Source organism: Acomys russatus, chromosome X, assembly GCF_903995435.1.
Source record: "Acomys russatus chromosome X, mAcoRus1.1, whole genome shotgun sequence".
Classification (NCBI taxonomy): Eukaryota; Metazoa; Chordata; class Mammalia; order Rodentia; family Muridae; genus Acomys; species Acomys russatus.
The window spans coordinates 108,064,715-108,208,893 of NC_067169.1; the positions used below are offsets into that span (position 1 = coordinate 108,064,715).

Consider the following 144,179-nt stretch of genomic DNA (forward strand, 5'->3'; position numbering starts at 1 on the left):
GTATATTCCAAGGAGTGGAATAGCTGGGTCTTGAGGGAGCCCTATTCCCATTTTTCTGAGATAGCACCAGATAGATTTCCACAGTGGTTGTACTAGTTTGCATTCCCACCAGCAATGAAGGAGTGTTCCTATCTCTCCACATCCTTGCCAGCATGTGGTGTCACTTGAGTTTTTGATCTTACAAGGGGCTAATCTTTTAAATTAAAAAACTGTTTTCATAGCTGGGTGCAGGCGCATGCCTTTAACTCCAGAACTCTGGGAGATAGAGGCAGGTAGAGCTCTGTGAGTTTGAAGCCAGCTTAGTCTACAGAGGGAGTCCAGGACAGCCAAGGTTACACAGAGAAGCCCTGTCTTGGAAAACAAAGAAACAAACAAACAAAACAAAACAACAACAACAAAAACAGGGCTGGAGGGATGGCTCAGACATTAAGAGCACGGACTGCTATTCCAGGGATCCTGAGTTCAATTCTCCGCAACCACATGGTTGCTCACAGCCATCTATACTGGGATCTGGCGCCCTCTTCTGGCCTGCAGGTGTACATGCAGGCAGAGCGCTAATAAAAAATAAATTTTAACAAAACAGAACCTATTTTCATACATTTTGATCATGTTCCTAAATTTTATGACTTTCTTCATTACCTAGTCTTTTATTCCATGTACATATATTATCTTTCCCTATCTTTCTTAAATAAACACTTTGTCAAGTTATTTTGAGATATGGATTTTGATACTGGTAGTTTTCAAATTACTGCAGGGACTGGCAGGTTTTACACATGGGACTTGCCCTTATATCCTCATTAAACTTTTGATTTTTTTTCAAGACATGGTTTCTGTGCAGCCTGGCTGTCCTTAAACTTGAGATCCACCTGTTTCTGCCTCCAAAGTACTGGGATTAAAGGCATGCACCCCCACTGCCAGGTTAAACTTTTGAGTTTTCCCTGATAGTCTAATTGATTTTTCTTTTGGACAAGATCTCAGTACATAGTCCTGGCTGGCTTGGAACTCACTTTGTAGATGAGTCTTAAAGGTATGTACCACCATACCCAGCTCAAAGGTTTGTTTGTTTTTACGTTGTCACTTTGACTGTGTGCTGTATTTGCAGTGCGCTACATATTGCTGTTCAAGGACCAACTCCTGTGCCCTGCAGGGCACTTGGTTATTTACAAATGACATACATTATGAGTGTAAAACCAAAAGGACATTAAAACTTGACATATACAGTGGGGTGTGTTGGTGCACACCTGGAACCGCAGGACTTGGGAGGCAGACGCAGGACAATTATTGCCAATGCTATGCCCCACCTCAGTTTACCCTGTGGTATCAAAGCTGGCCTTTAGCAATTCAAGTCCAGCCTTGCTTTTATAGGGAGGTTGAGGCCAGTATGGGCTAAAGAGGTATCATCTCAAATATGTATGTAAAAGCAAGAAAAAGAGGCCATGAATTTGAAAGATGGCAAGGAGGGTACAGGGAAGAGATTGGAGGGAATAAAGGAAAGGGAGAAATTATGTAATTATCATCTCAGAAACTGAAAAAAAAATACTATCTTAAAGGAAGATTTGTGCATATAAAATTAAAGTACACATTAAAAAACAGCATCATACTAGAAAAAATACAGTATCATAAAATTAGTCCATTTGTGTGGGGGGGGACGGAGAAACTGAAGAAATGATATTAAAAGTTAAAAACAAACAAACAAAACACTACTAAAAACAAGGTGAGACAATCACTTATTTATTGGACAAGGCAAGGTCATTGAAAGAGAGAAAATATATCCAAAAATGGGTTTATTGATGTTACAGGCATCAAGGCTCACAAACAACAGTATTTGATACATTTTGGAAACAGGTTACATACAGCCCGGAAGATGCTGTCATGTCACTCAAAGTATGCCACAGGTGCGTAGAAAGCAATTATTAGAGAGTTACTGTGCATACTTGCCACCAATTCACAATTTTTATTCCCTGCAGCTGAGCTAGTAGCCCATAGGATTAGGCTAGCTCCCTGGTTATGAAGTGTGTTCCTGCATTCTGGACAACTCTGAATGAGTCTGTGTCTCCTATTATTGAGTGTCTCTGAAATCACGTCAGCTATAGGCTTACCTAGCACTAGATCAGATCACTGTTTTCAACTACTCTAGGCAGTAATCGACTATCACACAGTACTCTAAATAAAAGCCTGTACTGAACACACTTAGCACTGGTACAATGCACCCAAACCTGATTTAGTCTTATAGTACCATATTTCAAGAAGATAGCAGAAACTCAATGAAGTTGATTTTAAAAATGGGGTGTTTACCTGGTCTGAGGTATACAACCTGCCCACAAAGGTGTAAATACCTAAATTTACCATGTCAATTATTTGCCAACAATTTTAGCATTATTTCTAGCAGGATTTTCTTGGCTAGGTAGGCAAGAATAGATTTTAATATCCATCTTAGAAACTTGAATGGGCTGGGTGGTGGCAGGTGCACACCTTTAAGCACTTGGGAAGCAGAGGCAAGTGGATCTCTGAGTTCGAGGCCAGCCTGGTCTACAGTATTAGGTCCAGGACATCTGGAGCTACACAGAGAAACCCTGTCTCAAAAAAAAAAAAAGAAAGAAAGAAAGAAAGAAAGAAAGAAAGAAAAGAAAAGAAAAAAGAAAGAAAGAAAGAAAAGAAAAAAAAGGAAAAAGAAAAAGAAACTAGAACAGACATTAGAAGCAGTACAGGATGGATGTTTAGGTAGAAGGAAATGACTCTGTGTTATAAGATTAGCTAAGGAGTCTGTCAGGTACTGTGATGCTGTGGATGAACCCAGGGCCTTGTACATGCTATGCAAGCATTCTACCAGTTACCACCCCAGTCCCTCAAACAGTTCCTCTCACTGTGTTGGGTTCTGGGTTCTCCAGTTGAGCACTCATCTCACATAGGAAACCCTATTTATGAAACTGGTGGCAAAGGACTAAATATTGCATTAACTCAATTATAGTAAATGGTAAGATTATACATATATAATAAGACTCTTGGTTTCCTAGGACCTGGGTGGGACACACTGGGAGGAAATCAGAGGGTTCTTTGAGGGTCGTGAACGGACTAGATATATCAAGTGGCTGCACAATTCTGTGGATAAACTAAGTTACTTAATTGCACCCTTTTAAATTTATATACCTTCTCGCTGTGTTTCTGAATCTAGCCTTGAGCTTGTGTGACAACTTTCCTGCCTTGACCTCCTGAGTGGTAGGATTACAGGCGTGAGCCACATGTAGCATCTATACCCTTTAAAGGAGATTACAAAGCACGTAGATTAATTCTCAGTAACATTGTTATGAAACACATTAAGAAGGGATAACAGTCCCCAAAGAGAAGAAAACAAGAGGCTCTTCAATCAAGGAATAGAGGAATCAATGAACAGAAGAATGGCAGAAAAGCCTGTTGTACAGCATGCTTCTTGCCTGCCATTTTGATTTCATTATCTCCTCCTTAGTCCTTGGATTCAGTTTTCTGGGGATTGTGGTTAAGACAGGGATTCACTAAGATAGCCCAAATCTGCCCTAAACTTGTGATCCTGTTTCAGCCTCCTTGGTGCTGGGATTACAAGCACATGCCACCACCCCTGGCTTGACTTCACATTGTTTGCCTATTTCTAAATTATTGTAGGCTATCAGCTGATTTCTGAGTTTGTTCTCAGTAGAGAACAGAGTCAGTGCTCCATAGACTTAGCTAGAAAAACAAAACTAAATAATCACAACCCAATATCAAAGGCCTGCGATATAGCTCAGCTGGTACAGTGCTTGCCTAGCATGCATAAGGCCTTGGGTTCAGAACCCAGAACCCAGAAAGCCAGGAAGAGTGGCAGCACCTATAATCTTAGCACTGAGGAGGTGGAGGCATGAGGATCATCCTCGGCTACATAGTGAGTGTGAGGCTAGCTCAGGTTATATAAAATCCTGTTTACAAACAAATAATGAAAACAACAAAAACAAATAAATGACAAAACAATCTTGTCCTTTGAGGCTGTGCATCACCGGGTAGAAAGGCTGAGGTTCATTCCTAATGAAAAAAAAAAAAAAGCTTCCAAGTAAAAGAGCATCTTGATATCAAGACCCTGCCTGAAACACACAAAAAGCTTCAGGTGGGTTTCCTATCAAAATCTGCAGTTATTCCCTTTACACCTATATAATTTAACAAAAGTAATGTGTCCATGCTTGTGGAGAGCAATAATCTCTACAAAGTAATGCTGAGCTTCTTAGTTTTTTTAGCTGAAAAAGCTACTCCAATGTTCCTACAAGTAAGATGACTGTTTCTGAAAAACATTCAATGCCATGCCCTTATCTTCACCTTCAGCACTGTAGAGTGAAGACGGAAAACTCCAAGCCAGTGCTCAGTCAGAAGCTACAGAACAACTTCTTAAATGACCTTAATTTTCTAAGAGAATTTAAATAGAGTAACTCCAAATATTTAGAACATATTTGGCCCAGTTTCTTTATATGTGCCTTTAGATTAAATGAGATGTTTCTTTTATTTTCACTAATTCACTAGTTTAGTATGAAATAAACCAACATAGTTTGAATGAATGAAACCGGCTAATGACGATCAGCTTTCCTCAATCAATACTATTCTACATAGGCAAGATAATGAATTCATAAATTGTCTTTTTGGTCTACTCTCAACTAGTCTTACATTATATAATCAGTGAAAATTTTACAACAAAACAACATGAGTAGTTTTACAGCAAGATGAATTTGTTAAATATTTATGTTATGATAGAATTTCTAGCACAAAAATTGCTCACTGCACACAGAATCTCAGAAGTGATGACACAAGACAGTTGATGTTACAAGGTATCTGGAAGTGGGGGCTGGAGAGAAACCACTGATAAAGTAAAAATTGGCAAGTATCTGTAAAAGCAGAGTCACTTTTTAGGGGACCCAAGAAAAACTGTGAAGCCACCATTTTGGTCTTCTTAAAGAAGTTGGTCTGATAAGAACTGAAGACCATTTGACTCTAGTGCTGCAAAATGCAGGTGTTACATGGTATTTCCAGGATTTCTAAAAACTGTAGTGCAAAAGAAAAGAAATCCATGAAAATAAATAATCACAAAAATCCCAACTTTTCCAAGGAAATGTGTTCGAAACAGTGACTTTTACAAAACATAGGAATTGTTTCAAATGAACAAAAAACTCTATATGAAAGTTCAAAGACTCTTTTCACAGATAACTTATATACCATTTGATTTGATCAACAATGTACAAACAAGGGCCATAGATTATTTTACCTAGCTCTGAAATAGCAATATAAATACTGATGCTGGGGGGAGTGTTTTACACCCCAAACTCCAATACTCAATTCTGTGTCTGTCCTGTTATTTAATTTGTAAAAAGCTTAACGGCGCAGTGAGTCAAACTTTCGTAACTTCAATGATGTGTTAGAAGATAATGCATCGAGGTTTGAAGAACTTGTTGCATCTGAAGGCCGGAACAGCACTCGACCACGATGGTTAAACACATAAAAAGATGGGTGATTCCTTAAGGTATCAAATGTCCTTAAAAGAAAAAGAGCACCAATTTTTAGATAAATGTTTATAAAAGCCCATTTGAAAAGTAAGCAGGCTTCTAATGAATTATGAATTTGCTATGAATTATATTTTTAAATAAGAATAAATCTGGGATTAGACTACAAATGGTAATCACACTGTATTGCATATTTGTACTATACAGAAAATGCAAGAAACTTGGAAATGACCATGAACTTTTCAGACTGACTTTTCTCCAGCCATTCCTTCTGGGATGCCTATCAACAGTAACAGATACTAGGTGAACTTAAGTCACCTCTGTAAATCTATCAGTAGCTTATGACATATGTCTTTCAAATGCCAGCACAGACTCTGCACCTCTGAGTATTCTCCTTTGGCCCTAAGCCATAGACATTTCATGGATCTGTTTTTCAAGCACAACGAAAACTTCCTTTTAGCATTCTGTATGTACTATTGGCCAAATAACTATGTTGCTGCCCCCTACTTGATGCCATTTGGTTTGGCTCCTTGCTTCTCTGAGAAATAATGATCTTAAGATACATGGAAGTGATGAAGGAAACGGAGGAGGAGGAGGAACTCCCTCCAGTGTACAGATGCTTACTGTGAGCTCTTCTAAGCAAATACTATATGGGCTTACTATTTCTAGATAAGGACAGTTGGAAAAGTTCACAAATGGAATTGAAGAAACTGAAGTAAAAATATGGGGCAGAGCTTTTTGATCACTTTCCGCTTGCCAGGCCACAGGGAAAGAGGTCATGCTCAGTCCTAATGGGTGGGTTGGTAAGGGGAGCTCTCCTTTTCTGAGGAATAGGGGAGGGGGAAGGGAAAGAGGGCAGGGGAAGGGGCTACAATTGGGATATAAAGTGAATAAACAAACAAATAGTAAAAAAGGGGGGCAGGAAAGCAAACAAAAAACAGGAGAAACATGCAGAATGACACTATGCTATTATTTAATCCGGACATAGAAATAGAGCTGAGGGCAGAGCTTAAGTCAAGATTAGGTTCAAATGACAGAAGAAACGGAAAAGTCAGTTGTTTTTCAAAGACTAAGCTGAGACAAGAGGATAAAAGCATAAGGAAGAAAGGGGAGAAGACAGGGAGGAAGTAGACGGGAAGGAAAACCAGGGAAGAAACCTAATTCATGTTTCAGAGGGGCTTTTTTTCCTTGATTTTTCAAGACAGAGTTTCTCTGTGTAGCCTTGGCCATCCTGGACTCACTTTGTAGACCAGGCTGGCCTCGAACTCATAGTGATCCGCCTGCCTCTGCCTCCTGATTGTGGTGGGATTAAAAGCGTGCGCTATCACACTGGCCGAACTATTACCTTTCTACCCACCTATTCTCATCCACCTATCACTACATTCTAACCAATAAGTAGTTTTAGGCCACTAGCAGGAATCACAGTCTAATACCTCATTTTTACTCTTCTCCTGTTTTATTTATTTATTTACTTGGTTTCGTCTTGAAGGGTCTTCCTATATAGCCCAGACTTGCTTGAAACTCACAATCCTTCTGCTTCTCACTTCTCAAAAGTGCTGGACTTACAGGCGTGTGCCACCATACCTGGCTTTCAACTTCTATTTGTTCTATGACACCAAACACTGACTTAATATGTTTGCCTCATTACCCCTACAAACGACATAACCAGAAGGTAACAATGAAACTAATTTTTATGTAGCTGAAAACACGCTGTGAACCACGGACACAAAACACTTCTCTCTGAAGTTAAAGGCTTCTGAAAACTACTTACTTGTTCTTTAACTCTGAAGTAGCATCCATGTCTTTGAACTCCCCTGCGATATGAACTATGCCATAACAGGTGACTGCAAAGGCCAGAAGCGTCTGAAGAACTATCTGTGAGTGTAAAGACACAGGTTAGCAAATAGCACAGGAACGCTGTTTGAAAACTGACCATCTGCTTTCCCCCTCGGTGCAACTTCAAACAAGCATTCCTCAGTCCCCGGCATCAAGGAGTCGGGTCTTATTTGACATGATTTGCACTCAGACAGCAACATGATCAGAGTAGCAAAAGCCTCAAGTACTGAATGGTACTAAGCCACTTAGAACTCAAGAACCAAACTATTTCCAAGAGCAATTAAAACTCATTCTTATTATTTTATTACTGTTCCGTATCAGAGGGCACAAAGCATATAAGCACAATATAAAGAAAAGCAATCTAAAGGTATCATTTCTTTTCCTTCCTTCTTAAAATAACTATTAGACTGAATTGTGTATTAATCTGTTCCTTGCTATTCTTGACAATTTTCCTTTTGTTTTTGAACAATCTCTAAAACCCATTATTCTTTACTTTACTTATTTTGAATCTCATTTAAATGTACTCAAATGCATTCATTTGGGTCTAGCTGTCTTCCCTCAACATTGTGAGACTCATCGCTGCAGCAGCAGTCTATTCCTTTTTGTTGTGCATCTGAAACCACGATCCACTTCTTTATTGCTGGGAATGTGGGATGTTTCCTGTTATTTTTACAAGGCCAACATACATCTTCCTACATGTTTCCTGCTACACAGGAATGGAAACTGAGTACAGAGTATGTATATGTTCAGATATATTACATAACACCAAACTGTTTTCCAAACAGGTTGTGCAAGCAACAGTGATGAATGTTTGAAATTAAGCAACACAGGCTTATGAGCCTATATTTTAAATTATGATTACATGAATATAAATGAGTGTACATGTTTCTATATATCTACCAAAAAGAAAAGGTAAAAGGAACATGCGCTAACAGCCACATACACCATAGCTTTACTTATAAACAGAGACAAAACTAGCTATAAGGTATTACTCTCTAAATTAAAACCCAATGACATCTGAAATGTATCGCACATTTCAACCATCAAATACCAAAAGATTTGTCTTGTGTTATTGCTGTTTTTTAATCTAATTACTGGGTTTTTTTTTTAACTTTTCTTCTTTATATATATTTTAATATTTTATTCATATTACATCTCAATTGTTATCCCATTCCTTGTATCCTCCCATTCCTCCCTCCCTCCCACGTTTCCCTTACTCCCCTCCCCTATGACTGTGACTGAGAGGGACCTCCTCCCCCTGTATATGCTTATAGGGTATCAAGTCTCTTCTTAGTAGCCTGCTATCCTTCCTCTGAGTGCCCCCAGGTCTCCCCATCCAGGGGATGTGGTCAAATATGGGGCACCAGAGTTCATGTGAAAATCAGACCCCACTCTCCACTCAGCTGTGGAGAATGTCCTGTCCATTGGCTAGATCTGAGTAGGGGTTTGAAGTTTACTGCACGTATTGTCCTTGGCTGGTGCCATAGTTTAAGCAGGACCCCTGGACCCAAATCTGCCTATCATAATGTTCTTCTCGTAGGTTTCTAGGACCCTCTGGATCCTTCTACTTTGCCATTCTCCCATGCTTTTCTCATCTAGAGTCCCAATAGGATGTCCTCCCCTCTGTCCCAGTTTCCTGGTAAGTTAAGACTTTCATGGGACATGCCCCTTGGGCTAGTGTCCAGATATAAGTGAGTATATACCATTTAACTCTTTCTGCTTCTGGGTTAACTCGCTCATTATGATCATTTCTAGTTCAATCCATTTGTCCACAAATTTCGGGAATTTCTTGTTTTTAATAGCTGAGTAGTATTCCATAGTGTATATGTACCACAGTTTCTTTATCCATTCTTCTACTGAGGGACACTTAGGCTGTTTCCATTTTCAGCTATTATGAATAAGGCTGATATGAACTTGGTTGAGCAAATGTTCTTGTTGTGTGCTGGAGAATTTTCTGGGTATATTCCAAGGAGTGTAATAGCTGGGTCTTGAGGAAGCCTTATTCCCAGTTTTCTGAGATAGTGCCAGATAGATTTCCAAAGTGGCTATACTAGTTTGCATTCCCACCAGCAATGAAGGAGTGTTCTTCTCTCTCCGCATCCTCACCAGCATGTGGTGTCGCTTGAATTTTTTATCTTAGCCATTCTGATGGATGTAAGATGGAATCTCAGAGTCGTTTTGATTTGCATTTCCCTGATGACTAAGGAGGTTGAGCATTTCTTTAAGTGTTTTTCAGCCATTTGATATTCCTCTGTTGAGAATTCTCTGTTTAGTTCCGAACCCCATTTCTCAACTGGGTTATCTGGTTTGGTTTGGTGGTGTTTAATTACTTAAGTTATTTATATATTTTGGATATTAGACCTTTGTCAGAGGTAGGGTTGGTGAAGATCTTTTCCCAGTCTGTAGGCTGTCGCTTTGTTCTCTTGACAGTGTCTCCTGCCTTACAAAAGCTTCTCAGCCTCATGAGGTCCCATTTATTAATTGTTGACATTAAGGCCTGGGCTGGTTTTTTTCCTTTTTTTAAAGATTTATTTATTTTTGTGTATATAGTGCTCTGCTTGCATGTGCTCCTGCAAGCCAGAAGAGGGCGCCATATCACATGGTATGAGCCACCATGTGGTTGCTGGGAATTGAACTCAGGATCTTTGGAAGAGTAGGCTGCGCTCTTAACCATGGAGCCATCTCTCCAGCCCCTGTTTTTTGTTTTTGTTTTTGGTTTTTTTTTTAAGATGGGGACTTAGTTCAATGTTGTTGAGGAAAACCTTGAGCTTCTGAGCCTGCTGTTTCTACACCCCATGTGCTACGATTACAGGTATGTGCCTCCATATAACACACTATTAGCAAGAATGTGGTAAACCAATTAATTGTCACAAAAATACGCCCAGAAAAATTATGTCCATAGAAAGCAAACTATAAAGTGAGTGTAGGAGCACACGCCTGTAATCTCAGTACTCAGATAAGGGCACCAGAATCAAGAGTTTCGGGGCCAGGTTTGGCTACCTATGATGTCAGTGTTAGCCACATACTCTCTCTCTACAAAACACAGCTAGCTAAGTACAGGATGACATACACGCTTAGAATTAGATAATGAATTTGGGGTTTTTTCCCTGGTAAAGACTATTTTACTCTCAGTATTCCTTACTTGTCTGTGCCTCTTTGTCTAGGGCTGAGGCCCCATGGTCATCCCTGGAATCATATATATACATGTAACAATATAAGAACTAGCAGGTTGGATTTATATATTTAGGAATATATAGATATGTATGTATGTATGTAACAACAAAGAAATAGAGGCCATGAGTTTGAGTGAAAGCAAGGGGTGAGTGCATGCGAAGTGTTGGAGAGAGGAAAGGAAAGGGGGAAATGATATAATTATATTTTAATTTAAAAAACAATTTTAAATTGCACATACATATGCATAATGCTTTTTTAAAGGATCTGGTTTTAACCTTAATTTTGTTGTTTGTCTCATATTTACTTATAGGCGGGGGAGGCTTGGTACAGAAGTTGGTTCTCTCCTACTATGTGGATTCTAGGGATCACATTCAAATCATCAGGCTTGGCAGTAAGCATCTTTATCTTGGAGGCATCTCACCAGCCCCCCAAAAGCTGTTTCAGTTAAGTAAAACAAAGCACATGTAGCTAAGACAACACTGTATACCCATACAAAAGAGCTAAACCCTGATCTCCTTAAACTATTAAGAGCAAATATGAAGTTGCCAGGGAATGAGATCAGTTCTATTGATGCTACTGTTTTAATTTTGAATGGTTAGTTTCTGTTTTCATAATTATTGCTTAATTCTATTATAAAGAATTTACAATTTGTACAAGTTTAAATCTAATAACAACAATAAATTGTAAGGCAAATGCAGAATGGGTATTAATTCAGGTTAAAAGCCACCTTCATTAATTGTTATCATCAATTCCTGTCTATAAATAATGTAGAGTCAGCGCTGCTTGTTTTTAAACTTCATTTTCAAAAGGAAGTACTGGGCCAGTGGAATGGCTAAGTGGGTGAGGATGCTTGCCGCCAAGCCTGATGGCCTGAGATTTTATCCCCCTGGGACCCACATGGTGGAAGAAGAGAACTGACTTCGGCTGATTATCATCTGACCCCAACACCTGTGCTGTGGCATGAACATCTACACACATAACAAAACATTTCAAAGGGAATTTTTATAAAAACTTGAGCCAAATCATTTATTTTTATTTTATGTGCATTGATGTTTTGTCTGCATGTATATCTGTGTGAGGGTGTCAGATATTGGGGCTACAGATAGTCGTGTGCTGTCATGTGGTTGCTGGGAATTGAACCCAGGTCCTGTGGAAGAGCAGCCAGTACTCTTAACAACTGAGCCATCTCTCCAGCCCCCAAATAATAATTTTTAAGGAACATTTTATACTGTCAATTCAGAAACTTCTAGAAAGGCACCCCCATTTCCTTCTTTAATTTTTTTTTTTTGACAAAGGGTGGTACTCTGTAGTCCAAGTTGACCTCAAACTTACAACAATCCTCAGGCCTCAGTCTGCCAAGTGATTATAGGTATAAGGCACCATGTCTGGGCAAAAAGCAAATAGACATTTTTTTTTAAAGATTTCCAAATCTTTAGATTTTATAGAGTGATAAAAAGAAGGTAATATCTGGGTGAGGTAACATAGGCCTTTAATCCTAGCATTCAGGAGGCAGAGGAAGAAGCAGCAGCAGGCAGACCTCTGGGAGTTTAAGACCAGCCTAGTCTACATAGCAAGTTCCAAGCCAGCCAGAGCTACACAGTGAGAACCTAGTTCAAAACAGAAGCAGGTAACAGATGCTGTAGCATGTTTAAAAATAATAAAAGAATAATGAAATAAAATAAAAATTGCCCAAAGCAAAGCAGCTGGTTTCAAACATGTATTTAAAGAATATAAATGACCAACTTACATCTATTGGTAGTGATTCGTCTTCCTTTTCTGTTAGTCGCATATAAGAACGATCTGTAAACCAGAAGCATACCATTAGGAAACTGCAGCCCATTTTCCTTTCTTAAAATGCAAGAAAATCAATATACTAAAGAAGTGGCTGACATATGCTACATAGCAATGATCCCAGATTCCTCAAAACCCTCTTCCAATGTAGTAAGCCTTACCTTTATGAATTAGTTTATGCTTGTCATGGCCTGTCTTATCACCTTAAATGAGTGACAGATGGGCAGGTATGAAACCAGAAAAAAAAAACCAAAGTATAATTTGTCATTAGTATAGAACAATCTAGAAATTCTGAAATTGTTTCTTTCACTAAGTGGTCAAAGAACTCATAATTATTTAACAATCAATAGGAACTACAAAAATCTTCAATGCTGAATGACCCTGCCTTTGTGTAGTGAAGCGAAAGTGAAAATTGGTATGGAACCGTTTCTCTTTAGTGTAGTGGTATAACTGAGTTCCAGGACAGACTTAAGACTGTTGCTGCCTTAACTTCAGGAAGCAGCAAGGGATTGAAGAAAGGGAACAGGATTTAGAAACAGGTAACCTTGAGTCATACATAGTCCCAGCTCTTCTACTTACTGTAATTTACTGAATGAACCTCACTCAAGACATCCTCAGCAACCCCAAAGTGTATCTCAATTGTAGAATGTTAAAATGTGAAAGTGGGCAGAGTATTTAGAGACCCAAGGAGCTACAGAACAGTTACACTGGCTGAGTTTCCTCTGTGATAGAATGGAAATGAGAAAGGGAAACAGGGTTTATTTAGTGCATGACTGCTGTACTGCCATATCAAAGGTCACTATGGCAGAGATGAGCATGCTACACCACCATAGGATGCTTTCTACTGGCACAATTTCACATGACACAACTAGCGTCAAAGGTAAATGCCAGTCTTTTGCCAGCACGAGCAGTACAGAGGTCTTGCTGCAATTGCAAATCCACAAGGCATTTTAATCACTTGAAAAAATATGAAAAGCCAGAATATTAATTCTAGATTAAGTAGGACAATTATTCTAGTTTAAGTAGGACAAGTCTACTTCTAGATTAAACAGGCCAATTTCTACTTCATAAGATACTCAAGACTTAAAATACTCAAATTGTTTTGTGTGAATATGACTCCTTTAAAAAAGAAAAGTATGTTTGCAGACAATATATTTGAATTTACAGAGCTTATAAGGACAGGGGTAAAAGAAAAAGCAATCAAAAGCAATCCAGTATCAAATTAGTATTGGATTAACCTTCTATCATCCTACTTAGCTGTCTGGTTTGAATGAAGTGTACTCTGGCACTTTACCATTATCTGTCAGCTGGGCACTTCTTCATTGGTGAAATGGTGATGATGGACTCCAGGAAAGGGCCTTCCTTGCCCTATGACTGCACAGTAGGGTCGAAGCTTACTTCTCTGAAAATAACACAGTACTCCAGTGTATCCTAACCTGCTCCGGGACAGTGCTTCACAAGCTAATGTGCATGTAAATCACCCAGGGATCTATTAAAACAAATATTCCGCCTCAGTAGGTCTGAGGTGGAGCCTGAGTAGGCACTAACAAGCTCCCAGGTGATGTCAATGGTACTGCTGTACTGACCACACTAAGAGTAGCAAGGCTCTAAGGCACCGTCCCTGAGTCCCACCCAATTACTACTCCCATGAGCATTTATACACACATATATCTATATTTAGCATATTCATCTTATCTTATTGTAATTATTTGTTGGCCCACTAGTGGTTTCAGTAGCCTAAGAATTCCCTTAAGGCATCACAGCACCTAAAAGCAGAAGCAACTTCAATCATTGACCTGAGAAAAAAAATTGAAAACCCATCATATAGCACATTATCTTCTGCCCAAGGTCCCACAGATTTAACAGTTAAGCAAACTGTTATCCACCAACCCTTTAAGGCTACCAGTCTATTCCCCGTGTCACAGGGCCTCCCTGAGGCAATTGGTCACTTAACTTCTCAGTCTCTGCTGGACAGCAGAGTGCCCAGGATGCGGTCTACTTAGCTGTCATGAGGCCATAAGCATTCAAAGTTCTCAACCCCACACTTTGTCTGATCTGCCTTATGCTGGACCTAACATCTCGTGTCTTGAGTTCTGGAACAGACTCCGCTCCGAATTCTCTCTTAAATATCAGCGACCTCTTCTAACCGTCCTAAAATCTAGGTGCTCCACAAACCTCTAAGTAAATCCTTCCACTGAGGACCCCGCACTGCTTTACTTAGTCACCCCACACAAAAAGGTCTCAAACGGCCGTCTCTCCAGCACTAGGTCCGACAGTCTTTAGGGGAGCGCCCCCACATAGCCCCAGGTGTCCCTCACGTGAGCGGTCCCAGTCCCTGGGGCACTTACGCTGCGCAGCTGAAAAGGTGGCATGGGCTAGGGCAAAGAGGCCAACGCCTACAAGCCCCTTCCACAGCGAGGGCGCCATGATTCGGAAGGAACAGCCGCCCAACAAAAGGAGACGAAGGGCAGCTGAGCTTTCCCTTCTTTCACCGGCGGGCGTCCACGAGGCGCAGAAACATGACGTCACCAAAGCCCTGGGCGCGAAGTGCGCGATGTGCCGGGTGCTGCTGCAAAAGCCAGCGAGCCGTGAGAACGCGGAAAAAGGAATGCCGGGAAGAAGGCGAAAGCTACACGGAAAAAGGTCCTCGAGGTCTCCTCCGAGTCTGCGCAGTGCCATTTCTCTGAGAGGGGGCGGAGCTGAGTGAAGGGCGTGAACGAAAGGGCCAAGTGAGACCAATGGGGAGACAAAGAAGAGCGCAGGCAAATAAGCACCAGCCTTACGGAAAGGCCTGGGAGGAGAAGAGGGTGGGGCCGGTAGCGATGGTGAAAGGCTGTGGGTGCAGGAGTCAAAATCCTAGTAGTTGGTATTTATAAGTTGGCTAGTTTATTTGGTTTTCCTTCGAACAGGGTCCTTTGCTTTCAGTAAGTCTTTCCTACGCTTTTGGCCCCAGGAAACTGGTACTGAGGAAGGTTGTAAGAGCATTAACGTTAGGAGGTAAATAAAGTGTGGAGGGTAATAAATTGGCGGGGGTTGGGCCCCCCAGCGCTTAGCATGCTGTGGACGCCCAGAAAAGTAGTTCAGCATCTTACTTTTCTACCTTCTTCGAGAAAGATCCACTCGAAATTGAGTGTAGCACAGCGGCACTGTTTGGTCATGAAGAAAGCTAGAATGCATTAAGGAAGAACTAAGACATACCAGAAATAAGAAATGAGATGTTTAAAACACAGTCTGATCAGGATACAAATGTAACCTCCTTTCTCCATTTTTTTGTCTTCATCTCCTAAAACATAAGCATTCACAAGTGAGGTGTTTTCCTTGATCTCTTTTCGCTCTGCTCTCTGTTGACAAGCTCATTAATTTGTTTCCACTTCATGCCAGCATAGTTTTTACTGTGGTTTTAAATCAACAGCCGTGCCTCAAATACTCTTTCTTAGCTCCAGGTCAGCATTCTAAGCTACTCGTTGCTGGATATTTCTTTTGTGTGACTAGACCTTGTGGTACATGGCATTTATATGGCCAAATTAACTCGCATCCACGACTCTGTGTAAGTTACTTCAGTGGCCCTGGCTGTGTGGCACTGCGTTGTAAACTGCATTTCACAGAGCAAATGTAAAGCGTGATTACAGATTACCGTCCTTTCCCATCAGCCTCCAAAAGAATGGTATAATCTGAATCAGCCTACTCGTCAGTACCTGTTCAATAATACTGCTCCTTCAAAATTCCAAGAATTCCAACTTGTGATTTCCTTAATCTACTCTGATTTTATATCGCCTTCTAACCCATGTAATCTGTTTATTATGTTTGTTGTGTTACTGTTGTTTGCTGCCTTTCTTCCCACTCTGGAATGTGATCTGCAAGAAGACAGATTTCTCTGTGCCTAGAACATTGACTGTCAAATAGTAGGCATTGACTGCATACTTGTTGAATGAAGAATGAATAAATGATGGAAAAGAACGGGGAGTGCTTTTTATCACTGAAAAGATCTTTATAGAGAGCCCTTGTAGTATTTTTAATTGAATTTCAAAAATCCTTGTGGTGTGTGTGTGTGTGTGTGTGTGTGTGTGTGTGTGTATTTCTTCAAACTGGAAAAAAATGGAAATTAGGCAGCCGAGGTTCAACGTATTTCCTTAAACTTACCTGTATCATTTTTTTCTTCTGGATCCCATTACTCAAACATTAAGTCATGGCCATTCCTGTTCTCTGGCCCCTCTCCGCACAGTGCATGATCAGCATCAGTTGCCATACTTCAACCTCAGAGCCATCCAACAAGCTAGCCACTGGTTCGTTGGCAGGAAAATGCTTGCGATGTGGCAAGATAGAAAACAGAGTCTTAAAAGCACGCCAAATTTTTGTTTTAGCTTAGATAATGATCGGATTGAACTTGAAATAAAAACTTTCCCACATGACCTAGTAACAACTGATCTGAAACAGAAAATGATTAGTAGAAGGTTAGAAGGTTTTGAGGAGGGGAGGGAGGGGGGAAAAGAGATGGAGACTGACTCTCTGTAGTCTCTGCTGGCCTCGGGATCATAACTGAAATTTTTGTGCCTTATCCTCCCACCCAGCTGTTGGCATGTAACACCATGAGCAGCTAAGAGTTTTCTTGAAGTGTCTGAGTTCTGGGTCATTTCTTTTTTCTTTTCTTTTCTTTTTTTTTTTTTTTTTTTTTTTTTTTTCTTCTTCTTCTTCTTCCGAGATAGGATTTCTCTGTTATCTTGGCCTTCCTGGACTCACTTTGTAGACCAGGTTGGCCTCACACTCACAGCGATCCACCTGCCTCTGCATCCCGAGTGCTGGGATTAAAGGTGTGCACCACCACACCCGGCCGTGTGTCATTTCTTTAAAGAGAGAGGGAAGAGGGTATGGAGAAATATACCCACTGAGAAGTCTGGGATTTGTATAAGCCACCGATGCGTTTTCCAAAGCTTCAGGAAAGTCACTGGGTTCTAGAAACACAGTTTTGCTTTCTCTATTAACTTAAGGTACATTTGCATCTCTCTCACAGACACTTTTACTCTCTTTCATGCATTCAGCACTCTTTTTAACTTTTATCAGTGTATCAAATGCCAGAAAACTAGCCTAGTTTTATGTTTTCTAGTGACAAACTGTTAAAGTCCATGGGGGTCTGATTTCAAACAGGGTCTTGTTATGGTGCCCAGGCTGGCTTCAAACACTTACCCCACTCAGAATCTAAAGGACCTCAGATACGTACCACCATGCCTGTGGAAAGGCATTTTAATTATTGGTAGATTCCAACCTGTAGGGAAATCAAGGTGTTCATAATAGAATCCACTTACACATGATTCTGCAGGCTGGAGTTAACCCCGGAGTACAAGATGCAACTAGTGAGAGCACCAGCTCCTTGAGTTCCTAGAACAAAACTCAAAGAGCATGGGACATAGTATTTAAATTCCCAAGTGACCACAGAAGTGCCTTAATTTTACACACACACACACACACACACACACACACACACACACACACACAAACCACTCTCCATATGTGCCATGGATTATTGGCGGTGGGGATAATGTGATAACTCAAGCATTTATAGAGAAATGTTTCCCCAGGTTAATCTGTAGAGAAAGTGTCCCAGCCTTGGACCTTTGTTTCATGCCAGCTAAGTTCTCACATATCTTTATATGTTACTTGTGCACATCTCGAGCTCTCATATGCAGGTTCCCCTTCCTCTGGCATTCTCCACCTAATTTGAAAGATCGCCTTCCCTGTAAATATGTTCCAATTCCAGACATCTATAAGAAGACTATATAGATTGTATTACTAAAAGCGCTGATGTGATGGATTAACAGGTAAGAGTGCTTGGTGCTCAGTCTAATGACCTCAGTTCAATTCACAGAAGCCACATGGTGGTACGGGAGAGAATGAATTTCTGAAAGTTGAACGTTAGTGCATGTGCAAACACACACACACACACACACACACACACACACACACACACACACACACTGAATTAAATATTTAAAGAGTTTATCTATTTACTGCATGTACACTTGCAGGCCAGAAGAGGGCATCAGATCACATGAGCCACCATGTGGTTGCCGGGAATTGAACTCGGGACCCAAATTAAATATTTAAAAATTTTCTTTAAGCTATTTATATTTTATGTTTAGAACAATATCTCTGGGTAACAAATTCTAGAACTCTATTGCCTTTGAGACAAACTACTTATCTGTCCTCTTTGCCCCCTCTCTCTTCCTCCCTCTCTTCCTTCATCCATACTTCTCCCTTCATGGACTTATCGGCAAACAAGGAATCGCATAAATCTTTCTCAGGTGAGGAGTCAGGTCAATAAAACAAGAGAAAATGAATCATTCAGACAGGCAGATCCTCCACAGATCCACATAGAGAATGCTTGTCTAGGTTCCATGAATACCCATAAGTAATCTGCCAGAGAAGAAGTCACACATTTTTTAAGAACAACAACAACAAAAATTAGGACAAAGTAGAATCCCTTCGACATATTTTTTCCTTCAGGCAAGCAGCCTCATCAGTGCCTATGCCTCTCTACCAATAGCTCCTGGAGGCCCCGGGCAGCTCACTAGCTACCAGAACATGGAGTCCAGGTCTCTGGTTTAAAGCTCTACATAGAAAACTAGCACTTTCAAAAGAGATGCTGCGTCCTCTTACTTGTCTTCTTACAGACATAGGATGTACTTGGAAGACATTCAAGGGAGACACAACAAAACATGTATCTCAAAAGATCTAAGTAGTACCTTGGTATTTGGAGAGTCCCATCTTAATAAGATTGTGTTGGCTTGATTACTTCTGTTACAGTAGCTTTCTAGAGCACACACTGCAGAATAGCATAGGGTTGGGACTCTGGATTTTCCTTCTGTAAGTCTAGGAGATTAAAGGAGTCACTCATGTTTCCTCACCGGCACCTTAAGGAATATCACAGTGCTCTTTGATAGGAATGCCTTAAAGTGTTTGAGTAATCTCACAGGTTGTAAGCACTCAGTAAATGACAGCCATTGTTTTTATTATTTAAAAACCTTTATTTTTAAAATCGTGTGTGTGTGTGTGTGTGTGTGTGAATAGTGTGTACATGAGTACAAGTGCCTATGGGGGCCAGAAGTGCAGGGTCACTCCTTAGAGCCTGAGTTATAGATGGTTGTGAGCTAGCTGTCTGACGTGGGTGTTGGGAATTCAACTCCTGGTCTCTGGAAGAGGAGTATGTAGTGGATGTAAACTTGTTTTTGTTTTGCTTGCAAAGTGTGGGATGTGAAACAGATTTGTACGAGGGTGTGCGGTATTTTTCCGCTGGAAACAGACTTGTAAGAGAACAAGTGATGTTTGTCCATTAGAAAAGAAACCTCCTCTTTCAGAGGTATGGTCTTTCCCAACTGATAAACACCCTAGTACAGACTCTGAGAGGAAATATGTATATGAGGCTTGGCTTTTTGGTTTTGGCACTGTTTCCCATTATTTGGCTGTTCATTGCTCCATTTCAAGATGTCTCTAGAGAGAAATGCTCCAGAGAATGCTTTGAGGTTTGGGATTCTGGCTGCTGCTCTGGGTTCTGGTTGGTACTCTGGATTCCAGCTGCTGTGGTTGCAGTCACCTTTGCTGAATTGCTGGTTTGCTGTTTAATGGGTCTGCTGAAATCCTGCCTACGAAGAGTGGAATCATTCCAAGGAACTGAGTCTAAAAAGGTCTACTTCTCCTGTTGCCATTGACCTCTTTTCTCTCCTATCTAGGGTAGGTGGGTTGGAAGGGAGGTATAAACATTAAAGAATCCCAAATAAAGTAGGTTTGAAAAAGTTCAAAGCCTACATCAGTACATGCTCTTAACTACAAAGCCATGTCTCCAGCCCTCAGATTTGTATTTATTGTTACTTTACTATTATTGTGTATGTGTGATGTTGGGGGAGGGGAGGGTGGTGCGTGTGTACCATGACACAGACAGGGAGATCACAAATTTATAGAGTTAGTTGTCTTCTCTTCCCATTCTGGGGCTCGAACTCAGATCCTCATAATTATAAAGTAAGTGCTTTACCTTCCTGAACTATCTCTAAGTCTCTGCTATTATTTTAATATCTCCCCATGAGTGTGTGTGTGTGTGTGTGTATGAGTGTGTGTGTGTGTGTGTGTGTGTGTGTGTGTTCACTACAGATCAAAGGGCAAGCCTAGGAGTTGGTCCTCACTCTCTACCTTGTTTGATACAGGAGCTTCTTGCTTGCTGCTATGTATGCCAGATTTGGTAGTCCATGAGTTTACCGGGATTCTCTATCACTGCCTCTCTTCTTGCTGTAGGAGTATGAATATTGCAAATGTTTTGCTACCTGTGCCCTGGGGATCCGAACTCAGATCCTCCTGCTTGTACAGCAAGCATTTTACCCACTGAGCCACCTCCCACGGTCCTGTTGTTATTGTTATTGATCCTTCTATTTGTCCAAACTGAACATAGTCCCTATCTTGATAATCTTTCCTAAACTATCAGTTGAGTCTCCCCTTTGAGGGTTTTGTTGTTGTTTCGTTTTGGTTTTTTGTTTGTTTTTGTCTTATTTGGTTTTTTTTGAGACAGGGTTTCTCTGTGTAGCCTTGGCTGTCCTGGACTCACTTTGTAGACCAGACTGGCCTTGAACTCACAGTGAGCCGCCTGCCTCTGCCTCCTGAGTGCTGGGATTAAAGGTGTGCGCCACCACCACCACCACCACCACCACCACCACTGCCGCCAGCACCAGCAGCTTGCCTTTTGTTTTTTTGTTGTTGTTTTGTTTTGTTGTTGTTGTTTTTTGAGACAGGGTGTCTCACTGTGTAGCTCTGGCTGGCCTAGATCTGCCTGCTGCCTTTTTCTCTTGAGCGCTGACACATTGATTGTTTTATTTTTATTTTTTATTTTAGTTTTATTAATTTATTCATATTACAACTCTTATCCCCTCACTTGTATCCTCCCATTCCTCCCTCCCTCCCTCTTTCACCCTATTCCCCTCCTCTAGGTCTATGACCCAGGGGAACCTCCTCCCCCACTATATGGTCACAGGCTATCAAGTCTCATCTTGGTATCCTACTTATTCTTTCTTTGAGTGCCACCAGGCCTGCCCACCACGGGGAGTGGTCAAATATGGGGCACCAGGGTTCGTGTCAGAGTCAGTCCCCACTCTCCACATAACTGTGGAGAATGTCCTGTCCATTGGCTAGATCAGAGTTGGGGTTCGATGTTTACTATTGTACTGTCCTTGGTTAGTGCAATAGTTTGAGCAGAACCCCCTGGGCACCGATTTAATTGCTCTTCCTATAGCCATTTCTAGAATGAATCTATCTCTTAGGGCTTTATCACCATACCTGCACAAAAGGAGCCTAGGTTTTTTGTTTGTTTGTTTGTTTTTTGTGTTTTTTTTTTTTTTTTTTTGTATGAGATTAATACAAGCATGTACTTCAAAAAATCTTTAAAAAATCATACTTGCTTTTTTTTTCCACATTTGGGATGGTCACATGAGGGAATGAATGGTGTGAAAACTTTTGCATATTTACACTGGTTCCAAACTGGTAGCCATGAGCTCTCTGGGCTCTGTTTGGATGTAGGCATTCACTTTCTTATTGCCTCAGGACTGAGCTCCTGATGCCTTCTGTTCTTGGGAGAAGTCAGGAGCTCCCATAGTTTCCATACTGGACATATTCCTTCCAAATCCACTGCTGTTTCTGGTGCCACTCCTGAACTGCCATGCTACATTTCTGTCTACCACAATATCTGCACATGGATTGACCAACACTCTTCTTTTTAGTTTTGGCACATGGTCTTATTGTTCCTTACCCCTGGCTGCCCTGGCAATTGTTATGTAACCCACATTAGCTTCAGACTTGTGACAGTTCTTCTGAGTGCTGTGTCACCATGCCTGGGTTCCTCCCAGTTTATTTCCAGCCTGTCCATAGCCAAGTTCAGCCTTATGACTTCCTGTTATTACTGGTAACAGGCCTATGCTTCCCAGCTATGCAGGTTCAAAACCTTGGAATTTTAGGGTTTTTTTAGTGCCTGTTTTTTTTTGTTGTTGTTGTTGTTGTTGTTGTTTATTTTTTAAGCAGTGCTAGAGATTGGACCCAGGACCTTGCACATGTTGAGCAAGTGCCCTCCCACAGAGCTGCATCCTTAGCCATCTACATTGGCTCTTGTATCAGTTTGCTACTTTTATCTTTTATTCTTCTATTCTTACCACACCTAATAAACTAAGACTCTATTACATATTGGTATGGCGTCTATTTTCTTTTTTTTTCTTTCTTTTTTTTTTTCAGGTGAGTGTGGTTCTTTGAATGAGAAATGCTCCCCATGGGCTTGAGGGTTTGAATACTTGGTTCCCCAGGTGGTGGTGCTGTTTGGAATGGCTCAGGTTATTCAGCCTTGGTGGGAAGAGTATGCGTTAGGGACAGGCTTTGAGATTATATGGTTCCACCCTACTTGCAATATGCTCTCTGCTTCTTGCTTGCCTTTGAAAATGTGTGCTCCCAGCCCTCCTGCCATGCCTCCCCACAATGGTGGCATGTTATCCCTCTGAAACTATAAGCCAAGACTGTTTCTTTCTTAAGTCATGTTTTGTCACAGCGACAGAAAAATAACCAATATAGAGAGGGTACAGAGCCTTGCTGTGTAACCCAGGCTGCTCCAAAATCTTGTTGCTCCTACCTCAGCCTTCTAAGTGCTGGAATTACAGGTGTGTGTCGACCATGAGAAACTGCTTTTCTAAATTTCTAATCGGTCTCCTAATACCCATCTTTTTGCATGTCATTTATTCCCCTTTTGTGCCTCCAAACCTAAACTGGGGAGATTTTCAATAGGGAAATGAATGAGTTAAGCATTCCAGTGGCATCGTAGATCTTCCATAATATGACCTCAACCAAACTTTCCCACCTTTCTCCCAGTACATGAATTAGTGAACCATTTATCAGGCACTTCCAGTGAACTGAAGATTGTGCTGAGCACTAGACGAAACTTATCTGTGCTTTTCAGTTATCAAGTATTTACTGAGTATTTACTATGTACCTGGGAGTGCCACACCCTTTTAATTTATCCTTGAATTCAATCTTTGTTCCCATGGAAATTTAATGCCACCTGTAATCATGGAGATTTCCTTTGTACACAATGAAATTCAAGAAACAGGTATTGATGCATTGGTATGGTATGTCTTATTGTTTGTGGAATTTTTTTTTTACATTTTTTTGTATGTGTGTGCGCACATGTGTGGAGGCCACAAGACAACATGCAGAAGTAAGTTTTGTTCTTCCAGCAGGTGAGTCAGGCTTATCAGCTCAGGTCTTTACCCAGTGAGTCATCTTGCTGCCCCAGAGTACTTATTTTGGTTAAGTTCTGGCCTAGGTGCTATTGGTCAAAGACAAAGTAATGTCTGCTTTCTGCCCTGGAGGTGGTCATGATCTTAGAAAATTAATAAGATAATGCATCAGAAGAGCTAGAACAGAGATTTGCCCAAGGGCTTCAGAAACCTTAAGGAAGAGGAACCTCTAAGTCAGTTTGAGGGCATCCTGGGAGTTTGGTGACTTAGTTTGAGTTTTGTCAGCCAAGAAAATAGCAGTTCATTTTGGAAGGAGGGGGTTGGAGGCCTCTCCAAGCAGGAGGGACACATGGGAAAATATATAGGAGAAACATATGAAGCACTTATGGAACTATAAGGTGGAGTATTTTGTGTTTCAGAATATCTGGGATAAATATCTGAGGGAAGGACAGACCATAATAGTAAAGACACAACCTGCAGCCATGGGACCCCCAGAATTGTGTCCCATGTTGAGAGGCCAGAACTGAATGGGGGCACTGGAGGCTCTGAGCAAGGGTTAATATATAAAAGTAGAGTGTACCTTCAAAAAGTGCTGTCTCATAGAAATGTGGGGGAATGATTGACAAGGACTAAGGCAGAGGTCAAACTTTTCCAGGAAGGGTTCACATAGCAAATACCTTAGACTTTGAAGGCCCCAAGGCTTCTTTGAAAATTACCCAACTCTGTCCTTGTTACAGAAAAACAGCCATAAAACAGTGAGCAAACAGATGGCTGCACTTTTCCCAATGCTCCCCCATCATGGATGAGCACTGAAGTTTTGATTTTACGTGATTGTCACATCACAAAATGTTCTTTCTGGTTTAGTATTATTATTTTAAAATGTCAAAACTGTTTTTAGCTTCCAGTTTAAACAAACAAACACACAAACAAACAGATGACATGTTTCTTTTGGCCCATAGGCCGTAGTCTGATCTTTGATAATCCCTGCACTAGAGGATGTGATCACAGGAAAGATAGAATCGCTTTTGAGACACTTATCTCGCAAGCAAGAGGCGAATAGCGCAATAGCGATGGGGAAGCTTGAAGGAAGGGCTGGATATCCGAAGATACCTCCCAAACATGTTGGCAGAGTAGCAGGGAGCAGGAAGGGAGTCACTGAATGTTCTGGGGTAGGGTGGTGATGATAAAAGTTGTTTCTGGAAGAGGCAGAAAGCAAGAGATGGGATGAGCTAGATTGAGGAACATAGTTCCTAAAGGAGGAGGAAACACTTTTACCTGAAGCTAAGGGGAGGGAAGATGGGAAGACATGAATGTGATATTTAATAATTTGGAGGGTTTTCCCAGAGTGCTTTGAGTTTTCCAGTGAAAACAGAAGCAAGGCTAGAACTCTGAGTTGTTTACCTGACTACTAAAGTCTCTTAGGGGTGGTGGCAGGGCTGAGAGGAAGATAGAAAGCCTATAAACCAGACTCTCAAGTACTCTCAGTGTGTAGGAGGGACCAGGAAGTGGTTAGGTGTGGAAAACAAGGAAAAAGGAAAGGTGACAAAGCTTCCCATGAAGGGTGTAAGAGCAATGGGTTTGAATAAGGAGGAAGCAGTGTCAGCTCCCTCAGGCTACATGATACATGGTGTGTACGTCCATGCACATAAGCACGTGCTCACGCACACACATGTATGCATATAGGACAATAAGGTTGGGATAAAACTTGAAACCACTTCAGAGCAAGTAAATGGAGGAGATAAGGGGCCAAGAGAGCAGCAGCTGAGGGAGTAGCTGGGAAAGCACTACAGAGAGCGCACTGCCCCGGACTGATGGCACGAGAGAGAAATGGAGCTCAGAATGAGAAATAAGAACAGTGTGTGCTTGAAAAACCACAATCTGGCTGGGTGGTGGTGGTGCAGGCCTTTAATCCCAGCAGTCACTTGGGAGGCAGAAGCAGACAGATCACTGTGAGTTCGAGGCCAGCCTGGTCTACAAAGCGAGTCTAGGACAGCCAAGGCTACACAGAGAAACCTGTCTCAAAAAAATAAATAAATAAAAATAAAAATAAAAAAATAAAAAATAAAAAGAAAGAAAGAAAGAAGAAAAAAAAAAAAAAAAAAAAAAAAAGGAAGACCACAATCCAAGGGAAGCCTACTTCCATGGGTGTCTGGTGGTGTTATTGTTGTGTAGATTGCTCTTGGAGCACTGCTATTAAAGACGCTGCTGCCTCTTAGTGCATTTTATTGCATTTCTGGGGCCATGGAAACTGTGGTGGGATTCTGAGGCTGGAAGAAGTTTGTTCACTGTGACCAAGGAAACAAATCTGTGACTTTGTTTTTAAGAACCAGACCGTCACCAGAAAGTGATTTTGTGCAGAGGAAAATAGCCTTGCAATGAGTGGCTATGCTCAAAGATGGTAGGCACTTTCAGGTGTTCTGGGCCTTCCAGCGAGGTCTGAAGAAAGCACACCGTGGAGCCTAGGGAGGCTCCTGCTCTGGCGTTCTTGCCTGTGTAAGGTAAGGTGCCCAGCCCTGTGTGAACAGGGAAGTGCAGTTAGCCTGGCGGCAGGGGAAAGGAGGTGAGTGGTCAGGAGGGTTCTTGGGAATGGACAGGGCCCCTGCTATAGTAGGAAGGAATGGGCAGTTATTGCTGGACAGGCCAACCTTTCCACAGTTGTTTTGACTTCTCTGAAGTTCACCATCCTCACAGAACTTAAAAGGTTTGTTAATGAAGAGGCATCCACATTGGGGTCGTGACCACGAAAGAAAAAGGTTTCAGAATGGTATGTTATATACAGAATGCTGGGGCTGGGATTGGTATGAGCACTAATGATGCCATGAAGGCGTTGAGGAAGGATATATAGTCTGAAGGGAAAGGATAAGCTCATGTACGGGACATACTCAATACCCAACAGGTAGAGGCCTGAAAGGATGGTGACAGGCCAGGGCTTGAGACTTGTAGATTATTCATGGAGACGTGAAAGTCTAGAGAAAAAGAACCCCAACCGGCAGGTACAGAGACTTTTGGGAGAAGCTCCCAAACACAGCTCACCTCCACAGGTGAGCTGTGAAAATCCTGCCCTGTAATGTCTGGAAGAATACACAGAAATTACTCTCTGCGAAGAAAAGTAGATGACAAGTAGGGAGTCAAATGTGAAAGAACTGGTGACATTCGCCTCAAAGTTACAATGAAAAAGAAATCAGGAGAGGGGCACAGTCTGCACCAGCAAAGATTTCCTCCCAAAGGGATCACGGTGCTTCTGAGGGAAGGTAAATTTGAGTACAGACTTGGTAGGCTATTGGTCGCAAGGTTGATGAAGCTACGCATTCCTTCCTGACACGGTGGATGACACATATTAAGCACTGGCATCTAAAGAAAACCTGATTGTACAGATACACGCATGATCCATGCCTTTGCGTAAGTTCTTTTTCTGAACTCTTACAGTGTAACTGTTTCCCCAATAAGGACAGAATAAAGGGATCTCGACTTAAATTACAGAGATGGAGACTGAGGCCACTCCCAAGGGGACAACTTCTTATGTCGTTAAGAGACACTGGGGGACGATATCCAGATGGGTTATGAAGATAGATTCCTGCCCACTTCCCAGCTGTCAGAATAGAATCAAAGTAAAGAGCGCGCAACCTGTATCTGATTACATTGGCCCCATGTTTCTTTAGGGGAAGGCAGTGGGTTAGAGTCGATGTTTCACTTTGGGACAGAGCTCAAGGTCTAGGCGTGCCTGTAGGTGGGCAGATGGGCAAAAGAATGTGGCTGCGAGGGCGGGAGCTGCGGCGGGCCCTTTAAAAGTGGAGGCCGTGCTGGGCGGTGCCTGCAAGGCCGGCTTGGCTCCAGCCCCGCCCCTTTCCCGTGAGCCCTCGGGGAGTGGTCCGACCGCGGGCGGTTGCTGGTGAGGAGAGGGGCGGGGGGTAGGGGGGTGGGGGGGTAGACATGGCTGTGGCTCGGCGCGGCTGGCGGCTGGCGCCTGTTCGCCGTGGCGTCGGCGGGCCCCGGGTGCATCCGCTTATGCGGCCCCTCTGGTTACTCTTCGCAGTGAGCTTCTTTGGCTGGGCCGGGGCTTTGGACGGCTCCGGGGGAACGACGAGAGCCATGGACGAGGAGATAGTGTCCGAGAAGCAGGCTGAGGAGAGCCACCGGCAGGACAGCGCCAATCTGCTCATCTTCATCCTGCTGCTCACCCTCACCATTCTGACGATCTGGCTCTTCAAGCACCGTCGGGCCCGCTTCCTGCACGAAACCGGCCTTGCTATGATTTATGGCAAGTGTCTCGGACCCCTGTCCCCTAGCTGGCACTGTCCCTTTCTCTGCCTGCCCGCTGCTTCGCCCTCTGTCCTGGTCCTGCTCGGCCTACATTCCGCTCCCTTTCTCATTCCATTTTTCTGCCTTGCCTTAAACCGTCCTCTGTTTCTCTGCCTCACCCCCCTCTATTTCTGCTACGCCCCCCATTTTTTTTGCCTCGTTCTCAGCCTCGCCTCCCCATTTTCTCTGGCTCTCCTCGCTGTTTTCGCTTCGGACCCCACCCCCTTTTCCTCCGCGCCCCGCTGCCCCTTCTTTGCCTACCAAGCTGGGTACCAGGACGGGTGGGTGTTGAGGATGGGAAAGGGAGTTGGGTGCGGTGGATGGGATGGGGCTGGAGCTTGGGGGAGGGGAAGACATCCTTGCAATCTGTGTTTCTAGGGTGTCAGTTTGTTTAAGGTTCGTTGAAGCTGCAGAGTGGCTTGTAAGGCCAGCATCTGGTATTCATTTGGAACCAGACTCGACCTTTACTCACTGCCCAGCGTTTGTTCAAATGATAACCTTACTCAGGTGGAACCCACGCGAAATAAAAACCCGGAGTAGGCTACAGAAGGCTTAGGGCATTTGGAATGTCGTCCTAATTTAGTAAACTATACCTGTAATGCCTGATAGGGCATTGACGCTTCGGATTCAGGTTTATGAAAGTGAGGACGAGTAAGAGTTATGGTTCGTCCAGAGGCATGTTACATCCCATATGATGAGAACTATTCAGCCAAGTAGTCACTAAGAATCTTCACGTGGATGCAGGGGGCTGACTTGCTGTTGGCATGAGGTTATTGACCAGTTGCCATGTAAATAATTTTGGTTCTTGAGTCTCACTGTGTGCTTCCTTTTGAGGTTATTTGTCTGTGTGTGTGGGGCGGAGTGAGGGACAGCCGACACACACACACACACACACACACACACACACACACACACACAGAGAGAGAGAGAGAGAGAGAGAGAGAGAGAGAGAGAGAGAGAAACACACACAGCCTTTTAAGCCATGCTCCAGCCTTGTGAGGGGAAAAGAAGCTATTGCTGACAGTCTCCTATCTTCCTGGGAGGGTATGGCTGCAGAGGGTAGGGCTTGAGGGCGGATAACAATTCTGCCTGTGCAGGGTTATCTTCACTGGGAACAGTCTTCAAGTGTTGAGCTTGGTGCGGTTGGTTTCTGAGACTTGAAGATAGGCAGGTATACAAAGGCTTGGAACTAGAAGGCATTTTTCCATGCAGCCCCCACCCACCTACTTCCAGTAAATCCCGATTTCTACAATGTGCATGCATCTCAAGGGTAGCAATAAAAGGTACTTGCATGCCTTAAGAAAATGCATGGACTCAGGCTCGTTTTTCATTGGTAAGGTAATAAATTCTAAGCATGGGGACTGTCCTGGTGACTAGACTGTCAAAAATGGCATTTCAGTTGTAGTGCCCCTTAAGGCTAATCAGTTATACAAGCTATAGATTTTGTCTAATTTCTTTGTGTGACTGTGTGTGTGACTTGTTAACTATCTTCAACAGTCATTTACTGGTTAGTTTATTATTATATATTATGTACAGAAACTATAGACATGTAGGACCTTTAAGGAGAATAAAGACAAGCCATAAAAAAGCACATAATGCCATTTGAACTTCGGTTAAATGCAAAATGAGCCTTATATTGTTAAAATAAGGGCCTGATCACAGACTGTCTCTTTCCTATTGAGAGAGATGGTTTGATGTGAGATGTTGATGGTACAAGGCTTTAGACCAAGAATTGCCATTTTAAAAAAAGGGCTAGATAATAAAGATTGTTGATTGTAAGGGGCATGTATATTGCATGTTATTCTGTTTTTTTTTCTTTGCAAAGTTAAAAAAAATGAAAATCAGGGCATGGAGAGAAGGCTCAGTGGGTAGGAGCACTGGCTGCTCTTTTAGAGGACCCTAGTACTGTTCTCAGTCCCAACATGGTGGTGCAGAGCCATCTGTAACTCCAGTTCCAGAGGATCTGATATCCATTTATGTACTCTGGGCAGTGCACACACATAGTGCACCAACAGACATGCAGACAAAGCACACCTACACATCAAGTATAAATAAATAATTGTAAAAAAACATTCTCACCTCTTGGGCCGTGCAGAAACAGACTAAGGACTGACTGTGCAAACCCCTTGATAGTCAGCCCCAGATTCCACTGTGCCAATAACTACGTGTAATCTTACCAAGCCCCTACCATGATTTTACTATTATCTATGTATTGGGACTGAATTATGAGGAAAATGTTTTCAGCCCAGTACTTGGCTCCTAAGTAAATGCTCAATAAGTGATGGCTGTGCTGTTATTGCTGTTGCAGCTGCAGCTGCTGAGCCTCAGAAGAGTTTCTTTCATTGCTTAGTCATACAAGTCACAAATGAATATTATTAAAAAAAAAATCAAATAGAGACTTTGGGTGACCCTGAAAATATTTGTTCTTTGCTATCTGGTGTCATTAACTTCCTTTAACTCATGGATAGAAGTAGAAAAAATGAGATTGCTGATGGCCTCTCCTAAAGCTTCTAATATGAAAATGGATAGTGCCACCACTCCTGGCTGCTGCTGTAGTGTTATTAAGATGGCTTACGTTTTAGTTTCATTTCCAGGTAAAAAGAGAATCCCTGCATATCTAAGCTCCAACCTAATGGTGATCTAATTGTCATTTGTTTATTGATTGACTGATAGAGATGGGTCTTGCCCAGGCTGGTCTTAAATGCATTGCAGTCCTGCCTCTGCCTCCCAAATACTAGGGTGACAGGCTTACGTCACTGTGCCTAGCTCGTTTATCTTTGTAACAAGCAAGGGTAAAAAGCTTAAACCACAGCTGGGTGTGGCACTGTACACCTCGGGTCACTAAACTCAGGAAACTGAAGCAGGAATAGAACAAGTTGGAGGCCGTCCTGGGCTGCAGAGTGAGACCAGCAAACGAAAGGCAAACTTAAGGCACTTATGTGGTCACTTTCTATATTGTAGTATAGATTAATAATTGCTGTAGTTAAAAAAAAAAAGACTCTAACATGTGTGCATGTGTGGGTGCACAATGGAGACCAGAACTCAACACTGGGGATCTTCCTCAACCATTGTGTACCTTATTTTTCTTATTTTTTTATTTTTTTGAGACAGGGTTTCTTAGTGAGCCCGCAGTTCATGGATTGGGCTAGACTAGCTGGCCAGCAAGCCTCTTGGCTCTTCCTGACTCCACCTCCCTAGCACTGGGAGTACAGGTGCGTTGTGCAGTAACCTTGTGTTTACATGGGTTCTTGGGACCCACATTCTTTTGTTTGCACAGTGCCTATTAAGCCATCTCCTGAAGCCCTGCAAATGCAGTGTCAAGGCACCCACGTGCTTTGCTCAGCAGGCTAGCCAGCTTTCTTAAGAAGCTTAAAAGTGAGTCACTGTTAGTAGGAATTGTTGAGGTAGTTAATTAAGCCTGAAGAGTGATCACTCACTGCAGTGTGCTTACCAATAAGAAGCAAATGACAGAAAGATTTGTTTTGCCTTAGAGAATCTTGCGGAGTTAGGGCCTAGGAGAAACTGTTAATTTTGTCAGTAAACATTTATTAATTGTCTGTGCTATGTGGCATATGAGGGGAAGTACATGTGTGTGTCCCATTCCCTGCCCTCAAAGTACTTACGGTCTAGTGACGTAACAGATCGTGCAGATTGAGGAGTTCAATGTTTTAGGCTTTGTATTATTTACTTTTAAGTAGCATCTCATTTAAACCTTGTAATAACTCTGTGGTATGGGTACTGCTTATTATCTTTCCCATTTTATAGATGAGGAAATTAGGGCTCAGAGAGGTTAAATGATCTGATTGATATCATATATTTAGTCAGAGTTTTAAAAGTCTAGGTGGTTTAAAAGCCTCCATCTTCTTAACCAGTAGAGCACATGGCTACAGTAAAAGCTCGGACTTTTCTTTTTCTATGTTGAGATTCAATTAGCCATTGCCACAGAATAAGCAGTGTTCTTTGAAAAGATTTTGTTTTTATACCCATGAGTGTTTTGTCTTCATACATATCTGTGCAGCACATACCTGCACTGCCCTCAGCGGCTAAAGATGGCCTCAGATCCCCTGTAGCGGGAGTTGCAGGTGCTTGCTTGTGAGCAGCCGTGTTGCTGCTGGGAAGCGAACCTGGGTCATCTGTCTGCGAAGCCAGCGCTCTTAAACCACTGAGCCACCTCTCCAGCCTTCTCTAACAGCTGGAAACAAGTTCTGACTGTTTTTTATGAATGCACACACAGATTTGCTGGGGGGGGGTCCTGGACATTGAACCCAGGAACTCACTTCTGCTGGAGAAGCATCCTGCCACTGAGCTTTGTCCTCACAGCTGTCTTTTTGCTTTTTGTTCGGAGACGGTTTCACTAAATACCCCGAGAACCCTCAAACGGCCTGTAGTTCTTGAGTGTTGGGACTACACAACAAAAACTTCCCTTTTCACTTTATTATTGTGTGAACGGGTGTGTTTGCATTGTGAGTTATGAGTGCAGGCATGCGTATTCCACAGTGCACACTGGATGTAAGAGGATAACTTTGTAGAGCACTTTTAGCAGCTGAGCCATCTTGCTGGTCCCAAACACGTCTTAGAGTGTAGAGATTTTTGTTTTGTTTTATATTTCAAGACAGGGTTTCTCTGTGTAGCCCTGGCTGTCCTGGACTTGTTTTGTAGACCAGCCTGGCCTGGAACTCAACGATCTGCCTGCTTCTGCCTCCCGAGTGCTGGGATTATAGGTATGTGCCACCATGCCTGGCTGAGAGTTTTTAAAAATCAGTTTTGACTATACTTAATACTTCAGTAACATTGTCTGAGCACCAGAGTTTTCAGATGCTGTAGGCAGGAAGCCTGGCTGGATTCCCTGAGAAAGCCTTGCTCCATTTTCTAGAGAAGCAGTCAGCAGTCTGGTGGGGGTGCCCTAAGTTCCTTATCACTGGGAGGGCTTTCAGCAGAAGTAGATTATGAATGCAGGGGAGGGGAGGGGGGCTTCTGTTTTGTGAAAATATCTCTTGTTGCCTGTTACTGATTTAAATGTTGTAATATCAATATATTCTGTGCCTCTATATGTGTAGGATGCAAAAGTTTCTGCTTTATCTTCCGGACAAAGCACCCTTTTGTGACCTTCCTCTTCATTAGGAACTGTTTTCATCCCATGACTAGGATTTGACCTTCTACACAACTTGAATTTTACGGATTTGTCAACTTTTTTCTTCAGAGAAATTCCATTTTTCCAGATGCTGTAATGAAAGCATCTGTCTTGTTTCCAACAGAAGTAATTGCTGTCCATGCTGTTGTTTTATTTTCCAAGGTGTGTGTTTCAAATCTGCTCAAGTGCTGGGCCTGGATGGAGTGCCTGATGTTTCAGTGTGGGTTCAGGCATGCAAGGGAATCAGCGGTTACTGTTCTTGCACTGGGAAGAATTTATGCTTCTCTTGTTAATATTTATAGGAGCTAAACTGGGGTGCTTTTTTTTTTTACATGTAAATGCAAAGGGATAACTTTTACTGAGCTTCTCAATTGCGAAGTCTTCTGGGATGGGAGAGAGCAAAGCTGTTCCTGTATCATCTGCACAGGGGTTATATGGATGAAGCCTTTTTGCTTAAGGATCACTGACAGCCTGTCATGATGTCCTTCCTTTTCTTTCCCTGTCCATTTCTCCTTCCGCTTCTCCCTCCCTGTCCCCTCTCCTCTTGTTGCTCCGTCCCTTTCCCTGCATTCTTGCTTTCATCTTATTATGGAGGTTAGTCTGGACTCAAGAGCTCTCCGCCTTACAGGTGTGCTCACCCTGCTTTCTCCCTGGCTGCTCAGGCCGATGTAACCAAGTCCATTGCCAAGTCCATTAAGGCCCCTCTAAGTCTTTGATCTCACTCTCCCTAGTCTATTCTACTTAGCCACCAAAGCTTTCTAAAGCATACTCTCTTCCCGCCACCCCCACTTCTTGCATTACTCTCTTAGATGATGTCCAAAGCTCTTACTGCCTAATGATTGCACTGTTCACCTGGACAGCTATTTAGACCCTCTCAAGTCTAGACCAACCTTTTGAAATAGATCGCTCATGTCAAGCTCACACTTAGGACTCTTCAGTGATTTCTTTTTGCTTTAGGACAATAAAATAAAAGCTCCTGTCTTCAACCTCTGTGCTTGTTCATGATTCAATTCCAGCACTTCTTTCCAACTTCACCTCTTGTTAGCTCATAATGTAGTCACACAGAAACACCTTGTGATCCCCCTTATCAGCCTTGTTGTGTTATTCCTTGAGTAGCTATATATTTTATTGCACCTATACCTGGTAATGATGTTTACTTAGGTGACATCGCTGGAAAAAAATCTAATGTCCCATTCCCTTAGACTTGGTTAACTATTTTCTGTATTTAGAACAGTGGGGAGGGGGCGCGCACGCTTGCGTGTGTGTGTGTGTGTGTGTGTGTGTGTGTGTGTGTGTGTGTGTGTGCATGTGTGTGTGTCTGTGTTGCATTATGATTGTTAAAATTGCCATTTTTGCTAGCTAGAATAAGAACTCTTTGAAATGAACTATGTTTTTATCTGTTAACCCTGGGGATGTTTCTAGCTTAAGTTGTCAATTTACATCTTAAAATAATGGGTGGGCAGTCAGAAAAAAAAAAAGCCACAGGAAGGTAAAATCTAGTTAGCACTGTGACTCTTTGCCTTAAGGAAAAACTCCAGAAATATGGGTTGTGTGTGTAGTTGAGGTGTATGTGTGTAATGAAATATTAATTTGCCGTACAAGTGAAGTTTTTATATATTGTACAACAAAGGTGAATGCTCAAATATTGCACTAAGTGATAGAAGCCAGATATAAGAGGCCATACATCATAGGATTCCATTTATATGAAATGTCTACTATAGGCAAATCTATTGAGATGAAAAAGCAGATTGGCTTTCAAGTGTTAGAGCTTACAGACCTAGAGAGAGAGCTTAGTCAGTAAACTACTTCCTGTGAAGGCCTGAGAACGGCTTCCCAGCACCCAAGTAAAAATAGGCATGGTGGCACGTGTCTTGAAGCACAGATCTGAGGGAGGGCAGCGCTAGGCAAATCCCTGGAGCTCCCTGGCCACCCAGGCCAGCTCAAATCAGTGAGTTCTAATCTCAGGGAAAGACCCTGTCTCAGTCAGATGAATATTGGCTGAGGAAGACAGCTAATGTTAACCTCTACCCTCTACACACACACATGTTCACATATGCGCATGCATGTACATGTACACATATATATACTTACTCTTTTTTTTTTTTTTTTTTTTTTTTTGCTTTTTTTGAGGCAAGGTTTCTCTGTGTAGCCCTGGCTGTCCTGAACTTGCTTTGTAGACCAGGCTGGCCTCAAACTCCTAAGAGATCTGCCTGCCTCTGCCTCCCAAGTGCTGGGATTACAGGTATGTGCCACCATGCCTGGCTACATACTCAGTTTTTTAAAGTTAAAAAAGTACCAAAAAGCCGGAGTTTGTGGATGGGGGGGGGTCGGGGTTATTCTGTTATTTTTGGAGCATTGAAAATGCTTTGGAATTAGTGGTGATCGAGTTACACTTTGTGAATATGCTAAAGGCCACGCCACTGAATTGTACCATCCAAAAGGATAAGCTTTATACCATTAGAATTATGTCTCAATAGTTTATCAGTGTGGTTTTATAGAACCTGGAGAATTGTGTGTATCTGAGTATGTTAGGCGTAAAGCCTGTGTGCTGATTACTTAGGGCTGCCAGCATCAGGGGTTTTCTTTCGTTTATTGATTTTGAGGTGGGTATTTTCAATTTTAATTCTGATCTTTCAGTAGTAGAAGAATTCAATCAATCTATAAATAGGATATTTCCTTTGCCATTTGTTAAATATATATTACTTGGTCACCTATGTGTCTATGCTTTGGGTATAAAGACAGGGAGCATGTATGTTTGTTTTGTTAATTGATGGACGAAGCTTTTAGAAAAAGACACTTTTGTGGTCTTGGGCTCGTCTACGGAGTAACACTAAAGAAACACATTGCCTTTTCCTTCTTGTTTGAAAATAGGATTTTATGTAACTTGGGCTGTCCAGGGGCTACTATATAGCCCAGGCAGGTCTTGAAACTAGACTTTCCTCAGACTCCTGAGTGCTAGGATTATAGGTGTGCACCAAATTTGCCATGTTTAAAAACACATTCCCAGTATGACTGCATTGTTGGCTTGACACCACTTAGGGCATAACCTGCTTATGGATGATTTGAAGGTATTTTCTCATTTTGTTACTTTCCTCATCAGTTATGTATGTGATGACTTAGAACAGTAGAGATCTGTGTTGTTACTCTAGGGCATATGTTTTCTCCTGTTCCACCGGATCACATGAAGATTAGATTCTTAGACATATGCACGTGTAATACCTTAAACTGTGACCGCAATTTGGTCTAAAAATTGGTTCTGATCCACGAGGGACTCTCATCATAAAATTTCTATTCTCAATGTAGAGATATGTGCTGGGTACAAATAAACAGTTTCTGTCTGCGAGAAGCGCTGATGTGGTTCTTTCATTTCCAGGTCTCCTGGTAGGCCTTGTGCTTCGGTACGGCATTCATGTTCCAAGTGATGTGAATAATGTGACTCTGAGCTGTGAAGTGCAGTCAAGTCCAACTACCTTGTTGGTCAACGTTAGTGGAAAATTTTATGAGTATACGCTGAAAGGAGAGATTAGCTCTCATGAACTCAACAATGTTCAAGATAATGAAATGCTTCGGAAGGTAAGGTTATAAGGGAAGTTTTTTTTTTTTTTTTTTAAAGGTGTGTAACAAACGATTAGGTGAATCTTAAGAAAAAGAATAACCTGTTTTGTTTTGATTCTTTTTATTTTTGAAGCAGTATCTTGCTTTGTAGCAATCAATCCTCCTGCCTCTGTCTCCTTGGAGTTCCAGGCACTGCCTACCTCTCCCAGCTTGTGCCACCACACCTAGCTGTACTTTTTTTTATATTTAAAATAATAATTTAAAGTATAACAAAAGCCATTAATAAATGTAATGCTGTTAGGAGATGGACCTGTCTGGGTTTTTTTTTTTTTTTTTTTTTTTCATGATTAAGGCTAAGGTCTATAACTTTCTATTTTTATTGTGTGCAGTGTTTTTATAATTGACCAGGACCTGAGTTCAGAAGAATGCATAAGCATTTCTTCAATTTACAGATGGTACATTAGCACATTGAATTCATTTAGTTCTACCTATGGTCCCATCAATATTTCCTTGAATTCATCCATGCATTGCTTGTATTCTAGACAAGCATGATCTAACCTTTCTTTGATTCATAGTGTAGCACAACTTGTAAGGTTCCATGCTGTCCATGGGTGCCTGGCTGCAGTCTCACTAGCTCTCAAGATTCCTGGGGATACTTGCCCTGTCCTGCAGCTCCCCTGCAGCTGCTCAGCTCCCCTTTTCACACATTGCTCTACAACAACACCTACCTTTTTTTTTTTTTCTCCTGTCTTCTATGTTAGTAGGACTTGAGTTTTATAGCCTTTTGGTTGTGTTTGTATCTGTAATCAGTTTACAAATTCCTACAAACTCAAAGTTTACTTTGCAACCAGAGTACTTAGCAGCCATGGGAAAGTCCAGTTCCTTAAAAATTCTAGTAAAGCAAGTTTTAGCATGGTTAAGTGTGTAGCTGCTTTGTGTTCATATCAAATTCTCCTGCAGCCCTTGGAACAGAAGCGGTGCGTCTACATTGTTAAAGCAAGTAGGTTTTAAACTGAGTGGCAGTGAGGACTGGACACTTTGAGTTGTATAGGAAGTTTTGACTATGGTATGCCATGGAGTTCTAGAGAGATTCCCTGTATAACAACTCAGTGTCTTTATCAACAATAAGTATAGCCCTGAACTCTGTTTATGGATTTGGGACTCTTTGTATAAAGCAAAAATATATTTATGTTCTCTTCACTTTATAAATGTTTAAAATTTTACTTGGTTAAGACATGCTATGTGGTCCTGGCTGGTCTGTTACTATGTAGTTCAGGATGACTTTTAGCTCATGGCAGTTCTCCTGCCTCAACACTTCCAAAAATGAAAGGATCACAGGTGTGTATTATTGTGTTCTGCTAAGAATTTTAATAAACTCTTTTAGTATAGTTTCCATAGAAGTGGTGTAACTGATTATTCCAGCATTGTCCTCCTGTCATTTGGTTGAAAAGTAGGACAATAGCTATACTGTATTTAAAAATTATTATGTGCATAAAGCATAAAGTGTTAGGTTTACTATCTAGAGTATTTCTTTTAAGTTAGCATATAAAATAATGGGTTTTTAGCTGGGTGCAGTGGTCATACCTGTAATCTCAGCACTTGGGAGACAGAGGCAGGCAGATCTCTTAGGAGTTCAATGCTAGCCTGGGCTACAAAGCAAGTCCAGGACAGCCAAGGCTACACAGAGAAACCCTGTCTTGGAAATTAAGCAAACAAAATAATGAGTTTTATTTTCTTATTTTCATGCATAGGTGTCATTATACTTAGCTCTAATTTGTCTCCTCTCCTATTGCCATCTTCTGTCTCCCCTGTCTCTTCTATCACATGATATATTCTACTACTCTCTTTTTCTTTATTTTTAACTTATATAATTACTTTACATCTTGATTAAAGCCCCCTTCCTCTTCTCCCAGTCCCTCCCTCCCACCCTCTTCCCCATAACCCCTCCCCTTGTCCTCAGAAAAGGGGAGCTCCCCCCCGACTCAGTCCACTCTAGCACATCAAGTCACATCAGGACTGAGCTCCTCATCCACTGAGGCCAGGAAAGGCAGCCCAGTTATGGCGAAGTGATCGCGGGCAGGCAACAAGAGTCCATGTCCCATTCAACTTGCTAGGGGACCCATATGAAGACCATGCTGCCCATCAGTTACATATGTGTAGGGGGCTTAGGTCCAGTTTGTACCTGCTCTATGGTTGGTGCTTCAGTCTCTGAAAGTCTCCATGTTCTCTGTTAGTTGACTCTGCTGGTCTTCTTGTGGAGCTCCTGTCCCCTCTGGGTCCTTCTATCCTTTCCCCTCACTCTTCCACAGGACTCCCTGAGCTCTGCCAAATGCTTGGCTGTGAGTCTTAGCATCTGATTCGATCAGCTGCTGGGTGAAGTTAAGTTAGGCTCCAGTCTGCAGTCATGGTTGGATCTTCCCTCAGTGTCTACTCCATCCCTTCTTTTTCCTCTCCTGATCTTCTTGTACTTTCATGTTACACAGACAGACAGACAGACAGACACACACACACACACACACACACACACACACACACAGTGTAGAGACAGATTATTTAATGGGAAAAGAATCTTTGACAAGTGCACATAAATTAGAATATTAAAACATAGGATATGTAAAAACCACAAAAATCCCTTCCAAATCTATCCAATTAATAAATGTACTAATAGAGTAAATAGTTATCAAAGGAAGAAGTAAAAATGGACAATAAATAAAAAGTGTTTAGCATCAAAGAAATACAACTCTAAGCTTTTACATGAAGTATTGTGAAATTGACATAGAAATGTTCTTGCTTGGGCTGGATTCATGGCTCAGGAGTACAAAGCACCGACCGCTCTTCCAGAGGTCCTGAGTTCAATTTTCAGCAACCACGTGGTGTCTCACAACCATCTATAATGAGATCTGTTGCCCTCTTCTGGTCTGCAGGTGTACATGCAGATAGAGCACTCATATACTTAAAAGTACATTTTTAAAAATTTTCTGGCTGTTGACTAATTTAACCTTGAGTACTTTTTTTTTGATAGTTTGATAATGTAGTGAGATATTCTAAAGGAAATAATGGAAAGGAATTCTGTGTTTTAACAGGTTACTTTTGATCCGGAAGTCTTTTTCAACATACTGCTTCCTCCTATCATATTTTATGCAGGTTACAGTCTCAAAAGGGTAAGTGCTCTTGCATTTCCTGTGCTTTGACCGGCCTCAGCTTGCCCATACTTTGGCAGAGATTAACTTTCCCATGTACTTCATAGTACTTGGCACTTCCAAAACAGGCCATTTCTTCCAAGTTCTGCTTCCTTCTCTCCTTCTCTTTGAAATGTTGAAATTTATGCCAGTACCAGAATGCTTTCTCTGACTGGCTTCTTCTAGAGAACGATGCATTTAATATTATCATAGAAAGCTGCAATAGAAAGACGTCCTTTGTCAGTACTCAGTAGATAGTTTAACAGACCGTAACTTCTTTTTTTTTGTAGAGACATTTTTTCCGGAACCTTGGGTCTATCCTAGCGTATGCCTTTCTTGGAACAGCAATTTCTTGTTTCGTTATTGGGTAAGATTTGAAGCTTGAAATGCCTTTTAGCCTTCAGATTATAATTCTAAAAGAACACCCTTTGACTTGCATCTGATTTGTGTGTTACTTTATTCTCAAATGTGTCTTTAGAACTCTTGTGGTACTTATTAGTAATACTTTGAATTTCCTTTAAACCGAAGGTATTAGCTATATTTAAATACCCATTAATTAGATCCAGGATTAATCGCAGAGTACTATATTAGATTCCTTTTCGTATTTTTACTTTATTCTGGCTTCTTAATAGTTGGCATGTTTATAATATGGGAATGTGTTTGTTGAACAGGTCTATAATGTATGGCTGTGTAACCCTGATGAAAGTGACTGGACAGCTGGCGGGAGATTTTTACTTTACAGATTGCTTGCTGTTTGGTGCCATTGTGTCGGCCACAGACCCAGGTATGTCTTATGAAAGGAGCTAAAATGCTTCAGTTGTGCTGCTTCTAGTCAAAGCATGTGTGGATACTTTTCTGAGGTGTGAATCCTGATTGGGTTCTCGACTAGCACAATGCTTTCCAATTAAGAAGGAGTAACAATTTTTAATTTCTTTTGTTTAAGCACATATTTGGTTGTTTTACTTTTTTATTATATTTGCCTATAACTGGTTCACAAATTGATACTATTTAGATTAGAGTTATTAGATATATATGTGTGTGTGTGTGTATTTTTTTCAAAACAGGGTTTCTCCATGTAGCCTTGGCTGTCCTAGACTGGATATGGAAGACCAGGCTGGTCTTGAACTCAGAGTGATCTGTCTGCCTCTGGCCCCTAGAATACTGGGGTTTAAGGTGTAAGGCACATGCCTGGCTTATTTTCTCTAGAAATTTAAATTGGTCTTTATACCCCAGTGATTGGATACAATAAAAGAAAAGTTGGTTTATAGTTTTTAAAACTTCCTTTTGCATTTTTAGACAACCATTTCTCTAAAAATATTCTGTTTATATTTAGCTGTCTACATTTTTTAGTAAGAAAAATAATTTGGTTTTTGAGACAGGGTCTCATGTAGCCCAAGCTGCCAAGATGGCTTCTAATTCATTAGGTAGCCAAGGATAACCTTGAACCTCTGATCTTGAACTTGTCCTCATTTCCTGATTGCTGGTATTACTGGGGTATGCTATCATGCCTGAGTTACACAGCACTGGGGATCAAACACGGGGCTATGTGCATCCTTAGTGTGCAATGTACTGTTTTGTTCTTTTGAGGCTTAACTGTAGTCTATCCGGTCTCAAACTCATGGCAGTCTCTCAGCTCAGTATTGCACGTGCTGTGATTGCTGGCTTGAGCTACCATGCCTAACTAAGGAAAATAAATTTAAAATGGCTGCTATACAGTGGCTATGCTGATAGGGAGGTGCTTTAGAGATATTAGTAGTCTTCAGTATATTAAAGAGTTGCTTTTTATAAAATTGGTCTTATGGTTATAAAATTATTGTATTATTGATAGAGCTTGCTTCTTTGTGATTTCAATGTCAAACATCTTAAGAATTTGTGTTAGTAAATGAATTTAATTGCTAAATTAAATATATATATTTAAAAAATTTAAATGTGTTGGCAAACTAATAGCTATATTCAAATGAGGAGTTTGTAGAGCATTTTAGAATGAAATGGTCAGGGTAAACATCCAGAATATATAAAGATTTCAGTAAACTCAAAACTAAAGGAATAAGTAATCCAGTCTTTACATTGCTCGACGAACTGATCAGATAGCACTCAAAAAAGGTACAAATGGACAATAAATACATTTTTGAAGTGTTCAACACTTTTAGTGATTGGGGAAATGAAAATCAAAACTACACCGAGATTCCATCTCGCCCCAGTCAAGATGTCTATCATTAAGGAAACAAATAGAAACATATATTGGTGAAGCTGTGGGGTGGGGTGAATGGATGCTTACTGGATACTGTGGCTATGCCTGCAATTCTAGCATTTACGCAGCTGGAGCAGGTTGCGTGCTGTGAGTGTGAGGAGAGTGTGGGCTCTAGAGTAAGCCATTGCCTTAAGGAAAGGGAACTGTGTACACTGTTGGTAGGAATGGAAATTAGTTCAGCCACTATGGAAATCAGTATAGGGGTTCCTAATAAAACCCTTAAGATAGAACTACTATGTGTCCCAGATATATCATCCTTTAGGTATAAGGAATATAAATCAGCATAGCAAATATACCTGTACACCCATGTTTATTGCAGTGCTATTCATAACAGCACACTGTAGAGTCACACTGGTTACCCATCTACAAAGAAATGGTAAAGTATGATGTATATGCGTAGACGCATACAGATATACCATGGAGTTTACTATTCATAAAGAATGTAGTTGCATCATTTCCAGAAGAAGAATGGGTATACCTGGAAATCATGTTAAGTGACATCAGCCAAGTAAGAAAAACAAATTGCACCGATTTTCTTTTACATGCAGAACCAAAATTAAAGCAAAACAAAACATGGAAGCAGAAGGGGAACTATTTGGAAAGAGAGTGGGCACCGCACCAGACGATTAGGGGGACAAGGAATGGTAGTGGGATGAATATGACCAATGTACACTGTATACATGTATGAAAACATCATAGTGAAACCATTAGTTAATGTGGTTAACATATAGTAATAAAAGTCAATGGGAAGAAAGGCCAGCATAGGAACAGACTAAAGGGCTTTCGGTTTTATTGTTCAGTGTTGAGAGCTTTGCTCACGATAGGCAAGTGCTTTGCCACTGACCTATGTCTGTCCCCTGAAGCTTTAGAAGCTGGGGATCAAAGTTTTCATTTACTATTTGTTAGGATTACCTAGTGGAGGCTCGTTCTGGCTTATCCTTTGCCCTTTAAGTTTATCATCTTCTTTAATTGTCATGGAGTACAATTGAAGCGATGTCCTAAGGTTGTCTTTGAATTCTTTCCTTAACTCTGATAACACAGGGAATGATAGCTAGGAGAAAAATGTGTTCCTTATGCCATGAGAGGCAATTCTGAAAGATTGCTCAGGGCTAGCTAGGCACAGTGGTATATACCTGTAATCTCAATACTTCAAAGTAGAGGCAGGACTTTAGAGAGCTGGTGGCTAGCCTGGGCTATCTAGTGAGACACTATTTCAAAATGAATAATTTAAAAGACAAATGAACAAACAAAAAGTTTCCAGAGGGCCATTTTAGACAGATGCCTGTATAGCTTAATTTTTGTTTTTGTAGTGCTGAGGATAGATATAATGGAGGGACTCATGTGCCCTAGGCAGGCGCTCCATGGTTTAGCTCTATCCCCAGCCCCTTTGGGGCTACTTAAGTAATTAATTTAGTATTGAGTGTATGTGTATTGTGTGTGTTCCCGAGAGTATATGTATATGTGTGTGCATGTGTGTGAAGTCTTCTTTTATCCCTTTACACCTTAGTTTTCTGAGACAGAATCTCTCACTGAGCCTGGAGCTAGGTCACTAATGTCTAGACTGGGAAGATGGTGAGCTCCAGGATTTACCTGGCTCTTTCTCCCTATCGCTGGGATATCAGGCATGCCTATTATGTGCCTTGTCATGTAGGTGCTGCACACTGAAACTGGGCTCTTCATGCACTCTACCAACTGAGCCATCTCCCGGCTCCTGTATTTTTGAGTTTTGATAAAGGTCCTTGCTAAGTCCCCAAGGTTGGCCTTTAAACTCACTCTGTAGCCAGTAGTCCTTGAAGATGGGATGCATCAGCCTCTGGAGGATTTGTCACTATAAATTTGTGCCACCCAGACTTGGCTCAGATTAACATTTTGTTTTGATTTTCCTATGTAGCTCAAGGTGGCCTGTAGACCAAGTTGGCTTCCAACTAATGGTAATCCTTCTGCCCTAGCCTCCTGAGTACTGAAATTATTGTCGTGAGCCAGCACACCTTGTTGTAGCTTAACATTGTTTTAAAACTGGAAATCACATTGCTCCTTTAAAGACTGGACCGAGGCTGCCCCTTACTGTTTTCCAGGAAGCCCCTGGCCTTGGGTGTTCTTGTCTTGCAGTAGAAGCAGGGCTCCTTGACCTTTCTAAAGTCTATGAGCAGTGTAAGGGGCAAACAGGCAACATTACTTCAACTTTCTGCTTTGTTTTGATTAGAGTTTTGACTACTTTGTCTATATAAAGTTTGACAGACTGCTTTCCTAGGGAATGTAGGCACTTTCACTAATTCTGTTCCATTGCATTATCTTTCTAGATGTTTGAGCCATAGGTTCTCTATTCAAAATCTGACAGTATTTTTCTACTCTCTGTTTTTCTTTCTCTTAGTAAGCTTTAAAAAATCTTTTTCTTGGGGCTGGAGAAAAGTAAAGAGCACTAACTGCTTTTCTAGAGGACTCAGGCTCACAACTCTCCAGTTCCAGAGGAGCTGAAGCCTTCTTTTGGCTTCCACCTGTACCAGATACTCACATGGCACGCAGACATGCATACAAACAAAACACACACACACACACACACACACACACACACACACACACACACACACACACACTAACAATAAAATAAAATCTCCCTCAAATAATTTTTCTTTAAAAGATTTAAAAGTTTTTCCTTTATTTTATATATATGGGTGTTTTGCCTGCATGTCTGTTTGTCTGCCGCATGTGTGCCTGGAATCTGAGGCCAAAAAAGGGTGTCAGGCCCCCTGGAAGTAAAGTTAAGAGTATGTTTTGAGCTTTCATGTGGGTTTGGGGAATTGAACCCTAGTTCCCCAGAGGAAAAACCAGTGTTCTTAACCACTGAGCCACTTCTCTGGCCCCCAGTTTTTCTTTGCTATTCAGAATTTCATGCATGTATATGTAAATACATGACATATCTGTATTTTGATAGACGTGTACTCCAGTGTTTTTCAATAGAAATGATATCTTTTAAAATGTAAGCATTCTGTTTTTATGCCTCCTATTTGCAAATGCTCTCTGGTTTATTTCTATATTCATTTTTCATATCTGTCCGGGTTTATTGAGGGGGTGAACAGTATGTGACCCAGCAATGGAAGTTATGCTCTAGCGTATCAGTCTTACCTGATTTTCTAAGAATTCTAATAGAACCACTTCACCAAAGGAAGGGTGTGTCACCTTTTCTATCCTTCTTACCCTGCAATGGCCTGGTGGGGCTTCTTCATCAGTTAAATAGGGTAGCTGTTATTCTGGTCATAAATCTTAACGCCAACCAAAAACTAAAGTAGTGATTTTATTTTATAAGGTCTTTACTAAATTTGCTGTGCTTCCAATATGAAGGTCAAATAGAAGTGAGTTGTAAAGCTCCAAAGGAGAAGGGCTCTTTACAGAAAGAGATACGTTTTCATATTTTCTTCTTTATTAAAAATTAATTGCCACTTGACCTATAAGAAAATTTGAATATACTCTTTGAAGAAAATACATGTACAAAACCAGACTCTTCCAATTTCCATGAAGATTATAGGCCAGCTCAGGCCTTCACAGTTATTTTCAGCTGTTTTTTGAGAAAGATGGTGTCGCGTGTAGCCAGTTAGGAACAAATATTGCCAGAAAATTGTTAACTCTTTAATTCAGTAAGAGGATGTTAGAATGGAAGAAATGTATGTCTAAATGCCGGCTACCAGTTACTTAGAGGGACAAAGGCTGTGGTCATGATGTCTAAGAATCCCTCTGCCTTTCTCTGTCTACTAGTGACTGTTCTTGCCATCTTCCACGAGCTTCAAGTTGATGTTGAACTCTATGCTCTTCTCTTCGGTGAAAGTGTCCTCAATGATGCTGTTGCCATAGTGCTGTCCTCGTGAGTGCTGATTTTGTTTTTATACTCTTAATGCTGCATGCAAGGGGACGAGGTACTGAAAGTCAATTGTTGAAAAAAGTACATAGAAATAGTTGGAACAATGGCTCCTTTTTTCCTCACTTTGACAGGAACATATAATTTTATGGATAACTTGGAAAAATACATGGAAAAATGTCAGAGAAAATATATTCCCATTGTATAAAAATAATTCCTGTGAAAATTCCAGGGTAGTCTCTCCTATTGGTTTTTGTTTGTTTGTTTGTTTGTTTGTGATGCATCTATATAATAGTCATTTTAATGTCTGTAATTTTATTATATTTTAACATTATAACATGAAAACGTTTTTACTTAGGCATAAGTTTTGAATTCAAAGCCACATAAAAAGGTTTGTATAGAAATTCTGTTCCTACTCTAGTCCTCGTCTTCCTAGCTCCTTAGAGCTGTTTAATGAAAACTTTCTTTCATACTTTAGCATTCCTTCAAATCCAATCACAGATATGAATATACTTTTATTTGCTTCTCATTTCTGTTTTTGTTTTTAATTTTTAGCAGTTTTGGAGATTGAAGCTATAGACTTGTACATTCTAGGCAAGTGCCCTAACCCTGAGCTATGTCTCCAGCCACCCAACTCTTAATTTGAGATTATCTTACTATATGCATATATGAGAACATAGGTATATCCTGGCTATATTTTCCTATTAAAAGAGTTTCTTATTCTTTGCAGCTTTGCCATAGTCTCTGTGAACTGTCCTTCTTTTCTCTCACAGTCTCTATCTGCTGGCTATTTGAAGAACTTTCAGTCCTTTGCTATCCCAAAAGTAGTTGCAGTATTTAACCTAGAAATTGCTTCATTTGCACAGGCAGGGGTATATGGTTGAACAAACTCTCAGAAGTGACTGAGATTTGTGGTTGGGTTAAATGATACATGCAATGTCAGGTTTATTTAATACTGACAATTGCCAGTCAAAGGATTGTATCACTTTATACTTCAACCACCCCAATCTGAAAATCTCTCTTGCCAGTACTCTATTTGCCCAGCTTTACATTTTTGCCCACTTGATAACTGAGAAAATATACTGTAGCTTGAGTCATCATTCTCTTATTTACCATAATCATCTGAGGAACAGTTTTATCTTAGATGTGTTAAAGATACTTTTATTGAAGGTAATTGTTGAATGAGTAATGCCCTTATCTAATTATGGAAACTGCTATGCATGTTATTACAAGGCATTTTCAGGTGGAAGAGGTTCTGCACCCTGAGAAACTGACTCCTAACTAGGGCCTATGCAGTCATGTGGGAAGCCACCTTTACCTTATACTAGAACTTTCTACGAGCAGGAAGCAACAGCCCTTCACATTTTCTCATGACTTCAATTTTTCTCCCTAACTTCTACTTTGTTAGCCATGAAAGGCTTGTAGTCACAGGCTCTGCTTTGCACAGCCTGACTATCAACCACTGTTGCCTTGCTGCACAGTGAGAAATCACCCTTTCAGAGATGTAACACTAACCTCTTCAGTGAAGTGGAATGCGATATTTTAAAGGTCAAATCCCTTTTTGTGAATGCACTATGTGTAAGCATTGCTCCCTTCCCTGCTGTGTCTATTGCCAGAATTTTTTTATAACTAATATAAACCTAAATTAAGAAACAAAACCCAATGGCTATATGTAATATTGGTGTCAATGCTAAATATAACTTCAATGAAGGTAGGTGCAAAATAAAAACATACTATATGAATGGAGGAATAGATAGTGTAATTGTAATTTATATATTTCAGAAACATGAAACAATAAAGATTGAAACATTTAGTATATAAGTACACATGAAGCCCCCTACTCCCAGTCCTAAATGAAAAGAGTAAGGTGTAAAGGCAGTTACTTTTAACATTAGTTCCTTATCCTAGGCACCTATTTTGCTCTTTAATCATCTAACTGATAAGCATTCCTTTCTTGTTGTTCTAATGGGTGAAAAGAAAAAAATCTTTGTTCTGTTCTGGTCCTATCTTAAACTGTTGTTCACCATTCTTTACATATTCCATCAATAAAATAATCCATTTCCTGTAACTTTAGCATTGATATAGCAAAGGTATTTGAGCTTTTGTGGTGAAGAAATGTATTTAAAAGAAAGAGCTTTTCCATGGAGGATCTCACAAAGGGCTGCACTTCTAGAAAACAATTTGATTCCTTTCTGAATTCTCTTAGGGATGATTCATAGCCAGTACCTTTCTGAATATTTAGGAGTTGAGTTAACTCCTGCCATCTCTGCTGCAGCCTTCACAGAGGGTGTCATTTGTAACAAGGGAGCTGTTAGCTCTGGATCTGTCTTGGTGGAGCTGAACAAGTGAGTTCCTGGCCCAGTAGTGTTGCTTGTCCCTAGGAAGTTCCTAGATGATGGTCCTCAGCGGTGTATTGACAGTCATCCTGCATTCACCTTTGATGCAGTTCGAAGTGTGATAGATATACTCTCCTTGTATTGCATTCCCCTGCTTTGATAATTGTTCATAGTCTGTAAGGCAAATTTTGTGTCACAGGTATGGAGGGAATGCCTTTGTGAGAGAATTGTTTAGCAGCTAACAGATTAAGGCAACCCTTTAAAATGGATTCAGTTCCTTTTGGAGCTTGTTTCTGTTTCTGCTTGCTGGAAGCCAGTTCTTTCCTTCCACCATGTTGATTCCAAGAACTGAACCCAGGTCCTGAGGCTTGGCAGCAAGTGCCTTACCCACTGAGCCATCTTGTTGACCCCAAGGATACATTTTATAACTAAAATGTCTAGGCCAGTGAGAGGCATTGCCATGGTGCTCTCCAGAGAGTTGACCGGCACATAAAGAGTCGTAGATTCAGCAGTACTCTATTTCTACGGATGTGGCACACGGGACTAGGCGAAAATATAGAAAAGTCACAAAGATATTCTTCTATGCTACTGTAGAAACAAGTATTGGGAGCAGTGTGTAAAAATCCAGCTTATGTTGTAATTTTCATTTATTTGGTATAGGAATCAAAGCACAAGGCCTTTTGCATGTCTTTTTGTATGCTGGGCAAGTACTCTGTTATTGAACTTTGTCCCCTAGAAGCAACCTTTTTTTGGTTTTGATTTGGTTTGGTTTGGTTTGGTTTGGTTTTTTGAGACAGGATTTCTTTGTGTAGTCCTAGCTGTCCTGGACTCACTTTGTAGACCAGACTGGCCTCAAACTCACAAGAGATCTAAATGCCTTTGCCTCCCAGAGTACTGGGATCACAGGCATGCACCACTGTGCCCAGCTTAGAAGCAACTTCTAAAGTTTAACAATGGGCCAAATAAATTATGCTGCTGATACCACTTTGAATTCTCAAAATATCTTGGTTTTGTAATTCTTGTTTCATTTCTCATTGAAGAAGACAGAATTCAAAACCATGGGCTTGGTATATAGCACAGTTTATAGAGTGCTTGCCTAGCATTCAGGAAGCTCTGTGCTTAATCCCCAGTACTGCATTAGAACCAAGCACTTGGCTGGTACAGACAGAAAGATCTACTGATCAAGCTACACAGGGAGTTCAAAACCAGCCTAGACTACTTATGGAACTATGACTCATAAAGAATTCAAAACAACATGCATGTAACAAAAAGAGAAAATAAATACAGACAGATAATAAGACACATCTGTTAGGGCAGTAGATAATGGGGTGATTTTTCTCTTGAGCCATATGTTGCATTGGTATTAGGAGTTTTAAAGAAGTGTTCATGTAAATATTTATGCCACAAGATAGCCTGTTTCCTGATATGGAAAGATGAGTCAAGATTTCAGCCCCGAGGCCAGCATTTGCCTAAAACAGAAGACACACACTCATCATCATGCCTTCTATGTAGTCTTCATTTAGTGATTCAAGACTATAATAATGATTGTTGTGACACTGGAATTCAGACTGATCCAAAGAGAGCAACCTCAGGAAGCAAAGCATACACATTTTGCTTCATTCAATATTTTCTAAAAACTATTATCAAGAGGATGAAGGTTGCGAGCTTTACTTCCTACAGAATAGAGTTTAATGATACATAGCACAGTCATATCACACTTACAATAGTGTGACTTCTTGTGTGCATGTGAACTTATCATACTATTAAAGGCCATTCCATGTTTGTCAAAGCAATCCATATCTTAGTTCCAAAGTGATCTTGTTACTTTGAGCATTTAAACACAAAATGTGTAAAAATTTCAATTCAGATTGAGTGTCAAAAATTTGTAATGCTATTACTAGAAATTGGTGTTGTGCTTTTAATAAAACAGATACTAATTAGGAAATCATACTGTGGTCTTAAATTCTAACAGATTAACCTGGGAAATATGAAAACAACTTGTTATATATGGTATAGGTAGCGCGTTTTAGCCTTGAACCAGAAAAAAGTTGTCATAAGCTCAGGGTGAAATCATTGTTCTTAGGAATGTGCTTTGCTGCCTTTTCTTTGACATGCCTCTGGTAATGTGATTGAGCCTGTACTTTTCATGAAGCTGGTACCTTAATTAACTGAGAAGAGAATTGATTTGGTAGCAGTAAACACTGGTGGCAGCGACTGCTGGCAAGAGTGGTTTTCTTGGCCATTTCTGTTTCCTGAGGTGACTGTTATAAAAGAAGCTTTTTCAGATCAGATTTGGACTTGAGTTCAAGACAAGAGAGAGTCCCTTTTAGTTGCCTGGCTTGGCTTGGTCCAGATGAACTCTTTCTGAAGTGGAGGGTGGAGGATCGAGCCGAGACTGCCCAGAGTATTCCAGACTGGATCTTAATTCCCTGGAAGGCCTTTTGAGCCCCTTTGCCTGAAGAAGTCTGTTTCAGTGGATAAATACATATTGGGCATTTGGCCACTCTGGCACTTTAAAACTTGGAAAGATCCTTCATTTTCTCATAAGAGGAACCAAATGCAATGAGGCTGAGAGTAATCTGTCTTTTTGTAGCTCAATAGTGGCATACCAACCAGCTGGAGACAACAGCCACACCTTTGATGTCACAGCCATGTTCAAATCTATTGGAATCTTCCTTGGGATCTTCAGTGGATCTTTTGCAATGGGTGCTGCTACAGGAGTGGTGACAGCTTTAATATCCTTTTATTATATTTATTTTCTCTTATTAACCTACTGAGGTAGTTTAATGAGGCATGGCTTTTCCTAGTTCCATGAGTACAGTTGTTTTTTATAGTTATTAACCTTTTAACCAAGAAGTTGTTCTGAAAATATGAAACAGAAATCTTTGTTAATGTATCACTTAATGAATTGCATTATTTTGCATAGGCTCAGTGTATTTCAGGCTGGCCTTCAGTTTGCTCTGGAGCTGAGGATGCCTGGGAAGTTCTGATTCTCTTGTGTCTTCCTCCCAAGTGCTGGGAATATAGGCACATACCACCATACCCAGTTTAGGTAGGCTTAAACTGAGGGCTTTGTGCATGCCAGGTCAGCATTCTGCTAACTGATCTGTAGCCCCAACTCTCAACTCCTCTTTTTGTTTTTAATCATATGTGAGATATATATATATATATATATATATATATATATATATATATATATATATATATATATATATATATATATTACTGTTTTGTTTGTTTGTATGTCTGTGCACTGTATACATGCAGGTTCCTGTAGAGGCCAGAAGAGGATGGTGGATCCCTTGCAATTGGAGTTAAAAGACAGTTATTAGCCCCTGCAGGTGGGGGTCCTGGCATCTGCACCAGGTCCTCTGAAAGGGAAGCCAGTGTTGTTAACCACTGAGTGATCTCTTTAGTTCCTATTCCCTTTCTTGAGATTAGATTTTATTATGGTAGCCAAGGACGCCCTCAAATTCATGATCTTCCTGCTTTAGCCTACCGAGTGCTAGAATTGCTGTCATGTACCACAATGCTAAAGTGCCCCAAAACTGTCACTATAAGAGTCTGTCTAAGCTGGACGCAGTGGCACACGCCTTTATTCCCAGCACTTGGAGAGGCAGAGGCAGGTGGATCTTTGTGACCAGCCTGGTCTACAGGGTGAGTTTGAGGACAGCCAAGGCTACACAGAGAAACTGTCTCAGGAAAAAAATAGTCTGACACTATCTCTTTGAGGATGAATTTTGAAGTTATAGATTGATTTGGCGGGAAGCAAATAGGCTCCCCACAGTCTCTGGGTATTTATGCTGCTACTCATGTCTGTCACCCTTCTCTCCTTGTTTAATAGAACAAACCAAAAATGTATGGTTCCTGGGTGAGGACACATATGTGTTCATCTTATCTCTCTCAATTGCAAATTTTGTTCACCAAAACTCAGGTTGTAGCCCTGATGCTGTCACTAGCTAGCCACAAAAAATACAGGGCAAATGATTCTTATATTCATTTGAGAGGCAATTACTGATTGCCTACTATTTGCCAGATGCTATGTTCTAGGAATCAAAGATGAAACAAACATGGCCCCTGCCTTGCATACACAAATATTATAGTGATTTTGATATTTGAACTCTGCATCTCAGTGTAGGAGAGTGGAGGCTTGGGAAAATTGAGAGCTGGATGATCCCCAGAGTTTCTAGCTATGAAACATTTTTAAGTTTGTTTTAAATTTATGTGTATGTGTGATTATATGGCACATGTGTGCAGTTGTCTACAGAAGCCAACAGAGGACGCTGAATCCCCTAGAGGTGGAGTTACAAGCTGATGTAAGGCACCAACTGAGGTCCTTTGGAAGAATATCTAGTGCCCTTAACCACTGAGCCATTTCTCCCACTTCATCCCCTTAATCTTTTAAGACACTTTTATGTAAAACATATGTGTGAGTCTTTCTGAATCCTCTTGGTTTGCTATCCTCCAGTTTTATGCTGGAAGAGACTACATTCATGGCTTTTTAATAGGTGAATTGAGGCGTAAAGGGCAGTAAATGGGTTTTGAAGAGAGCCAGTACAGGCTGTTTCTCTTCTCTGGTACAAGGCCCCCAGGGCTAGGAAGTGTATTTTGTTTATTACTTGTTGTGGTGCTAGTTCATGAATTGACTCTAGATTCTAGCCATAGATTTATTACAGCTTGGCACAGGCTCTTCTGCTGTCAGCCACGTCTACTTTTTTAGATTAGTATAAGGGAGTGAAGTGCCTCAGTTTCTTCATCATGGGATGAATGCTTTATATTGCGTATGAGTTAGAAGATGAAATCAATATGACACTCCATGGAAATTACATGGTTTTATGGATGCAAATTGTTGTAATTATGGAAACTGCCTTGCTTTGGGCCACAAGTTCATAGAGTTTTGGCACTGTTGTGTCTCAGTATGCTGCTCTTGACTCTGTCTTTTATTATTTGCTTTCTTGCAGGGTATGCCATAGTGATAAATCAATAGGAACACCTAATTTGTGAGGTTTCTCTCCCTGATAAGGGGGCAGTGCCATAAGATTTCATTCTAAGCATTTCTTACCATTGGTGCCTTTCATGTTAGATAGAGAGCCCTTCCCTACCTGCCACCACTACCTTGGATTGACTGTTATTCTCTAGTCATAGCTGTGTATTATTATGAGATCTTGTTACCAAGCTTAACAGTCTTACGTGACAAAGTTCACCAAGTTGCGGGAATTCCAGTTGCTGGAGACAGGTCTGTTCTTCTTGATGTCCTGGAGCACCTTCCTTTTGGCCGAAGCATGGGGTTTCACAGGTGGGTGACTTGCTTTGCATTGTAAGCCCCTATAAGGAATGTCTTAGCCACTTTCCCAAGTGAACCAACTCCTTTAGGGTTTGGACATACTTGATATGGTTGGACCTCAGAGTGGAGGTTCAAATGTAAAAAAGATTCCAAATCAAAGCAATTGGCTACTTCCAAAAAATAAGTTAAAAAGAAAAATTAAAATGTCAACACTATGCATGGAATCTACTTTCGTAAAAGAAAAGGCTTAGTATATACTTTTGGAGCCCTCCTTTTCTGTGAACTGGATTTTCTGTCTTTGCAGGTGTCGTTGCAGTATTGTTTTGTGGCATCACACAGGCACATTATACGTACAATAATTTGTCCACAGAGTCTCAGCATAGGACGAAACAGGTATGGGCAACTTTAGAATCGGTGTATAAAATGTTTCTTTGCTTAGCAAAACAAAAGGTTTTTTTCAACTTAAATATGTGATCATTTCAAGGTGTGATGTCTTCTTTTTCTTTGACTCTAGAAATGGGTGAGGCTGGCAGGTTGTAGGTAGCAGCTCCTAGGGTAGCAGTCAGTTAGCAGAGTAGCCAGACACTGTTACTATTGGGCTTCCAATACCTAGTCAGTTGGCCTCCTCTTCTCTTAGTGTCTTCCCTAACCCAGTGGCTTCAAGAAGGAACGATTTGAAGGCACACTCCAACTTGATCAGGTTTTCTCCTGTACAGTGTAGAAAAGGTTACTTTTGTTTTTGTTGTTGTTTTTATTTTTATTGAGACAGTGTTTCTTTGTGTAGCCTTGCCTGTTCCTAGAACTTGCTTTGTAGACCAGGCTGACCTTGAACTCACAGAGATCCACCTGCCTCTGCCTTCTGAGTGCTGGGATTATAGGTGAGGCATGCACCACTGCCTGGCGAAAAGGTTAATTTCTCATCTGGATCTGCTGAGCTACATGTGTACTAAGCTTCCTCCAGTCTTCATTCAGGCCCTGAAATAAATACTGTTGCTTTCAGGAGCCTCAGGGGACGGTCATTGACTGGGCACTGCATGAGCAGGCTGTCTGAAAATGAAGGCGTGAGGCATTAGGCACATGCCTCTCCAGTCCTTAGGAGATATAGAAGGCACGTTAGCAAACAAAATGTAATGTCTGCAATAGCAGCATGTGCATACTTGATGACTGTAATGAGACCTAGGAACTTCCAAATTTGTAGAAGGCTAGAAAACGTGAGTTGAATCTAGAAAAGATCAATGCTAAAGTAAAAAGCCCTCCCTCCCCTCCCCCCTTGTCCTGGAGCTACAGAGGTAGTGTACATGGTTTCCCTAACACTTCAAAGGAAATTAGGCTCCCCCTCCAGAACATTTACATGGAGGTTACAAATCCCTTTTGTCAAATAATTTAGCATACTGAGTTTAGAGAAGAAAAATAGCCCGGGGTTTGGTCTTTTTTAGGTAGCAAGATAGAGTGTAAAAGCAGCAAGCAAGACCTTCCAGCCTTGTTGGTGATATGAAGATATGAAGCCTGTGTACAGAACACATACACACACACACACACACACACACACACACACACACACACAGAGAGAGAGAGAGAGAGAGAGAGAGAGAGAGAGAGAGAGAGAGAGAGAGAGAGAGAGAGCCTATGACTGCTTTTGCACTAAACTGGACAAGGTGAGTTGTGACAGAGACCTCATGCTTGCAAAGCCTCAGATATTTACTCTCTGGCACCTATTGGGTTTTGATAGCCCCTGTGTTCAGATAGAGCTGAAAGATAGGTCCAGATCCACTGTGGCTCTCACCTCTGATTTTGTTGTCTTGTGGCTATGTCATCAGGAAGAAGTTAGAGAAGTTCTCTTTGTTTCAGTTTTGTTCTCTTAAAATGAAGATATAATAGTACTTTTGTCCTGAGTCATAGTGTGCATGGAATCTTTATTTAGTACAATAATCAGGCCCATAGTAAGAAAGAAAGAAACTTCACTTATTGCCATTAAACAAATAGGAATAAGAACATATTAAGTCATTCATAGAAAAATATATGCTTATTTTAATGCTTGTTGTTATTTTTGGTGATAAGCCAGTTCTGCTTTTTTGTTTAATTTTGGGGATAGAATCAGGGCCTCTTATTTGGTGGGCAAGTGCCCTACCACTGAGCTATAGCCTCGGACCCTGCAACTCTGCTTTAAAAACATTTTAATTCTGCTCTTGAAAAGAGTAAATAAGCCAGGTTTGTGGTATATACATATAATAAAAATACTTGGGGACCGGGGAGATGCCATGCAAGTGTGAGGACCTGAGTTCAGATCTCCAGAATGCATGTGTAAATTGGATGCATAGCATGAGTGTCTGTAATCCCAGTGTTCCTAACAGAAGATGGGAAGGGGAGACAAGAAAATCCCCAGCTAGCCTGCTGTCCACAGCAAAACCTCAGCAGAGAGGCCCTGTCTCAGAGCAGCTGGAAGGCAAGGACTAACGCCTGAGACTGCTCTCTGAGCTCCCCATGCATGCTGCAACACATGTGCCTACATTCATATATAAACACATGAACAGATGTACTTAAGGGATTGGAAGCAGGACACTCTGGAGTTCATGGCCACCCTATACTACATAGTAAGAGTCTGTTCCAAGATTTTTCTCTAAACAACATCAAAAACTAAAACAGAGCTAACTAGCCTAAAGCCATAGAGCTAGCAAATAGGGAAGGAATGGTTTGAGCCTAGGCATTCTGACTCCCGAGCTCAGGTTTGTTCGTTCTTTCTTTCTCTCTTTCTTTCTCTCTTTCTTTCTCTCCTTCTTTCTTTCTTTCTTTCTTTCTTTCTTTCTTTCTTTCTTTCTTTCTTTCTTTCTTTCTTTCTTTCTTATTGTTGTGGGCCAGATGACTCTGGGGAAAGGTAGAGGAAAGGTAGAGTTTTGGGAGGGCCTTCACTTTATTGGGAACGTCTTGTACATTTGTTATAGAAACAATGATGTGAATAGGTGGGCCTTGACAGGCATCAGGGGAGGGTGCTGAGTATATACTATCATAGAGAAGCCCTACAATGACAAGCAAAACCTAGGGAAAAAGTAAAAATGACAACAGCAGTGATTCCACAATGGTTGTGCAGTATCCTCTGCCAGGGCAAAAGAAGTCGAACTGTGTTTTGTAGCTTAGAGAAGGAAAGTCTCTTAAAACTCCTTTTAAGAGAGAGTCACTGGGTGGATGAGAAATGGGCACAAAGGGCTTATTTACCATTTAGGTTTGAGACTATGTATAGGAAGTGATGAAAGCGAGGCCAGGGCATTCAAGAGACATTGGATTTGGGGGGAAAAGAGTAATTAATGATGGGAACTGCGAGGGGAGCTAATGGGGGATGTGGGAATGCCGTCTCTGCATGTGCACCCCTACTTACTGGAGCCTTTTACATTTCATTTCAGCTGTTTGAGCTTCTCAATTTCCTAGCGGAGAATTTCATCTTCTCCTACATGGGGCTGACGCTGTTCACCTTCCAGAATCATGTCTTTAACCCAACGTTTGTTGTAGGAGCATTTGTATCCTTTATCATGTGTCTGCTGTGGAAACTGTTTGAATTGAGAGCCTCATGTGGTCTTATGACTGAGAAAACAAGTAAGGTTATCAACTGTTTCCCCCAATTCCATTCTCATCTTTTTCTCTGCTCTATTTTTGTTTGAAATTTATTGCACAGAAATGTTGGCAGAATGGAAAAGTCTCCTCCTACTCTGCCAACCTCAAAGGTATTTGTTCTTAGCTAGGCCTAGTGCCATGTAGCTGTCATCCCTGTGAAGGTGAGAAGACTGAAGTATGATGCCATCTTCACCTACCCTGACTCAAAAGTAAATTTGAAAATGGAGCAGGGGAGCCGGGTGTGGTGGCCTGTAATCCCAGCACTCGGGAGGCAGAGGCAGGCGGATCTCTGTGAGTTCGAGGCCAGCCTCGAGTCCAGGACACCCAGGGCTACACAGAGAAACCCTGTCTCAAAAAACAAAAACAAAAAAAGAAAGAAAGAAAATGGAGCATTGGAGTAGCTTCGGGCAAGCTGCTTGCCTAGGGGAACGCTCTAACTTCTGTCTCTACCACAGCACAACAGAAGGAACAGAAACTACCCTGTTGCAAAGAGAGACAGAAAGACAGAGAGAGAGAGAGAGAGAGAGAGAGAGAGAGAGAGAGAGAGAGAGAGAGAGAGAGAGAGAGAGGCGCAGACAGAGAGAGACAGACAGAGAGAGACAGACTAGGGGTGGGGGATGCTTGGATATGGGAACAGCTACAATATATGGCACAGGGCAATGTGTTGAAGGTTGAATAAGGCCTCTTCTTTCCCATCATTTTCTCTGTTTCATATAAATGAGCACTTTTACCATTCAAGCCAAGTTGAGGGGCCAATAAGAAAGCTCTGACAATAAAGATGCTTGTTACCATGGCTGACAATCTTAGTTTATTCTTTGGAATCCAAGTGGTGGAAGTTGAGAGTTGTCTCCTGCAAGTTGGCTTCTGACCTCCACACTTGCATTGTGGCATGAATAAATAAATGCTGTAAAGTAAATAAATAAAAAGTAAGAAAGTGAGGTTCCTAGCTGATGGCTTCTATTTTCCTAAAGTAGGAAGTGATCTTGCCTGCTGAGAGCAGACTAGTGAAGTGCACACATTACTTGTTGTGTAAGCAATGATCTGGAAGCTTCCATTCTTTACCTTGTGTGGTATATAGGGGTTAAGAACCCTGGGATGTCTTAGCTGGGTGACTCAGGAGGCTGTGGTGACATGGCTTGCTGGTAGACTTACCTGGATCTGAGACGTATCATGGTGCTGAGGGCTTACCTGCATCAGCGGAATATACCAACCTCATTCACACAGGTGTCCACATAAAGGACCATCCTTCTGCAGGACCTGTCCATCGGAGAGGTTGCATGTGGATTCCCCAGAGTGAGTGAGCTGAAAGAGTACAAGAATGGAAGCCAAGGTGCCTTTTATAGACTAATGTTAGAGGTGACATCTTGTCATCTCTGCAGTATTTTTCTGGACTTACAGACCATATAGTGTGGATACTATATACCAGGCATTAGGGACCATCTTGAAGGCTGGATTGCACAGATAGGAATTTGGTGGAAGGTAGAAAGAAAGTTCATGAAAAAGTCACAGAAAGTTGGGAGTTGACCAAAGAATTACAATACAATTGCCCAGTATTAAATGGGGACCCATTTGACTTTGAGGAGTAGGTACTTGCAAGATACCAGTCTTCCATGCAGTATGGCTTTGTCCAGGAAGACTTAAGAGTAAGCTCAGAAAGAAAGAAGCACTGGGTCCATTGAGCTTTGTGGTTTTGTTGGGGAGCAGGATGGAAATGGAAAAGAGCCAAGCAGGTATAGGCTGCGGGTAGAGTGTCTTGGCCACACGGAGAAGACATGAAGTGAAGAAAGAAGGGGACTGGCCATCAGAGGCAAGCCTAGAACAATCTTTGGACGAAGAGCCTGGGGAGCTGGACCAATCACAGCCCGATAGTTGAACTTGAGATTGCTGACAGGGAAATGAACGCTTAGATAAGTGATTTTCAAAATAAGCCCTAAAACACTTCAGAATCCAGATCTGACAAAGAGAGCAGTAAGTTTTTTAAAAACATTAAAAACATACAAGATCCATAGCCAGGTACGGTGGCGCACGCCTGTAATCCCAGCACTCAGGGAGGCAGAGGCAGGTGGATCCCTGTGAGTTTGAGGCCAGCCTAGACTACAAAGTGAGTCCAGGACAGCCAAGGGTACACAGAGAAACCCTGTCTCAAAAAAGCAAAACACCAAAACCAAAAATCAAGATCTCTGTTAGAAAGTGAGATCTTACTGAAATGCAAAACAACAAAGCCCTGTCAAGGAAGAGTTCAGTAGCTTCAGAGCTCATCATTATTTGAATTTTGCTTCATCTACAGCAGTTAATCTAGAAATAAGGTTAAATAGTCATGAGGTTTCTGAGTCTGTTAGGATTTGAAATTCTCAATAAAGAATCTATGAAAATGATTCTTAACAGTTCAAAGTTGTCTAGTCTCTGGTAGTCTGGGTTACGTGACAATGACTAAAGTGAATCCAGATTTAAATGCGTTCAAGAAAATGGGAGTTTGTTTCTTATGTCAAAGTCAGAGCTTATGTGGACACAGGCAGCGCTGCTGCTTGCTGCTCTCCTTGGGAAGTTGCCTGCATTCTTGTGGTACGTGATGTCTGACTCTTGTGCCTCCTGATTACCTTTACGGACACTGTCCAGAAATGTACATACCACTTGTATGTAACAACACCAGTACCACCTACCTGCAGGGGAAGCTAGGGGTCATATTCCCTATGTGGGTGGCTGTGTGCTCAGAAGTTGGAGCTAAAAAGGAAGCAGGCCTTGTACTTAAAAGAAAATACTAGGAATGGATTTGTGAAAACTAGTAAGTGTTGCCACATGGCCTCTCATGCCTTGTTCTTTCTTTCCTTCTTTCTTTCTTTCTTTCTTTCTTTCTTTCTTTCTTTCTTTCAGATAGAGTTTCTTTGTGTAGCTTTGGCTGTACCTTTTCTTTCTTTCTTTTTTTAAGTTTATTTGGTTTTTCAAGACAGAATCTCTCTGTGTAGCCTTAGCTGTCCTGGACTCACTTTGTAGACCAGGCTGGTCTCGAACTCACAGCGATCTACCTGCCTCTGCCTCCCAAGTGCTGGGATTAAAGGCATGCACCACCACCGCCCGGCTTTTTATTTTTAAGATTTATTTATTTATTATTATGTATACAGTGCTCTGCCTGCATGCACACCTGCAGGCCAGAAGAGTGCACCAGATCTCATTATAGATGGTTGTGAGCCGCCATGTGGTTGCTGGGGATTAAACTCAGGACCTCTGGAAGAGCAGTCAGTGCTCTTAACCACTGAGCCATCTCTCCAGCCCCCTTTTCTTTCTTTTTAAATGGAATTTATTTCAAAGAAATATGTCATTTTGTATATTTTATATTTATAAAAAGAGTACCTGGCCGGACACAGTGGCACATGCCTATAATCCCAGCACTCGGGAGGCAGAGACAGGTGGATCGCTGTGAGTTCGAGGCCAGCCTGGACTATAAAGCAAGTCTACGACAGCCAAGGCTACACAGAGAAACTCTGTCTCAGAAAAACCCCAAAAAACCAAACAAACAAACAAAACAAAAATAAATAAAAATAATGAAGGAAGTACAGAAAGCTTTCCTACACCTCCCAGTTCCTTTGCCCCTGCTAATCCTTCACATTCGTCATGAGGAACCCTGAGCCTGCAGTGATGCACTAAATAACTTCATGCTTTTCTTGTGGCTTTCCTCTAGTGTGCTGTGCTATATCAACCCACCCAGGGCAGTGCGCTCCATTTCCTTTGTAGGATTCTTTGGGTTCCATTTGACTGACATTTTCTCAGTTGTTCCTTACTTTTAATGATCCCTGAAACATTTGAGGGCACTGACCAGGCATTTTGTAGACTGTTTCCAATTGGAATTTGTCTGATGTATTCCCCGGGACTACAGTGGATTACATGTATTCTTTTGGAAGAATACTAGGTTATCATATCATGTCACAGGCTAGTCTTAGTCACATGGCTGACAAGTTTCCCCATTGCAAAATGACTCATGTTTTTCTTCCTTCCTTCCTTCCTTCCTTCCTTCCTTCCTTCCTTCCTTCGTCCTTTCCTTTTTCCTTTATTTCTATACTTCAGCTGCTGTTTATTGGCATTCAGGTGGCACTAGAGCAACAGGCCTGGGGATGCTGCAGAATAGAAGGTAGAGAGTGGAGTGCACAGGCAGGAGTTGGGGAGGCCAAAGTTGTTGGGAAAGCAAGTCAAGGCCAGGGCCGAAGGTTACCTGAACTCCTGGGTCTCAATGCCCTCAAGCTCTGAACTCTTGCTATATCTCCTGACTCCAGACCAGGGCTGAGAGTTCTCTGGCCAGCATTCTACTGGAGCAAAGTACACAGAGATGTGTCTGCCCTTTTCTGATAAAGTCAGAGGGTCTCCACTCGTGCATTCCTCCTTCACTCTGGGCTCTAATTCTCCCTGTTGTCTTAGCCCACCAGCGCCACACTGTGGCCCAGAATCAGCACTACAAGCATTGCTTGCCTAGTGGATGGGATCCGGCCCAGAGGGCCATCAAGGCTCAGGCACTACACATGTGCTGTTGGTGAAGCCAGAGTGAGGGGACCACCCGGTTAGTACAATGACCACATCTCTCTTCTTGAAGACACCTGGAGCCTTGCCAACATTCGTGGCTAAATTCAGATGAAGGTCAACATCCTCAGCCCCAGGCATCCTCCACGGACGGCATCCTTACACAGCACAGGGAAGATGCTGCGGTACAGATGGGCCTGGCAAATTGTCTGGGGATTGCATGTCACAGGAATGATGGGAGCATGAGGGAAGTACCTAGGCACTTGGTGAGCACTCCTGCCACATTTGGTGAGCACAATAACGGCTCTACTGCAGCACTTCAAGGAGGCCTCTATGGTGCCCATGCTGCAGCTTCTGTGGGGTTGCTGGTAATGAGTGCCAGCTGCGGAGTGGTAGATGGCAGCCTCTGCCTCACGGGCAATGTGGTGCTGCATGCACACAGCCTCCAGAGGGTAATCCCCTTTGGCTGTTTTCTCCTTACAGTGTGATGCTCCATCTAGGACTGCATCTGCCACGCCACTGGCCTCAGCACCAGGGGGAAGTGATTTCCTGAGCCTGTTCTCTAGCATCTATACGGCACAGATGACAGACTTTCCAGATGGATTGCATCATCCGTCATTATAGTCATCATCTCCTGAGCCAGGAAGACCTCTGCAGGAATCTCAATGCCTAGGTCACCACGAGCCACCTCGATCCGGTCCCTGGCCTCCAAAATCTCATCAAACCTGCAGGCACCTTCATGGTTCTCGATTGTGCTGCTGATCTTGATATTCTTGCCCTTCTCTCCCAGGACCTTCCTAACCTCACACACATCGGCTGCCTTGCGGATGAAAGACGCAAACACCATGTCTACATCCTGCTCCGCTCCAAACTTCAGATCCTGGATGTCCCTTTCTGACACAGCAGGGAGGTCCATAGCAGCTCTGGAGATGTTCACCCACTTCTTGCTGCCCAAGGAGCCACCATTCTCCATCTCTGTCACCAAGGAGTCAGCACCGTTCTCTTTCACCTGCAGTGAAATGAGCCTGCCATCCACGACCGTGCTGCCCACCTCCACCACCTTGTAGATGTTCTTACAGTCCAGCCGCAGGATGTTCTCATCACACCTCTCCACGTATACGTTGTCAAGGGTGATCTTCAGAATGGCTCCCTTCTTCAGCTCTACTTCTGCAGTGCCGCTGCCCACAGGTCCCTTTGTGTTCAGTGCCACCGCAACAGGCCAGTAGAGGATGGGATCAGATGCCAAGCTGTCTCTGGCTGCTCGTAGGTTCTAGATGATCTCTGTATGGTACTCATGGGATCCATGAGAGAAATTCAGATGAGCCACATTCATTCCAGACTTAGTCATCTTCAGCATATCCACAGATTGGGAAGCGGGACCAATGGTACAAATAATGCCAATGTTGTGGGTGTGATGGGTACAGAGTGAAGGTACAGGCAGTACACGTGTCCAGTAAGGTGTTGGCCATGGCTGTATGGAGCGGCTAGGTCTGAACGAAGGCAGTCCTTGCTTCATCCACTGTGTGTCGTTGGCATGATTCCTGAGGTCCTCAGGCATACTCCAGATCTTCCTGCGGTACCTGAATTGGACATCTGCAGAGTCAGGAAGCATCACTTCTGTGCCTCGTGTTTTTCTATCCTTCCTTACTTAGAAAAAGAGCCACTCATACAGTCTATATTTGGGGAGTATGTAGTTAGGTTTTATCTTCCCTGGGACTTAATTTTTACAAAATTGCTTGTAGTTCTTTACATAGGAGACTTATCTCCCTAACTTGATGTTTGGTTCACCTGTTTATTTATAGCATTATTTATATATTATTTATATGAACAATAGGAATTATTTTATACATCGGATTATTTACATTTTTAAAAGTCTTGTTGTTCAAACTGTCCCAGCTTTAGCCATTAGGAGCTTGTTCCGTAGCTCCCCGCTTCCATTTGGCATGCCTTGTCATTGTGGTTTGGGCATTTTTTTTTTAACACTTCCTTACTTTCTGGAACTATAAAAGGCTTCTGCTCCTCTTGTGCATTTTCTCCTTTAGCCCAAGAACTGTCCATTTCTCCGAGGAGCTCTGGCTCTTTTTATTGGGAAAACTGGTTTAGGAAACCAAGATTTGGGCTTTGTGTGTGCTTAGGACACCAAATGTTCTCTCCACATATATAATAAGTCATATCTACACATACAGGCATAAGTATTTTTGATTTTCCCATTATGAGTTTGTACTGAAATCTCCAACTATAACTTGTTCCCATTAAGAGTCAACTGTCTTCCCTTGTTAGTCTGCACACTTCTATCCCAACCATAAAGAACTTGACTGTTGGGACCTTCTATCCAGTTGTTTAGTTGTTCAGTCGCTGTATATGTGCTGCTTAAAGGTGGGGATGCTTTGGAGAAATGTGCCATCAAGCAGTTTGTCATTGTGTGAGCATCATAGAATATGTTTACATAAACCTACATCATGTAAGTCAGTTACTGAGAGAAACATGTTGATTCAGTTAGGGCAGTCAATCAACATGAGAGGCTGTTGCTGGTGTAACAGCATACTGTTTCACAGTAAACTTTTTTTAATGCATACCACGCAATCCATGTGGACGTTGGAGGACAACTTTCAAGGCTCAATTCTCTCCTTCCACTATGCGTGTTCCAGGAAGTGGCGTAAGGTTGTCAGGCTTAGCAGCAAGCACCTTTACCTACTTAGTCATGTACCTTGCCCCAATTTTTTGATAAGTAGAAAGAATACTGTCAGAAAGTATAATATAGTAAACATGTAAACCAGTAACAGTCACTTGCCAGATTTTATGTACTACATATAATTGTATGTGCTGTTCTTGTATGTGAGTGGCAGTATAGAAGTTCTATTTGTGCCAACATCAGCATAGACACGTGAATGATGGTACGATGTCATTAGGCAATAAGAACCTTTAGCTCCATCATGATTAGATGGGACCACCATGGTGTAAGCACGCTCTTTGCATGAACTCTTATGCATTGCATGGCTATGTGACAGTGCTAATATTGTTAACTAGTATTTCTCTGGAAAGCAGCTCTATCAACCAGCATATCATTTTCTCTCATTTTGGTGGGTTTATGTTTCTTATTTTTCGGATGGGGTCTCATGTAGCCCAGGCTACCTTCACACTCACTCTTCAGCTAAGGTTAACTTTGAACTCTTGTCCTCTTGCTTCTACGTCTAGTGCCGCTAATGAATATATAATTCTTACATGCAGTTCCTTTTGCCTTTGGTCTTAGCAGTTGCACTCTCTCTGATCTCTGAACAGGACTTACACCAGCAGTGTTCCAACCACGTTGCTTTGTTTTTAATGTTACATGTCCCGTTCTATTATTCCTTTTAGGAAATGTGGTGGAGGTAGCATTGGGAACCCTGCAGTAAAATTTTCAATTACAAAATACAGGTTTCTGTAGACAATGACTGGATAAAAAGACACCAAAATTGCGTCTTAGTGAAGAGCCACCTGAACTGATGTAAAACCTTTTTTCCAGGTTAGAAGTGCACATTTAGTGAGAGCCAGCAGGGCTTTGCAGGGAACTCAGCCGTGTGAAGTGGCTGGGTTGCCTGCTCTTTCTTTCTTTCTTTCTTTCTTTTTTTTTTTTTTTTTTTTTTTTGTGCTGTTAGGAAGGAAGAGGACGTTTAGCTAAACTCCTTCCTATCAGCACTGCAATGGAAGTGAATGAGTCTGTGATGCTGTAGGTAAGAAAGGTTCTTTTATACAGTCTTCCCTTCACCTGACGACTCTCCTACATGCTGGACTTAAACTAGCAAGTTGGGTAGCACCTAAGCACGTGTGATTATTTCAGTTCAAATTCGTTTAAATGAAATAAAAGCAAAGTGACCATTCCCCAGGCATACTGACTGTATTCTAGCTGCTCGCTAAACACAATAGACAGACTGCTTGCTCATCTCCTTGAATGTATAGTTTAAATGGCCAGTAGTAAAAGAAATGACCCTTAACCCCTTAATGATTTTAGATTGCTATTTTCTTGGGAAGAGCTGCGAATATTTACCCCTTGTCTCTCTTACTTAATTTGGGTAGAAGAAGTAAGATTGGATCAAATTTTCAACACATGATGATGTTTGCTGGTAAGTTTCAATTTCTCACCTGTCTACCTTGCAAGCTACCACTCATGCCACATGTTAACTTCCATAGTCTGAGACTGAAGTGTTGTGTCAGAAAAATTGAGACTGCATTCTCAAGTAGACTCTCCCATTCCCTTCTGTGGGAACTTTGCTCACTCCGTTTCCAAATTGTTGGTTCCAAAATATGTCACACAAAATAAAGAAGTTAAAGATGAATGCATTTTTACAGAACAACCTACAAGTAAACGTTGGTAGTAGTTCTATCTATAATTGCTCTTCCCCCCCCCCCCAAAAAAAAACCTGAAAATAACTAACTTGTTTTCCTTTTTCAGTACTGGGGATTGAACCTAGTGCCTCATGCATGCTAAGCAAACACTCTACCATTAAGATATCTATATCAATGTTATCTATACCTATTATCTCTCCAGCCTCTTCCCTTAAAATTTTTGCTTTTTAACATGGGATCTAAGTTAGTCACACTGACTTTGAACTTACTCTGTAGTTCAAACAGGTCTTGAATTTATTTGTGACTCTACTCCCTTAGCCTCCCATATTGCTGGGATTAGTGACCTGAACTACCAGACCTTGTATTTGTCTGTTTTTTCAATGAGAAAACGGGGCAGGAAGGACCAGATAAATCTATGCTGCAGAAGACTACTAAATAATAAAAAGAAAAAGAAACATTTATTCACATAGTGGCATGAATCTCAGAAGTCTTATGCTGAATGAAGGAAGACAGTCTCAAAATATACATGTGTGATACTATTGATATAATTTTTAAAAAACAAGAAAATAGTGGAGAGCAGGCCAGAGTGATGAAGAGGTAGGGCTAATAGATGGCAGAAAGTAATTTGTACAGGAAGAATAAAATACTCTGTCTTGATTGTGGCAGTGCTCACACCCTTCTATGCATTGTCAAACATCACCATACATAAATGACTAAAGAATTGTTAAAAGATCAATCTGCAATCCCAGCACTTGGGCCACTGGTGTAGGAGGATTATGAATTTGAGAAGAGCCTTGGCTATATTAGCAAAACTCTGTCTGAAAATCAAACAAACAGAAGATCAATGAAAATCAGTATTGTATGCTAAATCTGCCAATTATTCTTTACTTATGTTAATATTTATTTCGTAGTTGTCTATATGCCCCCAAGTATTGAGGTTATGGTTTATATCTTTTGAGTTTATATAGTCTGCTTTGGCAATGAGTTATTGAAGAAGCAATTTTGTATTCCCTGTAGGCCTTCGTGGTGCAATGGCATTTGCCTTAGCCATTCGAGATACTGCCACTTATGCACGCCAAATGATGTTCAGCACCACACTTCTGATTGTGTTTTTTACTGTGTGGGTATTTGGTGGTGGCACCACTGCCATGCTGTCATGTTTGCATATAAGGTAAGTGGGAACTGGGGACCTCATTTTCATGTTCCATTTTAATTCAGTTTACTTCTGTTGATTTATTTTATTTTTAAATTCAGTTTATTTTAATTTGTTTTTAATGATGAGAAGATTCTATGCTTTGGGAAATCTAAACTTTAATTTTTCCCTCTTAAAAACTGCATAACACAATATAGAAAAAATAAAACTGTAAGAAAAAGAAATGAAAAGCATTGCTACCACTCTGAAAGGTTAGTGTACCAGACCTTTGCTGTGCATTTTATGCATCTTAGCAAACAGGCAACACTAAAGTTTCCTTCTATACTGGTTTTGAAAAGTTATAATAGGAGAAAATATATTACAGCATGGACATTAGCGCTGGTAAACATCTCCCTATTATTTGAATCGCTGTATGTATCCTGGCTGATTTAACCAAATCCCTATTTTGGTAGCTTGTATTGTTTTTAGGCTTTGCCTATTTCCATCTGGGGGTTTTGCTGCTACTATTACTATTACCAAATGCATGTTCTGAAGACAACAGGCCACCATGCTCTTGTTTAATTATTTCAATAGGATGCATTTCCAGAAACGGAATTGATTGATCTGTAATCTATGCATGTATTTAAGGCTTTTTGTTAGGTTACCAGGTTCGACCCATCAGCAGTGTACGAGTCCAGTTTCCTTCAACTCTAATTGATACTGAACAGTATCGCTCTTTCTGATCAGCAATGTTTCTAACCTGACAAACAAACTGGGGCCAAAATCCTATAGTAGTGGTCTTCAGTGTGTCCTGCTTAATGTATTCAGTTAGAAAGCTCTCTTGTATCTCAAGAGTTCTGCATTTGTTTCCATGGATACAGCAGCTTGTGTCTGAAGCCTTTGTAGTTTGTAGTTCTGTGTTTGGCTGAAACTTCATAGATGTTAAGAGCTACCAAGCTTCTGGGATATGTTTGCCTTATTCGGAAAAACAGTGTTTCTCCTATTAGAGAATCTGTCTCCTGTTTCTTTAACTTTCTATTATGCTTTTTATCATTGCAAAGATAAGCTAGTGCTGATTGCACAGTGAATGTTGTAAATGTCTTAATCTCTACTATTCAAATCCCTGTCTTCTCATTGTTGTGCTATTTCTGTGTGTAGGTAATAGAGTGCAGCATATGCTTTTATAAGTCCAGTAATGCGCTCATAGCCCTACTTATTCCTTGTAAGAGGACTTGACATTTATTAAGCACCTACTATGTGCCAGGCATTCTGTTAAATGTGCTTAACACGTTTATCTAATCATAATAACTTTTATTAAAAAATAGGCTTGAAAAGATTGTTAAATGGTCAATATCATACAGGTAATTGAATGGCAGACAGAGGAGCTTCTGCTCTTAGTGCCTGCAGACCATGGTACATCAAGAAATGAGTGTGGTAAATTTTGACAGGACTAAAGTCCTTTTCTCTAAAGCTTGTAATGAAATACTCTTCCAGGGAGAATACAACAAAATATGAGATAGCTTAGAAGAACTAATATTCCATAGAGAATCAGTTTTGTTCCCCCCACTGCCCACCACACGGAACAAACAAAACACCCCTGCATAACTATTCTCCTCAAAAGAAAAAACAAAACCCCAGGTACCCACACTGGGTTTTCTCTACATCACTAGAGCTGACAGCTCTGTGGCTGGCCCCATCTTGCCTGCCTTGCAGCGCAGTTGGAGGCTGACTTACATCCATTGCCTTTTTGTCTTAGACTACTTCTTGGTTTCTTGTTTCACTGCAGTGGTTTGGCCTGCTTGTGAACAGAGGCTATGTGTTGGTTTTCAAAGTATGTTTCCAATTGGAATAGAAGTATAGGACTATCCTCCCTCCAGTCCTTCCTGGGTACCATCGTCCAACTCTTCCCATGGCCCTCCACTCTCAAGCGAGGTTGTATATTTTTATAGTCCTTACTGGATGTTTTTTAATACAGTGAAGACTAGCATGTCAAAGAGTTGTGAAACACATAGTCTTCATTTTTACATTTTCATTCACATTATTGATTTAATTTTGTAAAACATGTATTGGCTTAAAATGTTATCACACTTATTTAATAGTTATATCACAGATCCTACATTTTCTCTATTTTTAACTGTTAGTAAATTCTTTTTTTATTATTTTTATTTCATTTTGTTTTTGTAAATTCTTAATAACTACCATAAATAGAAAATGTTAGTATTTCCGAGGCATTTACTATTGCTGTAATTATTAGTTTATCTTTATATTGGCATTTAAAGGCTAAAAAGTTGTCTTTTTCTTCCTACCTGTATTTGGGAGTAAAGGGAAAGGCTTTGCTTAAGTGTCTCTTTCCTTCCCTCTCATTTTGGAGTATAATCATGAAGTTGCTGGTGAGTTGGGACTGTTGAAAACTCATGTACACACAAGCTTAACCTTTGCATTCTTCATCCTTCCTTCTTAATTTTGGGCAAGGCAGTTGACTATTTAGGGCCCCAGTTTCTACATCTGCAGCATGAAACCTATCTCCTGGAATTCAGAGGATTTGGGGAGCTGGTTTCTGCACAGCTCTTTGCACACCACTTCAAGTATGCCGTTTACAGAGCCTCTCAGTCAGTATCTGCTGAGCACTAGCTGTTGGAAGGACACTCCTTGTTTCAGCCTCCAAGTCACTGGGTCTTAGCAGATTGTTTTGTCTCCTTGGGATATTTGACAATATTTGGAGTCATTTTTGACGGCAACATCCAAGAGAAGGGACTGCCATTGCCATCTAGTAGGCAGAGGCCAGCATCCTGTTAGCATCCTACAGGGCACAGAATAGGCTACTGTCTAGACATACAATTCAAGAATCATCTGACCTAAAATGTCAGTAGTGCTAAAATTACAGAACCGTATTCAAAAGGACAATGAGTAAAAAAATAGAAAATGAAAAAAAAAAAAAACCCGCCTTTGATCCCATTTAGTGGGAAAAGTGATATTAAGCAAACAAACAAGCAGGACAGTTTTAGACAATACTAAATGTGATGGAAACTAGGTAGCTGTGATAGTGACTGGGAGTGGGGTACATTTAACATGAAGAAGCCAGGGAAGGTCTCTTGGAGAAGTTATATTTGAGTTCAGTCTGCCTGAGTGGCAAAACCCTGCCAGCTCATCGATGACCAGGAAAAGCAGTCCAGACAGAGGGAACAGTCAGCAGCAAAGGCTTCAAGGTCTGTTTGACACAGAGAAAAGCTTACATGATCAAATGGTAAGTAGCAAAAAAGGTGAACAAGACCCCAAGGGGTCAGCATTCTGAAAACTGCCAGTGAACGGCCAGTAGCAAAGACGTTCAACTGGGGAGTCATGAGGTCTTTGTCTCAACTACCCAGATCAGGTGATAGGGAACCGCGTAGTATGGCTGTGTTCCAGTGAGACCTTATTTACCACTGGATGTGCATGAGAGCTGTTGTCTGTCCCTCCTGCTGGAGGATCTTGTAGTATTGTCTATTGAAGACTTTGAATTTGAAAGTACAGTGGCAATCTTGAGGCTATTAAAGCAAGGGAATGACATGGTCTAATTTCCAATGTAAAAAGATGATGTCCTTCTGTCTTGGAAGCAGTGGATTGCCAATGAATGAATCAGCTCAAATCCTTTCACACAGTTTGTGACAGTCGCATTTGTCTCCCTACTATTTAGGTAGCGCACATGCTTTGCATTTCTTTGTCTCGGAGCCTTTGCTTTGCCTGTGATTCTCTTTCATTCTCAAGAATTGACACAACGACCCTTCCCCTCCCCCATTCTTTTTTTCTTGGAGTTGCTGGGTAGCATTGGGTCTGTCTATCACAGTGATTATCCCACTCATCCCAGTATTGCTAGAAGAGCTACTTACCGCTTACCACTAGCAATGCACCAAGCACTCTAAATGCTTCCAGTACATTGTTGTCAGCTAATACTTATAGAAACACTCTGAGGTAATATTAGCTCCATTTCTGGGTGATAGAACTCACCTAGCTAGAAATTATTTTGAAGTACTCCCAACCCCATCCTCCCTTAAACAGCAAACTCTTTGGAAGTCTGCTGTAGTTGGGTCTGTTTCTCCACGGGCCTGTGAGCTCCTTGGGGACAGGAACCATGTTTAATTCATGTCTATGCCCTGTGCCTAGCGCAGTGCCTGGCAAATAGTAAGTGCTCTGTAAATGTTTATTGCATTGGTTTTGGATAGTGTGCCCTTTGAATGTTGTAAGTGTTCTATCATCTTGACCACTAGATGTCACTTGAGATACACAAATATGGTTAGAGTCCAATGTGGCTGGTAAGCTATTAAACAGTGTCTGGCCAGTTTCAACAAAGTGAAAATGAGCCTTTGTTTGAGTTTTGAATCTAGTCATGGCCACCTGTTTTCAAATACTTGACCATGACTTCCTCACCTTCCAGATGTAGTCTTTTTCCTCCTTTGTATCATTTTCCTCCTTTGAGTGTTGTCTTTGCAGATGTTGTTGCTACAGCTTCTTGTACTTCTGTGTTGTCTGTGCTATCTGTAGTTGGTAACCGAATCAATAAACATTTGAGCACCTATTGTGTGTCAGGTACTATGCTAGACTCTGGGGATACAGAGATGAATTGAGACATGGCCTTTACCCTCAAGGAGCTCACAGTCTTTTTGGGGAGACGGACAGGTAAATAACTATACTGTGCTGTGCTGTGTTTTGTAATAAAGAACTTAGAAAGTGCTGCAGAAGCACAAGGGGCATCCCATTGAGCAGCTACTTTGGTACTTAACAAGTGAGTAGAAAAGCGAGGGGACACGAACTACAGCCTGAGGGGAGGAGTGGCATAAGCAAAACCAGGCCTGACTCTTGTTGCTGACAAGTGTCTGGGGAGAGGAGTGGGTTAGGATACATGGAAGAAAATGGCTAGTGATAGGGGTGGGAGAGTAGCTTGGAGTAAGGGCTGGCCACTACTCTGAAGAGACTTTTGAGTGCTTTGCAAAGGACCTCAGACTTGATCCTAAGGTTTGTGACCTAGAGAGCTCCAGGCTTTGCAGACCTCACCCTGGGAGAGAGCCTGGCAGCTGGAAAGGTTTACTCAACAGAACATGTGAGTCAGAAAGGGGGCTGGCACAGTGGGGACGGCAAGGAGAGGAAACCTGGCCGGCACGGTAGGAGAAAGGATGGAGTTGGCAAATTTGGAGTCTAGAGAGGAGACTCAGAGAAGTGGATAGTGAACTTGCTCCCTGGGATGTCGAAAGAAGGAATTGGCTGTAGGTACATAAGGATTAGGAAGAACCAAGGCTACTGCCCAGCAATTACCCTGCAGCTCCCCTGTAACAGGACCCCCTTCTGTCAGCCTACCAATGTTGCCATGAGAGCAGTCTGCCAGTTTTGTTTGTGAAGCTTTCTAATCGTTCACACTGACAACCTGGGCCCACAGCGTTTCTCTCCCTCACTGCTTAGAGTGGGCTGGCATTGAGAGAAGAAGGGCTATTTTATTGAAACTCGTAAGTGGGGTTTTAGGAGTAGAACATCTGCCCTGCTAGCCTTAGACCCAAAGCTGTTGCTAAAGAAGATGGTGGGTGCCAGAATTGTCCACCCCAAGCTGTAGAGAAGAGAGAGAGCGTGAACCATTCTGGAGCTTGTGTGTTGAGAAAAGTATTTGCCTGACAATGTACATATATGAGTAGATCTTCTGTTGGATTCAAAAATCTCATTTGTTCTTTGTGTTTTTCCTTTAGGGTTGGTGTTGATTCAGACCAAGAACATTTGGTAAATATGCACTTGTGTTGTCCCTGTGTTCCTGCCCAATGTTCAGTCATTTGGAAAGAAAACTCTCTCTTAGACTTCATGCCTTTTTGGTACTGTTTTGTTTGCCTCGGCTTTGAACTGACATCATTTCTGGCTTTTCTCACTGCTCCATAGAAACAGAGCCATAGTTTAGGCAGTAAGTGGCTATCAAGGGTGACAGACAGCTTTCCTATCTATAGCCATCCTGGGCTTTTGCCACCGAGGAGAATAGACTCTTAAGCGCTCCTGGGTGTTCAAGTGACCGCTCTGGCACAGGGAGTCTTTTTCCACTCCAGTTGCGCATGAAGGCTTGTCTCTGATGTCAGCCCCACTCCAGCTGCTCTTCCTGTGCAGCTTTCAAATTGGACGGCCAGCAGCTGCCCTTGAGAGCTGCCTGGAAGCTTCTCAATCTCCAGCTGGTCTCTCCTGCATGTTTTGGGGGTTACACTCTCTTACCCTCAGCCTCAGCATTTTCAACACAGCTCCTCACTTCCTTCCTTCCGTGTGTCAGTTTCTCAGCCCCTCCTATGATCTCCTGACTTGTAGACTGAGCACAGCATAGCTGTCTGCCCTTGTGAGACTAACCCTTTCTGGTATTTCCCACCCTCTTTTTAATGGTTTCTGATCACCGCTGAATAACTGATTCTCTATTACACATTCAATGAGAGATCACAAATGAGGTTTTTGAAGATGGAAAATATCTTTTGAAACATAAGTCCTATTGTTTTGTTTTCTGAAATAAGCCATGCAGTATTTTCCGTAGGGCATGTGTGCTTTAAACGAAAACATTTACTCGATTCATTTCCTAGATAGTAATTTTGAGTGATGACTATGTGTGTGTATGTGTGTGATATAGGAAGTAGTTGCCCATTTTGTGGTCAGAATCTTAAAGTAGAATTCCTTGGACAAACCAGCTTACATACATTCCCACCCTGCCAAGCTTCCTGGATAGGTTTGAGGGCTCATAGCGTCTCAGTGCCTTTGTGATAAAGCAGTATATTAACACAGCCCTGTTGCCATCACAGGGGAGAAGTATAGAAAGTGCCAGATCGGTGACTACAAATTGTGGCAAATGGAAAGAAGGATTTTTCCATTGCTTCCAGAACCCTTTGGACAAATGTTAGCAAGATGGCCGAGTGGGGAAAGGTGCTAGCTGTAAAAGCCTGACATGACAATCTGAGTCTGAGCCCTGGAACCCATGTAAAGGTGGAATGAAAGAAGTAACTCCACAAAGTTGTTCTCAAACCTCCACATGCATCTCTCTCCCTCCCCCCTTCTCACATTCACACACTCACACTGATGGAGATAAATACAATTTAAAAAATTAAAACCCATACGGACATCTCAATTGCATTGTTTACTCAGTAATGCTTATCTCCATTATGAAACTCCAGGAAGATTCTAGTCCATATGGAACTTAGGGGTGCACAGTAGTTAACTGGTAAGAACTATAGATGATTCGCTTTACAAGAAGTGAAGGCAGGGCCAACATGATGGCTCAGTGAGTAAAAGTGCCTGCTGAGCACGTCTGGTGACCTAGTTCAATCCCTGCAACCCATGCTGGAAGAAGATAACACCTAACACAGAGGCAGCAGAAGTCATAGTAGTCCCAGTAGTAGTAGTAGTAATAAAATTAAAAAGAAGTGAAAGCAAAAACTAAAAAATAAGGCAGCTCTGTGGGCGAGAAGTATAGCTCACTGGTACAATGTGTAATTGGTTTGCATGAGGCCCTGGTTCTATCTTCAGCACCAAAAAGTAAACAAGAAAATAAGAAGTGAAGGCATGAGAAATATACCGATGTATAGGCAAGTAGAGAAGTTCTTCTGTGTTTGTGAGCACACACAATGTTCTCAAATAGTTTTGTAGTTTTTAATGTATGTGTTGACACATGTTGAGGGGGGAAAGAAAGCTAGTTTGGGATTAGAGAGGACAGGAAGGAGAGAAAACCCAGACTCTAAACTCTGTGCCCTTAGAAAATCACAAAACCATGGAACATTAGTTCTGGAAAGGACCTCAGGGAGCCTGCAATGCTTGAATTTTATACATGAAGAAATTCAGGCCCAGAGAAGTAAAGAGGTTTTCCCAAACTAATTAATGTTCATGAGCCAGGACTAGGTCTAGATAACCTAATTGCCCGACTACTGAGCATGGTAGCAACTTTGAAAATGAAGTCCACAACACAGCTCTCCAAAGATAGCATGAGATGTTTTCTTTTGTAGGTACCACTGCATGAGCAGTGCAAGTCTTTCAGATGGAGGAGGTAGATTAGCCTATACTGGCTTTTCTTTAGTGTGTGTGTGTGTGTGTGTGTGTGTGTGTTCATGTATGTATATGTGCACATGGGCATGCATGTGCCATGGTACATGTGGAGATCAAAGCAACCTTGGGTATAGTAGAAAAGGATCTCTTTGATGTTGATTGCTGTGTACACCAGGGTAGCTGGTCCATGAGCTGCCAAAGACTCTTCCCATCTCACTCGATTAGCATTGGAGTTACAGAGCATTGATGCCATGCCTGGCTGTGTGTGGGTTCTGAGGATTTGAACTTGGATCTTCATGTTTTGCATGACAAATACTTTTCTCACAGAGACATCTCCTTAGACCCCATACTGATGTTTTTTATATTTCTGAAATTATATGTTGCACCCCCTCCTTGCTTTCCTGCCTTCAACCTCTCCCATATCCCCTCCCTTCTTGTTCTCCCTCTCAAATTCATGGCCTCCTTTTCTTTAATTGACCCCATGATGACTTTTAAGTGGTAACAGAGTCATAAATTAGCAAGCTTCCTGAGTCATAGAGATGCTTAGAAAAACATTTCAGTTCCCTACACCAAAGCTGCAGGATACAAGCCCCTGAATGTCTAATGTTACCTGTCCTGGATGCTACCTTTCTGATGCTTCAAAGGAATGGCTTGAAATAAACCTGTCTGTATCCTGGATATTGATTTATGTATCATCTGTCTGCAGGGTGTTCCTGAAAATGAAAGGCGAACTACCAAAGCAGAGAGTGCCTGGCTCTTCCGGATGTGGTACAACTTCGATCATAAGTATCCTTAATGATAGAACATGATAGTGAAGGCACAGATAAGTGTAGTTTGATACAACAACTTGGTGCACGCATGTGTGCGTATGTGAGCACCAACATATCTGGGGGGGGGGGGGGGGGGGTGTTGGGGAGGAGCCCAGTGACTTGTGCATGCCAAACATATACCTTACCACTAAGCTGCAGCTGCTACCCAGAGCAGAATAGAAAACCTGCCTCACTCCATCAGTGTAGTGGAGAAGACTTTCCCGCCAAGGAATTCCTCTACAAACCCAGGGAACCAGTAGTCACTGGTTATTACAGAGGGAATTCAGAGCCTAAATGGCATGCTATTTTTTTTTTTAAGATAGAGATTTATTTATTGAGGAATCTTTACAGTTTGATGTCCTTGGGCTGATTGGTAGAATCCTGTGTAAGGTATTTGTTCCTTGTCAGTGTGCTTGCTTTGGTGGAAGCCTTAGGGGAGAGCATGAGATGGAAGAAATATGCAGTGTGCTTGTCACTGCACTGCTCAGGAAGCTGGGGTGAAGGGAGAGTGTATCTTTCCAAGACTCCTGTTCATAATGTCTTTGTGATCACAAACCTTGTATGCTTAGGAAAAATACACTTGCCCTCATGACTAGAATCCCTTCATGATATTCTGTTGACCAAAATTTCTTTTTGTTTTACTTTTTTTATTAATTTATTCATATTACATCTCAATTGTTAGCCCATCCCTTGTATCCTCCCATTCCTCCCTCCTTCCCGCTTCCCCCCTACTTCCCTCCCCTATGTCTGTGACTGAGGGGGACCTCCTCCCTCTGTATATGCTCTGTTGACTATATTTTCACCTCCATTCTTTGGCAAGTACTTTAAAATTAAATGACCATGTGCATGCAAAAATTCAAGCATATCTGTGGCATTAAAGTTCCCATTAGGGAGTGAGAGGCTAAGTTTTCTAAATTGTTTAAAGATTATGTCATTACTTTTGGCTCCATTACCAGCATCTTGGATGTATGCCATTCCCATATCTCTTGGGGTTTTTTCATTCCTCCTACTTAACATTTTTTTAGTTTTCTAGAATAAAACATACATTTTCTACATAACAATTTAAATGATCCCAGTTTAGAAAAATAACTTACTTTCCTATATAATCTTATAGGAGTAAACACCTAAACTAAGCTCTACCAATTTTAACACCTAGAGCCCTGGAAAAATTAGTTATTCATCAGTCTAGATTTCAGTAAGCTTATTTAACCGGATTGTTACAATACAGTTGTAATTTAAATACAATGAAGTATGTAAATCTTGAGAAAACAGATTAATGGATTTTGACCAGCACCTATCCCTGTGTACCTATTACCCATATAATATATACATATATAAAAATATATGTAAGTATTATAGCACAATAGAAGGTGCCCTGTCTTCTCCTCACTCAGTAACACCTCCCCACCATACCCCACCAAGGAGCAACTCTAATTCAGAGTGCTATCAACATGAATTAGCTATACTCGGAATACATCATGTTTAGACTTTTTGTGCCTTTGTTCCTTTGCTGAGCACCTGTGTAATTTAGCCATAATTCAGTGAGCTGGGGCTTGGAACTAGGGCAACATGCATGCTAGATATGCATTCTGTTTCAGTCCTTGTTTTGTTGTTGACAAAGTCTGCCTAGTTAGCCTCAAACTTATGATCCTCCTGCATCTGCCTCCTGTGTGTTGGACATACAGGCATGTTTTCCCATGCCCAGCCTTTTCTTTATTTTTATAATCACATGAATCTCTCTGTATGTATGTATGTATGGTTTATTTGTTTGTTTTGTTTTTTTGTGTTTGTTGTTGTTGTTGGAGGCAGGGTTTCTCCGTATCGTCCTGGCTGTCCTAAAACTTGCTCTATAGACCAGGCTGGCCTTGAACTCACAGATCTACCTGCCTCTGCCTCTCAAGTGCTGGGATTAAAGGCATGCGCCACCACTGTTCAGCTAAGGACAGAACTCTCCAGAGTTTTCTTTTGCCAGATTGTTTGGTAATTTGATATAACAAAGCCCTGTTCATACTAGTAGGTAGGGCTTTTGTCACTTATGTATGTTCAGCATTCTGACAAGTTTTCCGTTCTGGTTTTAGTGGCTTTGTGTAGACAATGTGTTTAGAGCAAGAGCTTCAGTCTTTATATTAGTAGAATATGTTAGTTTGTATGGTATAGGCATAGATGAATGTTGGCATTGAAAGATTTATTAATGTATGGATTGGGCCTGTGTTGTCAGCAGAGGTAAGGTGCTAAAGAGCGCGGAAGACAAACTGCAGGAGTCGGTGCTCTCCTGCATGGCTTCAGGGGGTGGTACTCGGGCTCTCAGACTTGTTGGCAAGTGCCTTCAACTTTGAACCATCTTGCCAGCCTCACCTTTTGTCTTTAAAATGGTTTTTGAGGTGGGTTTGCTATGTGGCCCAGTCTGACCTTGAACTCACACTCCTCCTGTTCTAGTCTTCAGAGTGTTGGGATCACAGGTGTGCACCACTGTGTGTAGCTAATAACTTCTCATGAGGTCTGGAGATTGAACCCATGACCTTGAGCATGCTAGGCACGTACTCTACCACTGAGCTACATGCCCCAGGTTCTCATTTTATAATGTAAGGGATGTGATACGTGTCTATCCTTTCTCCGTTCTTTTCCCTTTTTCTTCCTCTTTTTCTTTTCTTCCAATTACCATGAGTTACCAGTTCTGCTGAAATGAGGATCTATGATAAAGGAGTTCATGATCCGTACTGGTTTGTTTGTTTGTTTGTTTGAAGTCTTGGGATTTTGTTTTTCTTTCCTCCTTCACCTCCTTCCAGCTTTGTAGGAAGGGAAGCAACATGATACAGAAATTCAACTCAGAGCTTCCATCAGAATCCATAATAAATGATCAAAACTATTCCTGTTAGGATACGTTACCGCAGTATTTATTCTTTACTTTTCCCCTTATTTTCTTTAGCACTAAACTCAGCTTGTGTTCCTTCAGTCTCTAAAAGCAGAAAAGCATTAGGATGTCATGCAATAGGCTCATGAGTTAAAGTCAGACCAAGATCAACTAGCAGATGTGTCCGCATTCCCTTAGCTGTGTGACTTTAGGTGGCTCATTGAGCACTGTGTGTGTCAGTGCCCCTGTCTGTGAACTCAAGATAATAAAAAGGTCTCCCGTTTTTGCCTTACTGCTGCTGTGTGGCAGTGAGATGAGCTGGCATATGGGAAGCCCCTGGCCAGCCTGAAGCGTTTGGCATGCTGTGGCACTGATGAGTAAAGGGTTTCGTTTGGGGGCTGAGTTGTACTTTAGGAGCAAGTAGAGCACCTGGATAGCACATGTAAGGCCTCGGATTGCTCCCCAGTGCCACTGAAACCATAACAAAACTGCCTGTTCTCTGAAATACGTGAAGAAATGAGTGCAGCCCTTCCTTAACCATGTGTGCACAGCTACCTGAAGCCCCTGCTGACCCACAGTGGGCCTCCTCTCACTACCACACTCCCAGCCTGCTGCGGGCCCATTGCCAGGTGCCTTACCAGCCCCCAAGCATATGAGGTAAGTGGCATTCGTTTATTTACTTACTCACTTGCTGCTATCATCTTGAGACAGGTTCTTGCTGTTGTCGTCTTGAGACAGGTTCTTGCTGTATAGACCAGGCTGGCCTCAAACTGAGATTACAGGCATGTCCGACCTTGCTCCAAAGTAAGTGGCTTTTATGCACTAATTGGAATTCTTTAGCAAGTTCAGTTTAGCAGTCCTATGGGTTTTATTTTATTTTGGTTTGAATTTCTTGGTCTTTGAGGTATAAAATCCACGAGAAAGGAAAAAAAATCCATGAGAGGGAATTTAAGCATATTTTATTCAAGTAGAAAATAGATATAAATGTGTAAATAGAGGTAACAGCCTTTGAAAATGGGCCAGTTCCTTATCTTACAGCAGGTGGTTTTAGTAGGTCATTGTTTCCATGTCAGCTTTGATTTCTTTGCAGTGGGTGTGGATGTCTCCATGTCTTCATTAGGCTCATCACAGTTCAGTTGAGAGGGTTCTCAAAAACATTTTCTTAGATTTAGTTACATTTCTTTAAACTAAAATAGTGATACAATGGAGCTTTCCCTCCAATGAAAAGTAATCATAGTCAAAATGGTATGCCATATGACACCATGCTTTGCTGGACCATTTTGATGTCTGTTAAGTACAACAGATGTTCTGTGCTTTAATATAACTTTGAGGTTTTCAGGACGTGCATCCCTGTGTGGTCCATGTGGCTGGGGGTGGAGATGCAGCTAGACAGAATTTAGATTCCGTATATTTTCACTATCTACTACATGATTGGTGGTTTGGTAAATATTGCAACCAAGATGAAAGTGAAAGTTATCTAACTAGTCTGGATTCTAATATGTAAACACTTAATTTTTCCTCCATGCTTAAATAATCAGTGATACTGATTGGGCTTCCCTAATTCAACCCCCACCAGGTTTGAGTGCTTTAATGTAACGTTAAGAACACCAGGTTAGGGCCTGGAGAGATGGCTCAGAGGTTAAGAGCACTGGCTGCTCTTCCAGAGGTCCTTAGTTCAATTCCCAGCAACCACATGGTGGCTCACAACCATCTATAATGAGATCTGATGCCCTCTTCTGTCATTCAGGCAGAGCACTGTATACATAATAAACAAATGAATGAATAAGACTTAAAATTTAAATTAAATTAAATAAAAAAAGAACACCAGGTTAGTGAGAAGTTGCAGTGTAGACATGGCCCTTTCATGGATTCCGTCCTCCTCAGCACTTTGTTAGAATACATTCAACAGGCAGTGTGGCAGTGGTTCCTGAGCCAGAATAGCAGCCAGTAGCTTTGTTTTGGGTTGCTGTACATTTGACATATTGTGCTTGTAGTGTGGGGAGAATACTCCATGCTGCCTTGTCTCCCTCCCATATGGCCCAGGATCTGCATGCAAGCATTGTTCTTTGCCATTGTGCATAGGAGTGCTATTGGCTCAGGCAGGGGCTTGGCTCTCAGACTCCAGAGACCCAATAACTTATACCATCCACACCCAGAAGCTCCATAGCGCGCTCCCTCCCCCCCCCCCCCCCCCCGTGTGTGTGTGTGTGTGTGTGTGTGTGTGTGTGTTTCAGGTGTGGTGGCACATATCTGTGACCCAGTCCCTTGGGAGGTGGCAGCAGTAGGGCCAGGAATCCAATATCATCCTCAGATACACAGCAAGTGAGAGGTTAGCCTGGGCTAAATTAAGACCCCCCCCCCTTAATCTCAAACAACAATAACAGACAAACAAAAAAATCTGCTACCAACAACCTTTAAAAACCCACAGACGAAAATGAAACAGCTATGTATCCTGTGGTGCATAGTAATATCACACATCACTGTATGAGTTTCCTGGAGCTCCTGTGACAGACTAAATGGCTTAACAACAGAAAAGGTCTTTACAGTTCTGAGGTTAAGAGAGAGGCGGGATTGGTTCCTTCCATGTCATAGCTTCTGATGCTTTGCTGTCAGTCGTTGGCATTCCATGATGTTTAGATGCTTCAACCTAGTCCCTGCCTTCATCATCCCTTGGTATCTTTTCTCTATGCATGTGTGCCTGTGTTATTTATGCTATTACAAACAGTACTTACAGTGAACGACTGCCTTTTAAATATACTTTTGCATAACATTTGTTCAAGGATATATGTTATAAGTATGTAGAATTGATTTTTAAAGGGGTATTACTACATCAAAAGGTATGTGCCTTTTACATTTTTTCTGTACCTCAAACTTAAAGGAAACATTAATTAGAAAGTGCTAAAGAGCCCCCACTGATGTGCAAAGGCACCACAGAGCTTTGTTTTAACCAAATTGCAGACACTAGTTAGGTTTTTTTGTTACTATATTGTTATATATTAGACAGGAAGTCATTTCAGCTGATTGGTGGCTATGGACTTACCTTTTCAATTGACTCTTTTATTTTAATCTTTGCATATTTAAGGAAATTTCTAGCACTAGTAAGTTTTTGATAGCAGAAACACACACACATACACACACACACACACATACGAATAGAATTCACCAGCAACTCTGTCATGGAGTGCTTATGTTGAATGACATTCCACATATTTCTATACCCATATACATGTTTTTTTTTCTTTGCAAATTAGACTATATATTGTTGGCTAGTGACTTGAAGGGGTTGGATGGCACAGCATACCTAATGGATGGGAGGTGGGAAGAAGACTGGAGAGTGGGAGAGCTGTCAGTGTTTCAGTGCACCCTGCACAGCGAAGGGGCTGCTGGTGGGGAAGGCAGCTGCTGATGGGAGATAGCACTGAAAGGAACAGGTCCCAACTGTCTTTTAAGTCAAGGTTAGGACTTTAGACTTTATCCCGAGTATACTGAGCTACCAGCCAGGCATTTTAACTAGAAGTATCAGATTATTTCCTTTTGGAAATGGTTCCCTGAATAGCTGAGCTTACCTTACCATCTTGCCTGGCTTGGATTCTTGTATTGCTTAACTGCTCTCAAAGCTTATATTGTTTGTATTTAGAACCAGGAGCAATTGAAAGATGATGACTCTGATCTTATTCTCAACGATGGTGATATCAGTTTGACGTATGGGGATTCTACTGTGAACACTGACTCCGCAACAGCCAGTGCCCCAAGGAGATTTATTGGCAACAGTTCTGAAGATGCCTTGGATCGGGAACTTACATTTGGGGACCACGAACTAGTCATTCGTGGAACACGCCTGGTTCTTCCGATGGATGATTCTGAACCTGCGTTAAATTCATTAGATGATACAAGACACAGTCCGGCCTAAGCTTTCTAATACTCACTTAGTGGTTTGTAAACTTTGCACACGTGATTGTGAAGAAATGTGTACTACCTACAAGTCCTAGTGCATGCCTCTGAATGTGTAAGCTATATAAATGCTATTTATATGGCACAGGAAGAATATAAATACCCTGTACACGGCAGATTGTAACAAACTGTTCTCTTAAGTTTTGTTGGCTGCACTACTTTGGCCAGATCTGTTTTAGACACTTACTTTCACAGTGATGTTGTGTGTTCTGTTAGTTTTGTGTTTCATTTAAAGTATAAAAAGTGGAGTGACCCTTTCTCATATTTATCTGACACTTAACCGGAATACCAAGTTCTTGTGATGTGAATTGATTTGTGTATGGCAGGGAAGGGGGGGGGGGGGAGGGGAGCTGTTATTCCCTCGGGAACCCAGGGAGGAGAGGTTCCTTTGTTGGAAAACTTTTGTTGATTGCTGCTGCCTTTGTCGTGATTTTTTTCTTTCCCTTTTCTCTGGTGGCCCTTTGTGGTGCAAGGAGCTGATGGCATTTTGATCTCACCCCATTCAGGTTGGGGACTGAAGTGTGGGGACCTTTTTTCCCCATTGATGTGAAAGAACAGATTTCTTGACTACAGTATATTGATGCTCTGAGAACGAAGGCTATAAATGACCTCCAAGACCTTATTCCTTTTCTTTCACACCAAGCCTATAGGAACTGCATCGAGCTGGCTTAGCCAAAGTACAGGTGTATATAGTTCAGGGCACTTGTTACAGATTTAGGGGCTCTGGAGCAAGTGGACATGAGGCATAGGATGGTGGTGTTGGAGGTCTCTCTTCCCAAATATGTAAATATTCTATACCACATAAGTTGAAATAGGAAATGTAATTGCTGCTTCATATTTTATTATGTTCTCTGTGTGTATAGCAAGCCTTGTCATCACAAGTTTTTTATATCAATTTAAATCGCTGCTCTTTAGCAGCCAAACAGGAGCAAAATGTAAAATTTTTAAACTCATGATGTTTAACGGTTACGTGTTAGTCAGTAGTTGATGTTAAAAGTTAATTTATGAACCCACGATTGTTCTGTACTACACCAAAGGCAGCCGTAAGAGGAATCCAGTGCTCTGCAGCGGCTCTGAAAGGATTCTCCTTTGTGTAAAGTGGGTGTAGTTGTCGTCATTGTAGTGTTACTTTTTAATAATAGACATGTAAGCTGCCATGTGTTATTTTTGATGGTTTTTGAGGAAGAGCACAGAACAAATTTTCATTTCATATCCATAGTATGACAGTAGTTTCTATTTTGTAATGCTGCAAATACCTAAAGGTACATTGAATACATGGAAGGGGATACATTTTGATGCTGATTCTGACCTGTTTGTGATTTAGGAGAAAAATACAAATTTTGTGGATTTTTCCCCCTCAGGTCTGAGTAGCATTGCCTTAAATCTAACCCAATTAGACAATTGATAACTTATGTGATGTTCAAATTTTCCACTGAAAAATACCCTTCCAAAACAAACCTGCACTTACTCTCAAAAGGGTTCTGTGCCATTGTAAACACTCCTTGAGATTTTAAGGGAATTCTTATGTTGTTACCCTTCATGGCAGCCTTGACTGTTGGCATAGCCATTTGTTATGTAGTGGTAGTGACTTTCCTGCTATGCAGGAACTCCTCCTGTGAAGTGTACGTTTTATATGATGTGTGGCTCTTCATGCAGTAAATAATTTCTTGTTAATCTATGTTTGAGGGGTTTTGAATGTCAGCCTCATTGACCCACAAAGTTATTCAAGTTGTAAAGGGGTATACAATAATTTAACTACTATCTTTTTTTTATTCTGTCACATTACTGAGCTCACATTATGAAAATGGCTACAAATACTTAGCATGACAAATTATGTATCCTGTTTCTCTTCAGCATGCATAAGATTTCTCATTAAGGAAACTGACAATGCTTGAGTCCACTAAATCTGCCTTCAGTATGTTATCAAAGGGGAACCAAGCTTGTTGTGGTTACGTATTCAGAGAGTTTTTTCTTCTCTCATCTGTGTATACATCCCCATGCAAAGAGAAAACCACCTCTGTTGAGGCAGCCATTGGAATTAAGCACCTGAATGAATGAACTTTGATGAAGTACAGTCTGAGTTACCATCGTGCATGAGTGAACTGCTCTTGGACCTGTTTTTCTGTTGTTTGTGGAATCTACATGTTTGATTGACTTGAACATTGCATCTCTCAGAGTTATTTTTTAAGATCTCTTGGCATTTACCCTAGTCTGTGTTTGGCAGTGTGCTGTTAAAGTACTAGACTTCTAATCTTTATGTGCTTTTTGTTTTCCCTTGGAGTACTTGGAAATATGTTATAGTGGTTTCTTTTAGGAAAATCTGTCATTAAAAAAATTATAGCCTTGCAAATAACCACTCACTGTTATTTGAGTCACAGCTTATTCTAGAGAGACATAAAGAATGCTGACTTCATTTATTTTCTACCTATATACATACTGGAAAGGGGGAGGACTGGTGTTTTTAAAAGAAACTTGACAGAACTTAACTTATGAGGTGACAGAGTTGGGGTACTTAGGTATAAGGGCAAATGTATTTGCTTATGGCCACAATTGTACCATTTAAGAAATACTGGCCAAAGCCATCAAGTTCCATTACATTGATTTGTAGCCTGTTAGCGCAATAGCAGAGAATGTCGTGAAAAATAGTCGCATTGTGCAGGGGGTGGGATGGTTATGGATTGGGTTAGGCAGAAAGGCAGTCCCAGGTTTGCCTGCAAAGCATGACCACATGAATAGTCCTTCATGTTAAAGATATGTCTCTCTTTGCACAGGAGATGTTTTGTGAGTTAGAGTTTATGTTAGTTAGGGTTCTCTAGAGGAACAGAACATACAGAATTTATATGATTTAATTAAGAAAAAAATTCCTCACAGATGTGCTCAGCCATGTGGGTTTTAGTTAATTCCAGATGTAGTCAAGTTGACAACCAAGAATAGCAACACACATGCGCATGCACTCACACAATGTATATATGTGAGATGTATTAGAATGCTTTTCAGGTTGTGGTCCAGCTGGTCCATCTAGTCCAACAATAGCTGTCTACCAATGGAAGGTCTTAAGAGTTCAGTAGTAATTCAGTCCACAAGGCTGGATGTCTCAGCTGGTCTTCAGTGTACACTAGAATCCTGAAGAAATGGACTCTTAATGGCAGTGAAGGAATGGACTTGCCAGCAGTATCAAGCAGTCAAAGAGCAAAAGTGTCCTTCTTCCAAGTCCTTGGTATGCTCTGCCAGCAAAGGCATGGCCAGATTAAAGGTGGACCTTCCCACCTCAAAGATCCAGATTAAAATGGGTCTTCCTACTTACGTGATTTAATCCAAGTCCCAAACAGGTACCCAGCCTTTGGGGGTTTAGTTCATTCCAGATATAGTCAAGGTGACAACCAAGACTAGCCATCATAGAGTCTGCCAACAGCAACTTTGACTAACCTGGTGAATGATAGAAACCACGCTGTCAGTCATGGTTTTTTTTTGCTTTGTTTTTTGTTTTTTTTGTTGTTGTTGTTATCCACTCCACCTTTCTTAGGGTTCACTCATTGAGGGGCACAGGTGGGGCATACCCACACCCAAGGCTTTTGCCTTGAATCAACTTGCTTTTATCACCACACAGAGCAGTATTTCGGTTAACCTAAATCAGTCTTAGAACATAAGGACATGAATGGATAAATATTTTGAATTAATTTGAAAATTCTTCACAGGAAGCACTTATCAAGATGGTACAGGATGAAGCTTGAAAATAAACTAGAAATGTTAATAAGAATTGAATTTCTGAGTCCCTTTTAGGTATAGGTAATGTGTTTACAAGGCATTTTTATTGTTTTAATTTTTTGACATGTGTACCCTCATTTTTCAGTTGAGACAGAAATGCAGAGTTTATTTCACCCAGGGAACTATGACTCGAATCCAGCCTCAGTCTGATTCCAAAAGTCCAGCTTCTGTTGTTTTGTTTTTGAGATGTGACCTTACCTTAAAGGTCAGTCTGGCTTTGAATGCACTGTGTAGTGCATTGTGGCTTTGAAACAAATGAGTCTCCTCTCTCAGCCTCCCAGCTTCAAGTACATGCATGCGGTACCACACCTAACATCAAAAGCCCACTTTGTTAACCACCCTCCTGACTCGAGGCACAGACTCCATACTAATTTAGAAGTACAACCTGAAGGTGAGGCAGGGAGTTGTAGCCTTCAAGCCACCAACTGCTTGCCCTCAGGACCGGGTAAGGCCCAGAGCCCCGGCTCTGCCCTGCCTTTCCTGCCCTGTTGGCTGCCTTACTCTGGGTGGGGGCATTCTGGCAGCCTTAGCCAAGGGCTCCTCCTGTGTTTTGTCCAATCTGTGAATAAAACTGGCTGCCTTATCCTTTTCACCAACAGCCTAGCTTTCATGCCAGAGTATGTGATCATAAACAATGGCTTTGTGTTCATAAAAGTAGGGGGAATGCTATATTTTTTAATTAACTTTTTCTTTATAGTTTATTCACATTGCATCCCGATTGTTACCCCCTCATTTGTATCTTCCCGATCCCACCCACCCTATTCCCCTCCACTACTCCTCTGATAGGGGGCGCCCTCCTCCCCTACCATCTGACCACAGCCTATCAGGTCTAATTAGGACAGCCTGCATCCTCTTCCTCTGTGTCCCCCCACAAGGCTGCCCCACCAAGGGGAAGTGATCGAATCTCTCGGGTTCTAGAGTCCATGTCAGAGATAGTCCCTGCTCCCCTTACTAGGGGATCCATGTGGAGAATGAGCTGTCCGTCAGCTACATTTGAGCAAGGGGTCTGGGTTCTCTGCATGCACTGTCCTTGGTTGGTGCAACGGTTTCTGCAGGGCCCCTGAGTCCAGATTTGTTGGCTTTGATGGTCTCTTTGTTGAGCTCCTGTCCCCTCTGGATCCTTCTATTTCCCCCCCCCCCCACTCTTCCATATGACTCTCCGTGTTCTGCCCACAGTTTGGCTATGAGTCTGAGCATCCATCCTGATCCCCTGCTGGGTGGACTCTCTCAGAGGACATCTATGTTGGGCTAATATCCACTTATAAGTATATACCATGTGTGTCTTTCTGGGTCTGGGTTACATCACTCAGGATGATCTTGGGAAAAGATCATCACCAACCCTACACCCTACAGAGGGCTAATATCCAAAATATATAAAGAATTCAAGAAACAACCAACAAACCAAATAATCCAATTTTAAAATGGGTCACAGAGCTAAACAGAATTCTCAACAGAGGAATATCGAGTGGCTGAGAAACACGTAAAGAAATGCTCAATGTCCCTAGTCATCAGGGAAATGCAAATGAAAACAACTCTGGGGTAGTGTTTTAAAAGTCCACACTTTAGGGTTATACAGATTTAGGTTCAAACTTAGGTGTTGCTACTGAGCATGATGCTGACCAGTTACCCGACTTAATGGAGCTGTTCCATTCTCTTGTCTGTTCAAGGGACATGAGCTCACATGTTGAGCCGCTTACAGTGGGAATAGCAGCAACCAACTGAACAGCACTCACAGCATTGTGCCAAGTGCTATACAGAAGACATTGTCAGCCATCTCTCGGGGTACTTGGGGAGTACTCATCTAAGAAGAACTACTTGACTTTTAGTGGGGACATAGTCAATTTTAAGTAATAACCTCAAATGCAACAATATAAAAACTATGAACAAGATGCAGGAATCTTCCCCGGAGTGATTACAGAAGCCCCGTTAAGCTGGTGATACAGGGACTGGGGCAGATTGTTCTGATAAAGTGATGTTTAAGTTTAGATCTCAAGAATAATTCAAGGGCCAGCTGAGTGAAGTGATGAGGACTGTTCCAGGCAGAGTGAGATGACATTCCTTTAGTTGGGTGTCTGTTGAGTGACAAAACTTACACTGTGTCATATAATTGAGCAAGAAACAAAACAGAGCTACCTTCACAGGATTTACAAATCAGTTGCAAGCACAGAATCCAAGTTCCAGTGTTAACCAGCATAATGAACACCCTGAACCAACCGCCTCCCACCCAGAGTAAGACGACACCCCCCCCCATGTCACCTTAAGGGCCTTGGAAAAGAGGAGCTGATGAAGGACTTTTCTGAGTCTTTGTGTCCTTGGGCTAAACAACCTTATTCTTTTACTATCTTCCTATACCTGAGACCACCCTGGCTTGCTTAGTGTCTGTGGCGGCATCAAGTCTTAAGAATCAGCAGGAAAACTAAGCCAAACATACCCTGCTCTTTGGTCTACATTCCCTTCAGGGAAAGCAAACCATAAATTGCACAAATGAGAAATAAAGGGTAGATACCAAACAAGAAATGGGACAGAGGGTAAAGGGCATGAATAGAGGCGTTGAGAGTGGAAGAGGCAGGCAGGAGAAATGGAAAGAGTCAGCAATCGGTAGCATCACAAATTGAAGCCCAGCCTTAGCTGTGCGGCACATTTGGGACCAGCCTGTGGTATGTAAGAGCATCCTGTCTCAGAAAAAAAAAACCAGACAGACAGACAGAAACCCAACTACATAGGTAGAGGACAGGAGTGCTGCAGAGGTCTGCTTCAGAACACATGCTCTATGCATGTTTATTGGCAGAAAAAGAAAATGTCATCCTGTCCTTGATTGGGTTGGACAGCTAGCATCATAGCAGAATGGGAGGAGCAATGACAATCAGGAAGTCGGAGTCTTAGCCCTGTTTGGCTGAGCACTTCTAGAAACCTACTTGAATCTCTCAGCCTGCTTCTTTATAAAGTTATGACAGGTCAGAGACTCAGCAAGCATTTCTTGAGCTCTTACCATATGCCAGGCACTGCGGTAGGTGGTGGGCTATGATTTCCACTGCAAATAGCCGCCATCCCTATTAGGGGATCAGATGAAGTGATGTACATTAAAGAAGTCTGACTGAGGCTGGATATTCTGTATGGTTTTGGTGATGAGGTGCTATTTGAATATGGTATAGAAAGCACTTCACAGACTGCTTTCCTTCAGAGTCTCCAGTTCAGCACATTGGAAGGCTTCCAAGTGCCTGTCATGGCAAAGACTGAGAGCTGCCTTTATTTAGTCACTGCCACCACAGCTGGAGCCTCAAGTCAAGTCCATGAGTCCATTTTCTGGTTTATTCTGGTAACCAAAATAGTGTCTCTTTTTTACTATGAACCCCATATCACAGTTGTAGCTTAGGAAGCCCTGCCTTCTGTGTTCAGCTTGAACACCAAGTTCCCCATCAGCACTGTCAGGTAGGTACTGGGTCCCTCTCCAGAGACGACTTCCAAGTCATTTATTTTGTAGTGATGGAAAAAGACATTAAAAGCACTATGAGGCTATGAGTGTGTCTTAGACACAAGGCTTAATTTCATCTGTTCGGAGAGAACTCAAATGGTTCGCTGTGTGTTTAGATACTAAGCAAACAGAATTGCTTGAGAAGTAGTCAATTCTTGCTTGCTTTGGGCGTCACGAGCCTTTGCTGCCTGGTTTTGTTGTTCATTTGAATCTCCTATACAGCTGTGTGCCCATGTGGCTCAGGCAAAAAAATTATGCGCTATTTTCCCATCTGAAAAATCTGGAGGATTTCTGACAGATAATGGAGGTTGTCCCACCACCATCACCTCAGTGCTACTTTTATGTGAGAAGGCAAGATGATGGCAATTAGACCCCCTGGGTGTGATACAAAATTGTTTTTTAACCCTTTGGAAAAAGTCAACAAAGTTCCATTTCTTAAAGAGGAGCCAGGAGTTTGATATTTAATGACTTTGGCCAACCAGGATTTTAAATTCTAACTTGCAGTCAACAGACCATTAGAGTCTCATCTGGGCTGAGACTTGAGGCAGGCCCAGGGCAAGAGAAACACAACACAGAGGTATGAAAGCCATGGTTTGCGTCGAAAAGGAGAATGCAGCTGACTAAATAAGCGTGACCGAGTGGTGGAGTAGGCATTAGAGCAAGATTGTCAGGTCGAATTCTGGCCCTTCACATTGCTTCAGAATATGACCCACCAGAAATGTCCACACGAAGGGAAGTAACGAATGAAGATTGCCAATGGAATGATCTTAAAATGGGCTATACAATTGGGCCAAGCAGAATCACACAGGTCCTTAAAATTCATCAATTGTTCCTGGCCGTGGTCAGCGAAGGAGAGCTGATCACAGACACAAACCCAGACGCATGCCACCTGGCTCGCTCTACAGCTAGCGGAAGGGGGCCTCTAGACGCTAGAGCATGGAGCAGCCTGCTGACACAGTGGAGTTAGCTCAGTGAGAGCCTTGTCTGACTTTTGACCTGCCAAGCTGTGAAATGACAAGTGGGTGTTGTTTTAAGCCACTAAGCTTGTGGGAATTTGTTATGGCAGCAATAGGAAGTTAACAGACTGCCTGTGAGGGAAAGAACATTGTTTCTGTTACTGTCTCATTTAGAGCGTCTAACTTGTGCCAGGCACTGTGCATGGGACTCTGGCACAGAAAGAACTGAGCTGGGCACAGCCAGTTGGGTAGGAGAGACTAGGAACCATACAGACAACCGTGATAGAGCACAAGAGGACCATGATGGAGACAACGCCACATGATAGATGCCTATACTGGTAAAGGATGGGGGAAAGCGACATGTGCTGGAGAAAGCCTGACTTTTCTGTGACTTTAATCTGTCACTGCTATGTCCATGCCACAGGCTGGTATAAGGATTTTTTCCTAAGCCACCTCGCCTATAGTGATTTGAACGTGGCACTGTACAGAGGACAAAATTGTACTCTTCTTGTGGCTGTGGCTACTTGGATAGGGGCAAGAACGGGCATTGAAATGATGCCTTAAAAACTTGGCCAGTGAAAGCATGTATAGTAGTGTGGACGAGAGAAATGTCAGTGAGGACAAAGAAGAGAAGTAGATTAGGGAACGTTTAGTATGTAGGCTCAGCAGTAGTTGTTGAGTAGTTATGACGGTGACAATGGAAAGATGGATCATTGGTTCAGAGCGCTTGTTGCTCTTGCAAAGGATCCAGGTTCCTTTCCAGTACACACATGGCATTTACAAGTTTCTATTACTCCAGTACCTGGGCATCTGATGCTCTCTTCTGGCCTCTGAGGACATTGCACACACACAATACACAAACATACATTCAGGAAAAACAAACATAAAATAAAAATAAACCAATCTCTAATTGTGAAGAATAAGTGAGGGGGCATTCTCATGATCTGAGTGATCCAGATTGAGCAAATGGATGGAAGACATGGATACATACATACATACATATATATATATATATATATACATACATACATATATATATACATATATATATATGTGTATATATATATATATATATATATATAGAGAGAGAGAGAGAGAGAGAGAGATTGTGAGATGTGCAAGTAAAGACAAATGTATATTTGCTTCTGAGTCACACACACACACACATTCCATGCTGTGTCTTATTGTGGAGGCTTAAAACATCAATTTCAAAGTAGAAGAGAATAGAATAGTAATGATTAGAGACCAAACAAAGACAGATGGGAGAGGACATAGAAAGAAGTCAGCTAATAGTAAGCACAAATAGGAAGGTACATTTTAGTGTTCTGCAGCACAATAGCTGACTATAATTGATAATAGTCCATTATGTGTTTTTCACAAATATACAAAGGAGGAGCTCAAAGGCTCCAACACAGAAAACTTGCCCCAATTTTACTACCATATACTGTTTTCATGCATTGAAATATCACAATACCCCAGAAATATGTAAAATTGTTATGTTAGTTAAAATAGGAAAGAAATGAAATAAGAGAAAGGGACAAGGGTCCCAAATGAGGTTGGGAGAGAGTACAAGCTTGAGTACCACCAGGATTGTAAGCTATTCTCCAGTATAACATAGGAACATCTGGGGCTTTTTTCTTCAGGGTGGTGTCTTGGGAAAAAGAGTTGCTTTAACTGAAGTACAATGGATGGAGGAAAAATAAATGATTTCTACTCCTTAGAAGAAAGAGAGCTTCAGAAGCTCTCAGGAATGATGGGTGGTATTATTAGAAAAGTTTAAAAAGTGTGTCACTCCGGATCTTAGTATATCCATCTCTGGTCTTAGCTGGAAGAATGAAATATATATGGCGGGCTCTGTTGAGTGCAGTTCTTAGTATTTTCCAAGAGGGTCAAGGGCCAGACAATGGGTATTGGATGTGGAAAGGAAGCCACATCCTGTTGGCTAGACCCTCTCTGGTTCTGTGGAGATTTACATGCAACCTGCAACTCCTTTGCCTTTCAACTTCCCCAAAGACTGATGCAACAATTTCTAGCACATCAGTGGAGTGACCTAAGCCCTGGGCTGTGCCATGCTCTGATGCCCTGTTCCAGTCTCAAGCTGCAGTCATTAGAATCTCGGCTGACACTTTCGGGGAAGTTTGAGCCAAATAGCAAGTGGTGGGAGAGATTAATCCAGCATGCTTGGATTCAAATGTTTTAAAAGTTGATTTTTGATATTTGCTTCTCACTAGAAGAAAATCAGCAAATGACAGTATGGCTTATTTTTTAAAAGCATAGAGCTCAACTACATTAAAATTAAAGAAACATCTGGGTTTTTTTTTTTTTTTTTCTCAAATTTATTATTTCATCTGAGGTGTGAGTCACCAGCTTACTCAGCCAGGATCTCCAAACTTTGTTGCTGCTAGAGCAGTTGGGAAAATTCACTTCAAAACTACCTTGAGGGAAGAAAGATGATCTACAGAGGTGTGTGTGTCTACATCTGGGTTAGCCAAGCTAAGTTCTCAACTCCTCTAGATGGTCCACACCTGCCTCAAGTTGACAGCAAGCCAGTGGTTACAGTCCATGGCAAAACTGGCTTTTCTGTGTAACGAAGGAACCAACCATTTTCTCTCATTACACTATACTCTACTCAGCTCTGGCCCATTGGTAGGAATGTCAGTAGTTGGAGTCAAGCCTCTGTCTTTCCTAGGAGATCAATGGCTTGATTAGCACTCTCCATCTCTCTTCCTTCCCTTCCTTTCTTTAACAGACTTAAAGTGCCTGTCCACTCTAGGTACTGAAAACCCTGAGGTGAATACAGCTTTAGGTTATTTTCCTTATACACGAAAATGTCAGCATTTGTAAAGAATGTAATACATTTAGTGTTCCATTTTTTCCTATTCCTCATCAGATTGACTTTAGATACAACTGGCAGGAATAACGATAAATTTTCAATTAGTGTTAGGTCTGGTCCAAGGGGGAATATACTTTAACCATATAAGCAATGACTCCAATAAAAAGTTTTATGAGGTGTTGTTACAGATGTAAATGTTTCCTAAAGATATCACTTGAGTTGTAAATCATGTTCTCGAATTCGTACTAAAGTCACCTCATTAAATAACAAGGGGAGCTATGTTTTTCACATAAATGTTGGTCTCCAGTGACTTGAAAAAAAGAATAAAAAACAGAACTCAAGTCCAAGTTGTGTGTGGCTCAACTTCAAGAGCTTGACAGGAGTATGAAATTTTTTCTTACTCCTTTTTTAAAACTTGCCTTTCTAGACCATCCCCTCCAAAAGTTTCATCTTCCTAGGCCTGTCTTATTCCCAAGAGAACACAGACCTGGAGAAATGAGGCAGAGAAACTCTTTAAAAACAAAATTCTGGCTTCTTGAAATAGGATTAACAAACAACAAAGTTGATCCTTTCCAATGCACAGTCCTGTGAGTGTTGAAAAGTGAATGCAGACGTGTAACTGTCATCACAGTGAAAATATAGAGCATTTGCAACTCTCCAGAACATTCCACCATGCTTCTTTGTAAGTTAAGCCTTGTGCTTCTGACAGCCTGACCTGTTTTCTGTCTCTGTAGTTTTTGCTTTTTCCAGAATGTCATAGAAACACAATCATACACCATATAGCCTTTTGCAGACTTTCATTTTTTTTTAAACTTTCACCTTTTATTATATTGTATTTTTTGTATGTTGGGCATGGTTCTTGTGCCATAGTGTAAGTGTAGAGGTCAGAGGACAATTTTGTGGATTTGGTTCTTTCCTTCTACTACATGCATAGGGACCAGATCCATATCTTCAGACTTGGTGGAAAGTATTTTTACCAGCTGGGTCATCTTGCCAACCTTCTCTCATTTATAAAACTAGTAACACTATTTTTTCAGGTAATAATATATCTTCACTGTGGTAGATTGTAATATTTTAGTAACAAAGAAACACAAAGATTCTTCGCTGGGATAAGCATGGGCATGCAGCTGTCCCTCTGGCTTGCTGGTTTCATTGTCTTTCGGTATATAATTACCAATGCAAATTCCTGAAAAAGGAAGCTGTCTGTGTCTGCAAAGACGGATTGGCTGGTTAAAACTGCAGTTGTTTGGGGGAGGTTGGAATGTTGCAGGTCTAGAGGCTAATTACCTTATCTCAGGATAGGTTTAATTCCCTAAACAGCCACTCCTTGTCCATTTCTGTGGTGGAACTAACATCACGTGACTAAAAGATAAAAACCTTTGAGAATCCATTAACGTAGCAGACCACTCATTTCCACCAACCCAAGTGCTAAGAATGTTATCAGATAGCATCTGAGGCCCACAGAAAGACCTTCCCCCACCTTGATGTAACCACCAATGCATTTTAAATTTGCCTTGGCTTATGATGTTTTTCTGTAAAAGTATAAAACTTAATAAAACTGCTTCCACAATGGAACGTGGAATTTGTAGTAACCTAATTCTGTGTTCCTGGGTCATGGTCACTCAAACTTAGGTCCAGAATAATCTATCTGTTATTCCCTTGAAGGTCAGAGCTGTTTCTGCACTGACATATGCAGCAATGGGCTTGCTTAGATCATGTAGTGGGCCAATTTAAACATTTCTGAGAACTGCCTCTCCACTTTTCTCAATCATGTATATTACCAATTTTCATCCCCACCAACCGTGTGCAAGCTCTACTCCTTGCTATATAGCATATCTCATATGTGGAGGCAGGCCAAAGCTGGATTGTCACAGAGATGGAAAGTACGGAAGAAGAAGGCATCTGTTTGGATGCTGTTGTGATAGGCACGCAGACCTGGGAATAATTAGTGCTTCAGGGTTGAAGATTTGAAAAAGTCTGTGCTTAAGTACCAAGGTAAGAGCAAAAAGAGACTGGGCCATAGAAGTTGACCAGCAAGAAGCAGAGAGAGAGAGACAAGGGAGGATGGGTGGGCTGTGATCAGGAGAGAAAGAAATACAGTGATGTCCATGCATGGAACGCCATACTGAAATGTATTATTTTGTATCAAAACCCACCGAATAGTACACTGCAAGCACATCTTTTTTTTTTTTAAAAGAATCAGAGGTAATGGAGAAGAGGGAGGGGCAAAGGAAAACAATTGAAGTCCCTATCAACTTTGCCTTTGCTCCTAATATTTGCCGAGGTCTCACGGGTAACAATAGCAGTTAGTGATTGTTGACTCGGCTGACCTGGGACAGACACAGGGCTGGCTGCTTCACACAACTTGCCTTAATGGAATCTCACAACAACTTCCTGAGTTAACCACTACAAACCGGGGGTGGGGGGGCTTGGAGAGGTGTTGTGAATGCCTCTGGTGACACAGTGACTTGCTGAAGTCACTGTGCCCTCGAGAACACTCAGGCAAAAGGCACCTGTTATGGCTACTAGTACTACTAGCACCCTAAGACATAACTTGTGCCACAGTTGGCCCACAGCAAACCATGGGCCCCAAGGCCCCCCCCCAAAACCTCTGAAATGGAGATTCCAGAAGGCCTCTTGGATTCTGGGGACCTGGTGAAAAGACTATGGGGACCCTGGCTTCCCCTCCCTCTTCTCTAAGGCTTGTGAAGGTGGCTCCTTGGGTGGTGGGGAAATGATGTTGAGCTTGTGCTTGGCTCCATCTTAGTTCCCACAAAAGTCCTTAACATTTTCCATTTTCTGAACGCTTTCTGAAACAGCTCTGATGTGGTTGACAGCATTTGTAGTGCGAGCCAAGTCAAGCCTTCCTCGGGAGGAAAGCTGGAAGCCTTTCAGGGGCCCTTCAGGGCTCACATAGCACACAGCCTCTTGCTCAGTGTCGCAGAAGGCCTGGGCTGCCAAGCACAGCACTTGCTTGGATTCCCCTGCCTTTCTCCCGGTGAGGAACTAACACCCTATCAGCCTGGTCTGGGCTTTTAGAGACCTTATCCAGGGATAGCTTGGCTGGAACCTCTGATCCACCTGGGGTGCCTTCTGTGGTTCAAGGGCCGCTGAGGCCAACTCAAGATGACTTTCCTTTCCATATTTTCTGCCTGGGTTCTCCTGCCCGCCCCTCCACACACTCCAGGCCCTTGGAGGGTTTGAAACTAGGAATTGCCAGGTATCCCCACAGCCTCTTTTTGAAGACAGGTGAGCACCATATGCTATGGATCTAAAACTGAATGGCTTTCCCCAATGGAACACATGGGCCTGAATCACTGGCTAACCCCTCGTTTACCTTAGCAGCTGGAGAAATCACCCTCTGGGCCAGGATACATGTGTAGATAGAACTTTGGCTCCAAAATGCTCCAAACTTGTGTTTACACAAGTGCCTCATCTCTTAGCAAGGCAGGTGGTGGGCAGGCCATTGTCCCCCTGGGGAACTAGTTGAAGAAAAGACCAAGAGTCAGGGCTGAGCTATTGTCTCTTCAGACTTTCACAGAGGTCTCCCTCGTGCTCAATATTTTCCATCATGGTAAGGGATTCTATTGTGACAATGACACTGTTAAACTGAAACTGTTGCAAGTAAAAATGCTTAAACTACCAAATGTCGTGGGTTGGATTAGATTATTTTGAATCTAGACCACTTATAATAACTTACAGTTAGGCAAAGCTTTGAAGCTAGAGCCTTGGCTGTTGAAGCATTGGAGAGCTTGTGTGAGTCTCTGAATGTGGTACAGAAAGTAAAGCACAGAATGATTGTAAGGGTTGTGCCTTGGCATCATCATAAAGTAGCAAAATTGTAATCAAATCCTATTAAACTGGGGACCATTCTATTTGCAACCGTTCCTTGCCGTGGCCAGTAGTTGTTTATTCATCTATCCATTCACTCATCAAGAAACTATTAAGCTCTGTGCTCCTTAGTTTTTGTCACTTTGAAGCAAACTAGAGTCACCAGGGAGAAGGAAACCTCAATTGAGAAATTACCTTCATCAGATTCACTCGTTATGGGAAGGCCAAGCCTGCTTTGAGTGGTGCCGTCCATGGCCAGGGGGTCCTGAAATGGCTTTAAAAAGCAAGCTGAGCAAACTACGGAGAGGAAGCCAGTGAGCAGTGCTCCAGCTCCATCATTGTCTGGCAATGATGGTCCCTGATGTGGAAGGGTAAAACTAGTCCTTTCCTCCCTAAGTTGGTTTTGGTCAGTGTTTTAGTACAACAGCTGATATACTAGGATAGGAATCCTGAGTTAGTTGCCTTGAAATTGTTACTATTACAAGAACAAGCATGGCCCCACCCTTCACTGTTTTTCTGACTAACCATGTGATCTGTTCTCACACTCATATTGTTGTGGTGCCATTTTTCTAGTAAATCTTTCACTAGAGACCAAACTAGTAAGACCATTTTGGACTTCCAGATTCTGCAACTGGAAGCTAACTAAATCTCTTCTTTTTATACAGTTACCCAGCCTCAGGGGTTTTGTTATACTAAGTGGAAAAACAGACTAATACAGTCATGTAGCCTGAAAGTGACAGAAATAAATTTGAACAATTCATGTGCGTCCAATGCTTTGGGCTGTGTTCTTTGCAATTACTGGGCGTTACTGTGTACTCCAGAGTTAGCCTGCCAGAACCTACAGGTCAAATGTGACCCACTATCAGTTGTTTGTTTGTTTGTTTTTTTGTTTCCAGACAGGATTTCTCCGTTTAGGCCTTGCCTGTCCTGGAACTCATTTTGTAGACCAGGCTGGCCTCAAACTCACAGAGATCCATCTGTCTCTCCTTCCCTGAGTAATGAGATTAAAGACGTGCGCCACCACCACCCGGCTTCCACTCACCACCCAGCTTCTACTGTGTGTTTTTGTACTACCAAAGAGCTGCAGATAGTGTTCCAATTTTTTAATGGTTTAAAAAATCAAAAGAATGCTTATGTAGCATGTGCAAAATATTAAATTCCTATATCAGTGTCCCTCAGTAAGGTTTGAGTGGGACAAAACCACATCCATTCATGCTTTATATAATCTTTTCCACTAAAAAGGTTGTGTTGACTCTTGAGACTGACACCACATGACCCCAAATTTAGCAGAGAGTTTGGGCTGTTGTCTGGCAAGAAGGGCAGTGGACCTCAGTGGGTCTCTGAATCCAGAGCTCTGCCTCCACTGCAGCTCTTCCCCAGCAGCATGGTATGATGTCCAGGTGCCTTCAACAAGCATTCTGGGTGATGGCTGCTGCCTTTGAGCTGCTTGAAGTGCTTCTCTCTGTGAGGCCCACGATGCTTAGGGCGGTATGAGGGTTTCCATTAAGTGTTTAGATGAAAATGTAGACAGACGACCTGGGGCTATTTATGAACAAATCCCTGAGAGCAACCCAGTTGGTCTTTGGTTGGACGTGCCAAATTATGTCAGGCTCTCCTGGGAGCTATGTGGAAGCCATATATGGACATAATCTCCTAAACCACACTTCTCCTGCTCGGCAGCATGGTCAGATCTGCTTCTTAGTTTGTTTTTGGTTTATTTTTTAAATGTGTTGATGTTTCAGTTGAAAGATAAAATTGCATACATTTATTTATCTTCATAGCATGGCATTTTAAAGTGCCTATATGTTATAGACTGACACACCCCAGCTAATTAACATGTGTGCTCAGATCCACATTTCTGGCTGTGTGGGCTTCTCTTCTTCTGATTTAATCAAGCCATGCTCAAGGGATCACAAATGCTGTCGACTCCTGCACACATCTTACTGCTGCATCAAAGATGGCAGATGCTTTCCTTTGGGTGCCTGTCTCCCTTTCCAGTTGCATGTAGGTGGAAGGATATGTTTCTGTACGTGCTGGAGTGGGTGAGATGTCACTTCAGCAGTCTCCTTGCTTACTGGAATCACAGCGCTTGAAGATGTTGATAAAGAGTTCTTACTGTGTGCCTGAAGGCCATGGGTCTGGGCAAGGCATTCCATGGGTGTTAGCTTACTCATACCTTATGGCATGCCTTCATTCACTCATTCAACAGATATTTAGCGAATGCTTGAGAAGTGCCAGGTCTGGTGCTATGCCTGGGCTACAGCAGTGGATGCAACAGAGAGTACCTGTCCCTTTTCAAAGCCTCCGCCATACTCACGAGGCCAGCCTATGGGTGGGAGCTAATAATAATAAATAAAGCCTTACAGAATGTGAGTAAATGATAGAATGCCAAGCAACAGAACTGTAGCCAAAACAGAGGAATGGGGAGCCCTACCTGAGACTGGGGAGTGGGGAAAGGCCTCCCTTAGAGGAGGGAACATTTAAGTTAGGGACTCTCTCTCGGCACCTGGCCTGGCAATTATAGTACACAAGGATTTGTTAACAGGTTGAATGAAAGCAATCTGCTTAGAGCTTTTCCTGAAAAAACCCAAAGGCTGCAGATATTTCTGTTCTAGTGGCCTCAGACTGAAGCTTTAACTTTGTCTAGTCCTGGACAACAACATACATGTGGTCCAAAGAAGAAAGATGTGAGGGAGCCCTCTCACCTCCATTCTTGAACATTCAACTTCACAAATGCTTATGGAACTCCTCCTGTGAGTACAGCACTGTGTATACTCTGAGAAGCCAGAGATGGGTCAGAGAGAAAGGCTGTCAACAGACCAGCAGAAGTCATAAGATACAGTGTCAGCAATTGGGATGTAAAGAATTCAAATTGCAGGGCTAGAGAGATGGCTCAGTGGTTAAGAGCACTGACTGTTGTTCCAGAGGTCCTGAGTTCAATTCCCAGCAACCACATGGTGGCTCACAACCATCTATAGTGTGATCTGATACCCTCCTCTGGCCTGCAGGTGTACATGAAGGCAGAACTCTGTATACATAATAATAAATAATAAATCTTTTTAAAAAAAAGAATTCAAATTGCAGAACAAGCAGGCAACTTATATTGCTAATCCCAATATATGGGAATAGCTCTGAGACTGGCTGAGATATGAATGTCTATGCATAGACAAGGCTTCTTGTTGGTCACAGATTCTCTGAGACTTATTAGAGGCCATTCTTAGCATGGCATGAAGGAAGATTTGCAGAAGTCTTACTGCTGCTCGTACAATGAGCAGAGAACCAGCCTTCATTGCTCTGTACATCCCGCACACCTCATACCATCACAATGTTAGACCTGTATAGTGCCTCTGAGAAATTATGCTTTCAGAACAAAAGAACCGGACACTGATGCTGGATCAGACCTGACAGGATTCATTTTTCTTTTTTTTTTAAATTTTTTATTAATTTATTCTTGTTATATCTCAGTGGTTATCCCATCCCTTGTATCCTCCCATTCTTCCCTCCCTCCCATTTTCCTTTTTTTCTTTTTTCTTTTTTTAATTTTTTATTAATTTATTCTTGTTACATCTCGACGTTTATCCCATCCCTTGTATCCTCCCATTCTTCCCTCCCCCCCATTTTCCCATTATTCCCCTCCCCTATGACTGTTCCTGAGGGGGACTTCCTCCCCCTGTATATGGTATCAAGTCTCTTCTTGGCTACTTGCTGTCCTTCCTCTGAGTGCCACCAGGTCTCCCCCTCCAGAGGACATGGTCAAATGTGAGGCACCAGATTACGTGAGAAAGTCATATTCCACTCTCCACTCAACTGTGGAGAATGTTCTAACCATTGGCTAGATCTGGGTAGGGGTTTAAAGTTTACCGCCTGTATTGTCCTTGGCTGGTGCCTTAGTTTGAGTGGGACCCCTGAGGATTCATTTCTCTTTAGCATGCTGGGCACTGCCATCCTGTATCCTTCATGTTCCACCCCCAGGCGCCTCAGTTGCCGTTACCCATCAGAATTGGACAGCTTCCAGGACAGCTTTGTAGAAAGCATCTGATTCCAATTGGTCCAGCACTTCAGACTGTCCCACACAGGACTCCTATTAAGCCTGGAATTTCACAACTTATGAAAAATGGATCACAAATGCTATCCCTGGCTTACTTAACCATTTTCCCCGATTTAGGAGGAGGGATTCAAAGGTATTATTTACTCTAAATCAGCCTGAAGAAACCTTAAGAGAACGACGTCCCATTTCCTCTAAGGGGGGTTGGGTAGGTTTCTGTTTACTCTCTTGGTCTACAGATGTTTATTCTCATCAGGAGTTTGTTATAATTATTAATGGTCTTTTACAGAGAGGAAACTACATTGGACTCAGGGATGTCTCTTCTTTTTTTTTTATCTTTCTTTTGTAGGTAAGGAGATAGGAGCTGAAAAGAAAAAAAGGGGGAATATAGAAATATTGAGGGAGGACAGAACAAAAGGTAGATTACTGATTCTATTCCTCAGCTCAAGGCCTTGTTACTCACAAAGAAGGTTGTTTTTAATTCATTGGTATAGAATTTTGTATAGTGATGCAAATCATGATCATGTTAAAAACTAGTCTAATTTTACCACAAGAATATATATCCTAGGTCTAACAGATAGATATGATTCTATAGATACATAGGATAAAATAGTTAAATAAGATCTTCAAAAGCCTCAGAGACCTACAGAATATGACATTTAAAGATGTTTTTATTATTCTAAAGATTCTTTGACAACAAGACAAGTTAACTCCTGACAACACCCAGTCTACCTCAAAGAAGATGATGAGCATCAAAGAACCTCCTTATGGAGTTGGCTTCAAATGTGACAAACAAACCACTGGGCAAAATGTCCTTGTTTCTGCCACAGACAGAATTCTGCCTTAAAATGGCCAAGCTTAGATGCAGGCAGTGTTGATGGCTGAACTCTGCCAAGACAGGGTAAGCAAGTCCTCAATAGTTCCTTCCTCGCAAATATGCCTGTCAGATGTACTGGGCCAAAAGGCTGAAGATGATGCTCCAGTGTTATAGAGAGTTTTGGGTGACTGTTTAGGCAGTAAACTGTCTCAGTCATTTTTCCATTTTGGAAGCTGCTAACCTGCACTTCTGGTTCACTCAGGTATTTAAGTTTCATCCCTTCTTAAGTCTCTGATGGGGTTGAAGACCAGATAATTTAGTCTTACAATTAAGCTTAGTTGGTTAGGGGGTAAGATGTTTTTAGATCAAGATAGATGTTTTAAGTTAATAGAGATGAGATATGATAGATACTGATTTTCATTCAGAAATTTAGACCCCACAAGATAGGAAAGATGCTTTTGTCAAGTTTGACAAATACAAATAGCAAATCACTATGACTGTAACATTTATATAATTCCCGATTGTCTCATGGTTCTTCCTGCTGTATATAGTTTATCTTATTCATGTGTAATAATATAAATGTATATGTTAAGATTAATTTTAAAAAAGAATACAGTGTCAGATAAATGGTGTGGCAGATTCAGCGGAAGAAATATAGCAAGAATCCCAAGGTGTGCCAGAAGAGGGGTGCTGAACACATTTGAAGGAGCCGGGAAGCAGCCAGAGGAGGCTTTCAAGAAGAAGCCTGCCTGGGAACAAGGCCTGAGTTTGAGGACAGAGCAGTGGCCATTGAGACTGAGGCAAGTGCAGCAAGTCCTGGGACAGTCTGGGGGTATAAGTGTGTTGGATTTAAGCTGCACTAAAGGTATGTAAACAAAAGAAAGGAGATCCCCCTGGTGCTTTGCCTTGATAATGTCCTTCTTGTCCTCCAACCCCACTACTTTACGTTCAGTTTTTTTAGGAAGCTATGGTGTTTCAAAGAAACCGCCGGATCCTTTTCTACACAAATTTCATGCTTTGGGAAGTGGCTTTTCCCTCCTAAGTACTTTGTATTTCTCTTACAACTTTTCAAAGCATCTACCATATGGTATTTTTCCCAAGCCAGAGATTATTGTCCCTCTATCGGGGGTGGGGGAAAACTGAAATGAAGTCATCTGTCCACTGAAGTGACAACTGCAAGCAGGAATGTTCTTGGTGGAGCAGCAGGCTGCCATGTGAGCTCAACCCAGACTCCCTTCTCCAAGAGTATGTGCCCTCTTTCAGCCTTCTATTACTGACTTCCCTTTCCCTGCTTGTTTCCCTTTATAAAAAAAAAAATGCCCCCCCCCCCCCCGCACAGAGATGAACTGTGGCTTGTTCTGAATGTTTTAGGTGTCAAACATCCTGTTTTCCTCTGAGTAATATGACCCTGTCAGCGACCCACTGCATTTCCGAATGACATCATGGGATTCAGCTGAGAACTGCTGGAGAAAAATGATTATGGGAGCCAGGGGACCTCTGCTTGGCCCTCTACCTTCCAGTAAGTTGTTTGGAGATGTTGTACAAGAAGCCTGTGAATGTGTGTCAGCTTTGCACAAAAGCAGGGGTTGGCAAACTAGGGCTTGAGGACCTAATGCTGCAAGTCTGGCTCAGGCTGATTTTGCAAAGAACATTTATTTGGCATGCATCCATTTTGATGTGCTTCAGGACTGGCTGTGGTCATTTTTGTACCACCTGTACATAGAATTGAGTTGATATGCCAGAGCCCATATGGACCATGAGGTTCACCATCTTTCCCACATGACTCTTTCAGAAAAAGTTTGCGCTTGGATTTTGTTTGAGTTGTTGATGTTGTTGTTGTTTGGTTGAAATAGAGTTCATGTAGCCCAGGCTAGTCTGGAACTCATTATGTAGCCAACAATAACCTTGAACTTCTGATCCTTCTGTCTCCACCTCCAGAGTGCTGGAATTGCAGTGTGTACCATCAAGATCGCCCACCCTTAGGAAGCAGCTTGTAAACAGAGTGACAACACATGACTTGGCAAGCCACCACTTGTGCCCTTCCTGTCTTCCTAAATGTAGTGTACAGGAAAGACAGGACTGTGTTTGAAAAACATATTGGGATGCTTTTATTTTTTTAAAATTACATCAGATCTTACACATTTAGTAAATATGAGTTGTGCTTCCAAAAAAAGTCCCCTAAGAGGCCATCTTATTCCATTGCTCTTGCCAAGGTGCTGGACATTGTCACTCCTCAGAGCCAACAATGGGACACCTGAGGTAATCCACTTCACCTTTTTCCTGGAGCCAGGGATGAGCAGTCTAGTTGGACCATTTGCCTTGTTGGGCAATATTTGAACATTTAAACAAAGCCCATACCAACCAAGCAGCAGGGCTACTCCAAGGAATTAGCTGTAGGGTCTAAAGGTAGCCCCCTGAAAGATACCTGCCATACAGTGTCCTCAGAAGCTTGCTAGTCTCGTCCTTTGCAAGGCTTTGGAAACCTCTATTGAGATTTGGATGAACAGTTTGAGCATATGGATCATTTCCTTTCCCCCCAAATGAAATAGTGTGTGGCTATTGCCTCTCTGTTTAGGGACTGATCCCCTACTTCAAATGATTTCACCATATGTTCTGGAATTCCTTGTCTCCTTCCAGCTGCTGCCAATGGATTGTGCTGTGGCTTGGTGTATTATATCCATTTAGCTAAGAATGGTCTGAGTTAAAGTTGAGTAAACCCTTTGCTCCATTCCATGTCTCATAGCCAGGCTGGGTTAGGAAAGAGTCCTTTAGAAGCAAACATGAAGGCATGCCGTGGTGAGCCTGGCATTGTTGGGAAAGACTGGAGGCAGTGGGCATGTCAGGATTTGATGATCCCTTCCATCTCACGGACCACCATGTGCTCTGGTACTGTGGGGACAGAGTATAGAGGTTAGTGGTTTTGGAAAGCCATGAAACATCTACTCATTGCTCCGTGGTTCTGCTTTCTCATTTTCCTTCATTGCATTTTTCAGAGAGGATATTGTGTGGCCAGTCCTGAGGCTGAGTGATAACCAGTTAAGCCACTTACTCTTTTGGTCTTTTTTTTTTTCTTCTCCACTTTTTCTCTTTCCCTTTCACTGAGAGCTGTTGTGGCAGCACTTGTGGCAGCAATGGGGAGGTGGAGACAGAGGAGTCAGGAGTTCAAACTCACCCCTGCTTACATAAGCACGTTTGAGACCAACCTAAACTACATGAAACCCCACTTCAGCAAAAAAGGTACTACCTCCCCGCCCAAGTCTAAATCTTACAAGTTCCCTTTGCTTTATTGATTTCTCCTCTATGGGTGTCTCCAATACCCAACTCCAGGAACTATTTGCTCAGATCCACACTTGTTTATATCCTTCCATTAAATTGAATGTTTTTGCATGATTGAGAATGATCAAATGGATGACCGCTAAGCGATGAATATTTAGGGCTGGAGCCACAGCTCTAAATTCCTCCCATATGTTTCTGGATTTTCGGTGCCCCCGCTCTGAATGAACTAGGAGGAGGGGAGGCACTCTTTTGTCTTGAGATTTTTGTTGTGCTAGGGCCCAGAGGTTAAACTTGAACTGTTATCTTTAGCTCTGAGTGAGGGTGGGAACTTGGTTCTGATGTTTTGCATCTGCATCATCATATCTTGCTACTCAAAGGAGAGCTGAGAGCATCAGACCCCTTGGCAGTGACAGGTCAGAGATGCTGCTGACCACGTTGTAGTGCATTATATGTTCTTCACTAAGTGATGTCCTTTGCACATATGGTGGTCCAGCCCACATGGACCCTTCCAAGGGCAGGAATTATGCCTTCTGTTGTTTTTGTTCCGTGCCCTAACAATATGTGTAAAGGCATGCAAGTGGGCTTTGGGGTGTTTGCTTTTATAATTGGAGCTTTGTGTCTATTCTGGTAGTACTTAATCAGGCGCCTTTGGGATGTGAATCCTCCCGGGGTCAGATCCCACAGGACTTCCATCAATCAGACAGCATGTGAAGGAATGTGGGCTTTGTTCATAAGTCTGGCATCACTGGTCCTTGGGAGACTTCCAACTGGCATGTTTTACCTCCAAAGGGAGGAGCGAGGAGGGGGCTCTTTGCTCTTTAGTTTGCAGTTTTCAGAAAAGCAAGGGGGCTTCAGACAGAAAGAGGCTGTCTTGGCAAGGGCTCTGCTTAAGTTCACTTCTTACTATTCACAGGAGTGAAAAGCTCTGCTTAATAGGTTGGAAAAGTTCCTCTGGACAGAGCTTCTGGAGGTAAAATGATGACTGTCTGTTGCTGTTGGTGCTGAGGAGATGGGGGGGGCATGTGGAGCAGGGAGGTGGAGGATGCAGACAGCTAGAGGCAAGGCAGTGATGGCTTGTGGAGGCTATTAGCCAGTGTTGCAGTGCTCTCCAGAAAAGATGAGACTAGTCAAAACAGCCTCAGACATCAGGACAACTCTGTCCTGCCCTAGGCTTTATCATTAGCCCAAATAGCATGTATTTTGTTAGGCATATTATTGTAAAATCTATGTCCTGGGTCTTTACCTGTCACCAACTAATCAGGCATCATTGCCCTGATGAGACTGTTCTGAGAGGGTACCACCTTCTGCTATCCCCTCCCATTAGCCCAGTCTATTTGTTGTTCTTTCCATAGCAAGGATCTGGGCTAGTTCTTGCCAATGTTTAAAAAGAACCTTCTCCAGAATTTATTCATGCTGGAAGAATGCAGGCCACAGCCCTTAGCAGGCCACTGATGACCCCTCTTGGACCCTTGCTGAACTTCATAGACTCCTCTCTTGGTCTATTGCTCTTATATGAAGACTGTCACTCTCCTCCAAGGGTGACATTTAACTCACTGAGTTTATTGTACACCGGTTCATTCATTCAATCCATCCAGTGTTCATTAATCCAGCATTCAGATGCCAACCTTCAATCTGAGTGCTATGTCAATAGAAATGAGATATGATAGATATTGATTTTCGTTCAGAAATTTAGACCCAACAAATTAGAAAAGATGTTTCCTTCAAGTTTGCCAAATACAAATAGCCAAATCACTATGAATATAACATTTACATGAGTCCTGATTATCTCATGGTTCATCCTGCTGTACGTAGTTCATTTTATTCATGTGCAATAATATAAATGTACATGTTTTAAAAAGAAACATAATAAAAAAGACTGAAAATGGAGGGGTAAAGGCGTCCTAGTCTGGCCTCAGTTTGAGTCACAGATCCTATTGTGGAAGGAGAGAACCAACTCCTGGAAAGTGCCTTCAGACTTCATAACAAGTGTGTCCCTGCATGCATGCACACACACATGTACACATGCCTGCACACATACAGCACCACCACCACCCCACCATCACTCCTTACCCCTTCCACCACCCCACCCCCGCGAGAACCTGAAGAAATGCCCAGGGAGAAATACAAGTATGGGAAGCAAAAGCCCAAGAGTTCTCACCTAAGTCACCTAGAAAGCGCAGCCCGCAGAGTTGAGAGCTGTTTCAGGTGAGACCATGGCCTTGGAGAGGCAATCTCAAAAGAAGCAGGCAGAAAAGGGGGACGCAGATCAAGACTGAGCTTTGAGGCCCTCTAATCACTCCACTTAGAGGTGCAGCACAGGAGAGGAAGCAATCCGCAGGAAAAGAAGGCAGCTGTTTCTCAGAAGCAGTTGGGAAAAGCCAGTGCTTTAGGAAGGAGAGAGCTGGCAACATGCCTCATGCTACTGCTGAACACTGAGCCGGAGACAACAGAATGACTGTGAAATTGGGTTCAGGGAGGTCAATAGTGTCCTTGGCAAGAGCTAGTTCAGCAGAACCGATGGAGAATGGAACGATGTGTGGAGAGGGGGCAATGGAGCCCCAGGGAAAGGCCAGGCTGGGGTTGGAGGGCTTCTTTAGGCTTGCATCACACCTCTACTGCGCCACACTCTTTCCCTGAAAACTAAGAGTAAATCCTCAGTGGATGAGCAGGCCACGTCACCCAGGCAACATCTGTATTTGTTCAGTATATGACACTCGATATTCTCCTGAAGAGAAAATAATGACTACACTTTACAGAAACCAACGATTCATACTCAGATCTCTCGCAGCTTATAAACTCTCTCATCCCTACTTGACAGGAATTCCCTTTCCTCAACACATTATTTCCTCAGCTTTTCAAAGTTCCCATAAAGGGTCCTACACCAGCCCATTTTCTGCTCTAACAACTCAATGTCTCTTAGTGAGTTTTGTTTTTTGTTTTTTTAAATAAACAGTCTGTGTCACTGTATAAGAAGAAAAGAAATTGAATATTGCTTCTAGTTAAATGTGTTTACTTTGAGGTAGTTGGATAATGAGTGAATTTAGTTTGTCTGATTGTTTTATTCAGTAATTCCAATTCACCTCAATGATGTGTTTTTTAATTAAAATTTAATTAAATTTATTTAATTAATAATTAATTTTAATAAATTAATTAAAATTAATAAAAAAATTATTTTTACATATACATTTATATTATTACACATACTGTACAAAAATGCCCCAATTGTCATTCTTAGTAAGTTTTAAAGAGCCTTATTTGAGCTACTAGATCTGGTTCAAGGTTGTGTGAGGGCAGGGGGGATGCACATGTGGTGATGGCCTTCTGGCTAGCAGAGTCCCTAGTTGGCATAGCAAGAAGAGTATATGAGAGTGAGAGACCTACCAAGCTGACTTTGACAACAGACCTACTATGCAGCTAACCTACTATCCCATGAATTCATTTATCCATGACCAAATTCATCTATTCATGACAGCAGAGCTCTAACACTCTCAAATGACTCGCCTGACCACGCCTCTTGTTTTCTTTTTTTTAAAGGCAGTTTTGCTCTGTTGCCAAGTTGGGCCTGGAACTTGTCATCCTTCTGCCTCAGTTTCCTGGGTTCTGAGAGTATCGTGCCCAGCTGCTCCCACCTCTTAATATTTCATGATGTAGATTCACTGTCCACATGAGTTTCAAAGAGGACCATATTCAAATGATACAGATGTGCATACTGTGGATGCAGCACACTCTCACAAGAACAAGACCCTCCTCCCAACATGACCTCTTAGTTCCCTGACCTCTTCTGCCAGAGTCCTGTCTGCCCTTAGCTCCAGCTCAACCATGTACTTCCATGATTCTACCCTAGACTAGGCCTTCATCATTTGTAATAAAATCTCTAAAATGTCTCCTTGCATAGCTAGGTAGGTAGGAAACTGAATTTCCTACTGTGCAGCTCACTCTTACCAGTGCTTCAAGCTATATTTTAAATGTATTTGAAATTTTTAAAATAAAAATATAATTGTAGCATTTACCCCCTTCCTCCAACCTGTCACATGTCCCTTCACTCTCTCACAAATTTGTGGACTCTTTTTTTTTTTTTTACTATTTTGCTTTCATTGTCCCTTACCGCCTTCTTGTCCTCTCACCTCACTGCACTGCCTACATTCCATAGCCCTCCCTTGCACACACTCTAACTCCTGTCCTCCTTGCATCTGTCTATCTACTCGACAAAACCTCAACCATCTGAAATTCAGCTAGCTTCTAACTAAACACCTGCAGCTGAGAACTACCTCGCTAAGGCAAAATAGAAAATCATAGTGCCTAATGATGATCTCACTTTAAAATCATGATAGACAGACAAGCAAGGAGCATAAGTGCTTCCTTCAAGTTGCTTAGCAACCTATTTGCATAATGTATTCACCATCTCTCCCCCAAGGGCTAGGTGCTATGCACTCCTTCTCTCTTCAGACTTCCAATACTTCCTCATCCCTCCTTCACTTTTGGTATGTGTTCTTATTTTCTATATCATTGAGGAAACAGATGAAATCTGAAGAAATAATGAAATTCTGAAATCTCCCACTACCAAATACATCACAATGGCAGAAACGACTCTCCAAATAGTAATTCCTCAATTTCTTCACTAAATGCCCATTTCCTTTCATCGACTCAGGAAATGTCAAGGAAATGACTAGAAAATGTTCTTTTTCCATCTAAACATTACTTTTGTCTGAAATCTTAGCTTTCCTGTCAGTGAGCAAGCACATCTTTTGAGCCACTTTGCTGTATAGCAGCTCCCATTTTTGTCTCTTTCTGTTTACACTAAAGCCTCTTAGAAGAGTATCCTAGGGATGTGCCATGGTTTCAGCAGTGAGAATATACTCTCCTGAGCATCATCCCTCAGGAAGCCGTGACCTTGTCCAGCTCCTGCTCTATGGTATTTGTGATGATTTGAATGGGTACTGTCCCCTAAAGGTTCCTGGAGTTGAACACTGGGTTTCCTGAAGGTGACACTGTTTAGGGGGAGGTAATAGGACATTTCGGAGGTGGTGAATTGCCAGAGGAAGAGTGTCATTGTAGCCGTATTCTGTTTTCTGCTTCCTTTCTATACTTCTTGTGTACAGATGAAAAGGTGGTCAGCCAGCATCCTGCTCTTGCTTCCATTCTATGCCTTCCCTGCCAGGAATCATAAGGTATAGACTCTATATACTCTTTCTCCCTGAAGTTGCTTTTGCTTACGGTGTTTTATCACAGCAGAAAAGTAGCTAATGCATATGGTCATTTGCCACAATTAGTCAGTAATCATTTATACATGTCGGAGGACATGCATCAGGAGCTGGTAGAGTGTGCTACCCAGGCAGTTGAGACCATGGAAAAGGACATTGTAGCCTATATCAGTGAGCAAGGCAAAAGTACCACTCTGCCTGGCACTGCATCATTGGAAGAATGTCAGTAGTGATGCGACATAAAAAAACCAAAATCTCATCTGCTTCTATCTAGGTTGGGTGGCCATACTCCTGTTCAGACAGAGTTAAAAGCATAGTTTGTGCCAAACACCTCACAATCCACCCTGAACAAGGGCTGCAGCCTAAATTCTAAGTACCAGATTGAACTTTTCTGTTTCGTTAAGGAAATCTCTTCATATTGAAACTTTAATGTGTTTTGATCAGGGCAACCTCTGTGTTAGTTGGCTGTGGTTATAAAACATTTAGTTTAAAAAAAACTTGCTTACATTTTTACATTTATTTATATTCTTTTTCTTTTTTATATATTCATTTTCTATTCCATGGTTCTATGCCCTATGTTTTCCCTCTTAATCCGCTCTATTAAAAATAAATTGTAGAGATGTAAAAATGCAACTTTGCTATATTCATTGCCTCCACATTCTCTTACCCCAATCATAGTCATATTTGCTCTTATTAATGTAGCAAACATATTTGGAAAATGAAGCTGGCTATTAAGGACTGCATAGTGCTAGAGGGCAATAGAAATTAAAACTACAACTTTACAGCAAACAAAGTCTTCTCTTGAGCTGTAGATCAGTTCTTGAGTCAAAGAAAAAATAGCAAAATATGAGAACAAAACACCCAACCTCAATAATTCTTTTTGTTCACTTTGTATTATATTTATTTATTTATCTATTCGTTCATTCATTCAGTCATTCAGTCATTCATCATGAGAGGTACATAACACAATGCAAATATGGGGCCATTGGATAACTTGTGGGAATGAATTCTTTCCTTCTGCTGTGTGAGTCTCAGAGATGGAACTCAGGTTTTCAGGATTGGCGGCTAGGGCCTTTACCTGCTGAGCTATCTTACTGGCCCTCAAAAATTCTTTAGAAACTCAAGTCAATGAAAATACCAGGGACCCTTGATATCGACAATAAGAATTCCAGTTGTACAGGAGATAGAAAAGGCATTAAGTTAGGAATCTTCTGTGCCTCATAAGCGTCGTGGTTGTTGGAATGCTGTGAGATCTGTAGAAATGAGCACTGCTATAATAGTACAATAGAAGCTCACATTATGATCATCCAAAATTAATAACTATTAATATTTTAACTTGTTTGCAATGCTCATTTTAGACTTGTACTATGGAAATTTTCAAATATATATAATCCATATTAGGGAACATAAATAATTAATCAACCCCAGATAGCTATGAGCCAGCTTCAAATATTATACAATTGTGATAACATTTTTCATCTGTCCTTTCACACATTTCCATCTCAAATTAGTTTTTAAGCAAATCCTACATGTTGTATAAGTTTACTATGTCACAATTTGGTATTTATAAAATATATCCTTAAAATCCAGTAACAGCTCTAGTTCATAATTGTTTCATAAAGTCATGGGCTGGAGACAATTTTGTTTAAATTAGGATTCAATAAGGTCCATATGTTGCAATTAATGGATATGTTTCTTTTATAAGTTCTTCTCTATATTTTTTGTTAAAGATTGTCAGTTGGAAACTCTGATGTTTTGTTTGTTTGAGACAGAAGGGTCTCACTAGGCAGCCCTGGCTAGCATGGAGCTCACAGAGATAACCTTGTTTTTAATCTACCATAGACATGTGTGCCACCATGCCTAGCCAACCTTTTTTTCTTCTATACATTTCCCAAAAGGCCACTGTCTAGTCATTTTACCACTACGGTGCCATTTAAATGTCTTGTCTCCAGTAGTTCCTGCACATTGATACATGACTCTAGATGCCTAATGAAATTTGGTTTGGATTTTCTTTTGCTTAGCCACTTTATGAAGGAAGAAGACCATCGGGAGACGCTGAGGGACACAAAAGAGGACAGTGGATGAATACAATCCACGTATATTACATACATGTTCGTTACTAAAGAGCATATCACCGGAATGGTATGTGGTCGCATTAAGAAGCATGACACAGTGATAAATTCTTGGTGTGACATTAGCAGTTGCTGGGGGTGGCAAAGTGGTAGTATTATGCAAGATCATCCTTCTTCATTGATTATCTGTAATGCTAGTGTGATGACCTAACTAACCTATGATGTGGCTTTGTAGCAGTGCTGCTTCTAGAGAAAGACAGCAGAGAAACCCGACTCTTCGGGGTTAGTCTGCAAAGCAAGGAGTTGGTTCCCTAACACCCTCTAATGGGAACCAATATGTTTTCGTTTTTAATTTCACTCCAGTCTGGTTTGTACCCTCACTGTTTTGTTCTATTTTAACAGGTCTTATCAAGGCCATCACTGACTTTCACAACTCCAAATGTAATGGTAGAACTTGTGTCTTCAACCTAGGTGAAATGGTTGGCAGGCTCTTACTAAAGCATTTGCTTTTCCATTTTTTAATGTGTGTGTGTGTGTGTGTGTGTGTGAGAGAGAGAGAGAGAGAGAGAGAGAGAGAGAGAGAGAGAGAGAGAGAGAGAGAGAGACAGAGACAGAGACAGAGACAGAGAGACAGAGAGAGACAGAGACACAGACAGAGAGACGGAGGCACACAGAGGAAGAGAGAGAGAGAGAGAGAGAGAGAGAGAGAGAGAGAGAGAGAGAGAGAGAGAGAGAGAGAGAGAGAGAGAGAGAGAACTGTGTCAAAGTCACAGGGCAATTTATAGAGTCTCTTCTTCTACCATGTGAGACCTGAGGGCCGAATGCAGATCATCAGGCTTGACATCAAGAGCCATCTAACCAGCCCCCAGTTTGGCACTCTCTTTCAAGGACAGCCCACCTGAGGCTTTCTTGTTGCCTTCTCAACTACTTCTCTTTGGTTTCCTTTCTTAATTCTTCTACTTCTTGTTGACTTTTCAAAAAGGGAGATAAAAATCTCATACCATAAAATGTCATCCTCTATAGCAGGCAATTAAGCCGTTCTTCATATATTCAAAGAGTTGTGCAACCATAGTCGCTAGTTTCACAATGTTGTCAACATCTCTCATGTGTAACCCCTCTCTCACCCATTAGTTGGCATCCTTCATCCCACTCCCAGTCCCAACAACCACAAACTCGCCTCACATTCCTATCGATTTGCCTGTTTTTCTTGTTGTTCTCCAACCCCTATTTTTTTTTTTTCCTGTTTAAGACAAGGTCTTATGCATGCCATTCTGGCCTTGCACTCACTATGTAGTCAAAGATGACTTCGAACTTCTGATCTTCCTACCTCCACCTTCCAAGTGCTAGGAATCCTGGGTTATGCAGTACTGATTGGACCTAGGGCTTTGTGCATGATAGGTAAGCATTCTATGAACTAAACTATATCCCCAGCCCTACCTTTCTTTTATTTTGTCTCTTTATTTGAGACAAGGTCTCCCTACCATGTACTCCAGGTTGGCCTGGATGTCACTAGCCTAGGCTTTTCCTTGAGCTCACTGTGATGCCCCTGCTCTAGCTGCCTGGGTTTTGCAGATAAGCATGAACCACCATAGCTGGCTCTCCTCGACTTTTTAATCCAACACGTCTCTTACACTTATTGACACCAGGTGAACCAGAGCTTAGGCCCCTTCCCTCTTTATCCTTCATCTTTCACGACCTTTTTCACTTCCTTGGTTTTATATGTAATCCATACAGTGACGACACCAGCATGGACCTCTCCTCTGAACTCACGGCCCACTGCCTGTTAAACCTGTCCACAAGGATGTCTAATAGATGTCTTGAATGTAGAGTTTCAAAACTAGCTACTGATTTCCCAGACTCTTTTCCCTGTAATCTTCATCTCACATTATGACAGTTGCACCAGCAGCAAACCTATAGTCATCTTTAACTCCTGTCCTCTCCCACCCAAGCATCTACCAAACCATGAAGTTCTACTGATGTTCAGCCCAAAATACCATATCCAAGCATGCCTCACAACCTCAACTGATCCTACTCTGATGATACCAAGCCATCCATCACCCCTCATATGGTTGCTCCAATTATCTCTGGGCTCTCATCTTTACCCTTTCTGTAGTTCATTTTCTGTCTGGCAGTGGATAATGCTATGGATGTTTGAGGCAGATGGTGATAATGTTGTCATAATACCCATCACACATGCAGCACTTACCCATGCCTTACATGATGCTCCATGGTACTTCTCACACCTCATGTCTTGTTCCTCTCCTTACCGTTTTCTAACATCCCACATCTGCCTTCTTGCTGTTCTGAGCACCCCTGGTTTTTCAAATTTCTTGAATTGCTGTTCTCCATGCCCAAAATACATTTCCTCCAGATATCCTCCTAGCTCCTGATCCTCATTTGCTTTCACTTCCTACAAGACTTTGCTGACATGGCACCATTTTAGGTGACATCCCATCAACTACCACTCTCCCATCCCAACATATTCCCCATTGTACTGTGTGATTACATCTCCATAGCAATTCCTATCTTGGGACAAGTTACCTTTTTTTTTTTTTTTTGCTTCTCCATTCTGTTTCTCATTGGTAGATTTGGGATATAGCAATAAAGGGATCTTGTTGATTCTATTCCACCCCCGACAGTATTTGGCAAAAAGGGACAGTCAGGCTGGATGCACTCCTTTAATTCCGGACCTCAGGAGGCAGAGGCAGGTGGATCTCTGTGAGTTAGAGGCCAGCCTGGTCTATAAAGTGAGTTTCAGGACAGCCAAGGTTACACAGAGAAACTCTGTTTTGAAAACAAAACAAAGCAATACAAAAACCAGAAAATCAACCAACCAAACCAAGCAAAACAAAAACAAACAAAACACAGAGAAACTTTATCTTGAAAAACCAAAAATTTTAGTTAAGTGATTAAACAGTCATACCAGGCACCAACTAAGAAATATAAACGGGGGGACTGGACACTTAACATGATATAACTTAGCTTTTATGACAATTCTAGGAAGGCATGTTATATTCCATACTCACAGATGAGTGAACTACTCCCAAGCTCACATATCTATGACATTTATCTATGAATTGATTCGTAAATGCGGTGGGAAGCCTGCACAGAGGCCTGGAAACAGCCAGTGGGAAGCAAGTCTTTCCTCCCATTGTGTAGGCCCTAGGGATCAAGCTCAGGTCACCGGGATTGGTGCCGAGACCTTTCCTCACTGCTTTGTCTCACCAGTCCTATGCTCATATATCTGGTAAGAGTGAGGATTCCAAATCAAACATCCACTCGGGTCACAGTATAACTGCTCTTGTCTCCCTTCACTACAACATAATCATTTTCCTGCTATCTCTGATTCTTTTTTAAAATGTATTTATTTATTCATTCACTTCACATCCCGATCTTAGGCCCATCCCTTCTCACCTCCCAGTCCCATCCTCTCCTCCCTATCCCTCCCCTATCCCTCAGAAGAGAACAGCCCCATTTCCAATCCACCCCAGCTCATTAATTTGTATCAGGACTGATTGTGCTCTCTTCCCCTGTGGCCTGGCAAGGCAGTTGTGCCAGGAGGAAGTGATTAAAAAGCTGGCATCAGAGACCATGTCAGAGACAGCCCCTGCTACCCTTGCTAGAGGACCCACATGAAACCTGAGCTGTCCATCCTCTACGTCTTTGTAGGGAAGCCTAAAAAATAGGGAGTGCTTCATGAATTTGCATGCCATCCTTGTGCAGGGGTCATGCTAATCTCTGTATCGTTCCAATTTTAGTATATGTGCTGCCAAAGCAAGCACTGTCTCTGGGTTCGTTCTTTCTTGCTTGCTTGCTTTCTTTCTTTCTTTCCAACACAGGGTTTCTCTGTGTAGCCTTGCCCTGTCCTGGACTCATTTTGTAGACCAGGCTGGCCTCGAACTCACAGAGATCCAACTGCCCCTGCCTCCCTGAATGCTAGGATCACAGGCCTGTGCCACCATGCCCTGCTGTCTCTGGATTTTTAATGCAAGCTCATATATGGGGAGCAAGCAATGGCATTCCCAATTTCCAAGCTCCCTAAAAGGAAGCAATGCTTAGTTCCTTTACCAGTTTTACAGAATTGGTACAACACCCGCAGAGGGCAAACGGGCCCAGTTAGGCTCCAGTGATAAGGAAGCTGACACACAAATCAGTGGGAAAGAGCCATGTGCTGGGAGAAGGAGACGAATTACTTTCTGGAGTGGAAATTGTGTGCAGCAAAGACAATTTGTCATGTCATATCATCACCAAAATTATCTCCCTGCTGCCTGGAAGCCACTGGAAGGCTGTACTTCAGCAGCTTCTTGCTGTTGTTTCAGCAAATGAAATACGTCTGCGTCTAGTTTTGTTTATGCGGTATTTTGTTCTCCGTATTTGAACGACCTTATCTACTGAATATTCGTAAATAATTTGAATAAAATTGTTGTAGCTGAAGAACAAAACAAGCCTTCTATTTTGAGACAGGGTCAGAGTGACCAAAACATGCTTGCATCATCATTTTCATTTGATGTCATTTCTACTAAATTAGGCATTGTTAAAGTCACAGACTTTACTCTGAATATCATGCTTTGCCATGGAAGTTCCCCTCCCCGCTCCCCCCCCCCCCCCCGCATAGCTGGACCTCAATGTTCAAGTGTCTAGGAGGCCATGCTTAAATGGATGCTTTTAAGAATAGCTTTCTGGCCAGCCATGGTGGCACATGCTTTTAATCCTAACACTGAAGAAGCAGAGTCAGAAAAATCTGTGAGTTTGAGGCCAGCCTGGACTATATAGTGAGTTCTAGGCCAGCCAGGGCTACAGAGAGAAACACTGTCTAAAAAAAAATAAGACCCCCTCAAAAAATGAAAGAAAGAGAGAGAGAGAGAAGGAGAGAGAGAAAGAGAGAGAGAGAGAGAGAGAGAGAGAGAGAGAGAGAGAGAGAGAGAGAGAAAAGAAGAGAAGAGAAGAGAAAAAAAAAGGAAAAGAAAAGAAAAAAAATTCTGGGGTTGGATCGCTATATCAATGGATAAGAGGCCAGAAAAAAATTTTTCTTTTCTTTTTTTTTCTGGCCTCTTTGGACACCAAGTACACAGTGGTGCACAAGCATGCCCACTGACCACACTTAAGACCTTGTGAGTAACAAGAACAACCAGAAGTCTTGGCATTTTGTTTTTGAGACAGAATCTCACTATGCAGCCCTGTCTCTGTCTCCGGAGTGCTAGGGTTAAAGACAAGTGCTACCACAACTGGCCTGAGCATTGTTTCATCTTGTCTTTTAGATCCCACTTGCTTCTTCCTTGGTGCCATTCTTGATTGCTTCTCTTCCGAAGAGAGACACTGTCTCGTAGAGACTCTCAGAGCTGTCAAGGAGCTGCTTAAACTCTTCCCATGGGGGCCCAAGTCTTTTTTCCAGGACTTTGACTATTTGGACTCCCTATCTCCCACTGATTTTCTTTCTCTTCTTTTCCTCTTTCTTCCATGCCATTTTTTTTCCCTTCGGTGCTAAAGATTGAACCTAGGGCCTGCACATGCTAGACAGCTGCTTCGCTGCTCAGTTGAGTCTCCAGCCCATTCTTTTTCATTTTTAGACAGGGCCTCACTATGTTGCCCAGACTGTTTTTAAACCCATTCTGTAGCCCATCCAGGTCTCTAAAAATGTGATCCTTTTTTGCCTCAGTTTCTCTAGTAGTGAGATTACAAACCTGCACCACCAAGCCTACTGTTTTTCAATGCACAACCCCAGTTGGGCTTAGCATCACACTGACCTATGGGTGTAGCTGTGCTCTCAGGAGTGAATAAATATGTCCTCTTCCATAAACTAGCCTTTCTAATATTCCAAATAAAACACATTCCACATCCTCCCACCCCCTCTCTTCACTCTCAAGCTTCTCCATATATGGCTAGGTTAATTTTCTCATTACCATCTTAACTCTTGGCCCCAAGAGCCTCTTAAATTTGTCAACAACTTTTGGAAAGCATTGCGTCTAGTCTCTAAATCTAAATCTAGTTTGAAGACAAACAACTTGTTGAACTCTTGTTCAGCATTAAAAATTATTGTCTTCATGATAAAGACCGTTCCAAGACTTTATTTTATCTCCCTAGTTCTTTCTACAGCCCTGTTCTGTTCTACACGACACAATCCAGATTGGAAGAGATTTTAGAATGGTGGGCTTGAGCCAACAAAATGAAATATAACAGAGACTATGCCTCTGCAAAAGCAGCTTGCATTACATGAGCGGCTGCCATTGCCATGGCTGTGGCTGACTCACATAGAACTTGTGGTTGACTAGAGCCCCCAAGTCAGCCTCCATGCTGCCAAATCAGGCCTTTCTCAGGCTCCGCTCTAAGGCTATTAGACATTAAAACCATATTGCTGGTTTCATCTCATTCTTTGTGCCTTTCTGAATCTTTATAAAATTGTCTTTTTAAGTTTTTAAAGTTATAACAATATAAAGTTCAAAAGTGTTCAGTTTCACACATGCATGTGAGCACGCATGCGCGTGTACACACACACACACTTGTGTGCACGCACGTGCACACACACAGATCATCATTGTATACATCACTCAGATCAAGAACTGCCACGACAGCACATCCAGAAGGCTCTGCCATGTTTCTCTATAGTCAATAACCTCTACTCCATGGCAGCTAGTATCTTCATTTCTAACATTATACATTTATTTTTGCTGGTTTGGGCATTTTACTTAAATTTCTGTTGTTGTTGTTTTTTGTTTTTGTTTTTTGAGACAGGGTCTCTCTGTGTTAGTCTTGGCTGTCCTGGAGTCAGTCTGTACACCAGGCTGGCCTCAAACTCACAGCAATCCGCCTGCCTCTGTCTCCGGAGTGCTGGAATTAAAGGTGTGCGCCACCACGCCTGGCTTTTAAATTTAATCATATATAGAATATTTGTGAATGGCATCTAAAGCTTTTTATGTCTGTGTGATTCATCCATAGTGTTGCATACAGTAGTGGTTCTTTTCATTGCTAAGTAATCATCTGTTGGATAAATCTAATATTTATCTGTTCTTCTGATGATGGAAATTTTGGTTGTTTCCAATTTGAGGTTATTATAGCTAACATTTAATGAACATTCTTTGAGATGACTTTTAGAGATTTCCATTAAATGTAAAGCTAAAGGGATCCTTTTTGTTTCATAGAGAATATGCTATGTCTCGCTTTAACGTACATTGTCAAATATTTTCAAAAATTTTTGCCATGGAGCTGGAGTCATGGCTGAGCTGATAGAGAGTGCACCAGCCACACAAAGCCCTGAGGTCAATTGTCAGCACCGTATCAAGAATGCAGCGTGGCACACGCCTGGAATTCTAGCCACTCAGGAGGTAGAGGTTAGAAAAATCAGAAATTTAAGATTATGCTCTGCTGCATAGTGAGTTCTAAGTCAGCCTGAGCTACATAAACTCCTATCTAGAAAACAAAACAAGAAAGTTGTGTGGCTACTTAAGCTTTGTGGTAGTCATTTTTTGTGTCTTTGCTTAAGATATGGTCCCCATAGGCTGGTGATATGGCTCGGCTCACAACCAAAACTGTAAGATATGGTCTCCAGTTAGTCAACTGAACATTGGTCTTGTCATTTCTAGCATGTGGAAGCTGTGGTGAAGGTCCACGCTCAGTTTCCCTTACGAAAAGCAAGTGGTCCTAGAGCAGCAGTTCTCACCCTATGAGTTCCCGGCTCTTAGGGATTGAACAATCCTTTCACAGGGGTCGCATATCAGATATCCTGCATATCAGCCATTTACATTACTATCCACAACAGTTATGATGTAGCAACAGAAATATTTGTATGGTTGAGGGTCAGCATAACATGAGGAGCTGCATTAAAGGGTCGCAGCGTCAGGAAGGTTGAGAAGCCCTGGTCTAGGTCATCTGGGGTTGGCTTATTTCAACCTGGGGGAGGATTTGGGTGCAAGACTGAGAATGAGAAACTCTGCTTGGACATAGAAGATTCAGTTTCAGGTTGTTCTTCCCATGGGCTGTCCTCACAGGACAATCTGCCCTTACTCACTGCACTAACTGAAAGGCTCATCTAACCTGGAACCCCACCATGCTAATACATAGAAGCAGTGTTTAATATGGACACCCTGTGTCCCAATCAAGTTAAGACATATATTTAATCCAAACCACATCAGAAGTTCTGCAGGTAGAATTACATAAAAGGTCTAATGGGACCATTCAGTGTCCAGCAACAGAGGATGGGGTAAAAGAAAATGTAGTATATATTGAAAATGGATTTTTTTTCAGCCATAAAAAAGTCAGATCATTTGCAGGAAGATGGATACAACTGGACATCATTATATTAAATAAGTCTGGCCCATCTCAGAAAGGCAACTATTGCATGCTTCCTCCCATTTGTAGATCCTAGATTTTGTATGGGTACATAAAATTGTGTATGTGTTTGTGGCATAAGAATAGACAAAAATCCTGCCAAAGGAATGAAACTAGGGGTCTCAAGATGGAATTACTCTGTATCACCCTGGGTGGTCTCCACATGTGATGATAAATATCCTCGGCACAGAGGAGAAGGTGCAGCTACAGAGAGAAGAGATAAACCACTTGAAGATGGAGGCAGAGACAGCAGTGCTGCAGCCACAAGCTGAGCCACTTCTAGAGGGAGCAGACACAGGAGGAGTTGAGAAAGGACTCTCCTCTAGAAAACTTCGCTCTGTTAAGCTCCCAGAAATAGCAGGATAAAATGTCTGTTGTTTTAAGCCACCCAGTTTATCATAGCAGCGATTCCCGCTTCTCATTCGTACCGTGTGTTTCTGGCCGTCCATGTCCAGCTGAGCATGCCTAAACAGTGGTTTCTTTGTATTTTTTGCACTTCTAGCTTTGAAACTGTATGCCGTGCCCGTTTTATTTTTCCACCAAAATAAACAAATACCTTATTCCATGCCCCTAAAAGCTTTGGCATTTTTCAAGGCTGCCTTTGAACTGCTATTTCTGCTATGTAGCTCTGGCTTTTCAATCAAAATCAAGCTCTCACTCTCCGCAGGGCTCACTACCTAACTGACCTTAGGCAAGCCATTCAGCCTCAACTTCCTTTATCCGTGCTCTAGGGTTCACAACACTTCCCCGTTGTGGTTATTGTGAACATTACAGATAATGGAACCTTGGCAGGGTGCAATAAATGGCAGCTTTTGATATGTACTCAACTTGATTGTATGAGGTGTGTTGAACACATACACACAAAAGCTCCTGCCTTCCCTCATCCAGGGTCTTCCTGTTTGAAAGTGATTGTCACCCTCCAAAGCCCAGCAATACCTCCCACTGCTCTGCTCCTCACATTCCACTGTAGCCTTTTTAGCTTCCAGGGTGCTTTTCATGGCCTGTGTACATGCTCCCTCTGCGTCAAATACTTGTAGGTACCTGCGTGACTTGTTTCCCCAATTCACTCAGATCTTTGCTGAAAGTATCATGCTACCCAAGAGGGGTTTCCTCCCCACACTGAACAGCACAACCTCTCTGATCCCTGCACTGCCTGGCCCTGCTTTATTTTTATGTGCAGACCTTGTCACCATCTGGCACGTGTTTGGGTATTCTATGTCACCTCCATTAGAATTCAGGCCTCAGGAGATCAAGATGGGATATCTGTCCATTTCGTGAACTGTTGTATCTCTGCTACCCAGGACAGAAAGTGCTCACTAAGTATTTCTTCAGTGAATGAATGGAGGGATATGTGGGCAGTCCAGCTGAGAAGTCACAGCGTAGTGTCATAGGACCATGATGAGGGTGTGCTAGAGAACCTTTTTCTTTAATTTTTTATTAATTTATTCTTGCTACATCTCAATGGTTATCCCCTCCCTTGTATCCTCCCATTCTTCCCTCCCTCCCATTTTCCCCTTACTCCCCTCCCCTATGACTGTGACTGAGGGGGACCTCCTCCCCCTGTATATGCTCATAGGGTATCAAGTCTCTTCTTGGTAGCCTGCTATCCTTCCTCTGAGTGCCACCAGGTCTCCCATCTGTGTTGGAGTGGGGAGGGGTGAGATGGAGGTAAGAATTATTAATGAAAACTTCTTGGAGCAAGTAACAGATAAATTGAATTCTTCCAGGCGTAGAAGGTTATAAAATGAAGCCTATTTGATGGCCCTACTATACTTCCATAATGAAACTGCCTAAAAGAAAAAAAGCCAAGGGGCTAGAGAGATGGCTTGGTGGTTTAAGAAAACACACTGCTTTTGCTGATGGCCACAGTTTGCTTTTCAGTACCCACGGCAGGTGATCCACAACCACTTCGAGGAGGAATCTGGCACCAACACTCACATATACAGAACCACACAGAAATATAAATAATTAAAAGCAAAATCAATCTTTAACTTGAAAAAAGGGAAGGAAAGTAGGAAAGAAAAGAAAACAAGCAAAAAAGAAAAGATTATGAAGTAAATAAATAAAAAAAGAAAAGATGAGCGAAGGAAGGAAGGAGAGAGGGAGGGAGGAAGGGAAACAACGTATATTAGGGTATTTCAGTGAGATGAGATAGTGTGGCAAAGTACTGTAGGCAAGAAAATTAATACATTTTAAACAGTTTGGTATAACAGAATGGAAGGAGAGATGGAGAGAGGAGAGAGAGGAAGGATGGGGAAAACAATAAAGTGGGACGGGAGGAAATACATAGAAGGCTATAGAAGGAGGGAGAGAGAAAGGAATGAGTAAGAGGGAGGAGGAGTAACGTGGGAGAAAAAGGGTTAGAAGTAGGCTGGCAGGGAGGCACCCAAAGAGCAAAGAAGGCAGAGTAACCAACAGGCCTCTGGCCATAGAGGCCTTTAAAGCCACAGGGAAAGGCTATCAGAAGTCATGAAGAGCATGAAGTAGAGAGAATATTCAGCGGAATGCTATAGATGCAAGAGTAGCTTGTAACTCAACCATTCTACCTTCCCTCCCTGGGAAGAACCCACTGAAAACATAACAAAGTCTAGAGGCAGGAAGATCAGCCAGAAACCTGATGGAAATACTGAAGCAAGAGATGCTATGGCAGCCTAGATCCTCCTTATCCAAAGTTTAGGCCAGTGCCAGAAGCACGTTGAGTACTCAGGAGCTTGTGTAGCATGTTGGGTGTCAGGCACTGGCATGCACTTGCTCAGGCAGAACCTGTATTTTTAACAAGATCCTGGATGAGACTATGAGAGTGCAAAAGACCTGGCCAAGACTAAGTGGAAATAGGGGGTTAGAGATAAGGAGAGTACCAAGAAATGGATAAGATTTAGCTTAAGAACTATTGACCCCTGCCCTTTGAAATAAGGCTTCATGTATCCCAGGGTGGTGTAGAACTCACTGACGGTAGCCAAGGACGCCCATTTCATCATCCCATCTCATCTCCACATTCCAAGCACTGGCATTACAGGCTTGCTGCATCATACCCAGTTGATACAATGCTTAGGATTGGACCCAGAGCTTCCTGCAGGCTAGATAAGCACTCAAATCCCACCTAGAATGACACACCCCCTCCAACAAGGCCACAATGCCTAATCCTTCCCAATAGTCCACCAACTGGGAAGCAAACATTCAAATGTATGAGCATATGGGGGCCATTCTTATTCAAACCCCTTTAGAATTACTTCATATCTCCATTTTCTGACTTCTCTATTTTTTTTTGTCAACTAAGGTTTCAAGTGGCCCCCACACCCTCCTGGGCTAGCTTTACACTACAGAGGAAGAGCTAGCCTTCTTTTTGGATCTGGGGCCATGTATAGACAGAAAGTCAATTCATTTTCAGGATCTCCAGCAGATGGCCCCTTAAGCAGCTCAAAGGTCAATAAAATGTTAAAAAAAAAACCACAAATCAATAAAATGTAAAATAAAACAGTCGAGGATCATATTCTCTCTCTCTCTCTCTCTCTCTCTCTCTCTCTCTCTCTCTCTCTCTCTCTCTCTCTCTCTCTCTCTCTCTCCCTCTCTCCCTCTCTCCCTCTCCCCAAAGTCAATTGAGACTCCAGCTGTTCAATAATTTAAGTCTCTTCAAAGACAACAATTCACTTTCATTTGAAAGCAGGGGCGGAGTGAGGGGGAATAGAATTACCTCAAAAAGGTTTGAAGGGTGAAACTTGAGCTCTTTTATCTTACTTGCGAAACATAGAAGGTGTTCTTGCTTTATTGTGGAGACACATCTTAAAACTAGATCATGGGTTTCCATAAAGAGTCTTCAAAATATGAGAAAGGCTGGGTGAGTTGAGATAGAGAGCATCATTAAATACCAGAGGCGCTAAAGCAGAACCACTCCCGCTGAGTCATTGCTCCCATATGCCTTTTTAGGAGGGAACTGACTTCATCCTTGAGTCAATGTGTTCATTCCTGTTATATTTGAAATGACAGTTACTTTAGCTGCTGACCTCTTGCTTCTCACCCTTCCAACATTCTAAGAAAATCTGCCAATTAAGGAAAGCGGGCTCTTGTTATGAGACCATGGCATCCATGGTAGAAGTGCGTGGGATTTTGTAAGTGAGCAATTTCAACATGCGAGTGGGATATAGCATTGATCAAGCAAGTGTTTGCTGTATGCCTACCAAGGTGAAGGCATCATGTTAGCAGACTTGCTCTTTTCAATCAGCAGAAACCAATTATGATGGAGCTATGGAAAAAACAAGCTCACCAGCAGGAAGCTAGGTTGCAAATAGAGCTTTCAGGAATGCTGGTAAACCAGGTTTGGAAAATGTCCTGAGACTAGGGGGAAGTTCAGGGGCCATAGTCCCAGGCAAAGTCATGCCCTGGGAATACATTGCTTGGGTCTTTCTGTTGCCATTGTGGGATGCTAGCTTGCACACTGCTTGTAATGGCAGTTGTCATGGCCAGTGGGTGCTAGGTGCTGTACCTCTGGGATGAATTCAGAACTGTCCCTTGCAACACAGGATCCTGCTTCCAAGTCCTGAAGATGAGTCCTAGCTTAGCTGAGCTTAGGGCAACATGCTCATGCCTGGACTCTGCAGGAGGACAGCAAGCATCTGACCATTGCAGTTCCCTCAGTGGGAGGTAGCCCCTGTCTCTCACTCAGTGGGGAATTCCCCCCGCATACTTTATTTTTAAGATTATAATTTACATAATTTCACCCTTCCTTTTACTCCTCTCAAACCCTCCCATATACCCCTCCTTGCTTTTTCAAACTCATGTCTTCTTTTCTTTTCTTTTTTTCATTAATTGTTGAGGTGCACAAGTGTTTCTCTGTAGAATATCTTGTCATCTGAGCCTCTTGCTGGAATACTTTATACCCAAACCCTCCCAGCAGAATATGTGTTATCTGTTGTTGTTGTTATTATTATTATCATCATTGGATTGATGTGGGGGAAACTGGGGGACTCCTCTTGGGATTCCTAGTCTCATCAAATTTATTAGCATTTAAAAGAAAATCCCTAGGGCTGGCAAAGTATAGATTTCAGCAGCTGCCTGGAAGAGGAAGATGGAGGAGAAATGAAGAAAAAAAAAAAGCCATTTAATGTGTCATGGGAGTGAGGCACATAGCTGACAAACGTCCATGTGGTGGGGAGGGAAGCTTCAGAGAGAGATAGTAAAGAAGCCCCAGACTTGGGGCAGACTTCTGACCATGCATGGCTGTGGCTCAGTAAGCTTCTGCACCAGGGGCAGGAATTCTGGGAAGGAAAAATACTATATCTCACTAAAGGACTAATTGTTCACACTTTCTGCCTATGTCATGTCATCCTGCCCCATGGCTTTAACTTACAGGGCCCACTGTTGGCTTCCAAGTTTCTATCTCTAGCCACACTTCTTTACTGGTCTCCAGACTGCCATGTCACATGTCAACATGACATTCCCATATAACTGTCTAATCAACAACACAAAGTTGCCTTAACAATAAGTTCTTGATTTTTCCCATGTCACCTCTACATGCCTTCATCTCCTTTGCTCTACTGCCTAGATGATTGTTACCACCAATCACTTTTAACAAAAACCCCAGAGAATGGCCTCCTTTCCTCATTCTTTCATCTTCTATCTCCAAACTAGAAGGGTTTCCTGTGATTTCTATATCCAAAGTATAATATGTCTCAAATGTCCCCTCTTCTTACTACCTCCAAAATACCCAGTAGAGTCCAAGCCTTCCTCACTTTTTAGCCTGCAACAACTGTGTCCTTCAGGGTATTAGCAGGAAGCAGCACATTGGAAAAAGAGTAACTAAAGATTGATTGATGGTTCAACTATTAACCACGGTGTGGACAACACTGAACAACACTAAACAAAGACCAGGCAATACTAGAAGCTGGAATTGCAACAACAGAAGCATAGCCAGGACCTGGTTGATGAGGAAAGGCAGTGGACTCAGGAGTGGTGATGTGAGGCTCCTCCCCTGGTGGTTCCTGTGTCCTGTAGGTTTGACCAGAATCCAGCCAGCAAAGAAGCTTTGGAAGCGCTCGCTCTCTGCAGGAGTCAGTCTTCAGGCTTAGAGAGGGACTGAGAATGGTACAGAAAAAAAGGAAAAACAGTTATAGGGAATAAGCCAAGCCCTTCTCACTGGCCACTTTTCTTCATCTCTTTCCCACCTCAAATCCCCCAATTTATTCTCCACAGAGCAATCATAGCATCCTTTTATAATGTAAATAAAATCATCCTCTGTAACAGGAGGGTTTACTTCCAGTGCCTTCTTATTACCCTCAAAGTCAACATTCCTTTTGTTCCATCTCCCACCACCTTTCCCTTGCTAAGTTGTCACCTGTGAGACAAGCTCATGCCAATCTTGGTCTTTCCTTCACTTTCCTTGTGTGGAATACTCTTCCCACAGCTTACAACCTGGCTTGCAACTCATTAACCATTCAAGTAATAGTCATGCAATTGCTGGATATCTTGATATATATTTCTATTTACTCTTTTGAGCATTTCATACATGTATACATATGAAACATTTTACAATCACCTTCACCTCACACTCACCCCTCTAAACACCCTTGCCTCTCCCTAGCACAATCCCCTGCCAACTACATAATCACTATTTCTCAGCATTTTGACGAATTAAGAATCAGCATTAAGATTTCCTAAGTGGCTGTACTAGTTTGCATTCCCACCAGCAATGAAAGAGTGTTCTTCTTTTTCCACATCCTCGCCAGCATGTGGTGTCACTTGAGTTTTTGATCTTAGCCATTCTGATGGGTGTAAGATGGAATATCAGTGTCATTTTGATTTGCATTTCTCTGATGACTAACGATGCTGAACATTTCTTTAAGTGTTTCTCAGCCATTTGATATTCCTCTGTTGAGAATTCTCTGTTTAGTTGTGAGCCCCATTTCTCAATTAGGTTATTTGGTTTGGTGGTGTTTAATTTCTTGAGCTCTTTATATATTTTGGATATTAGACCTTTGTCAGATGTAGGGTTGGTGAAGATCTTTTCCCAGTCTGTAGGCTGTCGCTTTGTTCTGTTGACAGTGTCTCCTGCCTTACAGAAGCTTCTCAGCCTCATGAGGTCCCATTTATTAATTGTTGGCCTTAAAGCCTGGGCTGTTGGAGCTCTGTTCAGGAAGTTGTTTCCTGTGCCAATGTGTTCTAGGCTCTTCCCCACTTTTTCCTCTAACCGATTTAATGTCTCTAGTTTTATGTTGAGGCCTTTAATCCACTTGGACTTGAGTTTTATCTAGTATAACCACTTTGGAAATCTATCTGGCTCTTTCTCAGAAAAATGGAAGTAGGGCTTCCTCAAGACCCAGCTATTCCACTCCTTGGAATACACCCATAAAATGCTCCACCACACAACAGGGACATATGCTCAACCATGTTCATAGCTGCCTTATTCATAATAGCCAGAACATGGAAACAGCCTAAGTGTCCCTTAGTAGAAGAATGGATAAAGAAACTGTGGTACATTTACACTATGGAATACTACTCAGCTATTAAAAACAAGGAATTCCCGAAATTTGTGGACAAATGGATTGAACTAGAAATGATCATAATGAGTGAGTTAACCCAGAAACAAGAGTCAAATGGTATATAGTCACTGTATCGAGACACTAGCCCAAAGGGCATGTCCTATGAAAGTCTTCACATACCAGGAAAGTGGGACAGAGGGGAGGACACCCTATTGGGACTTTAGGTGAGAGAAGCATTGGAGAATGGGGAAATACAAGAATCCAGAGGGTCCTAGAACCCTACAAGAAGAGCATTACGATGCGTGGATCTGGGTCCAGGGGTCCTGCTCAAACTATGGCACCAGCCAAGGACAATATAGGCAGTAAACTTCGATCCCCTACCCAGATCTAGCTGATGGATAGGACATTCTCCATTGTCGAGTGGAGAGTAGGGTCTGACTTTCACGCAAACTCTGGTGCCCCATATTTGACCATGTCCCCTGGAAGGGGAGGCCTGGGGGTACTCAGAGGAAGGATAGCAGGCTACCAAGAAGAGACTTGATACCCTATGAGCATATACAGGGGGAGGAGGTCCCCCTCAGTCACAGTCATAGGGGAGGGGAGTAAGGGGAAAATGGGAAGGAGGGAGGAATAGGAGGATACAAAGGATGGGCTAACAATTTAGATGTAATATGAATAAATTAATAAAATATTTTCTAAAAAAAGAATCAGCATTAACCATTTCCCACTGCAAAAAGAAGCCTCTCTGACCAAAGAACAGCATAAATCTTTGTGAATAGACATATGCATTTAGAAGACAGTTTGAAGGTTTGACCGTTTAGCAAAACAGAAATAATATGTTCTCCACTAGAGCCTATGACCTCCCAGCCTTGGTTTATGGTACTGGGCATGAGTTGCCTCTAGTGGAGCAAGCCTCAAATTCAATCAGGTAGTTGTTGGTTATCCCCATAACAATTAATGTCAGTGTTGCGCTAGTACATACATCCCACCTGGCTAGTCAGTATTGCAGTAAGCAGGGTCCATTGGTGAGTTCTCTCATACCTAGTCATCTGCATAGCATCTTCCATCACTATGAAAGCTAGCCAGCAGGGAGACATTTTCCTGGTCAGTTCCAGATTGGTTTCTCTATGTCCTACCACCAAAATATGTGGTGTCTTGAGCAATTGGATCTAGTATGGTGTAACCAAGCAGTGATAAGAACCTTTTGTTGTTTTGGGGCTTTCCTGACCCTGTCATTGTTTGAGGCTTTGGGGGCATTTTTTTGGGAGGAGTTTAGAAATTAGACATGTAGAGCAATTATCTAGTATGTGCAAGGCACAGGGTTCAAGCTCCAGCACTGCAAAACGAAATTACTTTTAATTAACCTTAATTTTATGCATAGTAAAATTAATAAATATTTTGTTCAGCTCAATGAGCTTACACACACACACACACACACACACACACACACACATCCTTGTGCAAACAACACCCCAATAAAACCAGAAAGCCTTTCCATTACTCAAAAAAATCCTCTTATATTTTCAATCTGGCGATTACCCCTCTTTCTAATTAGGCATTTGATTTTTCTCTTCTAAAGGTTATTTTTTATCTATTCTTGAACTTCGTATAATAGGAGACACTGGCTGTTTTTCCTTGCTAAACATAGCTTTTGATAATCATCAATGACATCTTACCTGGTAACACATGCCCATTAAACCAGGTGCATGGGAGGCTGAGGCAGAAGGATCACAACTCAGAGACCTAGCTGGGCTACAGAGGTCTCTCCATATTGCTGCATGTACTAGCAATTGGTTCCTCTGTCTGATGCGTAGTAACGCATCATATTAATTTACTCCAACTTGCCTTTCCTCCTGTTGATGTGTATGTGTGCCTATTTCAGTCCCCCACACCTAACTTTTGAGTATATGACAGAGACTAATTAGTATTCTTCTATGAGTTTCTCTGCTGATACAAACACACTGAAGATTTCTCTTGGATAAATATCTAGGAGTGGAATTGTTAGGTGGATAAATACTAAACTTTATAAGGACATATTGAACATTTCCCCAAGATTGTTAAGCATCTTATCTTCCCACCACCACTGCATGGAGTTTCTATTGCTTCACAGTTTTGCTATTCTTTATTTTGCTATTATTTTTTTGCTGGCAGTCTTTTTGAGTCTAGCCATTCTACTCGGTGTGAGTGAAATGGTGTTTTCATTTTAGTTTTAGCTTCTGTTTCCCTGGTGATTAATAACGTGGGACATCCTTTTGTGTGTTTCCTGGCCCTTTGTGTAATTCTCTTTTGTAGCATCCATTCAATTCTTTTGTCCATTCTTACTGAGATTTTGAGATTTTGTCTTCGGTCCTTTGTTAGTTTTATACTGTGAATAATGTTTATCAGTCTTTGCCTTCAGTGTTATTTTCTTAGTGGTGTAATTTGATGAAGAACATTTTTTAAAATTTTGAGACAGTGTCTCATTGTGTAACTCTGGTTGGCATTGAACACACAAAGGTCTGATTGTTTCTGCCTCCTGGTGCTGGGATTAAAGAAGGTATGCACCACCATGCCCAGCCTATTTCTAAAAATTTTGTTTCCTTTATTAATTTTTTCATCTTATGGTCAAGGTTTCTCTGTGTGACCGTGGCTGTCCTGGAACTCATTTTTGTTGACCCAGCTAGCCTCAACCTGCTTTCCTCTGCCTACACAAGTGCTGGGATTAAAGGTATGCACTACCAGCTGGGTGTGGTGGCACACGCCTTTAATCCCAGCACTTGGGAGGTAAAGGAAGGTGGATCACTGTGAGTTCAAGGCCAGCCTGGTTTACAAAGTGAGTCCAGACAGCCAAGGTAGCATAGAGAAACCCTGCCTTGGGGAAAAAAAAAAAAGAGGTATGCACTACCATCGCACAGCTTTTTAATTTACTTATTTCTTTTTCGAAAATGAAGGTTGAAAAGTAAGATGCTAACTTGTTCTCCCACTCCATAAGAATCCAATCACTGACATGGACTATGCCTAGCATTTTGCTAGGTTCATAGACTGTTCACATAGATCCCTTTTGGCCCCCAGAACCTCTCCAGTTCTCACAGTATGCTATATATAGTCTGGAGAGATCATAAAATGTCCTGCTCTAGGACCACAGACTCCAAGATGTTCAGCTCCTGCTTGGCTCTGCAGGATACTTTCCAAGGAGCTCTTGGATAAACAAAGAGGAGTCGTTTACAAATCTTTTGGACTTCTTATCCTTCTGTTAATATGCGTTAGAGGAAATAACAATGTTTTATAATAATATCTTCATAGTTCACATTTTTCCAGTGTGATATTATCTATTTACTCCTGTTTGGCCATATGTCATTACCCAATAATCAGCAAGTTCTGAGAAACTGATCTCTGGCCAATGCAATGGCATTTCTAAGATTCGAGAAGAACATTCTTCATATGTTATTCTAAAAACAAAAAAGCAAACATCTTATTTCTTCATTTATAGCACTAGGGTGTATTACTTACACTTAATCTGTGTTTAGCAATCTGAAAGAGGGCCATAGGGGTGTTTGAATTCCTGGACTTCTTTCGCATTTCTGGACTTCAACTGAGTGAGATGAGCATGAACCCATGTTAAGCAATTGCAGAGTACGGGGCGGGTGACATTTCCCTTTTGAACTCTTAACTCCAGCTACATTTTTGACTCCAGCTAAATTGCTCAACTTCCTTGATTCTTGGGCTCTTCATCTTATAAAATGGAATTAATATGATCTTTAAGATCACCAGTTAGATGAACTATGCTGGCAAATATAGAGTTTTCCAATAAGAGATCATGTCATTGATCCCATGAAGCACTCTGTTTGCCCCCTCCCCAGTTTGATGCTGGAGACTGAACTCTTCCTCACACGTTTCCACTGAGATCCATCTCCAGTTCATGAAGCACTTTATTTGAAGCAAAGGGAATCATTTCGTTTTCCAATTACAAAACCTCCTCAGGTGTTTTTATGTAAAATACCTTAAGAAGATAAACAAAATTAAACATTTAGAACACATGAGTCTTACAAGATGCTTTCTGGAAAAATTAAGATGCCCTTCATATAGTAGAAGCCACCAAAGATAAACTTAGTCTTGTTTCCTTCTTTCCTAGGTCCACCAGGAACCCTCTGGACAGATATGTGATCCTCTTGTGGTGGCATTTTAGTATAATGTTTTGGCTTTAGTTTCAGTTTTATTTTATTCTCCTATCCATAGTTTCTCTTAGTCATGAATTCAATCTACTCATCACTTTTCATTCTGTTTCATTACAAACTTTGGTATGACTTATCTCATGTCTTCTTTGGACATAGACAGGATATAACTGATTGAGCCACTGCCTCAGTTATTCATTAACTAAAAGGAAGGCAGTACAAACCCAAAAGATGGAAACATTCATTTTCTTAGCCATTTTAGAAAGTGAGACAGAAATGACTTAGGTTCCTTTTGATATACTAGGTGGCTGTCCTGGTTCATTTTAACTGTCAATTTGACACAACTTTGAGCGATCTGAGAAGGGTATCTCTCTATATCTTTTTTAAAATTTAGTTTTATGTTCATTGGTATAAGGCTATCAGGTCTACTGGAACTGGAGTTACAGACAGTTGTGAGCTGCCATGTGGGTGCTGGGAATTGAACCTGGGTCCTCTGGAAGAACAGTCAATGCTCTTAACCTCGGAGCCACCTCTTCAGCCCCGAGAAGTGTATTTCAACTGACGGATTATCCAGAAACAGACTGGTTTATGGGCATGTCTGTAGTTGATTGTCTTGACTTAATTGATATAGTGAGGGCCCAGCCAACTGTTGGCAACACCATTCCCTGGGCAAGTGGTCCTGGGATGTATAAGAAAGCTGGTTAAGCATGAGATTTTGAATGACTCAGTATTCCTCCATGGTTCCTGTTTTAAGATCCTACTTGAGTTTCTGCCCTGGCTTTCCTCAATCTAAGATAAAGTAAGCCCATTCCTCCTTTAAGTTGCTTCTGGTCAGAGTGTTTTATCACACCAACAGAGAGGAAACTGGGTAACTTGGTCATAGGGATCTACAGCAATAGGGCTGCATTTAACCTCTGTGTGTGTGTGTGTGTGTGTGTGTGTGTGTGTGTGTGTGTGTGTGTGTGTTTGTGTGTGAAATGTTTAAAGCCAAAGCTAATGCATTATTTGTTTTGCCAGTTTTCGTTCTTCCCTGATACCCCACACCCAGTGAATGTTGATAGAAATGAGTGTTGAAGAACAGAGCCCAAAGAACAAAAGATTCAAGCCCTTGGAAAATAGAACTTGAATTCCACGCTGTGGGTAGAAAGGCTGGAAAGAAGCTGGTCTTTGTCTGCTTCTCCAAGCTCATTTCTTTCCACTTTCCCTCTTGCTCTATATGCTACATTAGCCTCCTTTCTGGAAATGTCTGATCTTTTCCCATCTCTGTAGTGGATGTAAACATGTTTTTGTTTTGATCCCAAGTGTGGGATGTGAAACAGACTTGTAAGAGAGGGCACATGATGTATGTCCACTAGAAGAGGAGCTGCCTCTTGTGGGCCATGGTCTTTGCCAGTTCATAAACATCATAGTACAGACTCTGAAAGGAGATAAATATGAGGCCAAAACCAGAGGCTTGGCTTTTGCATTGCTTTGCATCACATCACTTGGCTGTTCATCTCTGCACTTAGAGATGTTCTTAGAGAAAAAATGCTCTAGAAAGCAGTTTTAGGTTCTGCTGCACTGCTGGTTTGCGGTTTAACAGGTCTTTGGAATCCTGATGATGAAGAGGGGATTCACCCCAAAGAACTGAGTCTAAAAAGGTCTACTTCTCCTGTCCCTATTAATCTCCTTTCTCTGCTATGTAGGGTAGGTGGGTTGGAAGGGAGGTAGAAGCATTAAAGAACTACAAATAAAGCAGGTTTTAAAAAGATGAAAGCCTACACATTTCAAAGACTTCAGAACTTTTTTCCACACTGCTTGGAAGATTCTTTGCCCAAAGCTGCCCATGCAGACTCCCTTATCATTCACGAAATCTCGCCTGAAACAGCACCTCTTAGAAAAGACCTTTTCTAGTCATACTATGTCCCTTCATGTGTTCCTTTTTAAAATGTGTTTTGTATGTATGAATGTTTTGCCTGAATGTATGAAGGCTGGAAGAGTGCATTACTTCTCTTTGGATTACAGTTATACATACTTGTGAGCTTCTATGTGGGTACTGGGAATTAAATCTGGGTCCTCTACAATAGCAGCCAGTGTTCTTAACTACTGAGAGACCTCTCCTACCCTGTTGTTTCCTTTCTTTCTTTAAAATCTTATCCTACAATAGAAGTTTTTATGTGCCTATTTTCATTTATTACTCCTTCAGTAGACGGCAAATGTCTCAGGGATAGGTTGCTTATCTAAAAAAAAAAAAAAATGTGCAGTCACTATAGTAGCAACCTGCTACCACATACACACAGGTGATTCTCAGATGCCACTGTATGTATTCCCATAGCTCTAATCACTACTCCACATGGTCTTTGTGTTCTTGGTTATGGTCTAGCTTTCTCTACCAGACTGCAAGCTCTGTGAGGTCAGGGAGTGGGTCTGTCTGGATCACTTCCATATCACCAGTGCTCTGGAAAATCTTGACATTGGCTGAATGACACAGCCTTCCTTGGCTTTTACATTTGAGACTAAATGGCTGGCACCTCCATCTGTTCCTGGTAAATGCTGCTTGATTTTTGGAGGTTGAGTTTGGAGAGAGATCTCATATAGATGAGACTTGTCTTAAAGTCCTTTTACAGCTGAGCATGACCTTGAAATTCTGAATCTCCTGCTTCTACATCCTGAGTGCTATGCTAACAGGCATGTAACACTCCTTTTTTATGCCATGCTGGGAATCAAATCTAGAGTTTTGTACATGCTGGGCAAACACTATATCAACAATTTATTTATTTACTTATTTATTATTTATTCACATTACACCCAATTGTTATCCCCTAGCTCTTGTCTTCCCATTCCCACCCACCCACCCTCCCTCTTCTGCTCTATTCCCCTCACCTAGACCTCTGATAGGGAATGCCCTCCTACCCCACTGTCTGGCCACAGCCTGTTAGGTCTCATCAGGATAGCCTACATCCCCTTCCTCTGTGTGCCCGCAAGGCCATCTTGCCAAGGGTCGGTGACCAAATTGTGGGCACCACAGTGCATGTCAGAGGTTCAGCAGAAATCCAGACTTCCCTGTCCCACCCCCACATGGAGAATCTGTTGTCCATTGGTTACATCTGACCAAGGGGTCTTAGTTCTCTGCCAGTACCATGCCATTTTATTACTGCTGCTCTACAGTACAGCTTGAGACTGGGATGGAGATTCCTCTGGAAGATCTTTTATTGCACAGGACGGTTTTAGCTATTCTGGGTTTTTGGTTTTTCCATATAAAGTTGAGAATTAATCTTTCTAGGTCTGTAAAAATTATATAGGTATTTGATAGGGATTACATTGAATATGTAGATTGCTTTTGGTATGATGACCATTTTTACTATGTTGATTCTCCTGATCCATGAGCATGAGAGATCTTTCCATCTTCTGATATCTTCTTCCATTTTCTTCTTCAGAGACTTGAAGTTTATTTCATACAGGGCTTTCATTTGCTTAGTTAGAGTTACACCAAGATACTTTGTGTTTTTTTATGGCTTTTGAGAAGGGAATATTTTCCCTAATTTTTTTCTCAGCCCATTTATCCTTTGTCTACAGGAGGGCTACTGATTTTTTTTTTTTTTTTTGAGTTGATTTTTGTGTCCAGCCACTTGCTCAAGGTGTTTATCAGCTGTAGGAGTTCTCTGGTGGAATTTTGGAGGTCACTTATGTACACTATCATATCATCCTAGAATAGTGATACTATGTTACCTTCCTTTCCAATTTGTATCCCCCTTGATCTCCTTTAGTTGTCTTATTGCTCTAGCTAGGACTTCAAGTACTATATTGAAGAAATACAGAGAGAGTGGAGAGCCTTGTCATGTCCCTGATTTCAGTGGAATTGATTTAGGTTTCTCTCCAGTTAGTTTGATGTTGGCTATGTTTAGGTATGTGCCTTGTATCCCTGATCGCTCCAAGACTTTAAACATGAATGAGTGTTGGATTTTGTTAAATGCTTTCTCAGCATCTAAGGAGACGATCATGTGGGTTTTGTCTTTCAGTTTGTTTATATGGTGGATTACATTGATGGGATTTATGTGTATTGAACCATCCCTGCATGCCTGGGATAAAGCCTACTTGGTCATGGTGGATGAGATTTTTGATGTGTTCTTGGATTTGGTTTGCAAGTATTTTTACATCAATGTTCATAAGGGAAATTGGTCTGAAATTCTCTTTCTTTGTTGGATCTTTGTGAGGCTTAGGCATTAAGGTGACTGTGACTTCACAGAATGAGTTTGGTAGTAATCCTTCTGTTTCTATTTTGTTCTACCAACAATTTCAATGATTGTGTTTATTTAAAAACTTCGCCATGGGATGAAGATGTAACTCAGTGGTACAGCATTTACCTAGGTGTGCAAGGCTCTGGGTTCCATCCTTAGCATTGCAAAAACAAAACAAAATACTCCAGACATAGGCTGGCTCATGTCCTTTACCACTTGAACATGTGTAGAAATTTCAACCTGCAGTGTTCCAAGAAGAATCAGGCAGTGAGCATGCCAACTAACCTATATGGTCAGTGGTTTTCAGCTACAAGCAAGTCAAGGGTTTGTTATTTCCTAATATATTGATTCAGAATTTCTCTGGCACTCTTATAGACAGTTGTATAACTTAGTATTTTACTTCTTGGGCACTTTGCCTCTGGAATTATTGCTTTCTCAAATTCAAACTAAGGCTCATGATTCTGTGCCAAATTTTATTAAAACACCTTGTATACAAGTATTTAGATCCTGGCTTTGCACTTATGCATTTGATTTGGCCTTTTTGCTGAAGATAAGATAGAATCTTAGCAACTCCAAATTCTTAGGTAAAAGCAAACTAAGCTCCAGCCACTGTCCCTCTAACTATCATGCACATGACTGCTCCAGCTCTTATCTGTGCTTTGGAGCCATGTAAAGCCTGCTTTCCACAAGAATAACTAGGTCTCCTTATTCTGTCTTTTTTTTTTTCATGAGAAACAACAATGTGTGACTATTATTCTTTTGCCCTCTAAGTAAGCAGTCATTTTATAAATATGTATCACCTTAGAAACCAGAAAGAATGCAATTTGGCCTTGTAGACATGTGTCAAGACATATTTATTTATTCACTCAACTGATATCCAGGTAAATGCTAGGAATATAGCAGTGAACAAATCAGACCGTCCCTATTCTGAGATTACATTCTAATGAAACTCCTTATGGAAAAAGATCTTCATGAGTATGATTTTTTTTCAAATGAGAATGAGTTGAATATGTTTTATTGAATATTTGTTTGCCAAGTTAGACTCAGGTAGCCCCTTATTATTTCTGGTCATAATTCTTCTAATTAAATCTTAACTTTCTCTACTTTAGCATTTTCACAGTTTCAATATGTCTAGCATTGATTTTAATGACTAAAACTGTCTATCAATAGGATATAACAACATAAAAGCAAACTATTCAGAATTAAAATTCATATGATGAAAATCTTCATTCCTCCTGCCCACCCTTACCACACCCTAGCATCCAACAAAATACTTTTAGCTGTTTCTTCTGGTTAAGCCCACATTCCTTTACAGTGGGATTTTCTTGGTATTTCTTTTTTTTTTTCTTGGTATTTCTATACTGATCATTTCGGATATCATCTAACAGTTTCTTGTTATGTTAGAAAAGCATTAGCCAAATGAAAATCTAAGAATCTTATTCTGGTTAGTTGCATTGCTTTTTAACTGTGTTTTGAAGGAATATAAACATTTGCAATGTTACAACTATGTGAATATCATTCTTTATGGAATGAAGCCACACAATCAATGATTATTTTTCTTGGATTATATTATCTCACATTTGCTAGTCATCTTATTTTCTTTTCCCTTACCTCTCACCCACACATCTGAAATCCTTCACAACTTGCCTATACTATTAGATATTCTATCAATCCTCCCCTTTCTTTCTCAAATACTACCTTTCTAGAGCCGGCCAGCTTTTTGTGCCAATCTTGCCTGCCTGTTGTCCAAGCCAACTGTGTAATTGCCACTTCAATGGGATCCATTTTCTTTTTTCTCCCTTTTTATATTAATTTATTCACTTTATATCCTGATCATAGCCCCCTCTCTTGTCTCCTTCTAGCCCCACCCCCTCCCTCATCCATCCTCTTGCCCTCCCCTAATCCTCATAGAGGGGGATCCTTTTTCCCCTATCATCTGATCCCAGCCTACCTGCATCCTCTTCCTCTGTGGCCTAGCAAGGCTGCCTCACCCAGGGGAAGTGATTAAAGAACAGGCAGTTGAGTTCATGGCAGAGACAGCCCCTGGTCCTCTTACTAGGTGACCTACATGGAGACTCCCTTTCCTATAGGCTACCTCTGAGAGGGAGATTGGAGGGGTAGGAGGGACTGGGTACTCTCTATGCCTGGTCCTTGGTTGGTGCATCAGTCTCTGCAGGCTCCCCTGGGTCCCAGATTTGTTGGCTTTGTTGGTCTTCTTGAGCTCCTGTCCCTTCCAGGTGCTTCTATCTTGAGTCACATTTCTTCCCTCTTGTGTTGTTTTGTAGCACACCATCCCGGTAGCCTCTAAGAAGGGTACCTGGGCCCTCCTTCCCTTTGTTCATCACCACTGTTTGCATGCCTTACATTCCTAACTTTAAGGATTTCCTAGCCAAACAACAAAGCCAAAGCCGTCCCACCTCCCAGTAGATTTTGATGAGCACTTATAATATCATCAGGTGCAACTCAAAGAACAAACAGACTATCAAGGAATTGCAGGTGGTGTGGTACACAGATTTCTACTGTGACAAGGCCACTAGCATCTTAGCTTACCAAGCAGAGAATGTCACTACTGTTTGGTTATCTAGGTTCATGTTATTGGGAAAATGATTTTTCTCTTGTTTCTGTATTCCATATAAATAGGTTGGTTTAGTAATGAATATTTTAAAAGTCACTGAACCCCTCACATTATTAAAATGGTGTCTAGCCTCATATTTGATTAGTTATGTAGCTAAAATAAAATTCTGGATTGAATATTACTTTCCTTCATTGTTTTAAAGATCTATTTAGTTTTACTTTCATGCAAGTGTATGGTGTGTGTATGTGTGTGTGTGTGTGTTTGTGTGAGAGAGAGTTCAAACATGCCATGTGTGGAGGCCATAGAGCACAACTTCGTGGAGTCGATTCTCTTCTACCTTTAACTGTTGTTTGGGGATTGAACTTGTGTCATCAAGCTTGTATGGTAAGTGCTTTTCTTGGTGATCCATTTTGCCAGCCCCCCCTTCACACATAGTTTTTTTTATCGCGTGTAAATTGTGTATGTGTGTGCAAGGTTGACAACTTGCAGAAGTTGGTTTTCTCCTTCCACTTCTGATGGCTCACTGGTTCCGTTCTCATTTTCCTCCATGTACAGTAGCCATTGATGACCACACACTGACCATACAAAAACTTGAGATAGTAGACTTGCAAAATTCAGGGTTTGACTCTACTGCCACAGTGTAGATATTTACATACCAGACAATGATCCCGTTTAAAATGCATATTCAAGTTAAGCAATCAGCACCGAGTTCAATTATAAAACCACTCTCCTAAAAGAAACCCTGAAATCATTAGTAGATACTTCCCATTTTTTTCTTTCCTCTCTCCGCCATCCCCTGACAACCATAATTCTATGCTCTTTATGAATACAGCAGCTCTTGGTACCTCACACAGCAATTGGAATTCTGTTTATGTTTGTGGATTAGCTTTGCATGCCTGCATGCCTGCAGAAGGCTGTGTTCAGAAGTTGTTCCCAACTTAACACTAGTAAAAAGTTTGCTTTTTGAACTCAGATGCCTTTGTATCAGTTTAGGTCTTTAATATCTTTATAATAAAGTACACACACACACACACACACACACACACACACACACACACACACACACACACGTTTTCCAAGACAGGATTTCTCCATGTTTCTGGAGTCTGGAACTTGCTATGTAGGCTGTTCTTGAATACACAGAGATCTGCCTGCCTCTGCCTCTGCCCCCAAGTGCTGGGATTAAAGAAGTCCCACCATCTGGTTATACAGTTTACTTTTAGAGTACAAGCTTTACATCTAAATCTGTTCCTCAGATAAACCAAAAGGATGGTAATTTCATTATTTGTACATGATTTTTGTATTGTTACTGTAACATCGGAATAAGAGTATTTTAAAAAAGAAATCCCTGTGACCAACTTCTGAGTTTACAAATCAAAAGCTGTTACTCTTTCCAGGTTATTGTTTTCAGAGATTCCAGTGGCTTCCAATGTCCCACACAGTAATAAGGCTTCAAAATGAAATTATCCCATTAGTGTGGTTGGTAATGTGGAAACAATCGACTTCACTAATGGATTTAACATTATCATAAAAATTCCAAAGCAATCACATCCTGTTAGAGAAAAGTGAATGCGAACCTTTGGTTGTCCCTGGAGTTGGTCTGTTAGTACTTGGACTATCTAATGTGCTCCTGGGTGAGTGAGTTTGGCTGGAATTCCAATCCTTTTTTAATGGACATGGAAAATTCCTGGGTGCTGGTGTTAGCCTCTCCTTCGCTTAATGGACTGAAAACTTGAGTCAAGTGAGATAAAACTGTTTTCAAGAGCCAAGATCAGGACTCAGCTGTCACAGTTCTCAGGAATAGACATGAATTTACATCAACCTCTCAGCAGAAAGGCTACTCCACCATTTCCCTTCATCTTGGCCTTAAAATCTTCCAGCTAGCATTCTCCTCTTTAAATTTCCAGCTTCCCTTATTTTATGCTTAAATAAAGGATAAACAATTTTATTAAAACATCTAGTATACAGGTCAAAATTCAAGTGTGTGGTAAATATAATTTTGTTTTGCTTGAAACAGTGCTTTCTTTTGTTTAAAAAAAGTCTCTATGCTAATCAGAAGCTTAAGATGTTTACGTATATTTTGTGCCAACTTAAAAAAAGAAGCTTGAGAGACTAGGGGCATCTGAGAAGTTGTAGGGGCCTTAGAAGCCAGGGCAGGGGTCTGCGAGCCAAGTTCAGCCTGCAAGCATGTTTCATTTGGCCATGCTGGTGTTTTTAAAAATAGCTAAGTTAGCTGGCAACGTTAAAAAAAAAAAAAAAATCAAGTAGTTTGACATAAAAAATGGGACTTGTGATTTTTCTTCCTATCTCAAGCCCTCACTCATTTCAGCAGGTGGCATTCTGAGGGCCCCAGCTGCAGTTTGCTGAGGTCCTCCCTCTTCTGCTTGAAGTGATGGCCCCAGGAGGCCTTTGAGATGCTGATTCCTGAGCTGATTTCTTAATCCCCTTCTGATGTTTGGAGACTTCATTCCTGCTCAGAGTTAGTCAATAGCTAATTACTTATCAGTTTCTCAATACTTGTTTGAACTCTGATGCCAAGGAATGTTATTTATATAACAGATAATGTTTTTAAGGAAGGGCTGGTTAATTATTCTACATTTTCAAAGGATTTTCTTGCTTGGATGGCATCTTTATGGATGCATTTAGTTTTTTTTTTTTAAAGTAATTCTTTGACAGAGGTTCTAAAGAGACCACAGGTAATCAATGTTGGTCACATCTATACACAATGAGTCATTATTTTGACCTGTATTTCCAACTTAAATCTGGCTTCTTAAATTTTTTCTTTCATATCTCCTCCCTTCTTTCAAACACCTATGATTTGCTTGTATATGCAGGTTACAAGCAGGCTAGTAAATAATCCTTTATTTTGTCAATAAATATTTATGTGATAAGGCTATGGTTACAGTTGGGTGGTAAAGCACGTACCTAATTGGCAGGAGACCCTGGGCCCAGACCCAGCACCGTAACCAATACAGCAAAAGAAATACACGTTGGAGCACTCATTAGAGAGCAGGTACTCTTTTAGGTATTTGGGATACTACAGCAATCCAAAGAGACAAAAACCTCTTTCCAAGCAACATACTAGTAGGAGAGATGAGACGATGACAAGCAGATGGGTTCTGAAAGTTGAAGTTAGAATTGAGATATAAACATGACTTACTGTGAGTGTGATCTAGGTTTGGGAGTGTTATTTTGATAGAAAAATGACAATATAGGAGCCATAATAGGGTGTGTGTGGGGGAGGGGAGACTGATCTAGGTAACTAGGAAAATAAATACAAAAGGCTGGAAGTGGAAAGGGTAGACCAGTATAGTGGAGCAAGGGAGAAGGTGAAACTAGTGGTTGAAATAGGAGATAGGGGCAAGCAGGGAGGCTTACAGGGCCTTGTAGGCCACAGCCTATGATTTTATTCTGCTTTAGAAACCATTGGAAGCCAGGCGGTGGTGGCGCACGCCTTTAATCCCAGCACTCGGGAGGCAGAGGCAGGCAGATTGCTGTGAGTTCGAGGCCAGCCTGGTCTACAAAGTGAGTCCAGGATGGCCAAGGCTACACAGAGAAACCCTGTCTCGAAAAACCAAAAGAGAAAAAAAAAAGAAAGAAAGAAAGAAAGAAACCACTGGAGTCCTGGCATTCTATTATATAGGCCATACCTAATATTTCCCAAGTCTGCCACTATGTTCCCAGGCATGCAATAGGGAGTCAGTCTGTACTCTTCAAGTTCAGAGGCCCTGGACAATCCTTTGGAAACAGGTTGTCACTGGAAGGCCCCATTTGTGAGAGATGTTTTCTGTGTGATAAAGGAACTTCTTCATTCTATACATACCTGTGGGATCATGTGACACTTCACAGAAAATAAAGATGAGAAAACAATGGCATATTGTCATTAATGTCCCTGCTCGGCAGTAGACAAGATAGAAGGAGGAGTGGGATCAGATGGGATACCAAGTTTGGGCTATGGGCAAGTTTTTTGCATGACTCACAAAGGACTGTTGGTGACAGGTGACTGGGGGGTGTACACACAGACATTTGAGTATGTGTTAGTTCTCAGAACCTGCTTAAACCTTTGAAATAGTTAAAGCAGAAACCTCTCACCAGAGATGAAAGCAGTCAATATGGGTCACACCTCCAATCTTTGCAAAAGTGGCAGGGAAAAGTGAATCACACCTGTCTCTGACTAAAAAGTACAACCCCCTCCCTTCCCAATGATTGTGGAAGTCAATTCAACACCTCTACGAAAACTTCAATGCCATGGGCAGGAACACATATGTAACATCTGTCCACTCAAGTATAGTGGAATAAGACTGGGCCTAAATATCAGCAACCTGTTTTAGTTACCTTGTGGTCTCTTCCAAAGCTTCACTCCACTGAAGCCTCAATTTTTTCAAATAAAACAGATGGTCTATGTGCTTCATGAAGGTATTGTAAGGAGTAAATAAGAGCATTTAAGGCTAGCATTTTAAACAATGTTGGGTTTTTTTTGGCTTTGTTTGTTTTTGTTTCTTGGTGTTTTTGTTTTGTTTTGTTTTGTTTTTTCGAGACAGGGTTTCTCTGTGTAGCCCTGG

The 144,179-nt window shown here is 41.7% G+C and overlaps 2 protein-coding genes, 1 non-coding gene and 1 pseudogene across 3 annotated transcripts; 1 reads left to right on the forward strand and 3 right to left on the reverse strand.

Annotated features, from left to right (window-relative positions):
• Positions 1–2,686: 2,686 nt before the first annotated feature.
• Positions 2,687–14,940, reverse strand: Mmgt1 (membrane magnesium transporter 1). Its single transcript, XM_051141196.1, has 4 exons — positions 14,639–14,940; positions 12,247–12,299; positions 7,261–7,364; positions 2,687–5,521 (listed from the first exon to the last, which is right to left on the reverse strand). Exons 1-4 carry the CDS (start codon positions 14,715–14,717, stop codon positions 5,362–5,364), a joined length of 396 nt encoding a protein of 131 aa, XP_050997153.1. The 5' UTR covers positions 14,718–14,940; the 3' UTR covers positions 2,687–5,361.
• A 12,521-nt stretch (positions 14,941–27,461) lies between these two features.
• On the forward strand, positions 27,462–85,123 carry Slc9a6 (solute carrier family 9 member A6). Its single transcript, XM_051142275.1, has 17 exons — positions 27,462–27,794; positions 36,340–36,539; positions 39,605–39,682; positions 39,991–40,067; positions 40,372–40,484; positions 45,702–45,807; positions 50,731–50,877; positions 53,333–53,433; positions 53,726–53,814; positions 56,817–56,930; positions 65,519–65,630; positions 66,871–67,024; positions 71,549–71,638; positions 72,694–72,724; positions 75,708–75,787; positions 79,213–79,318; positions 82,299–85,123. Exons 1-17 carry the CDS (start codon positions 27,467–27,469, stop codon positions 82,569–82,571), a joined length of 2,199 nt encoding a protein of 732 aa, XP_050998232.1. The 5' UTR covers positions 27,462–27,466; the 3' UTR covers positions 82,572–85,123.
• Positions 61,513–63,588, reverse strand: LOC127184629 (pyruvate kinase PKM-like; annotated as a pseudogene).
• A 31,435-nt stretch (positions 85,124–116,558) lies between the features above and the next one.
• On the reverse strand, positions 116,559–116,662 carry LOC127185970 (U6 spliceosomal RNA). Its single transcript, XR_007830236.1, has one exon. It is a non-coding gene; the product is annotated as a U6 spliceosomal RNA (small nuclear RNA).
• Between the last annotated feature and the right edge of the window lie 27,517 nt (positions 116,663–144,179).

Excerpts from the sequence above, each read along its gene's own strand:
- Slc9a6 (XM_051142275.1), top strand. The coding sequence starts at position 27,467 with ATGGCTGTGGCTCGGCGCGGCTGGCGGCTGGCGCCTGTTCGCCGTGGC. Across the intron at positions 72,725-75,707 it reads ATTCAGACCAAGAACATTTG|GGTGTTCCTGAAAATGAAAG; the intron begins GTAAATATGCAC and ends ATCTGTCTGCAG. Across the intron at positions 75,788-79,212 it reads TGGTACAACTTCGATCATAA|CTACCTGAAGCCCCTGCTGA; the intron begins GTATCCTTAATG and ends ATGTGTGCACAG.
- Mmgt1 (XM_051141196.1), bottom strand. The coding sequence starts at position 14,717 with ATGGCGCCCTCGCTGTGGAAGGGGCTTGTAGGCGTTGGCCTCTTTGCC. Across the intron at positions 7,365-12,246 it reads ACGAATCACTACCAATAGAT|ATAGTTCTTCAGACGCTTCT; the intron begins GTAAGTTGGTCA and ends TTACACTCACAG. Across the intron at positions 5,522-7,260 it reads ACTTCAGAGTTAAAGAACAA|GACATTTGATACCTTAAGGA; the intron begins GTAAGTAGTTTT and ends TTTTCTTTTAAG.